This window comes from Balaenoptera musculus, chromosome 1 (genome assembly GCF_009873245.2).
Source record: "Balaenoptera musculus isolate JJ_BM4_2016_0621 chromosome 1, mBalMus1.pri.v3, whole genome shotgun sequence".
Lineage (NCBI taxonomy): Eukaryota > Metazoa > Chordata > Mammalia > Artiodactyla > Balaenopteridae > Balaenoptera > Balaenoptera musculus.
Window position 1 is genome coordinate 108,930,153 of NC_045785.1, and position 114,660 is coordinate 109,044,812.

Consider the following 114,660-nt stretch of genomic DNA (forward strand, 5'->3'; position numbering starts at 1 on the left):
AAATTGTTCTCTTAAAACACATTTTTAGGGACTTCACTGGTGGCGCAGTGGTTAAGAATCCGCCTGCCAATTCAGGGGACACAGGTTCAAGCCCTGGTCCGGGAAGATCCCACATGCCTCAGAGCAACTAAGCCTGTGCACCACAACTACTGAGCCTGTGCTCTAGAGCCTGCGAGCCACAACTGCTGAGCCCATGTGCCACAACTAGTGAAGCCCACACGCCTAGAGCCCGTGCTCTGCAACAAAGAGAAGCCATGCAATGAGAAGCCTGTGCACCGCAACAAAGAGTAGACCCCGCTCGCAGCAACTAGAGAAAGCCTGCGCAGCAATGAAGACCCAACGCAGCCAAAAATAAATAAATAAAATAAAAAACACCACATTTTATCAAGCTATTTTCTACAAATGCTTTCTGTTGCCTGCTGCATTTCCCCATAATCTGGCCCATCCTTAGGCACTTTATTCAATATAGAGTAGATTTTTATAAACTTTCACCCTCTGTTGTAGTCAAACTGGTTTCGTGGGCCCCCACATTGCACGGTCATTCGTGTCTTTCTGAAATGACTCTCTCTATTCCTTGGCCTCTCTACCTTGCAAGTTCTACTTCAAGTATCGCCTTTCCCAGTCTTCTCTGACTACCTCACCATCTTCCATTTCTATATACTTTTTTAAATTTAATTTTTATTTTATATTAGAGTATATTTGATTTGCAGTGTTGTGTTAGTTTCAGGTGTACAGCAAAGTGATTCAGTTATACATACACATATATTCTATATACTTTTAAGAAACAAATTGTACCATGCAGTTTTGAACTTATTCTCTATTTGTATCACATAAGATGGTTTCATCTCACCAGCTGACTTGAGAATACAGGATCCTGTCTTACTTATCTTTGTATTGTTCTGTTTAATACATGTTTAGGCAAAAACAAATAAATATTTATTGGATTAATTTTCTAATTATAATCTTCTACATGTTTTATCTTCACTTCTGATTCATCACCCATTCGGCCGTGGCTTCTTAGCCTTAGGTTTCTCTGCTTCTTTTGCTCTCCTCTTCGTATATAAAAGTCTGTAAACAATCATACTACAGTATTTAAAAACATTAGGGGAACACATCATTATATAGTCTATCCTCAGGTACACTTAGTGCCTTTCATAAAATTAAAACTCATTCTGCAACATTTTAAACCTGTAAATTGGATTTTTGCACATTAGTTTCCTTTGAAATGGGGCAAACTTGCTGTTGCAAATTTAACTAGAGATTTTTTTTTAAAAGAGAGGAAATCTGCAATAGTACAGTACTTAATCTTCTCTAGAATGCTGCCTCCCTTCCATCACAGATGAGGAAACATTTCCTGAATGATGTCGAAAAGGAAAATGAAAGCCAAATAAGGAAGCCTAGTGCCTTCTCCAGGTTTTTTTAAATTAATTTATTTTATTATTTATTATTATTTTCGGCTGCATTGGGTCTTTGTTGCTGTGCACGGGCTTTCTCTGGTTATGGTGAGCAGGGTCTACTCTTTGTTGCGGTGTGCGGGCTTCTCATTGTGGTGGCGTCTCTTGTTGGGAGCATGGGCTCTAGGCGTGCGGGCTTCAGTAGTTGTGGCATGCGGGCTCAGTAGTTGTGGCTCACGGGCTTAGTTACTCTGCGGCATGTAGGATCTTCCTGGGCCAGGGCTTGAACCCGTGTCCCTTGCATTGGCAGGCAGATTCTTAACCACTGTGCCACCAGGGAAATCCCCCTTCTCCAGGTTTTAAAATCACCATCTCTCAGGCTTATGCACCCTGAAAGTTAGCTGTTTCAAGTTTCTTTGAGGAACAATCTTACTTGGTCTTAAAGAAAAGGACTCTGAATTTCAGGATGATACTGATGCTAGTTTTACTCTCTGTTAATTTACCCAAGTGACTAATTTTGTGCTGGGAATTTAATAACGTACATTATTTCTATAGTTAAGATAGGTCGCTTGTTACTGACCCTTTTGCCCAAGAAGTACACAAAGGTGAGGTGAAGAACACCCTTAATAGAGTATAGGAGACTAGAAAATTAATTAATTATCTAGTTTACATTTTCTGAAGAAAGAAAATAGGATTCTTGAATCATTGGGAAAGATAAGAATGTTTTAACTGAAAACATACAGTATTTCTAATACTTTCTGTATAGATTATCTGCTTGGTGCATTATTCTGGAAATATTTGATCCCAGTAGACATCCCCCATTATCCTGGGTGCCTCTCTCTGTCATGTGGCACCATGTGCTCAAAGAAGGACGGTTAATTTTACTAAGAGATCAAAACAAGACATAACTCAGGAGTACTGGGGTGCCACAGATAAGACCCTTCCCCCAACAAATGTATAACAATTGTGACACACTTGTGTCACAACAAGGTGACACAAGGTAAGTCACAAGAAATTTGTTAGTAATAATAAAGTGCCAAAATTTGCAAGTGATACATTTAAAAATTAGAGGAGATTAAGGTTATCTCTGTAATAACATCACTCTGATATAGGTACATTCCAATATGCTTTCTGGGAGAGGAAAGGGGGGTTTATAGATAGCTACCAGAGACTGACATTATTTTGTGAGTGTACCCATGGAAATGTGTCACAAATGTGAACATCAGTCTTCTCTATAGAGGTGGAGAACACTTGAGCTAAAGCATGTCTTTAAGTGTACATTATTTGCCACCTAGCCTCCATTTCCCCTTCTTGTGGCAATAACATCCTGATTTTAAAATGGGGAACTCCCCCCCACACACACTCATGGGATTAAGAGAGAAGCAACATTCTTCCCTAGCTCCAGTGGTACGTGTAGGTCCCAAGGTTAGCCCATCAGGGCTTTGTATCCTTCTGGCTACAGAGACTAGGAAAAAAATCTTTGGCTGTGGGAACTAGCAGAAGGAACTGAACCAAAGGCTACTGAGCTGTCATAGAAACTGTAGTGCCAAAGAATCCCTAAGCCTAGCAGTCTATTGCCTTTCTAGGCTCCCAACTTGTACCACAGCTAAAGTTGAGTAGTCCATCTCCAGAAAAGGCATTTGCCCCATGCCCACCTCTGGCATAGCCATGGAGAATAAGGACAAGCAAGACCATCTATCTAGCAGGAAAAAACAGGGGCCATGGTGGCAATAAGGAAGATTCCCACAGAGAACAAATTTGGAGGTTCCCAATTAGCTGGCCAAGAAACTCACTCCACCCCCAGGGAGGGAGTCTTCCGTATTCCTGCCTAGTTGGTATAATGTATGCTATGGATCAATGATAACTGTGTACTATTTTTTCATCCATTCTCCCTTTTCCAGAATTAGACTTTCACTGTAGTTATACTATTTCTTCTTCTCCATCATTTTTAAGATAGCTTAGATATAGATAACTTAAGTTTTAGGTTGCCAGGCCTCAAGGGGCCATATCCAAACTTGACGAGGAAGACTATATATATTAGCCAAAAATTCTGGTCTTGGAGCTGAACACAGGAACCAGATAAGGCCCTGGGTTGTCTCACTGAGGAGGGGACTTTGGTAAGCACTTTTTAATGTAGGTATGAACATTTTTTAACAACCATTCACCCCTTACTTCCTTTCCAACAGAATTCTAATCTTGTTTAGAGAAATGCTCTCCACAGGGCCATGGGCTAAAATGAAGTCAGAGAGGTAAGCTGGAACCAGATCATACTTGTAGGTCACTTAAGAATTTTGTATTATATTCTAAATTCACTAAAGTATAAGCTCCATGAGGTCATGGATTTTTGTCACTGTCCCAGAACAGTCTAGCATGTTAAATAAATGAATGTATGATGGAAGGGCTTTGCACAGGGGAGTGATATGACCTGCTTGCTGTCCAGAGAATAGACTACAGTGTGCCTACAGTAGAGGGAGTGTAGCGTGGAAGTAGGGAAGTTAGGAGTCCTACCACAGAATCCAGGGGAGAAGTGATGGGGGGTGGAGGGTGTGGGTTGTGGTGGAGGTAAAGACATGGCGAGATTCATATTATATTTTGAAGACAGAGGGACAGAATTTTCTAATATGGATTGTAAGAGAAGCAGAGAAGACAGGAATAACAACAAAACAGTTGTTATTAAACATGGAGCAATGTTTAATTCAAAATCACATGGCTAGATAATAAAGCTTTAACTAGTTACTAGAACTTCTCTCTTTGGTTCTTTTTTTTATTGTAGTAAAAAATACATAACATAAAATTTACCATTTTAGCTATTTTTAAGTATACAATTAAGTGGCATTAAGTACATTCACAATATTGTATAATTATTGCCACAGTCTATTTCCAGAACTTTTAAAAAAAAAAAAATAGACTTTATTTTTTAGAATAGTTCTAGGTTCACAGCAAAATTGAGCTGAAACTACAAAGAGTTCCAATATACTCCTCACCCCCACATACTCATAACCTCCCTCACTTAGAAATTGTTCATCATTCCAAACAGAAAATTTGAGAAATAACTCCCCATTTTGCCCCCACCCAGCCCCTGGTAATACCTCTAGTCTATTCTACTTTCTGTCTCTATGAATTAGTCTATTTTAAATGCCTCATGTAAGTGTAATCATTTGTCCTTTTGCGTTTGGCTTATTTCACTTATGTTTGCACTGTTCTTCCATGTTGTAGTAGGTATCAACACTTCATTCCTTTTTAAGGCTGAATAATATTCCATTGTGTGTATATACCACATTTTGTTAATCCATTCATCTGTTGATGAACACTTTGATTGTTTCTACCTTTTGGCTATTGTGAATTATGCTGCTAAGAACATTGGTGTACAAGTATCTGTCTGAGTCTATGTTTTCAATTCTTTTGGATGTGTATCTAGGAGTGAAATTGCTAGATCAATATTGTAATTTTATAGGGAATTCCCTGGCGGTCCAATGGTTAGGACTCCATGCTCTCCTGCCAAAGGCTGGGGTTCAGTCCCTGGTTGGAGAATTGGATCCCACAAGCCCAGCAGCATGGCAAAAAAAAAAAAAAAGGTAATTCTATGTTTAACTTTTCAGGGAACCTTCAAAACCACAACAGTTGCACCACTTTATGTTCCCACCAGCAATGTACCAGAGTTCCAATTTTTCCACATCCTTCCCACACTTGCTATTTTTTGCTTTTTTTGTAATAGCCACCATAATGGGTGTGAAGTGATATCTCATCGTGGTTATGATTTGCATTTCTCTAAAGGCTAGCGATGAGCATATTTTCACGTGCTTATTGACTATCTTTGTCCATCTTTGGAAAAAAGTCTGTTCAAATCCTTTGCCCATTTTTGCATTGGGTTTTTTGAGTTGTAGCTCTTTATATATTCTGGATATTACTTTTAAAATCAGATATATGATTTGCAGACATTTTCTCTTATTTTGTGGGTTGTCTTTTGACTCTCTTGAGTCACTTTAAGTGTCTCACTTGAGACGCTTTAATGCACAAAAGTTCTAAATTTTGATGAAGTCCAATTTATTTTGTTGTTGCTTGTACTGGTGGTGTCATGTCTAAGACAAGGTCAGGAAGACCCTATGTTTTTTCCTAAGAGTTTTATAGTTTTAGCTCTTATATTTAGTTTTCTTAAACCATTTTGAATTAATTTTTATATATGGTGTGAGGTACCATTCCAAATTCATTCTTTTACATGTTGTCATCCAGTTGTCCCAGCACCATTTGTTGAAAAGACTATTCCTTTCCCTGTCATATTGTCTTGGCACCCTTGTCGAAACTCAACTGAACATAAATAAAAGTTTATTTCTGTATTCTTAATTCTATTCCATTGATCTATAAATCTATCCTTAGGCCAGTAATACACGGTCTTGGTTACTATGTTGGTTTGTAGTAAGTTTTGAAATTGGGAAGTATATTCTTTTTCAAGAACTTTATTCTTTCAACTCTATTCTTTTTCAAGATTGTTTTGGCTATTCTGGATCTCTTTAATATTCATATGAATTTTAGGGTCAGCATGTCAATTCCTGCAAAGAAGCCAGCTAGGATTTTTTTTTTATCCAATAGTATGCATTTTATGACAATAACAGGTACAGATTGGGCACCCTAGGGCCCTCTTTATATCCTAAAGAAAATGAACATTTACATTATTCATGGGCTGTACTGAATTAAAAAAAGATCAGTTGTACACTCACCCCTTAGACAGGATAAACTGTCCTGGGGTGTACAGCTTTAACACCTTCATTAAAGTTGTTTGCAAAAGGAACAGAGAACTAAACAAAACAAAACATTTTTCCTTGGGAGTGGAGAGTCATTTGCTGTTATAACCAGCAAATACCATTTATTAAGCCAAAAATGGAAGAGGGCGGGGCCACAAACACTATTTGAACAAGCTGACCAACACACATTACAGTTTTAAAAATGAAGGTTATATACTATATGTTATAAGTCCCAACAGAGAGTGTCAAAATGACATCTATTTCTTTGCTTGCTTTGTGATCATACCTCTCAGAGGTGTTACGGGTCTCGTGGCATCCGGCTTCTTTTTCTCTGCAGGCTTTAAAATCTGAAAAGAACACATTAGTGTTTCAACCACACTCATCATGGCACCTGCATCGTCAAACTCTCCACAATAATTGGGTGCAGAAAACAGAGTGACCAACTGCCTCTTTGCAAAAAATTCATATCCATCTTTAACCACCGAATGGGCTCTACATATAAGATCTAAATCATGCTTATGGAGAAATTTTGCAACCACTTCTGCACCAAATGTGAACACTCCTCTGTCATTTTCACCCCAGCCTAAGGCACCTTTATTGGCATCAGACCACAAAAGATCACAAGGAAGACCTTGATCTGGTACATCAGTTGGTCGAATAATTCTCCGAATATGCTCCATAGACTGAAGATCTGGTGATAAACCTCCATGACAGCAGAATATTTTCTCATGCACCAAGGCTGCTATCCGTAAACAGTTAAAGCAGTCTGTGAAAGTTTTCCATAGTTTAATGTTATATCTTCTTTTACATTCATCATAAAATCCATAAATTCTATTGATGCTGGCACATTCATGGTTTCCTCTAAGAAGAAAAAAATTCTCGGAATATTTGATTTTGTAAGCCAGTAAGAGGCAGATAGTCTCCAATGAGACTTTCCCCTGCCCACATAGTCCCCAAGAAACAGGTAATTGCTTTCTGGCGGGAAACCACCATACTTAAAAAGGCGAAGCAACTCATAGTATTGCCCATGGATATCACCACATATTTTGAGTGGTGCTTCAAGTTCTAGTAGGATAGGCTGACTGAGAAAGATCTCCCCAGACTTTAAGCACAGTCCTCTGATTTCATTCTCCTGTAGCTACATATTCTTACCAGGCTTGGACCCTCTCACTTTCAGCGGCCGTTGGATGATGCAGTCGATGTTGAGTGTATCTGTATCCGCCATCGCCTTCCCGCCGCCGACGCTGCAGCAGCGGCGCCGCCGCCGGCTCGCGCCCCGGATTCACACCTCCTTTCCCACGCCACGAGCACGGAGATGGTGGTGGCGGCGGTGGCAGAAGCCACGGCTGGATCCGCCCCCTGCGCAATCGCCCCGCTCCCTGCTTCATCCTTATTTCCCCAGAGGAACCACGAGAGCGAAGCCAGCTAGGATTTTGATAGGGATTGTTTTGAACCTATAGATCAACTTGGGGGAGTATTGACATCTTAATATTATCTTGTAGTCCATGAACGTGCAATATCTTTCCATTTATTTAGGTCTTCTGAATTTCTTTCCAACAGTGTTTTGTAGTTTTCAGAGTATAAGTTTTGCACTTCTTTTTTTTCTTTCTTTCTTTTTTATTGAGGTATAATTGACATACAAAATTATATTAGTTTCAGGTGTACAATGTAATGATTCAACATCTGTATGGATTGCAAAATTATCACCACAATAAATCTAGTTAACATCCATCACCATACACAGTTACAGAATTTTTTTTCTAGTGATGAAAACTTTTAAGATCTACTTTCTTAGCAACTTCCAAATATGCAATACGGTATTATTAACTATAGCTGTCATGCTGTACATTACATCCCCATGAGGCAGGAGATAGATGGGCTCCAGGTTAGACATTTACAACTGGCCTCCTATTTACATTTCTTGCGGCGATAAAAAGACGAGCTTCAGGTCGGACACTTACTATTAGCCTCCTGTTTGCATTTCCTGAGACAGGAGGTAGGTGGGCTCCAGGTTAGGCATTTACAATCAGCCTCCTGTTTGCCCTCCAAAATGGAAGTAACAACAGAAACAGGGTAGATAGCCAGGCTTTGTCTCTTGTGGACACCTTAAGATAACAGTCATGGCACTAACAAAGAGGGGCAAAACCTCGATTGAGTAAAGGATCAAGCGTCTCAGCTTCCCCCCTCTCCTTGGGGCAAGGGAGACACTATACATGCGCAGAAAGGCTCCTTGGGGGGGTCAAAAGTCCGGGGACAACGCCAGGCCATAATGAGTCTTGCTTCTCCCAGATGCCTTTTCATCGAGATCCATCTAGGCTGAGAGGTATATGCGCACCTAGGGGGAGGGTCCTGAAACAAATTAGCCAGGGGGGACAAAAACAAGATGATCGGCCAGAAGGAAGACAAAGACCCCGAAGAACTGCCCTATATAAATGACTTAATAGCCTCTTTACTGCGCTCCTCCTGATCAGGGAGGATGCCCACACCCTTTCTCTCCGGGTGGGCATCTCTGCCTTGCTTCTATCTTAACTAAACAAACTGTTTCTCTGTGTGCTCTCCCACTTGTTGTTGTGCTATGTCTCTAATAATAAACTTTGTACCTGTTTTTACAGTTTTTTTACCTCCGTGAGAAATGCATTTTTCACTGGGGGCAAGAGCCAGAGAAAAATAGCTTCTAGCCTCTAGCCCTTGCTGGTCTGGTGGCTAGGATTCCCGGTTTTCATCCAGGCTACCCAGGTTCAATTCCTGGGCAGGGAATTAAGATCTCGCTTTGAGCCACCACTCACTGCTGCCTCTCTGAGATCACCCATGACTTATTTACTTTATAACTGAAGTTTGTTGCACTTCTTCAAATTTGTTCCTAAGTATTTTATTCTTTTTGATGCTATAGTAAATGGAATTGCCTTAATTTCATTTTCAGTTTGTTCTGCTACTGTATAGAGATCAAATTGATTTTTGTATAGTGATCTTGTACCCTGCAACTTTGCTGAGCTCATTTATTAGTTCTAATAATTTTTCAGTTAATTCCTTAGAATTTTCTGTTATCTACAAAAGCATAGCACCTTTGCTCTGTTAAGTCCACATGTAGAGTCTCAGGTGTAAACAAAAAGAACAAAGAGTGTCGCTCATTATCCCATTACACAAAGGGTTAAATGGTAACCCAGTGCAGTGGCCCTCCCACCAACAGTGCTCCCTGAGGGGAATTCAGGATGGGAAAAATAGGATGAAACATTCTGTGCTTAACAGATAGTTAAGATGCATAGCTAAGCAAGAATTTCAATGTCCCCAGATTCTTGCATCTTCCATGTACAGAAAAGCACTAAAATAATTAACTTGAGATATCTGTTCTTTGTGATTTGCAGTAATCTTTTACCAAGATGTATGCTTGACTACATGTATTTTCCAGCCAAAAAAAATCATATGCATATTGGCTCCTCCCCCTATCTCTTTGGAGCAGTCCCCTCAGAGCTACTGAGAGGCTATTTCCCAGGCTATAGTCCTCAGTAAGTTCCCTGAATAAAACTTAACTCACAACTTTTACCTTGTGTGTTTTTCTTTAAGTCGACACAGGAAAGCAGACCTTAGGCTATAAATGTCCAGAGGTGAAGAATTAGATTCCTGAAGTCTGTGGACAAACTTAGTTTGTAAGTATTATGAAGGCTGTCATTGACTCATAAAGGCTTTTCAAGGGCATTAGAGCCTGAAGGTTCAGCAAAAAGGATATGTACTGTAAAAAAATAAAATTGGCCAGGAGTATTATAATACCTGTGCCACTACAAGTTAATGGGCTGGACTTCCCTGGTGGTGCAGTGCTTAAGAATCCTCCTGCCAGTGCAGGGGACACGGGTTCAATCCCTGGTCCAGGAAGATTCCACGTGCCACAGAGCAACTAAGCCCGTATGCCACAACTACTGAGCCTGCGCTCTAGAGCCTGCAAGCCACAACTACTTGAGCCTGCATGCCACAACTACTGAAGCCCGTGTGCCTAGAGCCCATGCTCTGCAACAAGAGAAGCCACCGCAGTGAGAAGCCCGCACACCACAACTAGAGAAAGCCCACGCGCAGCAAGGAAGACCCAAAGCAGCCAAAAATAAATAAATTAAATTAAATTTTAAAAAGTTACTGGGCTGTCACTTGTAAGTTTTCATTTACTCCTCACAACATCTATGAAGGATAATGAGAAATAGAGTATATTGTGGTAGCTAAGAGCACTAGGACCTTGGATTCAGAAAGAGCAAGCAATCAGCCAAATCCAGAGCATGAGACAGTCTACTGGACAAATAACCTGGCTTCTCCATGAAATCAATTACAAGGGGAAAAAAAGTATGTGTGTTTTGGGGGAGTGTAGGGTGAGGAGGTGACTGTCAAAGAATACAGTAGACTTAACAACTAAATGTGATGTGTAAAACTGTTTGGATACTAATTTGAGTAAACGAACAGTAAAAAGACACCTTAAACAATAGGAGAGGCTTTTAAATGGACTAAATATTAAATGATATTAAGAAATAATTATTAATTTTGTTGGATGTGCTAATGGCATGGTGGTTATATTAAAAAATTTCTCACTCAGAGATGTATAATGAAGGATTACACATAATCCCTCATTATATGAGTAAAGTAATATCCGGGATTTGCTTTAAAATACTGAAAAAAAATGAGGAGGGATAGATGAAACAAGACTGGAAAATGTTGATAATTGTTAACACTAGATGATGGGTATGTGGCGCTTCACTTTATTACTCTCTTTCTCCTTTCATATATATGTTTAAAATATTCTATAACCAAGTTAAAAATAAAAATAAATAATAAAATATATAAAAGGAGAGAGAAAAACAAAAAAGACCTGGTCTGCTTCCTGGCTCAGCCTCTTACTAGCTAGGTTACCTTGGGGGAGCTATTTGATATCTGTAGAATGGCAATAATAAGGATACGTAAAGCATTTAACACAGTATGGGCTGCATAGTTAAGCTCAATAAATGTTACCTAATATTGTTATTATGAAAGAAATAAAAAATATGTAATAACAGATTTGATTTACAATAATTTTAAAACTTCTTTGTGTCAAAATATCAATCATTAATTACAGAATAATTTGTAACTGAGAACACTGGAAACAATATAGATATTCATTTATTGGAGTTTAATTAAATAAATTATATACATTTTTATAAGGGAATTTCATGCATCTATAAAAATAATCATATTTCTAAGTCAAGACCTATCAATTCTATCACTTAGCATCATTTTGGAGATACTACCTAATGCAAACAGACAAGAAAGAAATTAGAGGTAAAAATGAGAAAGAAAAAGGTAAAATTTACCTCTGTGGATGATATGCTTACATACTCAAAAAAAAAAAAATCAAAAGAATCAACTGAAAAATGTATAAACCAAAAGAGAATTCAAAGTAAGGTAGCTGAGTACAAAAACTAATATAATAGAAATCAATAGCTTTCAAATATACATCCAATTAGAAATTATATTGGAAAAGACCCCATTTAAACTGCAAAAATAATAAAAGATAAACTCCCTAGAGAAGAGGTTAGCAAGAAATGGGCAATATCTATAAGAAGGGCACAAAAGAATACTTGACAAAATATAAAGGCACCTCTTATTCTTAGATAGGAAGGTTCAATAGTATAAAGAGGTCAATTTTCCCTAATTAAAGATATAAATTTAATGTCATCCAAATAAAAATACCAGCAGAATTTTAGACAACTTGACAAGCTAATTCAATAGATCACATGGAAAAAATAAAAAGCAAGAATCTTCAGGAAAAAATCTAAAAAAAGAGAGTAATAAGGGGAAGACTAACCTGACTAGATATTAAAACATTATAAATGTGTGATACTGGTCAAGGATAGATATACATATTGATGTACCAGAATAGAAAATCTAGAAATAAACCCAAATACATACAGGAATGAAATAAATTTGTTGCCCACATATCCATACAAAAGGAAGTTCTAAGGGATGTTCTTTATGCAGAAAGACCAAAAAAATAAAAATAAAAATAATAGAAATGTGTAAATTTGCCTAGTTGGAAGTCAGACATCTCTCAAGCTTGTCTTTGGTCTTTACAAAGCTCAACAAAAACTACTTGCAGATTATCGAATGTGGTCTCTCATGCTACACATTTCAGTATACTGTTCTTTGTGTCTGAATGCCACTTTACATCTCCCAATCTGCCAAACCCATACCCAAGCTTCAAAAATGTTCAGGAGTCATTCTTCCATTAAGTATTCTTTCTTTGAGAAGAAATAGAGTATGTGCAGTGTCTCCTAAACGTTGACTTACCAATTTCTTGCATCTCCATTTTGTTCTTCATCTGTTATTTTTTCTTTATACCACTGCCAGAGGAATATTGCTAAAATATAGATCTAATAGTGTCTTTCTCCTACTAAAAAATAGTTGATGCCTACTAAATGCCTGAGTGTCTATAAAATAAAATATGAACTTCTAGGGACATGAGAGGCTTTCAAGGCCTTCCAGGACTCACCTCCAACCTACTTTCTGTCCTCAGCTCTACCATGTATATGTGTTAGCACCCTATATTTAGAGCCACTGCAGCCCTTACCATTCACACACACAGCTCTCTTGGTGCCTTTGTTCACCCAGAACCTTCAGCCTGATATGCCGACCTCCCTCCCCTAACCCTACTCCTCACCCCCAACCCAAATCTCTCCAATCCCTCATCCACCCCAATCCCTAGTCTTCTCTGCTCACTGAGATTTTTCAAAGCTGTTTTCAATGAAACCACATCTAAAATCGATTAAGAATGACACACTCCTGAGCTTCCATAATTCATATTTATTTTATTATGGTTGATATTATTAATAATATTGATATCAGTTGTTTATATGTCTGTCACTAGTCTATAACATTCATAGAAGTCAGGGCCATGTCTTACTAATTTGTTTCATCCTGGTAGCTTTAAATACACTGCTTACCACATGGTAATAAATACTTTTTTATAAATAAATTTTAAAAATAAATAATTTTTGCACAGCAAGAAATAAAGTAGCGCCTGACACATGGTAAGCATTCAATAAATGTGAACTCTTTCTAGTGGTAATAACAGATGCTCAATAAACATTCTGTGAAAAATGGCAAAACCAGTTGTGCTGATTTATTATTAGCCAGCTAAGTTATCTTAGAATTGATACTGCTTGGGAATCATTATAAAGAGTTTCAATTTCCTCTTTTGGTGACAGCAATATTTTAGGTTCCAGAACCTCAGAAAGGGCCTTAAGATATTTTTCAAGACCTAGGTTCATGTGTCACTTAATCTGGTCCCCATACAGATAGAATTAAATATTGAAATCTTTTTATATCCATTTAATCCCTGAAACTTAGTATAATTCTTTTTTTTTTTTACACTTTTCTGTCTGTTTTTAATAGATGAAAGATTTACAAAATCATAATTAGTCTCCATCAGCAGCTAGTGTGGCCAAGACAAATCACATCAAAAGTACTTGTCAACTTACTTCCTGTAGACTAGAGGATAAACAAGTCTCTCTCTTCTTTTTTTTTAACTTCTCTCTTTTTGTAACTTTTCAAGATAAATAAAGTATATGTTATTAGGACTTTTCACAGCCAAAAGTCAGTTTTTCACTTCCATTCCACGTGGAAATTTTTGCTGTGGCTCATTTGTTTTCACAGCAGCATGATATTCCGTAGCGTATCTGTTTCACAGTGTATTCATCCATTTTTCTCTTGCTGGACATTTAGATTGTTCTAGGTTCTTTTCCTCTTTCAAGTAATTCTGCAATGTATTCTTCTGTGTGTCTCCTTATGCACATGTGGGAAAGTCTCTAAAGATGGGTAAGTACTTCCTCATCTGTTTTTTTTAAAGTATATTTATTTATTTATTTGTTTTTTTGGCTGCTTTGGGTTTTCGTTGCGATGCCCTGGCTTTCTCTATGAGATCAGGCATCTTTTCCTGTATTCATTGGCTTTTTAGATTTCTTCTGTGGATTGCCTGTTTGCATCTTTTGCCTAATTTTCTATTGAGTTATTTGCTTTTATCTCATCAATCTGTAGTTTATTTGTTTTTACATATACATTCTAGATACTAGTCTTCTGTTATTTATAGGCTATGTCTGTTCAGGTCCTCCAAGAAGCAGACACCAAGAGGGAATTAGAAGTGCAAGACAGTTACTGGGGGTCAGTGCTTCTGAAGGGTAATGGGAAAAGGAACAGGAGCGGTTGGGAAGAATCTTTAGACCCCAGTGCAGCTCTTGATACCGTCTCATTGTGGCTTCTCCTTTGTCTTTGGATGTGGGGTATCTTTTTTGGTGAGTTCCACTGTCTTCCTGCCCGTGATTGTTCAGCAGTTAGTTGTGATTCCGGTGCTCTCGCAAGAGGGAGTGAGCGCACGTCCTTCTACTCCGCCATCTTGAACCAGTCTCAGTACAATTCTTAATACTGAGTAAGCACTTTAAAAATGTTGGTTGTAAATGTCCATCAACAGATGAATGGATAAAGAAGATGTGGCACATATATACATGGAATATTACTCAGCCATAGAAAGAAATGAAATTGAGTTATTTGTAGTGAGGTGGATGGACCTAGAGTCTGTCAGACAGAGTGAAGTCAGAAAGAGAAAAACAAATACCATATGCTAACACATATATATGGAATCTAAAAAAAAAAAAAAATGTTCATCTCACTGATGAACCTGCAGGGCAGGAATAAAAACGTAGACATAGAGAATGGACTTGAGGACACAGCGGGAGAGGGGGAAGCTGGGGTGAAGTGAGAGTAGCACCGACATATATACACTACCAAATGTAAAATAGATAGCTAGTGGGAAGCAGCAGCATAGCACAGGGAGATCAGCTTGGTGCTTTGCAAAGACCTAGAGGGGTGGGATAGGCAGGGTGGGAGGGAGGCTCAAGAGGGAGGGGATATGGGGACATGTGTATGCATATGGCTGATTCACTTTGTTGTACAACAGAAGCTAACACAGTATTGTGAAGCAATTATACTCCAATAAAGATCTATTAAAAAAATAATAAAAATGTTGGTTGAAGGAATGAACAAATAAATGAATTAGGACAAATTGTTTATGCAACAGAATCTCCAGACAAACTGTGAGCACATCACATATAAGGAATATGTTTTGTTCATCTTTTTGTCTCCAGCACCTAGCATGGTATCTGACACAAAATGAATGTTTACTAAATAGCTATTTATTAAATTAGAGATAAGCGATAAATACAGTTTACTTTATAAATGCAAAGAAGGAAAAACAAAACACGTTTGTTGTATCATGTAACCTTGTACCAAAGATTTATGAATAGATTTATTAATGGGGTGGAATTTCTACCTTGAAGATATAGAAGTAAATGTGGAGACTGAGAAGTCAGGTCACCTTAGTCCTCTAGAGTGGTTAAAGCTAACTAGTCCCTGTGAATGAGAATGTAGCCTAGCTGAAGATCTCTAGCCTCTATTTACACAGCATTGGCCCCAGGACAACACAGTCAGGGCAGGCTGTGGTCACATCTCTTAGCCTAAGAATGCATACCTGTTAGGGAAATTTCCTATTTCTAATGAAAAAATAAAGACCTTGGGTGGAGAGAAGAAAAGTAGTAGGAGTGTCACTTGAAGCACAAACAAACATGGAAACTGAACAGACAATCTCTGTATCATTACATCTTCTTCAAGAAAGGCACACCAATTCCCTTCCAAGGTATATCAGTATGTTGCACCATTGTGGAAGGAATGGAAGAGCAGGATGGGGTTGGCTGGCTGAAGTCACATCTTGGGGAAGCTGGCCAGGTTGGCAATGCCACAAGCGTTGTTCTTATTCCGGGCCATGAGGATATAGCCTTTGTTTCCCCAGTTTTCTCCCCAGCTGTAGGACCAAGCAAGGAAAATACTTAGTACCCTCAGTTTATTCAATAAAACATTTACTGAGTATGGTACCTGAGTATAGGTACCGATGTTTTACAAAAATGAATAAGACAGTTTTTACCTTTAAACAGTTTAAAGTCAAGAAATGGAGACATAGTGCTATAGGAGAAATTGCTTCTGACCAAGGGGATCAAAAAGGGCTTAACAAAAAAGGTGGCATTTGAGCTGAGCCCAAAGGCGGATAGAATTTGGACCTGTGGAAATGGAAGCCAGCAGGGGAGTGTGAAATGAGTAATAGAGGCAGGAAAGCATGGGACATGTGTTAGGATCATGTAGCTGAAAAACAGGGTGCTTGACAGGGTGTAGTGGGAGATCAGGTTGAGTGATCTTTACTGCCAGGCTAAAGAGTTTGACTCTCTGGCCCATGATAGTAGAGGAGACACTGAAGTTTTCTGATTGGGAGAGTAAAATCATTCAACTTGTGTTTTATGAAGAGTAATCTTGAAAACGTGAGTCTAGAGCATAAGAAAGAGGCAAGAGAGGCTGAAGCTGGTGATCTTGGTTTCACAGAAGAAATGAATGAAGCTATGAGAATTGATGAGATTGCTAAGGAGACAAGTGGAGAGACTGGAAGATCAGATACAGGTAGACAAAGACAGAGACAGAGAGAGACAGAGAGAGGGAAGATTGGTCTATACATCTTCCTAAATTGTTTTCATGAGCTTTCTGTCCTTTTTCCCCAACAAGAAAATTCACCAGTTACCCGGTACATTTTACTTAAGACCTTTACCCTTCCACCGTTCCCTTCTCCAGGGGTCCCCAATGATCCTGATCCTGCCTAGGTGTGTCCTTTATTCTTCCCAGCTCTCTTGGCACTTGATCAAGAAAGGACAGGGTAAGTGCTTGGGCTGGGAGTCGAGAAAGGGAGAACACAAGACAGAAGCTGTGGGAGAAGGAACATCCTCTTAGAAAGGTGCTCAGGTTCACTCTTAATTGGGACTGTGATATAAAAAGTTGCTTCAGGTTTGAAGCAACTCCCAGCCTTACATTCTATCCTGCCAGCCCTCCAGGCAGCAAACCCAACTTGGTTATACTACTGCATTGGCCTGTGCACTCCCCAGAGTCTAGGACCCCTGCTCTTTGGAGGGCACCAAGGACAGAAAATTTAATCAGTGCTGCTGCTAGCCTGGTGTTGACCAATGAGGAAAGAAAAAGAATAACTACCCTAAATCTGCTCCCCTACAAAGTCACAAGGGGCTAAAGAGAAATGGGGAGCCAACTACTAATAACGTGTAGTTTTATTTGTTCCCAATAATAGAGAGGGAAACACTAATTTTTGTTGTTGTTGCTCATATCTACTTTCTGAAAAGCATTTCTCTTCACAGACTTCAAAATCTTTGGCCAGTTCTTATATATGTCTATCCTAAGTGTATCTGGAAGGGCAAAAAGATGCAAAGAGGATATTAAACTTTTACTTTGTTTATACTGTACCCTACTGCTTATAGACAGACTGATGATGGAAACCTCTCTAAAAAATCAATCACATTAGAGAGAAAAGAAAGAAAAAAACATAATTCCAAAGCTCCTGCTGGTTCTTGGTGCTACTTTATGTTCTCATTAGCTAGGTCTGTCTTTCTTAGGGGGCTATGAGATCACTGAAGGCAGACATCTGCTCATGTGTTTGTGTATGTGACTAAGCACCTTGAACATATAGCAGCTGCCCAACACATACCTTTAGTACTCTTGTCTGGTCGTTAAATGTTAGAATTAATAGCCTCTGATTGGGAAGGTAGAATTGAAACATCTGAGAAAACTTTCTCTTGATTTACGAGAAAGAAAGAAATATTGGGAAGTTGGAGTTGAGGGTAAGTGTTAAGAGGATGACATGTAGTGTTCCCATCATTACCTGTTTTTAATTATCCAGTGCTTGTTTCCCTTCTGGATCCCGTATCCCACTGCCAAAACGGCATGGTTCAGATTATCGCTATTGCAGTTTTCATCGTAATACACACCTAGGAAACAAACTATCAAGGTGAAGCTTTCTGCAATCCAAGGGTCGCCCTGTGGGGTCTCCCACTCTAGGAGACCCTCTGTAGAATCCCATCCCAGTCAGGCGGGCTTACGACAGAGATGCTCTGTGCTGTGGCAGCTGTTTCTCCCTGGCAGACTCAGTCTTTATGGAAACAAGTACTGAAAATGCTCAGTACCCTTCGAGAAGCTGCCCAGCCCACGTCATAAGAGAAGGTTGATTGTGCTCCACAGGAACAGTGCCTTACCTTTTCTGTAAAACTGGAAGGAGGTCAGGCTTGCATCAATGGCCACAGAGACGGGTCCCACTCGGGCCACTGCCCTCTTCAGGGCTTTTTCATTTCCCTCAGGGATTTCTCTGTACCCTCTGCACTTAGCTGCCTTGCCTGTTGGGTTGTACATACAACTTTCATCCTGGAAAAAACAGGTTGAAATAGGACTAGGACTAAGCAACAGGCAGCGAATAAGTGAGTGAGGAATTCTGCCAATGTTTTGGGCGATGTCAGTGCACTAACAGGGGCAGCAGACTAGAGTCTCTAGAAAGGGTCTGTTCTCCCCTCACCATTTTAGAAACTATAAAAAAAAGAATATGGGGCTTCCCTGGTGGCGCAGTGGTTGAGAATCTGCCTGCCAATGCAGGGGACACGGATTCGAGCCCTGGTCTGGGAAGATCCCACATGCCGCGGAGCAGCTGGGCCCGTGAGCCACAATTGCTGAGCCTGCGCGTCTGGAGCCTGTGCTCCGCAACAAGAGAGGCCGCGATGGTGAGAGGCCCGCGCACCGCGATGAAGAGTGGCCCCCGCTTGCCACAACTGGGGAAAGCCCTCGCACAGAAACGAAGACCCAACACAGCCAAAAATAAATTAATTAGTTAAAAAAAAAAGAATATGAAAAGTGGATACCTTGTACCGTACACAAAAATCAGCTCCAGGTGGTTTTAAAACATAAATGTGAAAGGAAACACTGTAAAACTTAAAAAAGAGAATATTTTTTATTTCTACCTCAGGGTAGAGAAAGATTTCTGAAATAAGATTTTTTTAAAAGCACAGATCATCTTCCGGCAATGTAGTATGTGTGATCCTCAGTAGGCAGGGAGGCAGCAGCTGCTGTGTGGGGAGGAGGCCAAGGCCAAGACCCAGCTAGAGGGAGGACCTTGGTCCCATGCACACATAACAGGCAAAGAGTTTTGGCTGGACCCTTGTGCTCTCATGAGATAAAATCACATAACATGACACTAAAACAAATTAATAAAGAACTTAGCAATTTAGTCTGTGAATTTCCAATGTTATGTTTTGCAGGTCTAGTTAACGATGATATGTTTCATTGTCAAGCCACAATTACGGAATCTAATGGGAACCCACATCAAGGCGGTGTATTCTTTTTGGCAGTTCATTTTCCTACAGACTACCCCTTCAAAACCCTAAAGTTGCATCTACAAGAATACGTTATCTAAATATTAACAATAATGGCAGGAGTTGACATGATATTCTAAGATTACAGTAGTCTCCTGTCTTAATAATTTCTCAAGATTCCTTTGTTATCTGCCATATGATCCAAACCCTTGATGCCTCCTAGTGCCAAAAATTGCATAGATCTACAAGTAAAATAAAATATCTAGGGAATAGATTTGGAAGGATACCACGTGATGATACTTTAAAGTAAAAATAACCTGCATTATGGCTGGAATGAACTTAAATTACTGCATTATCTGGCTGCTGCCCTATCAGATCTCTTCTTTTTTTAAATTTTGTTTTTCTTTACCTCCTTCCATTCATTTACACGTTCATATAAGAAGTTCTTTCAGTTTTGGACAATAACTGCTTTTTAAAACTGTAAAGTAGAAAAGAGAACAGTTGTCCAAGATTCAGAATGTTAAAAATGGAACACATGTCTTATACGGCTAATTCTTCATTTTAATTGATTATGAGACCAAAATCATTGCACATTTCTCTAAAATGCTGACGAGATCATTTGAGGGGGTAGGAGAACAGAGATTATAAGTCAATTGCTCCTTCTATTCCAAAATAGGGTTTCAAATGTTATGTAATTTTCCTTTAAATTATTCAGAGTTTCTGAGTTATTAAACTGTCTCTCAACAAACTGGTTAATATAGTACTGAATAAATGATGCAAGCTGTCAATGGATAAGTGATCAACTACTAGCTCTAATAATATTTAAGTTATGTTTTTAATATAGTTAGACAACCCTTTAAATTGGTTGCCTGGATTAATCAATATGAAAAAAGTTATAAACATGAATCTGTTTTTTTGTATACACTGTTAGGATGTGTTTAATTTTTTTGATGTCAAATGACAACAAAAAGTTGTCAGAAGAATATGTGACAGTTTAAAAAAGAATATTTTGCCACGCCCAGGTTATCTCACTGACTGGCCTGATGTACTCAGAATTCAAAAGCTAACCTTTTAGGACAGCTTCAGTGTGCTGCACCTTACGGCAGCAGCCCCAGGGTCAAATACGGACTGGGGACCCAGCAGTTCTGAGAACTATACACAGAGTAAAGAAAAAGCTTTCCACACACAACCTCCAACTTCTCTGACTTACTTACCTGACAGCTAAAGAAACCATAACATGGAATACTAATGGCATGACATTTATGAAATGCAGTAGTTTTGATGTGGCCAATGTCACGATGATGTGCTGAAGTGACATTACTATGTAGGTTGCTGAGTATCCAGTAAAATGGATCTGTTCAATCATTTACATTAATAAGCATTTTTGTTGCAGGAGATACCATTTCAGATGACTAAACACGAATAAATAAAACTCGTTGTTACTGGATTTTTTAAAGGCACAAATTGCAAAGGAAAAAAATTAATAATTTTTCTACACTAAAATTAAGAACTTTTCTGGATTGAAAGACATCATAAAGAGAATGAAAAGAAAAATAGACTCACAACACACATAGTATTAGTATCCAAATATCTTTTTTAAATTCCTAAAAATCAGTAAGAAAGAGAACACAACCTAATTAAAGATGGGAAAAGATATAAACAGTCAATTCACTGAAGAAGAAATGCAAATGGCCAGATAAGCATACCAATGAAGAGATGAATCAATAGGATTTCTTATACTGTGCAGGTGGGAAATACAAATTTTTCCAAACACTTTGGTAAGCAATTTGACATTATCTAGTAGAGAGGAAGATGCACATACCCCAAGACTCAGACAATTCTGTTCCTAGATATTATATTCGGGTAAAGAAATTCTTGTACATGTGCACAGAAGACATGCCCGGGAATGTTTGCAGCAGATAAACAGATCCAATAGATAGATCTTGGCTCTGCTACATAACTAGAGGTGTGAGTTTGAATATGCTACTATATCTCCTTAAGTGTCAATGTCCTCACCTATAAAGTGAGGATAAGGGTACCTTACAGGGCTTTTATGAGGATTAAATGAGAACATGCACTAAGTACATGGCTTAGCACATGGTAGCCATCATTTGTATTACTCAGACCTGTTATCCCTGCTTCAAAGGCTCTTATTGCAAAGGCCCCATATTATATTATCTATCAACCCCATGTATATAAAAAGCCCTCAGATCTTCTTCCTTTTAGATAAGAAAGATCTTCCTATTACTAAAGGACCTTATAGGAGGAAGTGAGTTGATCTCTAAAACTGCAATAAATATGAAGCAACTTGCTTTTTCTCTCATTTTATACATGTTAGCATGTTAACTTACATAATTTGCTTAAATGTTCCCCAAACCCACACTGAGATCATACAAAATAAGGCCAAGTGATTCATGAAATTAGCATGGTGGGCTTGGAGATTTGTGATGGGAGTGGAGGAGTTGAGCAGAGAGTTACAGAGACCGACTCAGAGATGTATGGGATAACCTGTCCTCTGTTTTTTCTTCAGGGCAGAGAGGCAGATAGGAACCATGGTAGCCTAAGCTCCCCAAATTCTCCCAGACTGTGGGAATCTTCTTGGCCTTCTGTGGGAAATTATCCCATCAAGAAGGCTGGATAGGGTAACAGAAAACAAGATTTCTGGACTTGTTTCTGGTACAAAATGTCATGCTGGGGAAGGAGGAGCCATTACAGAGCTGTATGACTGCACGGGACAGTCTCACCTGTCCGACATACGGGTAGGCATCTTCAGAGTCAATGCCCCGGTTCTTCTGCACATACTGGAAGGCATTGGTCATGTAGCCCCCTCCGCAGCCATCATTCTCAGACACACAATCCACCAGGTTCTGTGGACTCAGATTTAAGAGTTTGCCAGTTTTCTTCTTGAGTTGGCCCTCCAGGGCACCCACAGAGCTAAAAGCCCAACAGGAACCACACTGACCCTGAGAGGCATAACAGAGAAACTATCAGTCATTGCTGTTCACACTTTTTGTTTCTTCCTTCTACCTGCCTGATGAAATTCCATGTTTTATAAATTCCAGCACCTGTCCCCTTTGCTGTGAAGTCTTCCTATTTCCCTTCATTTAACCTTTGTTTCAGTGTTCTATTGCTATTGTTGCTATTGATAACTGTTGTTACTATTGTTACCATTAGCTGTAGTAAAGCAGAGTACAGCTCTTCCTCCAATGAATCCATCATAAATTGAAAATATAGTAAGTCGAAAATGCATTTAATACCCCTAACCTACTGAACATCAAAACTTAGCCTAGCCTACCTTAAATGTGCTCGGTGCACTTACATTAGCCTTCAGTTGGGTAAAATCATCTAACACAAAGCCTATTTTATAATCCAGTGTTGCATATCTCATGTAATTTATTGAATACTGTACTGAAAGTGAAAAACAGAACGGTTGTAAGTGTACTGGTTGTTTACCCTCATGATCAGATCATGTGGCTGACTGGGAGCAGCTGCTCTCTACCACAGGCCAACATCAAGAAAAGGTTTCGTACCACATATCGCTAGCCTGGGAAAAGATCAAAATTCAAAATTTGAAGTACAGTTTCTATGGAATGCCTATCACTTTCACACCATCATGAAGTCAAAAAATCATAAGGTGAACCGTCAGGAGCCGGGGACCATCTGTACTGGTTTTGCAATGCACTAGATGTGTAACCTTGGGTAAATTACTAAACCTCTCTGTACCTTTCTTTCTGTGTAAATTGTGGATAATAACAATATACTTAATGGAATTATGAGAATTTAAAAAGTTAATTCATGTAAAGGATGAATTATTGTGTGTAATAATAATCTCTCAAAAAGTGCTAGCTATTATTATTAGTGTTTGTTCAGCTAGATTATACATTTTTCTTTCTTTCCTGTTCTATTTTTTAAGATTGGGGATTTCTTGAGGACACAGGTTATGTCTTAGTCATCTTGAATCTCTACTGCCTAGCACTATATCTGGTAGGTTCTGAAAAAAATGTGTTTGTTGAATGAATGTTAAATCAAGTGTTCATCTGGTGGATAAATCAGCCTTGTTAAGGTTGTGGGAAAACTTACATTCTCATGCTGGTAAGAATGTAAGATTGTACAAACTTTTTTGGAAAGGATTCTGTGACCTACTGATTCCAATTTGGGGATTTGCTTTGCATAAATATTTGTATATATTCACAAAAATATATGCACACAGGTGCTTACAGCAACACTTTGTAGAGAAGAAAAAACAGAAATAACCTAAATCTACAAAAACAGATGATGAGTTAAATAACAGAATAGACTTTATTCTCTTAGCAGGGGGAGAGGTAACTTAATTCTTTGCCCTCTTTTCCTTAAGAACAAAGAAGCAGAAGGGAGAGGTCATGCCAGTTTCCATACCCACACCCAAGAGAAAGAAGGGTACCTGGTTTTTGACAGGAGTAACATATCCCTTCTTCCGATAATCAATAGAGTCTGGGCTGCCTTCCCAGTCTGGGATATAGAGGGTGTCATTACTGCGGGAATGAGAGGGGGGTATTTTGAGTCCAGTCATCTTCTGAACCACTTCTTCACTGGTCTGGGACAAAGAAGAAAGAGGCCAGGCATAAGCAGGGAACCAAGACAAACAGGGCAGGTAGACCAGGAGCTAAGGATCAACTCACCATATCCCCCAAGTGGTTCATGGCTAGTTCATATGTATGGACACCAAGAGAGGCCTCAAGATTATGGATGGAAATATGCTTCAGGTTTTTTTCCCAAATTAAACGCCGAGAGATTTCATCCACCTAAACAGAGCATAGTCAGTATTGGCATAGACTGTGTCCTATGTACAAAGTTATCTACATAATACTGTGGAGGTTTCTAGAAGATATTAAATTTACAATCATAGAGGGTTTACAATCTAGTTGGGGAACTGACCATGGGATTATTAAGAGCATGCAAAAGAAATATATAAAACAAATAATAGAATGCAAAGCTCTGGAGAGACATATAGGAAAAAAATTGCTTACGGATTAATAGCATTAATCTGAGAAGGCTTCCCAAAAGAGAAATATAAGACAGTTATGAAGAAAAGGAAGGATAGGACTTGATGGAGGGTGAATTGAGGAGTCGTAATGGAAAGTATATGTTAACAGTTAGGGACCAGGGGCAGGTTTGCTTGGTTGTAGTGGTTAAAGTATTGGGGTTGAAGAAGGGAGTCTGGAAGCTAGGATTAGATGTCTCAGGTTCCAGCCCTCCCACCATGTTCCCCTCCAGGTTCCCAGGCACCTTGCTGTTATACTGCTTTCTGTAGGTCTTCTTCCATAGCTCCCACTGGGTGTTCAGCATCTCTTCAGGGTACAGAGCAAGGCTCACCACAGGCAGCAGTAGTAGAACCTTGAGCCCCCACATCCTGGAGAAGGGGATAATTAGGGGACACTCTTCTATTTGCCCAGAGGTTCCTAACCTGGCTTGGGATGAGGAAATAGCTGGAACCATATTCTCAGACAGGTGGTTCTTAACCTTTGGGACACATAGACTCCCATGACAAGCTAATAAAAATTTTCAACCCACTATAGTCCCTCTCACCAGAAAAATGAATGCACACACAATAATTCTGGGGAGTTCATGAACCCGAAGTTAAGAACGCCTTCCTCTGGACCACGAGGCAGAGGAAAACTAGGCTTTATAAGGAAGGTAGACAGAGACTGAGGATGACTTCCATATGATAAAAACAGTGATAGTCAGGAGGGTTCTGGGTTTGGGTGGGATGCTGATACATCTGGTTACAAGTATTTTGACCTAGGGAGATTCAACACACACACACACACACACACACACACACACACACATATACACAGATACACTTGCACAGATAACCAGAAATGGGGTAGAAAATGGACAATCAGGATGGGACAGCACCTGTCTGCTCCAGTGTCCGCAGCAGACTTGGAGGAGATAGACAAGGTAAGTGCAGGGTGGGATGAGTGGAGTCGGAGAATACACAAAGGAGAGATTTTTCAGCTAAGTTTTGCTTCCTGATCATTTCTTCAAGGCATTCTTTTGTTCCTTGCCTAAATTCTGATACTTCTCCTGATCTTGCCAGGAGAGGACAACGGAAAACTTGACAGCATTTCCTATTCTCTAACTATGAGATGTTTACTGTCTCCTCAGTCTTCTTATGCATTTCTTCCTCCTTTCTCTTCCTGCTCCTTCCTCAGGCAGGAAACTGTCCTAATCTCAACCAGCTGCTGTGGGCAGGAAAGTTTTTCTTTTTCTGACCAAAAACACCACAAAACCTTTGTGACTGCCTCACGGGACAAAAAGCCTCAGAACCAAAGTTTGTTAGAAGAATGTAAGACAGAAAAGCAATGTTCTGTGATTGTTAGATACACAGCTTTTCAGTTTACTCTAGCTTCATCCACTTCTCACAGTGTCTTGCTAATTTCATGCCCTCCATTTTAAGAGCAAGTTAGTCTGTATCAAGTCACACAGCTTGCATAATTTTTGAATTTATAGTCCATTTTTGTGTAATCTTTGCAAAGTGGCAAAATGTCCAGGAGGACATTTAATATCTGGAGTTTTAAGGGCTTTGGGATGTCTCAAACAGTAGGAAGACCTTACTGAGCTACCACCTCCCTGCACCACTCCTCCTCCCGGCTAGTAAGTTAACCCTTTTGGTACCTGCCCACCCACCCCCGCACCCTCCCCCCAAAAAAACCAACCTTGAGAGGTCACTCCTTGAGGGATGGGTAAAGGATGCCCTATATTCTTTGCTTTCACTAATAACCATGTATACATACACACAAACCATAAAAGGAGTCCTAAAGATTTCCAGGCAGATTTTACTTAGCCAGGAAATAACCTAAGAAGGGCATCACTGTTTTCATCTGCAAAGCCTATAAAGTTCATTTTGATCCCCAAGTCACTACATTCCTAATATTCCTAAAAATGGAGAACTGAAAGGAATGAGAAGCTAAAAGACCTAGGAAGTTGAAAATGTTACCTGCTGATGGGGATCTGTTCTCTGGGCTCGTCTCAGCAGAGAAGTGTGGATAATGTGGGCGGATGACTAGGGGTGCTGGATTTATTCCACCAGGATTGCGGAAGTCAACTCCAGCTGTTGGCTGGAAAATTTGGATGGGGAGGGCAGTGGAAATAGAAATGCTAAGAGAGGGGGATTAGGGAGGAGGGAAGGAGGCAGCAGATTTGCAACCTTTCTGTGTGTGCATGTGGAGCATGTGTGCCAGGGCAGAGAGTTGTTAGGTATTTAGTTTCACGTGGCTGCCTGCCTTTGAGAGCAGACAAAAAAAGACCTCAGTACATATTATCCAAGTTGTGGCTTACCTTCTCTTTCGTGGACAAAATATTATTTATTACACTGGTGGATTACAACTTTCCCAGCCCCTTTCCTGTTATTATTCATCTCTCCAACTTTGAAACCTCAGTTTTCCAATATGTCTGACCCTCACATGAGGGATGAGGAAATGAACACAAAAGGCTAGAAAAAAGTATGTAAGGGAAGTCACAGGCTCCAAAATCATTTGTATTTTATAAACGTGTTGACTAAAAGTTGTCATTGCTTCCAGGCAGGGGAATATCTTTCCCAGACTAACATGGTTTTGCTGAGGAAGGATACGCCCAGAAAAGTCCAGATGAAACCAGTTCTAAAAGTAACCAGAAACAGTATTCCTGGTTATTCATGACAGCACTTGAATCAATGCCATAAGCACTGACAAATTCACATGTGACTTCTTTGTTGCTAAAACTCTCAGATGGTGGGATGCCTGATGAACATTATGTCTCAATTATTAAAGTCCCCGATCCAGGTCCAGTCATATGAGCTTCACCAAATGCTTCCCTCAACATCCAGGCATGTGACAGATCATAAGAATCTAGTTCAGTCCCTAAACCACAACCCCAAACATTTTCTTCCATAAACAGATGTGTGGGAAGAGGAAAAGGGGTCCTTGGAACAAAAAGGATAACACATGGGATCTAGAGTCAGTTTCTAGCTGGATTACACACATAGACCCTCAAGAACACAGGCTTATGCTTATGGGTTTTTTAAATTTCCTAATGAAACACATTGTCCTAGAGGGAAACCAGGTCTAGACCTGAATAGTTTAAATTTCCCCATCCCTAATTCCTTTAAATCCAGAAGTGCCCTCTTGGTCTCAAGTCCCAGCTTTCCCCCTCTCCCAAGGACTTGGGCAATCCCCCACCCCCCATCCCATGGTCAGATGTCTCTGATGATTTTACTCAGAATGAGTCAAGATCAGGAGGACAACCAAGGAATGCTGAGTGATCAGAGCCCTATGATTTCTGATTCCTGAAATTATAGACATACTGTGCTTTATGTTTGTATATTTGAAGCGCAAGCTATGGATTCAACTAGTTGTGGCTGTTTGTTGTTTATGAGCTGGGAGGGAATAATAAAGCCGCAATCAAGATCACACAACACAGGAAAGTTTACAAAAGGAAAAAATATTTTGTTTTAAAATCTTTGCTACATGTCATTATTTTTGCCACTGTAAGGCTCAGCACAGATGCCAGCAGTACAGAAACGGCCAACAAGGAAAAACAAAAAAACAATCAAAAATAAAACCCTGAAGGAAAAGCAGAAACAAAACCCCCAGAGCATCTTCTCCCGCCCCTCCCCTTCCCCAGAAGCCCTATAGTAACTGTACAATATTATAGTCCTGATCACATTTAAAAACAGCTGATTATTAAAAAACAAGGATTTCATTGGAAACTCAACTTTTTGGTTTCTTAAACTGTGATATAAATATATATGTATATTGTATGTGTGCACATAGAATAAAAAAAATAAACTGTCTCCTTTTCCACTCCACTACCTGGCACCAGATTGGAGACAAAAGGGAGGGAAACCTAATGACATTCTTTCAGCCTCTCCAAGGCCACCTATGTTCCTCAGTCCCCTATGGCTACATTTAGTATGTCTTCTTATTCAATCTTGCACTTAAGATACTGGCCCGAGCCAAACAAATAAACAAAAAAAGGCCGATACACATGGCTGTTACCTGAGGAAGATAAAGAGTGAGAGTAGTAACCTGTATCCGCGTTTATATGGCTATAGTTAATTGCTAAGTGACCCTGTCGGGATGGGAGTCCAGGTCCCATTTATCACATGGATTTATTACACTTGTACTATAAAGCAAAATCCAATCTCAAGATTGGAAAGGGAGCAAAGAGGAAAGAACTATAGGCCCAGAAGAGACCTAAATCTCCGTTTCCTGCAGACTGGATACTCTGAGAATGGGATGAAAGAGGTTACTTTGCAAGAAGGCTTGGTATTTGGTTTAAACTCCACCAGTGAGGATTTTCACTGGGACTGCTAATCCAAGAAGTTGAGTTTCCGTGCATATATAACCTCTACAGAACACACATCATATGTGATTCTGACAGAAAAATGCAGCATTATCCTTACGGCCAAGTAGGGGGTTTCTAAAAGTGTTTATCTTGCCAGCCTACTTCTGTAATGTTTGCAGATCTTCCATATAAGGTGAGAGCACCAAAAGCAGGAATGACCCAGCTTTATTACTATATGTGTTCGATGAGAGACCAACGATTTCAATAGAAGACTTTATATATTTGCTTATAGTTGCCTATTGGCTGGGCATAGATATAAGTGCAGCAAAGACATTTATTTAAATACTCTTTGGCTGCAATACTAAGTGGAAAATACATGGAAGAGTTAACTCCTTAGGACTCTTTAAAAAACACAAAGAAAGACAAAATCTAGGACAAATTTTGCATAACTCCCCAATAGGGAGAAAGAAACACAGAAACAAACGTGCACGTGCTCATGCACACATATGTGCACATGCATGCATGCACACACACACACACACTCTCTTTCCCTCTCTCTCTCTCACACTTCCTTACTCATGTTTCTTTCCAGAGGAATTGCTCACAGGCAGCAGAAAGAGCCTATGCTCACTTCCTAAAGCCCCATGTATACCTACCATGTTTCATGGTCCTCAAACATGAGGACATTTCTCCCCTCCTCCACCTTATTCAGAATTTCTTTCCAGAAATAAGCCATAGTATCCAAGGCAAACAGTGGATGCCAGGTTCTCTAACCTGCCCCTTGACCCAGCACAAATCATCTCTGCACAAAATTTCTGGTCAGGAGACATAAGGAAAGGCATTCTTAACCTTATCCAGTCTCAATTTTTCGAAGGGTCCCCAAAGCCTTGAGGATTCACTCCATTTCTTCTATAAATGCTATCTCAGAGAGAAACAAGGAAGACAAGGGAAAGGTCAGAAGGAAAAGGGGGTGTACATCAGGGGTGAGGGAAGGGAAGGGAGAGGAACTTTTATTCTGTTTATAGAAAGATTTGCTTTTTAAAAACAAATGGTGATCTTTTTTTTCTCCCCCACCCCTTATCCTCACCCCAATAGTTCTATTCTGAAAAGGAGGGAAACATAGTTAGATCAGGAAATTCTTCATTGTTGTAACTGTTGCTCTGGTCTCCCAGCATGGACAGCATCTCCTAATAAGAGAAAAAGAGTAAGTTTGGGTCACACACCTTGATCCTTTACATTTATCAAGCTGCCTCCCAACATTCCCCTGAACTGTCATCTCTGGCCCCAGAGAGTTTCTGCTGCGCTGAGTTCTCTTAGCCTTCCTTACTCCCAGCAACACTGACTCCTTTAGATGACAACCTTTTTTCCTAGTTCCTTCTCTGTCTTCCTCCTACAGTTCCACATTTTCCCTCTTTTCTAGACCTCAGTATTTTCAAAAGGAGAAAAATCTGTTTGTCACATTTCATAAAACCCCCCTCTGGATACATATGGAATATCTCTTATCCTATTATGTTTTCCACCAAAACCTTGTTTTGCCTTCTTTCAACCTGTGTTTTAAACTAAACTCCTCCTTTGTCCCACCTGAGATTACTCCACTGACTCTTGCAGTCCCCTCAGGATGTATGTAAATAGACCTTAATAGCTGTATTCAGTATTTTTATACCTAAAGTACTATCAAGTGGGTACATGGTTCTCCGTGAATGGGCCAAAATTACTTTTTTTGATGTCTTCACATGGCGCTTCACATCACTAATGATGGTCTGGTTAAAGACTGTGCAGCACACTAAGTTCACAATCTTTTCAATTAATGACATCTATTCCTATATGTCTTGACTCTTTTCTTCTCTTCTTACTAACCTCAATCAAACACCTGAATCCATGCATGCTTTCTTCTCTGTCTCTCCTCCCTGACTCTCTCCCAGTTTCTGGTTTTCTGAAGTCTGTTCACCCTCTCACCTGGAAGACCTCTGGCTGGCCAGGTTGCTGTGCTGATGGCTGTTGAACATGTTGCTCATTAGAAGTTGAACGATGATGAGGCTGCTGGCCCTGCCACTGTGGCCAGACACTCACACCCTCTGCTGTCCGTGTCTGGAATTGTCCTGCAGTCTGTCCAGTCTCAGGAGCTAAAAATACAGCAAGGAAGAATAAACAACTTCAATCTGCTAACTCCACTAGAGAGGAGAAACTAGCACATTATCACATGCAAATCATTAATTTTACCCAGATACTTTCTGCCCTTCTTTCTGCAAATCAATGCCTCTTCTATTTCAAACCCTGGTCCCAGATTCATTTTTCTTCTCTAGGTACCCTTTCCAAAGAGTCCTTTGCTCATTCAGACTATACTTGCATATTATTAAATGTATAATACTTTACATGCTTTTTGTTATATGTGCTAAAGTCTTTTTCATGTGGGTAGGTTTTATATTCCAAATGGACTGTCACCTTGCATTTTCCTATAATTAGGTCAGTACAGCCGTGACAAAAGCAAGCCATTTTAACTACAAAATCCTTTCTCTCTCTTTTTTTAAAAATAAATTTATTTATTTTATTTATTTATACTTGGCTGCGTTGGGTCTTCATTGCTGCGCACAGGCTTTCTCCAGTTGCGACGAGCGGGGGCTACTCTTCGTTGTGGTGCATGGGCTTCTCATTGCAGTGGCTTCTCTTTGCTGTGGAGCACGGGCTCTAGGCGCGCGGGCTTCAGTAGTTGTGGCTTGTGGGCTCTAGAGCGCAGGCTCAGTAGTTGTGGCGCATGGGCTTAGTTGCTCCGCGGCATGTGGGATCTTCCCAGACCAGGGCTCGAACCCGTGTCCCCTGCATTGGCAGGCGGACTCTTAACCACTGCGCCACCAGGGAAGCCCAAAATCCTTTCTCTTTAGTGGTGTGATTTTTCTCCTAGTCTGAACTCACCAAAGTTGGATCCACGATTGGTGAGACTTGGGTAGGCAGCGGCACCAGGTGATGCAGTGGAAGCTCCAGGGAGGGACATGGGGCTGAAGGAGGATGGAGTCTGAAAGTTGCCTACACCAAATTGGGAAGAACGAGTCTTGGCTGTAGCCTGGGTAGCCACCTGCTAAAAGAAAGAAAGGGGTAGAGAGCAAATGGAACATTAACATTATTGCACAGGCCATTCCTGTGAGAGTTAACATTACCTCTGTCAATCACTGGATTCTTTTGAGCCAAGCTCATTACTTATATATATCCCATTGTATATTTCTTCCAATTAACTCCCAATCTCCCTTGACACTATTTTTAGACACTTGTGATAAATTGCAAAAAACAAAGAACTATGGGATTAGTAATAGTACACGTTTAGAGTTGTGAGAATTAAACGAAAATGACTTAAACGAAAGCATTTTATAAACTGTAACGTTATACAAAAACTAGAGGTATTAATAATAGTATAGCATTATATATAGAGAAAAAACACTTTGTATCATTTTATTTAGTCTGTACCACATTTGTTTGTTCCTAATGATGTTTTTTTTTTTTTGGTAACTAAACATTTTTCTCACTACAGTAGTAATGCATATGCACTGTGGGATATTTTCAAAAGGAAGGAAAATAAAAAGGAAATAATCATCCATAATTCTACCACCAAAGACCCATGGTTAACATTTTTGGATAACTTCTTCCAGTTTTTATTTTCCTATGCATTTTTTATACAATGAGGTCATACTGCATATAACAATTCTGGAGCTTACTTCTGGCTTTGGCTTTTTTATTTAAGATATTACTTATGCAATATAAGTATATATCAACATATGACAGGACATTAGCTTTAGCCTTAACATATATTTTATATATACACATATATACTATATGAGGATTTTTCAACACAATTTTTTTTTTGGTAAATAGATATCACTGTGTATAAATTAGTGATTAATTTTCCCCTTTGTTCCTGTATTTTGTAGCCCTAACCAAAGTGGAAACTTCTCAGAATTTACTCCAAAACAAATCTGAAACTGAAACCTGTTCAAGATGTTTGTGACCAATTTTGATTTAAGGTGAATGTGAAAACCATGGACTCTGAGATGTTTGTATTATCTATGGTTTTTAATTACCTAGCTGCTCCCAATAAAGATAAAAATTGGAAGGAAGGGGATGGGAGGGGTGGAAAGAAGATGTCTAAGACAGACAGCAATAATTTTACATATGTAGAAAAGCCTAACCAAACAAACAAAAAATACACAAGGGACAGACACAAGGGACAGATGAGAAGGTTTACCTGGGCAGAGAAGCCTGGGCGGGTGCTAGGGGTCCAAGCTGGGGCTGCTCCCTGGGTAGGATTGGAGTGGCGAGAAATCTGGGCCAACATCTGCCCTGCAGAAGCTGATGGCTGGACAATGGTTACAGGAGGGGCCAGACCACTATTTCTAGGAGTGAACAAATAGTGAGGTAAGTATTAAAAAGGTGCGTTTATCACAGAATCTAGGAATCACAGGACAATCTAGTGCTATACCTAGATTCCCTTGACTCCCTGGGGTCAAGGAAAACTTGATAACAGAATTTGGAAAAGACAAGAAAGACTGACAGTCACACACTGATCAGGACACACAGAGATGGAACCTAGAACATGGCAACAGGACAGGTGCAAAGAAAAAGGAGGAAGAAAAGCAAGCTTGTCTCATCCTAGGCCTACAAGTTCCACTGCTTTGTCTGAAATAACCAGAGAAAGCTAGGGAAGAATAAAACTTGGATCCAGTAACTGAATCCCTCAGTTGCCATGTAAAGCAGCACACACATATGGGGCTCACCTGAAATTCTCTGCCGGCCGGGAGGTAGGAGGGAATGTGTTGCCCTGGGAGAATAACTGTTGGGTGGCAGGGACAGTGCTGGAGGAGATGCCTTTACTCTGATCTGTGGACCAAAAGGAGTTGGGGGAGGGCCAGTCAAAGGGCTGTAGTATATTAGTTCAGCAAGTTCCTATTTACTCATGAGGTATTAGAATTAAATGGAAATATACTGGGAGACTACTGATTGGGCAATTGTAGGCCCATCAGTAAGTGATGAAAATGAGAATTTAAAATAAGAATAAGGAAGAAACATACCCGTATTGATGTTGGAGTAGATTTCTGAAAATCTTGGATCTCTATCTTGGGCAAATAGACCCTCTGACTTCTCGAGGGGCTTGCTGTGTTCTGGCCCTGTGGTTGTCACAGGCTGAACAGAAACCTGTGGAAATACAACGATAAAAATAACCAAGAAGGTTTAACATGACAACTCAATAACCCTAAAACTCATGTAAAGATACACATATACTCTAACTGGCTCTCGGGGATACTTCTTAAGGAAATGCTCACCATCCTTCAAAGAAGACACACTAACCTGGGAATGATTGTAGCTGGCTAGTCCATCTCTTCCTGGTACCACATCCAATTCTGTTTGCTGTTGCTGCTGCCTGTATGTTAAAGGCAAGTAAAGAGAGAAACGGGAAAAGAGATTTTTAAAAAGAATCTGGGGAAAGGGCTTAAAACAAACAAATAAACAAAAAAGTGGGACTGTATACGGCCACCACCGCAGGCTAGTCACTGCTCAATAAATGATTCTTCGACCATTTCTCACCTGGGTGCCAGCTGCCCTGAGCCCATCTCCAGGGATAAATTAGCTGTGGGACCTAGCTGTGGCCTCTGGATTGTGTTGGGCAGTGTAGGCCGTGGTTCCTGGCTAGAGTTCCTAGGAAAATGAAGAGTAGAGAGAACAAAGAAACAAAAAGTATCTGACTCTGTTTGTACATAAGACATTATAGATTCACCTGTACATGGGGTAATCACTGATGAATTCCCCTTTCAAGTCCAATCCTACGATAACCTGTAACTTCAGATTCAGCAAATAATTCACACTACAGAAAACATGGTACAAACAGAAACTATGTCCTATGGAAAAAGAGTTCATCCTGTTTGGGCTCTAACTCCTTCCAGGTATTCAATACCTAGTCGTTGAGGATGTGTGTATGTATATGTTGTATATCCATATATTGTGTTTTAAAAAAAGCATAAGTAAAAAATTGAAAATACACAATGAAACATTAACAAAGACTATTTCTGGATTGTGAGAATTTTTTTCCTTCTCTTTACTATTTTCAATACTTTCCGAATTTTCTACAAAGAGTATTTATTACAAAATAAAATATTAAGACTCAACTAAAACTTACTGTAGTGGGAAAAACTGTAGTATGCAAAAATGGGGAAAGCCATTATTTCCAGAAACAACTTCTTAAAAAGACTTAAACATTTCAAAATTTAAGCAAAACAGAAACACAAAACAGTTGTTGTTTTGCAATATAAAGATACAAAATCAAAAACCCAAAAAACTACAATGACCTGAGTCCTAAGTTAATGAAAATTTCTAACTGAATCCACTCTGTTATACTAAAATTAATTAGCAAAGAACTAAACTTTACAAGCCCTAAAAGTTGAATTGGAGGACAGAGACTCAATGTTGTCACCGATATTATTCACACTTGCTAATTATTTATAATCAGATCTTCACACATGGGTTTAAGGCCAATTCTACACAGATAGATTAAATGGAAAAGAAGTACCTTGACAACCAACACCCACTAGGATGGGTACAATAAAAAAAGACAGCAAGAATGTGGAGAAGCTGGAACCCTCATACATTACTGATGAGAATGTAAAATGGTACAGCAGCTTTGGAAAACAGTTTGGGAGTTCCTCAAAAGATTAAACATAGAGTCACCATGTGACCCAGCAATTCTACTCCTAGGTGTACACCAAAGAGAATAAAAACATATCCACACAAAAACTAGTACACAAATGTTCATAGCAGCATTCTTAGTAGCCAGAAAGTGTAAACAACTCAATATCCATCAACTGATGAATGGATAAACAAAATGTGGTATACCAATACAAAGCAATATTATTTGGCAATAAAAAGAAATGAAGTACAGATACATGCTACAACATGGATGATCCTTAAAATATTATACTAAGTGAAAGAGGCCAGTCACAAAAGAACCATATATTTTATGTTTCCATTTATAAGAACAGGCAAATTTATAGAGACACAGAATAGAATAGTTGTTACATAGGGCTTGGGGAGGATGACCGTTAATTAGTACAGGATTTCTTTGGAGGTAATAGTTTTTTGTGTGTGTGTGGTAATACTTGCACAACCCTGTGACATACTTAAGAAATTGTACACTTTAAATGAGTAAACTGTATGGTATATGAAATCTATTTTAATAAAATTGTTTCTTACAAAGCTGAGAAAGTTCAAAGAGAAAAGAATCAAGGAACAGAGAAAGAGAAGCTAACAAAAGAGTGAATATAGCTATGCTCTAAAAGCAAACTATGGTCCATGGGCCAAATCCAGTCCATTGCCTGTTTTTGTAAATAAAAGTTTACTGGAACACAGCCATCTTTATTCATTTCATTTGTCTAGAACTGTTTTTGTGCTATAACAGCAGAATTGAGAAGCTGCAATAGAGACTGTATGCCCCACAATGCTAAAATATTTAGTATCTGGCCTTTTACAGAAAGTTTGCAGATACCTGCTCTAGAAAAAATTCCTGTCAGACTAGAGTAATAAACGGGTGTATAAAACAAAATCCTTTCTAGAAAGGGTTGAAACATAAAGTTGAAATACAGTTGACCCTTGAACAACATGGGGGTTAGGGGCACCGACACTCTGAGCAGTCGAAAATCTGAGTATAACTTATAGTCGGCCCTCCGTATATGCAGATCATGTAGTACTGTAGCATTTACTATTGAAAAAAATCTGCATATAAGTGGACCCACACAGTTCAAACTCATGTTGTTCAAAGGTCAACTGACCAAACCCTTCACATTTCAGAATCTAGTCTCTAAGCTACTGTTTGTTAAAATTTTACTCTACCTGTATAAATCAACTATACTCCAGTAAAAAATTAAATTAAAAAAAATTTTACTCTACCTGGATGAACTACCCCAAATTCTAAGAAGTTGGAAGATGAAGAAATAATGGTGTTTACTACTAGAAAAGTAGAAGAGGAGGTAACCTGATAAGGCTAAGCAGACCTGGCCCGTGAGAAATCCCAACATTGGAAAAGGTCTTTATGGTACATACTTCACATTGGTGTTGGTACAGATGATGTACTCAATTTCATCTGAGTAAGGGTTCTGGAAAGTAAAAGAGCTGGTTCTCATCCAGAGCCATTCTCGGTTCTTAGACCGAAACCGGAACATGACAGATAGCACCTGGCCTTTTAACTTCACCACCTGAAAAAGTTTTCATGCTATCAGTTGAAACCCACAAAAAATTTTCTTTAGACATTTACCAACCTTAAGATCCTTGTGTCACTGTCCTTGAAGTAACAGTCTCTTGCAATATTACTAACAAAACAACATTTTGTTGTTTTGGGGAGTAAAAATAAGTGACTAAATAATAAGGAGGTATATTTATCATGTTTCTTCTCAGAGTCCCAAGCTATCTAACCACTCTTGTCAATATCAAACAGGAGTAACAATTATTCCAGGAGAGAAAAGACTACCTTTCCCCACTTCCTTTGGAAAGTCCCTTAAAGATACACTGATCTAGCAAATTTACTAGTTTATAAGTTTAATGACACTGAACATAGCTTACATGTTGCCCCTCAATCCTAGCTTTTTCTGCCAAGCCTGAGAATTTCTGCTTTCATAGCACCCATGAAGGTTTCTATAAATAAAACTAAGTTGGCTTTAGTTTTGTTTTACTTTTATTTTTTAAAAGAAAGCAATTTTAGATCATTTTAGTTTCTAACCTCAAAGAACAGAAAATAATCTTTTGAACCCCCCTCCTTAACAGTAAAAAAAATAATATTAGCAGCTAACATTTATTTGGTACTTACTATATGTCAAGCACTAGGCTATGTGTTTTTTTCTTTTTTTAAGAACAACATTTATTTAACATTATAAAAAAGAAATGAGATATGAACATCTACATTTAAACAATAATAAGTAGTCTTTAATACTTACATGTGCTCACTGTATAACATATGCACAATGAACATCATTACATTTGTATACAAACTAAGTACTGGATTTGAAACCTGATTATTACTGTACATATCCATGCCAATGAAGTATAAGCCCAGTAATTCAAAATACCTACACTTTAAATTGCTTTTTAAGAAAAAGTTAAGTGATAACATTTGTGTTTAAGTTGACAAGAGTGTGGCAGTAACTGCTGACATTACAATCTGCCTGAGAAATAATTATAACAGAAAACGGGACATACTTCACTTAGCAATAATAAAATGGCACATTTAAAATACATAAATAAAACTTTAAAAAATCAAATGTGAAACAAAGCATGACAAGAACCAAAATGGGAAGAAAAAAAAAAAGAGGAAAACAACCTTCATTAGAAATAGCAACTAAATTTATGTACTGAAAAGCAAAAAGAAATACAAATCCATCTAGACTTAAGAAACATCAAAATCTAGAAATCAGCAACTAGTAAGCAGCAACTAGTCTGCACATTAAAAAATACCTTTGCTTCTGTACTCTAGTATCATAGCAGCAACTGATGTCAGAATAAAAACCATGAGATTACAGAGTGTATATATGGCCCATTGCTTTGGAATAAACATTTTTCTAGAAGTGATAAAGTGATACTCTGTGGCCCAAAGCATCAGAATTATGAATTTCATGGATTTAAAATATACTGTACAACATCTTCTTGCACTGCCAGAAGTCCACGTCCTTAGCTTTGAATGGTTTCAACAGAAGTCAGAATAGCTTTTCTAAGACTACACATACAAAAAAAAAAAAGACTACCCATACATGGAATGTGAGTGGATGGAACAGGTGATGCTGAGGAATTAGAGAGACAGAGAGACTTTTTACTGCCATTGTCTGATTTCCTCTAGAAGTTGGGCTTTGTGCTTTAAATGCTTTATCTTATATACCCATTGTATCAGTAAAAACACTATTGAGGCTTAAAGAGGAAAATTAACCAGTCTAATATAAAGTAAGAGCTACTATCTAAAGCCAAGTCTGTCCTGAAATTAAATTCGCCAGATGTTTTCAGGATCTAGGGCCTGAAATTAAGAGTTTGCTTACAATTAAGAGCCAACTTTCACTTATCTATAAAAGAACCGTCAAATGAATTTTTCAACTACTATCCACTGTTCAGTGAAGTGTAGAATATTTTAAATACTTTAAAGACAGCCCCTTGGATATAAGACACTGAGTAGCCAAAGCCAAACAAAAATACCTTGAACATTATCCATAGTTTCAAAGTACTGGTCCTTTTCTGTTTCTTAAAAATACAAGCTAAGTACTAAAGAACATAAAACTGCAGGACCTGCCACAGTACTCGATTAATCAGCAGTCAATAAATATTTGTGGAATGAATGTAGTAATAGATATTAGATTAAAATACTATTCCAATCCAAACCAGGAAAAAAAGTTACCTGTTGGAAGCTGTCTCTTAGAAGCTGTTGGTCTTCAGGATGACAGAATTCTACAATATTCTTTCCTAAGAGTTCCTAAAAGAGAAAAAGAAGAGTAAAATTGACACTTTTATGATCATCTAACTTTCCTGGGCCATTAGCAGGGGACTTGGATTTCATTTCTCTTGCTTTTATCCTAGGATTATGGATAAGAGTGGAGGGGGGGAAAAAAAAGATAAACAAAAAAAGATGGAATCTGCTAAACAACTGACCTCTAGAGCATTCTTCTTTTTCAGGATATTGTACATTTATTTTAACTGAATTTTTTACAGATTTGAGGTATAATTTAGATAAACTCACTCATTCTTAATGAATTTTATAATTCTAATTTGATGACCTATAATAAATCTATACAGTTGTACAACCATTACCACAATTCAGTTTTAGAACATGTCCACTGCACCCAAAAGTTCCCTTCTGCCCGTTTGTAGTCAATCCCTGCTTCTAATCCCTTGGCCAACCACTGATCTGCTTCTGCTTCTTTAGTTTTGCCTTCTCTATACAAATGGAATCATACAATAGGTAGTCTTCTGTGTCTGGCTTCTTTCATTTAACACAATATTTTTGAAGTTCATCTATGTTGTTCCATGTATCAATAGTATATCCCTTTTATTGCTCATAAGTATTCTAACATGGATATACCACAGTGTGTATCCACTCACTAGTTAATGGACATTCCACTTTTTGGCTATTATGAATAATACAGATATGAACATCTGTGTATAAATCTTTGTGTGAACATGTTTTCATTTCTCTTAGGTAAATACTTAGGAGTGGAATTGCTAATTTGTAGGGTAAGTGTAGGTTTAACTTTTTAAGAAACTGCCAAAATGGTTTTCCGAAGTAGTTATACCATTTTACTTATCTACTAACAATATATGAAGGTTCTGTTTCTCCATGTTCTTGCCAATACTTTTTGATGATAGCCATTCTAATGGGCATATAGTGGTATCTCATTGTGGCTTTAATCTGTACTTTCCTAATGACAAGCAACTATTTATATGCCATTCATATTGCTTGTTTGGTGAAATGTCTATTCAAATCTTGTGCCCCTTTTTTACTGGCTGGTTGTCTTAATGAGTTCTAAGAGTTCTTTAGTCTGGATACAAATCCTTTTTCAGATATATGATTTACAAATATTTTCTCCCAATTTGTGGCTGGCCTTTTCACTTTCTTAATGATGCCCTTTTAAGAGGGCAAATTTTAACTTTTATGAAACCCAACTTACCAAATTTTTTCTTTTGTGAATCATGCTTTTAGTGTCATATAAAAAATCTTTGCCTAGGGAATTCCCTGGCAGTCCAGTCGTTAGGACGTGGCGCTTTCACTGCTGTGGCCTGGGTTCAATCCCTGGTGGGGGAATTAAGATCCTGCAAGCTGCACAATGTGGCCAAAAAAAAAAATCTTTGCCTAACTCAAGATCACAAAGATTTTATCCTATTTTCTTCTAGAAGTTTTATAACTTTGGCACTTACACCTTTATATCTTCAAGTTGATTTCTGTGTACGGTGTGAGGTAAGAGTCTAAGTTCTTTTTGTTTTGTTTTGCCTATGAGTATCCAACTGTTCCGTCACCATCTATTGGAAAAGCTTCTTTTTCCCTTGAATTGTCTTGGCATCTTTGTTGAAAATCAGTTGACCATAAATATGAGAACAGACTCGATTCTCATCTACTGATCTATGTAACTATTCCTACACCAACACCACGCTGTGTTGGTAACAACAGTTTCACAACAGGTGTTGCATCAGGTAGTGTAAATGCTCTCTGACTTTGTTCTCCTTTTTCAAGATCTCTTTTTCACCAACCTCTTTACAGAAGTCCCTCCTGGCAGCTATAATTTTGAAAGTTTATATAATGACTTGTTTCTCAATTCAGACATAGTTACCTGGTCTACTGAATGAGATATCTAAATAAATCATAATAACTGGTGCTAAATTTGCATACTTTATGGGTTACTATGCAACTAGATGATTATGAATCACCTAAAGGTGGCCATATCATTATAACTAGTTAAAATGAGCACTTTTGTATCATTATCTGTATTAATATCACTAACAAAAAAGAAATACATATTTGTACCTGCTGCTCCAGCCTGGTTTCACAAGCCATATTTTTCTAGATCAGATGATAACCTTGGTAGGAAGCTGAAATTATATTTAGCTATCAACAGACTAGGATCATCTCTTTTTCTCAATTGGGGCTGACATGTTTTGGCTATCTCTGGAATTATATGATTGAATAATCTCAGCATAGCAAAGGGAAAACAGAGGCCTAAATATCAGTGGTGTAATAGCTCCAGCTCCTCACCTGTGGTTGGTAGCCAACAGTAGCCACACAGCGATGATCCACAAAAGTGAAGATTCCCTCAATATTGTGTCGAGAGATGAACTCTGTTGGTTGACAAACATTACTCATGTCTGTACAGTTGGGAGAACTAGTTACCTGAAAGAAAAGAGATAAAAATGAGATAAAATGACACCATTCTTTACAGACGTATTTCCCACCAGGTTTCCAATTTTAGGAATTTCTAAACTTTCACAACCCATCCAGAAAGGAAAAAGTGATCATTACAGATAGGGCATGAGGCCTAGCTCCATTCCCTACACATGTATTCTTCACGAACTTTGTAAAGAAAGATAATAATTCATTCAACCTAAAACCCACTTACTTTCATTTAGCTAGGTGGTATTCATTATTCAGATTGGAAAATTATACTCCCAAGTAACCAAGAAACATCTGTTTTTATAAGGAGAATCAAAATAATTCCAATTCTCTACTGTTAGTCATGTAATGAAAAATGAAAAGATCTCTCTGCTCTTGTATAGGAGCAAAAGAAATTAGTTGGAAATAGAAAATTCAGCACTGCAAAGCTAAAAGTATGAAAGAGGAAAAGATCTCTCTCTCTCACTCTCTTCAGCTTCTGCTAAATCCAAGAGAAGCAATGTTAACTATGAATACCATATTCCTCAAAATATTCAGAGTTTTTCGGAATTCTTCATTTGTATTCAGAGAGTAAAAGAAAAAATAACATGAACACATCCTGAAGGAGATTTTCTCCCACTGAAAATGGGTGATATAGATGTGGAAAATTCATACTTGCCTGTAGTCTGCCAATAGCCACTAGGCAAAACTTGCTCCCCTGGCCAGCCTCTGGGTCATCATCTGGGAGGGAGACACCTTCAGGAAGGTGAAGTTAAAAGGTTTAACAGGTATCTCAAACTAAATTGCCTTCAAAAGTCAGATATGTAAAGATTTAAAACACATGCAGGTATGAAGAGACTAGGTATGAAACAATACAGACTGCTGAAAGATAAGAATAAAGGTAAACAACCCAAAGAACTTACCATATATATCAGGTACTATTTTAAGTACTTTTATATATATTAATTCATATATTATACTCACATTAATTATAATAAACTGCAGAGTACAGGTCCCACTCAAAGTATTCTAAAAGACTATGCTGGCCAAACCAAATACATATGAAGACAGCCATTTACTCTGTGACCATATCACAGGCAGAGAACGGATGTCTTGCCTAACCTGTGACTTTCAAAGTAAGCAAACAACCAAAAATGAAATTAAACCAAACACCAATAGTTATTTATGTCTTTTGGAAAAGAGACAAGCTAGTGTTTCAATGTTTATGTGGAAAGGGAAGAAGGTTGCATTTTCCCTCTACTCTTTGCATATTTTTCTTCTTTTTACCAAGAAAAATAGTATTTCTTTGAGAGCTACACAGAAGTATAAAAGATCATGTATATCTCAAATGCATGGTTTATACAGTATATAAACTAAAAAGTTCAAACTTCATTATGACTTAAAATTAATTTTTCTTAATTACATTTAACTACCATTTATTGGGTGCCTACCATATGCCAGGCACTAGGCTGGGTGTTTTTCTTACATTAAATCTAATCCTCACAATAACTCTATATGGGTTATATTATCTCTAAATTATAGATGAGAAAATTGAGTGGTTTTTTTCCCCATAAAAGTCAAGCAACTTACCCTAAGTTATACCACTAATAAATAACAATGCCAGAATCAAACCCAGGTTTTTCCAAATCCAAAGTTTAACCTCTTACCAAAATACACCACCTTGCCTCTCTTAGTTTCTATCTCCCTACAACCCCCACTTCCCAGGCACACTTAGCCAGCAGGGAGGTAATAAAGTTGCTACGATTTGGAAATTCTGACAAGCCAGGTTAAAAGGCTGATCCTTGTACCCCAACCACTTTTCTCACATTCCCTTTTTGACTTCAAGTTCTAGTAAAATTAATCTGCTCACATCCTGATTTAAAGTCTTTGCAGAGAATATCCCCTTTACAAGTTACTACAACCAAGCCATTTCCCCCCTTCTCCATCCAAGTCTTGCTCCTACTTTAGAAAACTTTCCCAAATCAACTGCATTCAATGTCAACTGCTTCTTTGCACACAAATACTTAGATACAGGTATTCAGTATACATTACTATTTGGACATTTAAAAACTACATTCTGTGACACAGCCATCACCAAATCATTTTCAAGTCTGAGTAATCCATCTCCCTAACTGGAATATAAGATCCATAAAGGAAGGGAAGGAGTCCACTTTTTCTTTCCTATTACAGTTTATACCAAAGTACATTTCATATACTACAGGTACATGATAAATATTAGCTAACTTTCTTGGACTCTGTGAGGAACTTGCTGCACCCAGGAAGAAGTCACTATTCAACTTTCCTACCTGCTGGGGGCCAGGCCTTGATATAGCCTGTGCAGTGGACCACCACGAAATGAGGTTCCCCATCCTTCACAGAGCCAAGTCCATTCCTAGAAAAATTACAGGTGTGAGGAGAAAACCCTACCCAGTAACATTTAAAAGGCAATGCTGGCTTAGTACCTTTAACTTTAGGCTCTTGGGTGTTTATAAAACAGGATGACTGTACTTGGACCTTTCCCACCCAAAAGTGACCAGCATATTTTTTACCTTTGCCAAAGTAAAGCAACTGAAAGGTACTGCAGCAGGAAGAAAGTATCAATAGGTAAAGTGGTAGCATAACTTCCTTAAACAGGATGAGCAAAAGCTTTAGAAGTTCAGGAAAATATTGCCAGAAAAAAAGTAACTGGGAAGTGAGGGATGAGGGTGAGGGCTGCTGAAGGAAGTATGATAGTAAAATAGTTGAAAATGTGACGATCTCTAAAGGTACTTGGCCATCCCTTTGGTTTTTTTTTTTTTTTACAGCTTAGGATCTCACCTGCATCTGTTTCTCACAAAGCTCAGTCTATTCATGGAGACTGGGTCCACAGCGCTATTGCCACACCTGTTTCAATGAACAGAGAGATTAAAAGCAATTAAGTTGCACTATCATTCATACAACTCAACAAAAAAACAAACACCCCAATGGAAAAATGGGCAGAAGACTTAAAGAGACACTTCTCCAAAGAAGAAATACAGATGGCCAATAGGCACATGAAAAGATGCTCAACATCGCTAATTATTAGAGAAATGCAAATCAAAACTACAATGAGGTACCACTTCATGCCGGTTAGAATGGCCATCATTAAAATGTCTACAAATAACAAATGCTGGAGAGGGTATGGAGAAAAGGGAACCCTCCTACACTGTTGGTGGGAATGTAAGTTGGTGCAGCCACTGTGGAAAACAGTATGGAGGTTCCTCAGAAAACTAAAAATAGAATTACCATATGATCTAGCAATCCCACTCCTGGGAATATATCCAGACAAAACTATAATTCAAAAAGGTATTATACATGCACCCCTATGTTCACAGCAGCACTTTTCACAATAGCCAAGACATGGAAACAACCTAAATGTCCACTGAAAGAACAATGGATAAAGAAGATGTGGTACATATATACAATGGAATACTACTCAGCCACAAAAAAGAATGAAATAATGCCACTTGCAGCAACATGGATGCAACTAGAGATCATCATATTAAGTGAAGTAAACAGAAAAAGACAAATACCATATGATATCACCTATATGTGGAATCTAAAATATGACACAAATGAACCTATCTATGAAACAGAAACAGAATCAGGGACATAGAGAACAGACTGGAGGTTGCCAAGGGGGAGGGAGGTAGGAGAGGACTGGATTGGGAGTCTGGGATTAGCAGATGCAAACTGGTATATGTAGAATGGATAAACAACAAGGTCCTACTGTATAGCACAGAGAACTATATTCAATATCCTGTGATAAACTATAATGGAAAAGAATATGAAAAAGAATATATATATATGTATAACTGAGTCACTTTGCTGTACAGCAGTAATTAACACAACATTGTAATTCAACTATACTTCAATAAAAAAATAAATTAAAAAAAGAGTTGCACTACACTATCAAAGAAGCTTCCATCAGTTAACAGCCAGATAACAAGCTCTGAATACAACTTGACACAGAAAATTGGTAACAATGCTCCTAACAAGGAAGGATAAAGAAGTCAGGTTTGGTATTTCTAAAACTTGTAACTGTCCCAGAGTTTTAAGTCAAAATGTTCTACATGCTCTGCAAATGCAGAGATTCTCTACATCAGGGGTTAGTATACTTTTTCTGTAAATGACCAGACAGTAAATATTTTCAGCTTTGTGGGCCATACAATCTGTTGTAACTAGTCAACTCTGCTATTATAGCACAAAAGCTGCCATAGACAGTATGTGAACAAATGGGCATGGCTATGTTCTAATAAAGATTTATTTACAAACAAAGAGTTGTGGTTTGTTGACTCCAGCACTATGCTGCAACACAATCTATTTGCTATATTTCGTTATTATTTATTTTGCTCCTGCCTATGTCTTTGCATTAGCCATGTCCACATATTGCGACACTCTCTCCCATCCTCTCTACTTTCTTTCTTTCACTTCTTTAATAATAATAAATAAAATTTACATAGAATTTTAAATGTGTCATGCACTATTTTAAGCATCTTTACATATATTTATTCATCTAATCCTATAACAACTTTATGAGGTTGATATAACTCCCAATATTAGATGAAGAAATAAAAACACAAAGCAGGGGGACCTCCTTGGTGGTCCAGTGGTTAAGAATCTGCCTTCCAATGCAGGAGACGCAGGTTCGATCCCTCGTCAGGGAACTAAGATCCCAGATGCCATGGAGCAACTAAGCCTGTGAGCCACAACTACTGAGACCACCCGCTCTGGAGCCCGCGCACCACAACCAGAGAGCCCACACGTCACAACTAGTGAGCCCATGTGCTCTGGAGCCTGCACACCACAAATAGAGAGAAGCCCACGCACTGCAACGAAGAGCTCATGCGCTGCAACTAAGACCCGACGCAGCCAAAAATAAATAAATAAATAAATAAATAAATATTTTTTTTAAAAAAGCAAACACAAAGCAGTCATTTAATCTGCTCAAGGTCTCAGAAGATAAGTGATAAATCCAGTAGTCTGGGTCCAGAAACTACTCTAAACCACTAAGCCACATAATATTCAATTTTGTAACTCCCCCAGGAAACCTTTCTTAATATCCTATTCATCATTTCTAAGAAGCATCCTCTCATACAATGTAGTCAATTTCCATTATACAACCTGAATTTATTTTGTGACTTTAAGAGGTGTTTTCTCTAGCTGTGAAGAAAAGTATCACCATCCTTTCTTCAGAATCCTAAAATGTATAGTATATAATTTATTAATGCTAAATATTAAGTGAAAGACATAATAAAGTCTTAAATTTCTACAAAAAAAGGAGGGGTGCAGAAATGGTCTGAGTATATGGATGTTGCCTCGTGATATACTTGGAAAAAAAATAGGTACTGGCATCCGACTACTATGGATTAAAATAAAATCCTGTATCAAACATTATCTATGTAATCCTGGGAAGTCAATTTCTTTGAGTCTTTTTTTTTTTTTTTAAATCAGCAAAATAGTAACCATGAATTCTACCCTATTGGGCAGTTGTGGGAAATGAGATGACAGACATAAAGCACCTATCATAATGTTTGGCATAGGAGGAGTTCAGTGAATGTTAGTTTCCTTAACACTTTATTCTGTGTTACAACTCACGTGGGTCTTGAGAGCTAAATTTAATCTAACTGGAGCTTGGATTTAGAAGTTTAACTCCTCTGACCAGAAATCAAACCCTCAGCTCTTAATTCTTCCTATGGCAAATCACAATCCTCATCCTGACACTCACCTCATACGGCAAATAAAAGATCTCCTTGAGCCCATACACATCCTCATGGAAGACTGTTGACCTTCCTTTTTCACTGTTCCAGTCTTCAGATCAAGGATACGCCCTAAAGAAGGATGTGAAGAACAGTCTGGAGTACATTCTTGTGTGTGGGGAAGAGGGAGAGAGAGATACTGCAGGCAAAGAAAAGTAAGTAGCCTATTCATGCTCTTCAATCTCCTTGCTTATAAGAGAATAAACCAAGTAGGAGATGGATTTTTTTCAAGCCTAAAACACCTCAATTCCCATCAGTGAATCTTACTCTTCAGTTCAAAGCACTGGAAATAACTTTGTGCAAGGCAAGACAGGAGTAGAAGTAGGTAAAGCTGGCAAGCAAGAGCAAGGCTATATCCTTAGGTCTGATTATTTTTATAAACACGCATGCATGTGCGTATGCACGCGCACACACGCGCATGGAGTGAATGCCACTGGTTTAATAACAAATAATTTTATATGCTACAGAAACACCCATCTGTCTCATGCTAAAATTGTTCCTCCCTTTATTATATAGAAACCAGTGGGAACTTTTGGGAAAAAGAAGAACTAGAAAAATGAAATCCATAAAAACATAAATGAAAGCTAAATACCAACATTAATATGACCATAATGGATTTTATTTTAATTACCAGTTTTAATCTGCTTCCACATTAAAATTTTTTCTAGATCACTTAGGAGCAGATGTGACTTGTTTCCTTAGAGCAAAAGGACTGAATAACATTAAATGGGGGATGGAGGTGGGGGCAAAAACAATACAGAAAGATAGTATAAATACAAAAAAAACACCTTATACACTGATAATCATTCCCCACTAAAAATAAAAATCTACTATCATAGAACCTAATACCAAGCCAAAGCCAAGCACAACTGGGTAGAAAAAATACCAGGTATTTACCCATACAAATGAGACAGAAACATGGCTAATTTCATTCTTCTGGAATGGCTGGAGGGGTGAGGGTGGGGGTTATTGTAGGCTTGGCCTTTACTGTGTATTTACACTAATATTAAGATCAAAGTAAACTTTTTATGAGCATTGTCACTAATGAAACATTTTCTAAAGATGAGCTACAAAATATATTACCTGCATATGGATAAAAAGAACAGATTATATTCATTAAAGGAGAAAATTCTAAAAGTTTTGCCAGATTCAATCAAAAAATTTAAGAGTTAAAACACCTCTTCTATCTCAGAAAAAAAAAGAAGAAAGAATTTGCCATTCATTTTCCTTCCACATTAACTCATACCTGTCAAGGCATTTTCCGAAGTGGAAAGCTGCTCACGAAGTTTGTCCACATCATCTGGGTGCACCTGATCATAGAGTGTGCTACCAAACCATTCAGACTGCGGCTGGTTCAAAACAGGGGTCACTGAGTCAGAGACATATACCACCCGGCCTGTCTCACATGAGACAATAAACAGAAAGCCATCTGCTGCCTCCAAGATCAAATGTTTCAGTTCCTGCCCAAGGAAGAGAAATACAAGTTAATACTGAACTCTTTTGAAAAACCAAATATTATTCATGGAAAGAAGTAAGACACTTCAGGCCATATGTATCTCTCCATAAGGAATTGCTGGCTTCTGTCTAATCCACAGGCACGGCTTTGCAACCTAAATGTAACTGCCTTCACTGACAAGAGAGTTTTTTCCAATAGGTATTTCCTCAATGTGTCTATGTCACTATCCATCTCCTCCTCTTTACCTTAGAACTCAAGACAGGGAATAAAAAGGCTTACCATTAACAATAATTGAGTTCTTGGGCTTCCCTGGTGGCACAGTGGTTAAGAGTCCGCCTGCCAATGCAGGGGACACGGGTTCAAGCCCTGGTCCGGGAAGTTCCCACATGCCGCGGAGCAATGAGGCCCATGCACCACAACTACTGAGCCTGCGCTCTAGAGCCTGCTCGCCACAACTACTGAAGCCCGCGTGCCTAGAGCCCATGCTCCGCCACAAGAAAAGCCACCGCAATGAGAAGCCCGCGCACCGCAACAAAGAGTAGCCCCCACTCTCCACAACTAGAGAAAGACCGCACACAGCAATGAAGACCCAACACAGCCAAAAATAAATAAATTAAATAAATAAATAAATTTTTAAAAATTATTTTTAAAATAAATAAATAATTGAGTTCTTGATCTCACTCTCTCTGGTCTCTTTTTAGGATCTTGCTCTACAAATATATGCGTTTTTCTCTCTCTTTCCCCTCAGATCTTTTTTTTAAAAAAATAAATTTATTTATTTATTTATTTTTGGCTGCGTTGGGCCTTCGTTGCTGTACGCGGGCTTTCTCTAGTTGTGGCGAGCGGGGGTTACTCTTCGTTGTGGTGCGCGGGCTTCTCATTGCTGTGGCTTCTCTTGTTGCAGAGCACGGGCTCTTGGCGCACGGGCTTCAGTCATTGTGGGTCGTGGGCTCTAAAGCGCAGACTCAGTAGTTGTGGCGCACGGGCTTAGTTGCTCCGCAGCATGTGGGATCTTCCTGGACGAGGGCTCAAACCTGTGTCCTCTGCACTGGCAGGCGGATTCTTAACCACTGCGCCACGAGGGAAGTCCCTCCCCTCAGATCTTAAACATGATCAAGTTTTCTCAATTATATACAAAACTTCCCTCAACTTTGCCCAATTCATCTTTCAGCGCCAAGCTTAAATTAAGAGTAATGTTACACTCACTGGCTCTACTCTCTTACTTTTCACTTATTTCTCAAACCCACTGCAATCTTCACTCTAAACCACTACATTCATGTTTTTTCAGGTTACTAATGTATTCCTAACTGCCAACTCAAGTCCCCTTTCCTGAGTCCATATCATTTTACTCAATCTCACTGCATATCTGATAGTGTTGTTCATTTTATCCTTTAAATTTTATTTCTCCCTAGCTTCTATGACACTGCACTCCAACTTATACTTCCTTTCCAAATGTGCCTTCTCTGTTTCAGATTCCCTTTCCTTTGTTCAAGTCTCAAGTGTAGGCATTTCCAAGGTTCTATCTTAAGTTCTCTTCTCTATTCCATACTCTCTCCCTGAGAAATCATATCCACTCTTCCACTAAGAAATGATACCCAAATCTATATGCCTAGACTTGCCTAAAATCTATTAAGCATCTCCAAATAGACATTTTACCAGCAATTCAATTTCAACATCTCAAAACCTGTCATTTCCCCCTTCGAAAACAATCCTCTGTGCTTTTCTAGCATTCCCTTTCTTGATTAACAGTATCCCCTTCCTCTCAGGATACAGGCCTCAAAACTCTAACTCCTTTTTCTCACACTCCAGGGGTAACTCAGTTTTATCAATTCTATTTTCAAATACAATGTCACTGTCCTAGTCATCTCATGCCAAGTCAAATGGTCTTCCTGCTTTCACTGTCTCCAATCCATCCTTAAAATGCTACCACATTTTTTATAGCTCCCCATTGCCTAAAAATTAAAATCTAAATTATTTAACATAACACCTAAATATTCCATCATCAGGTCCCAGCCTACTTTTCTATTACCATCTCCCAAGGCATGCTAAACTACCTGATTTTCCTTGAATAACCTGATTATTCTCACTATGCTTTTGATCAAGTTATTTCCAACATTTACAACACTATTCCCCTATTCTTCGCTTTCCATATTTGCACTTCTACAGGACTTATTACTGTACCTCCTTCTGATACAAAACTGATTCTGTGTTTATATTATGATTGATTTACTTACATGTCTGTTTCTACCAGTGACTATCTCTTACCATTCTTTACATTTCTAATAGCACAAAGCAGCTGGTTAGCTTACGAAATGTGCATTACTGGAGTTTGTTGAATCAATATCTGTATGTGTTCTGTTAGAACAAACTGATTAGCTATTTCAATGTACATATATATAAAATCTGTGCTATATGTACTTTCATATAGACCATCCTATTTGGAAAATTCTTATTGCTTTCTTCCAAATTATATTCTTTCTTTCCTTCTAATCCTCTGAATAAAAGCATGGCATCATAGGTCAATTTTTTCTTCCCTGTACTTCCTATATTTTACAAATTTTTCTGCAATAACCAAGTGTTATTTTTAATAAAACACAACATGGCTTCCTTACTCTTTGAAGTTTCTGCTGACTATTCTCACTCAGGCCTGGCCATTCTATTCACTTTAGCTATCCCTCTAGTATATATATATATATATATACACACACACATATCTAATCCTATATAAATTATTAATAAGTTTTTTTAAGGCATTTCTTCTCCGTATCCATTTCCTATCATTTTTCACTTATGTGTGTATCCTACCACTCACATATTCATATTCAGACTGAGTTCCTGAAAGGCTGGAAATGTTTTTGCCTTCTCTATTTTTCTCATAGTGCATCAAATGTAACAGAGCACATCTCTAAGCAACAACAACTTCCTATTAGACTCCTTGTATCACTAAAACTGGAAGCTGCTTCCAGAATAAAAAATAGATTTCTTCCATCTTCTACAACCCTAAAGCCAAGGAAAAGGACTGGTTCATGGACACAGTCATCTCTTCTCCCTGTGATTCCACTGTTCTTCATGAGTACAGTTCTAAAGTACCTATAAGTTTTGCTAAATAGCTTTCACAATTCTTCTCTACTTCTCACTGCTCCAAAGCTAATAAATGGTATAGTCAGGGATCAAAACTCACTTTCCCATGGTCTGAATATTTCCTTCAGAGTGGAATTCTTGTGCTTTAAAGAATCTACAGGGACTTCCCTAGTGGCACAGTGGTTAAGAATCTGCCTGCCAATACAGGGGACACGGGTTTGAGCCCTAGTCCGGGAAGATCCCATATGCTGTGGAGCAACTAAGCCCATGTGCCACAACTACTGAGCCTGTTCTCTAGAGCCTGCAAACCACAACTACTGAGCCCGCGAGCCACAACTACTGAAGCCCGCGCTCCTAGAGCCCATGCTCCACAACAAGAGAAGCCACTGCAATGAGAAGCCTGCGCACCACAACTAAGAGTAGTCCCCGCTCGCCGCAACTAGAAAAAGCCTGCGTGCAGCAACGAAGACCCAAAGCAGTCGAAAAATAAATTAAATAAATAAATTAATAAATAAATAAGAAACTACAGACTCAGCTCTGCTCTGACTCCCAATATAATGCGCTATTCAGGATTATGGTCATCTACTCCAAAAAGATCAAAACCTTCAAAAGATTCTAGACTCTCTCAGCTGTGCTTCCCAGAGACCTGATCAGTGAGGAAAGACGGCTTGTAGGTGCCATCAGTGGATGTGTTGCCAGTTCCTCGCAAGGACTTCATGTGAGAAACCGCCATGCGTAAGATGGTTAGCTTGTCTGGTTTTCGAGCCAGGGCACTACAGGTGGGTACCATGTCTGACAGTTCTGTTATGTAGGCTGTCATCTTGTTCCGTCGGCGCCGTTCAATTTCACTATGATTTTCCCTGCATGGAGAGAGAGAGAGGAGAAGCCCCATCCAGGTGGTCACATCTGGCCATTTGGGAGCTGGGAGAGAGATATGAATACCAAGTGAGCTGCTGAAGAAATGTGGTATTTAGATTTAGTGATGCTTAAGTCTCAGAAGTTAAAGTAAGGTTTGCCAAACTTCTCATGCAGAGCAAGTATGGAATAGAAACTAATGAGGCAGACAGGGTACAAGCAGATACCAGCAATTCTAACTCCTGGAAACTTCACTTCCTATGTAAATTACCACTCCCTCAGAACAAAATGTGTTTTAAGAAATGACAGTCTTAAAAAATGTCGAAAGCAGCTTGGCTGATTTCATGTCTACCAATTCAACTTTTTAAAGGCTGAAAACATAAAATGACCAATTTTTTCCAACATAAGTATGTTGCTCAACAGCTGATACAAGAATTGATAGTATAGATTCCCTTGGTCTATAAAATGCTGTTTGTTCTAAACATCTGTCTTATTCTCAACACTAGACGGCAGAATTGGAAGTTTTACTTGTCCCACTAATGCACAAAGCCCTACCTTCTCTATCTGGATGTGGTGCCAGTACACTGAGCTCATGAGATTTGTAAGATACCATCTACTAGAGGTCCCTTATGGGCGCCCAATTTGGGACAAAGTGAACTGGAGAATAGGAGGAAGTGGACAGGAAGATGTTTAAAGACCTGAAAACATACAATCTGGATCTCACCAGGGTAAGTAGAACATATCTCCAATAATGACTTCCTCAAAATCAAACAGAATATCATCGTTAAAAATAATAATCCAGTAGTTTTCAAACTGGATTTCTGGAAAGCCTAATAGTTCCTCAGTGTCTTCTATGGGACTGCTTCAAGGAGAGACCCAAACAACATGCTACATTACTGTTTTTACTTGAGTAGCTTTGCTTTTGTCTTTTTTATTGACTTCTATTACCACTTAAGGATTCTATAGGAACAAAAGTTCTCTGCCAAAACAAAAAGAACACAACAAATCTAACATAAATCTCTTTTTTAATGATAAGAGCAAACTAAGGTCAAGCAGCTAATTGACTCTTCTAAGGGCTGCCCTCATTCCCAATGAATGCAATGTTCTTCCCACCATACCACACCAATCAGTTTTATGAAGAGTGAAAGAGTTCGTAGGAGGCCATAAATTGAAATGGCAGCAAAATGAGCTTGTGGCCCAGCTGAAAGAGGAAATGGTAGGTAAGAGGGGGGAAGTAATAAAAACTGGTACTGGTATTAGTGATCTATCTCCTACTGAGTCATCCCAAATCACAGAGACCAAAAAACAGGAAAATTTGGGCACAACATTTCTTCCACAGTATTTCTACATTATCGACAACAGTCTCCAAAGAGAACTCCATAGTCTCCTTTACTGAAAAGGTCTCACAACATAGATTCACATTTAGTTACTTTGCCTGAGAAACATAAAATTCTACGCTCAAACATAAAGCACCCATTTTCCTAGTATCTGACAGATTTCTGACACTGAAATCCATAAGGCTGATCTTTTAAATAGCCACATCTAGGCTGCTAAGCTTTTCTGGGAAACACAAAAGATTCAAGCACCAAAGCAACACCAGTACTGCCGTGACAAAGTAATCTAGGCTGTGAGTCTACATAGGAAAATAAGGGTGAGCCTTCTAGAGAGGTGTGGAGTAAATACTGAGGCCTAAAGACTGGGAACTAATTGCAAACACAGATATATTTATTGGTTTTCTGATAAAGGAGTATTTCCCTGCTAAAGCACCAACTGGCACAGCTGCACGGTTTCTGAAAGCTTTTTATTCTGTGAAACTTAGTGCTAAGATAAAGATGAAAAGAGAAATCTATAAAAACTAATAGCAATTTCTTAAATTCCTAAGTAAAGTTCCCTCAACCACCCACTTTCTGATGGGGGAAGCCAAAGTTCCTGTTACACACAAACTTCTAAAAATCTTGTCCTCTCTTGCCACAGACAAGGAAAAACACGAAGAGAAAGGGGAAGAAAAGAGCAGAATAAGAAAAAGGATAGAAAAAGCAGCATGATCTGCTTCATCATGCCAAAAGACACTGTTCTCCTACCTGGCGAGTCTCTCCTTATCCGCAGAGCTCTGCTCATCATCCGACCTAAAAACAGAATTAACGAACTAAGCTAAAAGTAAAATAAAAAGAAAGAAGGAAGGAAGGAAGGGAGAGAGGGAGGAAGGGAAGAAGGGAAGAGAGAGGAAGGAAGAAAGGAAGGGAGGGAGGAATGGAAGGAGAGAGGGAAGGGACAGAGAAAAAAGGGAAGGGAAGGAAAGAAAAGAAATAGAACAAAACAGATGCAGAGAAGAGAGGGGAAAATGGAAATATGGACAAGAACCTTGCCTGTAACTCTACAAAGCCATCTGTTAGGATTAAGAAAAAGTAACTTACAGGACACAGGTCAACATAAAAGCAAGGCCAATATTCATTATAAATTAACATAATCTGAGCACAGAAAGCCAATCATTCTCTGTAGAAACCAAGGATATACAGTTTGAACAATAAACAAACAAGGGAATACCATTCTCACACACTGCTCCCAATCTGAAAAGAAAATGATATCCACATATGCTATTCTGTAATGAAAAAAAATCAAACAGTAAATCATGATAAGAATGTCAAACAAGTGATCACAATCTTTCTATAACACACATACAGCACACATTCACTCACAGACAAAATAGCCAAACAGCTTCACTGGAGAAATTACATAAATAAAACTAAGAGCTAAGTTTCTGATATATCCCCTATCAATGATTTGATCCTAAAGTAGTAAATTTCTATTCAGTCACTTTCCCATTTCTCTGCAATAAAGCCATAACATTGCCGGATCCTAGTACCAACTCCCCCTTCCCTGGAGTGGGCTACAAAGATTATCACTAAATTTCTCTGGATAACTAAAATACTATAAGGGTTGGTGGCAACTGAAGAAATAAGGTGTTGGTAGGCCAGTTTATCAGTAATCAATTCCATCTTAAATATATATATAAATATAAAGAGATTAACAATAAATAGAGTAAGAAAAAAAGTCGAAGTATGACATAACAGGCTGAAAGACTAGTTATTAAAAATGACAAGTATAGGGCTTCCCTGGTGGCGCAGTGGTTGAGAATCTGCCTGCTAATGCAGGGGACACGGGTTCGAGACCTGGTCTGGGAAGATCCCACATGCCGCAGAGCAGCTAGGCCCGTGAGCCACAATTACTGAGCCTGCGCGTCTGGAGCCTGTGCTCCGCAACAAGAGAGGCCGCGATAGTGAGAGGCCCGCGCACCGCGATGAAGAGTGGCCCCCGCTTGCCACAACTAGAGAAAGCCCTCACACAGAAACGAAGACCCAACACAGCCATAAATAAAATAAATAAATTAATTAATTAATCAATTAAAAAAAAATGACAAGTATAATGACTTTATCAATATATGGGAAAGTTTCTAAAAAATGGCCAGCAGGAAAAAAAAAAGAGAGAGACAAAAAATAACATAGTAATGATAAGAACCATGTGAAAACTTATGCATACTGACCAGAAGAGAAAGAAAACAGTGATATTAAGTGAAGTTTCATGTTCACTGGGTTGTTATAATTCCTTAACAAACTACAAATCATTTTTTCAAAAAGTTGGGAAAATTCATTTAAGCTTCTGAAGACCCTCTAACTGAATTCCGAAGGAGGATATGTGAGGTGAACTAGCTTAACAAATCATATCTTAAAGAAATGAGTTCTGGGAATTCCCTGGCAGTCCAGTGGTTAGGACTCTGCACTTTCACTGCTGAGGGCACGGGTTCAACCCCTGGTCAGCGAACTAAGATCCCACAAGCCACACAGTGTGGCCAAAAAGAAAAAAGAAAAGAAAAAGAAATGAGTTCTTTTGTTTGACAGTTAAATATCTAAAATTCCTATTACTACTCCTACCCCTACAGATCCATAATCCCTTACACTCTAATATTTCCAAGTGAAATACATGAATGTATAAATATTCACATTAAGCAAGACAAATGAAGGCTAAAACAGTTCAGTTCATGTTTTCATAGCTTTTAGGAATTTCAGTCAAGAGACTGTGAACCTGTACCACCACTACTATTTGATGGCTTCACTTTCTAATGCAGCTTTTGAAAAACTACTCCCCAGATCCCTATTATTAACTTCTCATTTTAGAGATGGTTCACATCCTAAAATGTTTACAAGTATCTACTTCGATAAACAAATTCTTCAAAAACCTCTTAAATCCACTCCTTTCCTACTGTCATTGCCACCATTCTAGCCCAGGCCCTCACGATTTTATCACTGTCTTATTATTTCAGTAGCCTCCTATCTACCTCCCTGACTACAGTGCTTCTGTTTAATCAGTCCTATATAATGCTACTAGAGAAAAATCCCATATGCATTTTATATAGTAGCATCTCATTCAAAGCTTATGATGGCATCTCACTGCTTCAGAGTAGTTTTAAACTACTCTGACTGATATTTCTTAGCCCTCTACATCAATTTTTCTCAATGTATGGGCCCCAGACCAGCAGTATCAGCAATGAATAAATAGTAAGTGCTTATTAGTTAAGCACTGGATTTTGGATTATTCACTTTTCTGAGATGGCTGCAAACTCGATTTTTAAAAAACAAATAATTTACTACTTAATAATATATAGAATAAACTTTCTAAAAATAAACCAATATTTGACTTGAGAAGGATCTGTTTAATAAAGCAAAGTATTTTTCATCCTCTTGACAGATAAACATATTTTTTTCAATAAAAACTCCAGTCTTCACATAAATCATTTCTTTGCTGTTATTTTTAAAAGAATAAAACCATTATCTATACAGATTTTGTAGATCCACTTAATAATAAATGCAACAAAGAAATTCATATTGTTTGTGTCCCTGTGGACACCCAGCAAGCACACTGTATAGATATCTATCACATACATAAAAACACTGTGTAAAATATACCATTAGTTTGAAGCTGTAAGTCTGAAGCCCTGTTACCCGAACGTAAACAACAAGTGTAATACTAAGTTTCACCAGCTTTCAGAAGAAGAAACAGACTGGATAGAGAAATTAACTCTCATTGAGATAAAATTAAAACTCAGTATTTTTGAATCGCCTGGTCCCACGACAAGGACCAAGATGCTCTACTACATTACCTGGCAAACCGCTCCTTATCATTAGACATCTGATCGTCATCACACCTGAAGGAGAAAAAAAGGGGCTTAGTCCAAGGCATTACACTTGTTATATCTATTTCACTCTGAAAGGAAAACTAGAAAGGGATAAAAAATATTCAACAAAAAAAAGCCAATGAAAAGGCATCACAAAGCAATAGAGATAATAACAGCATCCCACAGAACTTAAAAACCCATGACTATTATTTGTCTGGTTTCTAATGTGTCCTTTACTCTTACTTATCAGACATTCCAAAAAAAGATGATGATCTCATGAGGGCACAGCTGACTACCCTGTCAACACCACTGAGGTTAGGGATTGTTTTGTTTTTGTTTTTCATTAATTATGGCAAAAAACGTGTAACACAAAATTTACCATCTTAACCATTTTTAAGTGTACAATTCAGTAGTGCTAACTACAATATATTCACACTGTTGTACAAAATATCTCTAGAACTTTTTCACCTTGAAAAACTGAAATTCTATAGCTACTGAACACCATCTTCCCACTCTCCCCACCTCCATCCCACGCCCAGCTCCTGGCAACCACCATTCTACTTTCTGTCTCTCTGATTTCGGCTACTTTAGATCCTCATATAAGTGAAATCATACAGTATTTATCTTTTTGTGACTGGCTCATTTCATTTAGTATAATGTCCTCAAGGTTCATCCATGTTGTACTATGTGATGGAATTTCCTTCTTTTTTAAGGCTGCATAATATTCCACTAGCTGTATATACCACATTTCTTTATCTATTCATTTGTCAATGGATATTTGGGGTGCTTCCACCTCTGAGCTACTGTGAAAAATCGGGCAGTGAACATAAGTGTACAAATATCTCTCCAAGATCCTGCTTTCAATTCTTTTGGATATATAACCAGAAGTGGCACTGCTGGATCATATAATTCTGTTTTTAATGTTTCAAGGAACCTCCATACTGTTTTCCAAAGTGGCCGCACCACTTTACATTCCCACCCACAGTACACAAGAGCTCCAATTCCCCCATATCCTCACCAACACTTGTTATTTTCCAGGTTTTTTGATGGTGGCCAGCCTAATGGCCTACTCATTGTGGTTTTGATTTACATTTCTCTGATTAGTGATCATGAGCATCTTTCCATATGCTTTTTGGCCATTTGTATATCTTCTTTGGAGAAATGTCTATTAAAAGTCCTTTGCCCATTTTTTAATCAGGTTGTTTTTTTGTTATTGAGTTGCAGGAGTTCTTCAAGTATCATGGAAATTAACCCCTTAACAGATATAGGACTGGCAAATACGTTCTTCCATTCCATGGGTTACCTTTTCACTCTGTTTCCTTTGATGTGCAAAAGTTTCTAAGAGTCTTAAATTATAATTTAAACAATGAACTTTATACCTCTTTGATTAAGGAAACACAATCCATTCATCTCAACAACTTCTATTTAATAAGCTGATAAATCTTGTTTACTACTACAGAAACCGCAAAGGAGGATGTGTTGAAGGAGGAAAACCTAACTCTGAAAACATTACTCTACTCTCTGGATGATCTAAATTTTCCTCTTCTCACTCACTGTCACAGGATATAGCAAAGACCTATCAACTTTGGGCAGAAAGAACTTTTGGGAGATACGTAAGACTCACAAAATTTGCAGTTAAACCAGTTATTAAATTACAGCCAGGGCTTCCCTGGTGGCGCAGTGGTTGAGAATCCGCCTGCCAATGCAGGGGACACAGATTCGAGCTGTGGTCCGGGAAGATCCCACATGCCGCGGAGCAACTAAGCCCGTGCCCCACAACTACTGAGCCTGCGCTCTAGAGCCCGCAAGCCACAACTACTGAAGCCCACATGCCTAGAGCCCATGCTCCGCAACAAGAGAAGCCACCTCAATGAGAAGCCCACGCACTGCAACGAAGAGTAGCCCCCGCTCGCCGCAACTAGAGAAAAGCCCGCGAGCAGCAACAAAGACCCCACGCAGCCATAAATAAATAAATAAATAAATAAATAAATTTTAAAAAATTACAGCCAGAATTTATACTGCTCCTTCGCAGGCTATAAATCCTCAACTAATTTGACCCCAAGAATTTTCAAAATTTTTGAAAATAACTGGAAAGCAGAAGTAGAACGACGGGCAAACATGGAGGTATGGTGGAATTTGGGCTCAAGGACAAAGGGTTTCTAAGACACAAAATATACTGTAAATCAGATGCTACAAACTTTTGATGAAAACAGTGATCTAAGCTGAAAAAAAGAGACCTATAATTTACATATTAATTGTTTGTTTGTTTTAATTTACTTTTGGCTGCGTTGGGTCTTCGTTGCTGTGCACAGGCTTTCTGTAGTTGCGGCTAGCAGGGGCTACTTTTCATTGCAGTGTGTGGGTTTCTCACTGTAGTGGCTTCTCTTGTCGCGGAGCACAGGCTCTAAGCACGCAGGCTTCAGTAGTTGTGGCACGTGGGCTCAGTAGCTGCAGCGCACAGGCTTAGTTGCTCCGCGGCATGTGGGATTTTCCCGGACTAGGGCTTGAACCAGTGTTCCCTGCATTGGCAGGCGGATTCTTAACCACTGCACTACCAGGGAAGTCCTTTCATATTAATTTTGAATCTCAAGAATGAATCTTCCAGATATTTGCTACTCAAAGTGTGGTCAGTGGACCAGAAGCAGCAGCATCACTTAGTAATCTATTAGAATGCAGAATCTTGGGCACTACCACAGACCTAATGAATTATAATCTTTATCTTATCAAGAACCCCTGGCAGATTTGTACATGCATTTGTTTGACTTTGAGAAGCATTATTCTAGATACTAGCAACTCTGATATTATACCTAGAATTTCAAAGCCTTCATATTCTTAAAAATTATTTTATAGATGTTGTCTGGAGAATATAACAAAATGACACTTGGGACTTCACTGGTTGCACAGTGGTTAAGAATCTGCCTGTCAACGCAGGGGGCACAGGTTCGAGCCCTGGTCCCGGAAGATCTCACATGCCGCAGAGCAACTAAACTTGTGTGCCACAACTACCGAGCCTGCACTCTAGAGCCCACGAGCCACAACTATCAGTAGTTAGTTAGTTAGTAGATCCCATGTGCCACAACTACTGAAGCCCGCATGCCTATAGCCTGTGCTCTGCAACAAGAGAAGCCGCTGCAATGAGAAGCACGTGCACCACAATGAAGAGTAGCCCCCGCTCGCCGCAACTAGAGAAAGCCCACGCACAGCAATGAAGACCCAATGCAGCCAAAAATAAATAAATTAAATAAATAAATTTTTTTTAAAAATGACACTTGAACAAAGTGATGAAAAGAGGTAATAAATTACAGCTTTCATCCACCAAGGAGATTTAATATTGATTTACAGATACAATGCAAATAAGACTTTCACTCATTGACCAAAGTGGAGAATTCCAATTAAAAAAAAAAAAAATTTACTGGGAATTCCCTGGCGGCCCAATGGTTAGGACTCCACGCTTCCACTGCAAGAGACATGGGTTCGATCCCTGGTTGGGGAACTAAGATCCCACAAGCCGTGAGGCCAAAAAAAAAAGTACTGATGGTCAAATAAAAAAAATTGGTGATGCCTCACTTGGGCATAATGACCTACTTGGTAAGATGAATTATGAAAACCTTTTTTTTATGGTTGGGGAAAAGACAAATAAACCTTTTAAAATTTGCATATAGTTTGTGACTACCAGATTTTGTGGAAATGGAAGCAATGACTCAGGGATAGAGCTAACTGATAGGTATAAATAAGACTAGTGTTTACCTCTATCCCATTCATATGCACAACACAGTTCCACTAACAGTATTTATCATTATAATCAGGGGTTCCTAATTGGAGGAATTCCCAATGGAACTGTATGAAAAAAGTCTATTCTTGAACAGAAATTGAAATCTCTACCCCTCTTCACATTTGTTGACACTCATTAAGTCTCAAGAGCTCTCTTGGAGAACTGCTTTCTCCAATATTTTGCAACTACCTCTTTATGGTGGCCAAATCATGGTTGTTGTTTTCAAGAATATATGGCAGTGTTCCGCGACTAGGCAGTAGCTAGAAACACAAGCTTTCACTTTAAACATTGCAAAAACAACAACAATAATAAAAAAAGACACACAGATAGATATAACTGACTAAACTAAGCAATATAAAACTAAACAATGGCAAGCAGTTTACAATATGGGCATCCTCTGTGTAAAAACAAAACCTGAGGAGACAATGAGTGTGTGTATGTGCACACATATACGTGCATTTAAATACACTTACATATGCACTGAATATTTCTAGAAGGATACTTAATAAACTGGAAACTATAATTGTCTAAGGGGAAGGATTCTGAAGGTCTGAAGTGAGGGAAGATGTACTTTCATTACATATAACTTTGCACTGTTTAAAAATTTTGCAAAATAATGTTTATATTTTTTTAAGAACTTAGTTAATAAAACAAACAAATAATGAAGCCTGGGCGTTCACATAATAAAATAAATTGTTTAAAAAACAGGGCTCCTTTATTTATTTCTCAAATATTTGTTATTCTGCAATGTAGACACTACCTAGGTAATATTTTCAAATTTGAAAAGAAAAAAGGCAGGTTGCAGTCAAGGTTATCTTCCATTCTTTGACTCTTATTGCTTTCCTTACTTAAAAACAAAGCCAAGTAACTGGTCATAAGCAAAAATAAAAATTTCCCTTCTCTGAAAGAACTCCTTCATCAATATATTGAAAAGTCCATTTTCAGTTCTCCAGAAGATTCACTACTCAAGGATACAAATTCCAATTCCTGCTCTGTAGGAGAAGTCAATGAGTATTAGAGGGCATGAAAGATTAGTACATTAATGACCCCCAAACTAATTACACTTTGCAGTATTCACTACCTGGTGTAGCACCATCCTGTACTGAATCAGGACTCGGACACATGACTTGCTTTAGCCAATGGGACAACAGCAAATGTCAATCCAAAGCAATAGCTTGATAAGCATTTAGACTGGGACTTGCCCTTTGGATTGCAGCCATCACCATGTAAAGACACTCAGTCTGCCCTCCTTAAGGATAAAAGACCACAAAGAAAGAGATACCCAGCCTTATCAGCTGAGTCCAGTTCCCAGCTGACAAGGCAGCTGAATGCAGTCTTATGAGTGAGTCTAGGCAAGATCAGCAGAATAACCATCTAACCAATCCACAGAATTGTGAGAAATAATAAATCATTGTTCTTTTTAAGCCACACAACAATAGATAACTGATACAGAGGGTCTTGTAAATTCTCTGCTCTCCCCTCATTGAGCTCTTTCCTCTGGAGCTATTACCAGAATGCTTGAAAATTTTATGGGGTATAATATAATAGGTAATTTTAGTTTTAGGATGAAGCACTCTCCTTAGGCCTAAAGACAAAAAATATTATGAGTCAGAAATATAAAGATAATGAACTAATTTTTAATATCAGAAATCTAGAGAAAGTTTTTTAAGATCTTACCTCAAAAATTTACTGTTCCCTTCTCCATCATCATCAAAATCCAATCTGGGGAAAGCCAACAAAAAATATTATAAGCTTATTGAAAATGCAGAACATTAAAAAAATTAAAATTCTAAATCCACAAGCTATCTGAACACCCACTCAGATGGAAGAAGGAAAAGAGGAGGTGGAATAAGTAAAGCTATATTACCTCTTCCTTGTTGTACCAAACTGGGCAAAGAAATTGGCCAATCAAAAAGGAATACCTATTGCTACCTTTCATTTTCCTAGGGTAGCAATCCACCTTTGCCAAAGTTTTACATCACAGTACAACCTCTACAAAAGGAGCAGGATCAACTCAAAAAGACAAGAAAAAATTAATATGAATAATTCAGGTCCGTTTTTCACTTCTATAGTCTGCTTTAGGCTATGTTAAGCTCTCTGAAACATCTCTCAAAACAGTGATGTTCCATAGGGAGTGATTTTAAGACCTCTGGAGGGTGGCTGGTTGGTTGGTTGGTTGTTTTTTGGCTGCGCTGCACAGCTTGTGGGATCTTAGTTCCCAGGGACTGAACCCAGGATTGAACCCGTGCCCTCAGCAGCGAAAGCGTGGAGTTCTAACCACTGAACCAACAGGGGATTCCCCGAAGGTTGTTAAATAATGTTTCTCTCCTTCATTCACCTAATGAACATGTAATATATGCTACATTCCGGATACTGTGCTAGATGAGGTGAAAACAAAAGACTTGCCCTCAAGGGATTCTTTGCCTAGACAAATAAATATACAAGTGAGAATGAGAAAGCGTCATATGGAGAGCACAATCACTAAGCTTTAAATGTTTAGTGAAAGCAGAGGTGACTTTCATTTCAAGGGATTAGGCAACATTATAGGTAACGAGACAGGCCAATCTCCTATTAATCTCTATACTCCATTAAACTAAAACACTACTCATGTTACCACCTTAACCCAATGATCTCTACTAGTGTGATAACCTGATATTATGGGCCTCTAAATGGGTTATATATGAAGTACATAGCATCAACCCTGAAAGTGTCCATTCCTCTTCCTCTCTGTAGCCCCAGATCACCTGTCAAAGTCTACCTATTTACCCAATAACTCCATTTCTAAGAATCTATCCTAAAGAAATAACTCAGAGAAAAAATTTATGTACAAAGATATTCATTAAGCATTACATATAACAGCAAATCTTCAAAACAGTTTAAGTGTCCCAAAATAGCAATTAAGTACATCCCCTCTATGTAAGTATTTTAAATTATGTTTCTATAGCATATGTAACAATATGGAAAAAAGGTTATTTTATACAATTAGGTGAAAAGACCAGGCTATATAAACCCCCATAATTATATGATTATAACTATTTAAAGAAATCTACATATAGAATAAAGAATGAAGTAATTACACTAAAAAAACTGATGGGAGATGACTTTGGGTAGTAGGATTATTGCTCTGTTAGTCTTCTTTCTATATTTTCCAATCTTTCTTTTAAAAAATGTATATTATTTATTTTAATATATTTTCCTGATTATCAATAAAACACACTCACTTCAGAATATCTAGAAATAACTAAAAACAAAAGAAAAAATAAATCACCCATAATCCCATCACCCATACATCTGATGAGTATCCTTTCAGTTTTTTTGCTATGCACACGTTATTTATGTATTTCTTTCTGATAGAGTTGGTATATTACATACACTGTAACCTCTTTTTTTTAATTTTATTCTTTTTTTAAAAAATATATTTATTTATTTTATTTATTTATTTATTGGCTGCATTGGGTCTTCCGTTGCTGTGTGCCTTTCTCTAGTTGCGGTGAGCGGGGGCTACTCTTCGTTGTGGTGCGAGGGCTTCTCATTGTGGTGGCTTCTCTTGTTGCAGAGCACAGGCTCTAGGCACGCAGGCTTCAGTAGTTGTGGCACATGGGCTTCAGTTGTTGTGGCTCGCGGGCTCTAGAGCGCAGGCTCAGTAGTTGTGGCACACGGGCTTAGTTGCTCCGTGGCATGTGGGATCTTCCGGACCAGGGCTTGAACCCGTGTCCCCTGCATTGGCAGGCGGATTCTTAACCACTGCGCCACCAGGGAAGCCCCTGTAACCTCTTTTCTCAATATACTGTAAACATTTTTCTGTACCAATACATATTTGTCACTTCTAATAGCTGTACATTTTCAATACAACTTTCTCAACCAATCCCCTAATTTTGATAATACTGCTTCTAATTGTTTGCTATTATATATAACCATAACACTGTGTTTAAGAGAGTAGACAATAAAGCTAACCTCCCAAGGTTCATATCATAGATCTTCCACTTACTAGCTTTAAAACCTTGGGTAAGTTACTTATTCACCAGCTACCTCAATAAATGAGTTAAAATGTATAAAGCTCTTGGAGACATAGCAAGTCTTAATATGTTACTCATGTTAACACCTTAACCCAGGGATCACTCTTGCATTACTACTGGTAAGAGGAAACTTAAAGACTAGTTATAACACTAGCTACATAATTATTAAAAGCAAAAGAAAGAAAAAAAATTCAATACTTTAATGCTTTAAAAAGTAGGTAAAATACTACCCATTCTTCCAGGCCTTTCTAAAGCAACCTCTTTTCTGAAGCCTTTCCCAATTTCTACCAACCAATGGTGGTATTTCCATACACTGAAACACACAGCAGTGTATTTGTTCCTTTCTTAGCAAACCTGGCGTATTCTATCTTGAATTATATTTATGTGTGTAATGATTATCCCTTTCAGAACATAAGCAACTAAAAGACGAAGACTGTGCCTTATTTACCTTTGTATCCTAGTAGCAATTGGCACAATGACTTACACTAATGAGGCATCTAATAAATAATTTTGGAACTGAATGGACTCTAGGTTCCAAACAAGGCAACATATCAATAACTTAAAGGAGACATATTCTACAGTTCAGCATTCTCTAAATTCAGAAAAGTAAAAAGCCTACCAGGGACTTCCCTGGTGGCACAGTGGTTAAGAATCCACCTGCCAATGCAGGGGACATAGGTTCGATCCCTGGTCTGGGAAGATCCCACATGCCGCGGAGCAACTAAGCCCGTGCGCCACAACTACTGAGCCTGTGCTCTAGGGCCCACAAGCCACCACTACGGAGCCTGAGCACCACAACTACTGAAGCCCATGCGCCCTAGAGCCCTTGCGCCGCAACTATTAAGCCCGTGTGCTGCAACTACTGACGCCTACACACCTACAGCCCGTGCTGTGCAACAAGAGAAGCCACTGCAACGAGAAGCCCATGCATCGCTACGAAGAGTAGCCCTTGCCTGCCGCAACTAGAGAAAGCCCACGTGCAGCAACGAAGACCCAACGCAGCCAAAAAAAAAAAGGCCTACCAAAAAAATTTTGAGAATGCAGATACAAAGCTTAATGAAAGCAGTGAAATTTTCTCAGCAATGGTGAAATCTTTGGGCTTAGCCAGAGTCCTTTACCTCTTAGAGATTTTTGTTTTAAAAAAACAAAACTGCTCCTAAGAAACTAAGATAAAAAAATCAATTCAATACAGAGAAAAATCCTGGGACTAAAGAAAGTTATCTGATAGGAGTGTAGTAAGTAGCCAGAAGAAGTGAGAGGGTTAGGAACAGATGGTTCAGCGACTAACAAAATCAGGCTGGTTTAAAGGAGAGACGTTTGTAACATACTACGCTCAAACTCACCCTGGTCGCCGCTTAATAGCCCTCTGGACAATGGCTCCTCCACCTTGAATCCCAGGCCCCGGGTTTCCAGAGGCAATGGCTGGACCCAGTGATGGTACATCTGATGTCATTTCTGTCAGAGAAAAACAGAAATACAGATTTTAAAAAGATTGTCCTTGCTTATCATCATCATCATCATCAAACTGGCTAGAAGAAAGGCTCAAGCTATGGATAAAATCTCAGGAGTTTGCTAGAAAACCCAAAAATGCTTACGTCCAGACTGCTTTTCTTGAATTCTTACCCTGGGAAAAGATGTCCTTACACTTCAGTTCCCCCAACTTAATACAGTTTGGAAGAGGTAGTACTACATTCTATAGCCTTCTCTTTTAAAAGCTGGTAATAGTGACATAATATTAATCTAAAACACACACACAAATTGGTTTACATATTTCACTAATGCAACAAGTATATATAACTTAGCTCCTCTGATTTACTTTTTTTGGGAAACACAAAAAAACCCAAAATAAAAAAATCACCTAAATTCCAATACTCAAAAAAAATTATATAGAGGGACTACCAGTCCCCACCAGGGACTTCCCTGGTGGTCCAGTGGTAAAGACTCTGCACTCCCAATGCAGGGGGCCCGGGTTCGATCCCTGGTCAGAGAACTAGATCCCACATGCCACAACGAAGATCCTGCGTGCTGCAACGAAGACCCAGTGCAGTCAAATAAATAAATAAATAAATGTGGTTTTTTTTAAGTTGAGCTCATTTTATTTCTTATTTTTTCCCTCAGATTATATACACCTATCTCTCTGCTCAAAAACAGGCACATTTGGTCATGGCTAATTATGTTCCAAAAAGCCTGCTACAATTTTTGCTCCCACTAACAGGATATGAGAGTACCTATTTCCCTCACCAGGACTGCATATTATACTTTTTAATTTCACCAAACCTGACAGGTAAAAATGGTACAGTATTTGTTTTAATTCTTATATCTTTTTACATTAGTCATCTGAAATCAATGAGGTGACTCTTCATATATTTGATATTTTTATACTGAATATCTTTTTCTAATGAATTTGTAATATCTATCAGTATATAAAGGATATTAAAGAATATCAATATATAAAGGATAATATATGACTGTTATGTATTACAAATATTTTTTCATCACCTACCTTAGCCTTTAAATATATAACATTTCACAATTTTATGCTGTAAAAGTTATCAGTGTTTTCCTAAATAATTCTGGGATTTCTGTCTTACCTAGGAAAGCTCCCCACCCTCGAGATTATTTCTATATTTTCTTATAATACTTTTGTGTTTCACATTTAGATTTTTAATCCATCTGGAATTTACTACTTATGCCTACCTGGCACAAGGCAGGACTCTGATTATTTTCTTATACATGGTTAGATAATTATTCTAATATCATTTATGAGATAATCCATCCTTTCCCCACTTATCGGAAATGACTCCTTTACTACTTTACTTTTACTTTTACTTTACTACTTTACTTACTTTACTTTCCTTTTAGGTGTCTACAAATAATTGATCTCTTTCTATACTTTTATTCTGTATTAATATATTTTCCAGCTCCTATGTCAATACTGAACATGTTTGATAACAACAGCTTTATAGTACATTTGAATTATCTAATAGGAAAGTCCTCCACTCTCCATTAATTTATTTTACAAAATTTTCTTATTAAATGTCATATACTACTTCTGCTTCAGCCAAAAATAAATAAATAAAATTTTTAAAAGTTTTAAAAATTAAAAAAAAGTTTAAGAAATGAGTGGGAAATCAATACCTTCTCTGATGATGGAAAACTAAGGAGGATTTGTCACCAGCAGACCTATCCTAAAAGAATACCTAAACAGGGACTTCCCTGGAGGTCCAGAGGTTAAGAATCCACCTTCCAATACAGGGGACGCGGGTTCGATCCCTGGTCAGGGAACTAAGATCCCACATGCTGCGGGGCAACTAAGCCTGCACGCTGCAACTTCTAAGCATGCGGGCCACAACTAGAGAGCCTGCGTGCCGCAAACTATAGAGCCCACACGCTCTGGAGCCCACACACCACAACTACAGAGCCCACATACTCTGCAGCCCACATGCCACAACTACAGAGAAGCTCACGCGCCACAACGAGGAGTCCACGCCACAGGGGAGGATCCTGCATGCCGCCAACAAAGATCCCGCATACCTCAACTAAGACTCAACACAGCCAAAAATAAAATAAGTAAGTATTAAAAAAAACTTAAAAGAAAATCAGCAAAGATATAGAAGTTCTCAATGATACCTCAATCAACAGGGTCCAATTAACATTTATAAAAACACTACATCCAACAACAGCAGATAAACATTCTTTTCAAGTGTCCCCAGAACATATACCAAGACAGACCATATCCTGGGCCTTTCAACAAACCTCAACAAGTATAAAAGAATTGCGGGAATTCCCTGGTGGTCCAGTGGTTAAGAATCCACCTTCCAATGCAGGGGATGCGGCTTCGATCCCTGGTCGGGGAACTAAGATCCCACATGCCACGGGGCAACCAAAACTGCGAGCCACAACTGAAGAGAAGCCTGCATGCCACAACTACTGAGCCCACGTGCTCTTGAGCCCGCAACTAGAGAGAAGCCCGCAACAAAGAGCCCACACACTGCAAGAAAGACCCAGTGCAGCCAAAAATTTAAAAAACAAATAAATAAATAAAATAATCATAGATTGGATTCTCCAACCACAGTGGAATCAAACTATTTAGAAATCAGTAACAGAAAGATAACAGGAAAATCTCCATTCACTTGGACACTAAATAACACATTTCTAAATAATCAGTCAAAGAGGAAGCCTCAAAGGGAATAAAAAGTACAGTGAACTAAAATTAAAATGAGGACTTCCCTCGTGGCGCAGTGGTTAAGAATCCGCCTGCCAATGCAGGGGACACAGGTTCAAGTCCTGGTCCGGGAAGATCCCACATGCCGCAGAGCAACTAAGCCCGTGCACCACAACTACTGAGCCTGCGCTCTACAGCCCACAAGCCACAACTACTGAGCCCACGTGCCACAACTAGTGAAGCCCGTGTGCCTAGAGCCCGTGCTCCACAACACGAGAAGCCACTGCATGAAAAGCTCATGCACTACAACGAAGAGCAGCCCCCACTCGCTGCAACTAGAGAAAGCCCATGTACAGCAACGAAGACCCAACACAGCCAAAAATAAATAAATTTATTTTTTTTAAAAATTTTAAATGAAATTACAAGATGGCAAAGTTTGTGGGACACCCCAAAAGCTATAGTCACTAAAATACTATATTAGAAAAGAGGAAAAGTCAAATAAATCATCTAAACTTCCACCTCAAGAACCTAGGATAAATAAATAAATAAATAAATAAACCCAAAGGAAGCAAAAGGAAGGAAATAATAGAAAACACAAAATAATAAAATTTTAAAACAGAAGAACAATTTAAAAATAAAACAAAGAGTTCTTTAAATAGATCAATAAAATTGACAAACCTCTAGCAAGACAAACAACACACAAACTACCAAAATCAGGAAAAAAAACCCCAGGGATATCACTAGAGACCCTGAAGAAATCTAAGAGATAATTAGGAATACTAAAACTTACACACATAAATTTGACAACTTAGACCAAAACGATCAATTCCTTAAAAAATACAAACTAAAACAACTGTCCAAACACAAAATAGGTGACATGAATGGCCTCATACCTATTAGAAAACTGAATTCATAATTTAAGCACTCTCAAAAAAAAAAAAATTTTAGGTCTAGAATTTTTTCCAGTGATTTCACTGGAGAATTCTACCAAACATTTAAAGAACTAACAGCAATGCTACACAATCTCCTCCAGAAACTATTTGAGGAAGGGGACACTTACCAATTCATCTTTTGAAGCTAGTATTACCCTGATACAAAAACCAGACAAAGACAGTATAAAAACAAAACAAAAACTAGAGATCAATGTTCCTCATGAAAATAGATGCAAAAATCCTTAACAAAATATTAGTAAATAAAATTTAGCAATTCTAGCAAACAGAATTTAGCAATACGCAAAAGAACTATACAACGTGACCATATGTGTTTTATTCAAGGGAAGTAAACTTGTTCAGTACTTAAAATCAATCAACATATTAATTGGCTAAGAAGAAAAATAACATGATCATATCAGCCTATGCATAAAAAGTATTTGCTAAAATTCAATACCCATTCTGATAAAAACATAGAAAAATTAAAATAAAGTGAAATGTCCTCACCTTGATAAAAGTATCTACAAAAAGAAAGAAAGAAAAAAAAAAACTGCTGCTAATATTATACTTAATGGTGAAAGACAATGTTTTCTCCCTAAGATTTGGGAACTAGGAAAAAATGTTCACTCTCATCACTTATTTAAACATAGTGTGGGAAGTTCTAGCCTGTGCAAAAGTGCAGGAAAAGGAAATAGAAGGCATACAGATCAGAAAGGAAAAAATAAAACTGTCCCCATTTGCAGATTACATGATTGTCTTTGTAGAAAATCCTAAGGAATCTACCAAAATAAACAAAAAAACCTTCCTAGAACAAATAAGTGAATTCAACAAAGTTGCAGTATACAAAGTTAATATACAAAAATCAATTGTGTTTCTATATACTAGCAATTAACACATGGGCATCAAAATTTAAAATATAAAACCATTCATAACCACTTCAAAATAGAAAAAATATTTAAGTGTAAATCTATCAAACAGGCACAAGATTTGTATGCTGAAAGAATGCTGATCAAAGAATCAAAGACCTAAATAAATGGAGAGACATACCATGTTCATGGACTGGAAGACTCAACAAAAGATGTCAATTCTCTTCAAACTGATAAACAGGTTTAATGCAATTCCTATCAAAATTCTACCCAGATGTTTTTGAAGATATAAACATGACCATTCTAGGGACTTCCCTGGTGACACAGTGGTTAAGAATCCGCCTGCCAATGCAGGGGACACAGGTTCAATCCCTGGACCAGGAAGATCCCACATGCCACGGAGCAACTAAGCCCACAAGCCACAACTACTGAGCCCACGTGCCTCAACTACTGAAGCCCGCATGCCTAGAGCCCATGCTCCACAACAAGAGAAGCCACCGCAATGAGAAGCCCGTGCACTGCAATGAAGAGTAGCCCCTGTTCGCCGCAACTAGAGAAAGCCCGCGCACAGCAGCGAAGACCCAACGGAGCCAAAAATAAAAATAAATAAAAACTAATTGTATTAAAAAAATTTTTTTAACTAAAAAATTTTTTAAAAAATTAAACATGACCATTCTAAAATTTATACAGGAAGGTAAGGAAACTATAATAGCTAAAACAAAGAAAAAGTGGGAGAAAAGAGTCTACCTGAAAGACTTCTAATATAGCTACAGCAATTAAGACTGTGTGGCCCTGGCAAAGGGACAGACACTTAGATCAATGGAACCCAGAAACAGACCCAAACAAATATGCCCAAATGATTTTGACAAAAGTGCAAAAGCAATTCAATGGAGGAAAGATAGCCTTTTCAATGGTGCTAGAGCAACTAGACATCCATAGGCAAAAAAATGAACCTTGACCCCTTATACAAAAATTAATCAAAATGGATCATGGACTTATATGTAAAGTGTAACTATGTAACTTTTAGAAAAAACCACAGGAGATGGACTTCCCTGGTGGTGCGGTGGTTAAGAATCCGCCTGCCAGTGCAGGGGACACGGGTTCGATCCCTGCTCTGGGAAGATCCCACATGCTGCGGAGCAATTAAGCCCGTGTGCCACAACTACTGAGCCCATGTGCCACAACTACTGAAGCCTGTGCACCTAGAGCCTGTGCTCCGCAACAAGAGAAGCCACCGCATAAGAAGCCCGTGCACAGCAACGAAGAGTAGCCCCTGCTCGCTGGAACTAGAGAAAGCCCGCGCGCAGCAATGAAGACCCAACACAGCCAAAAATAAATAAAGTAAAATAAATTTTTAAAAAAATAGGAGAAAATCTTCAGCATCTAGGGGCTAGTCAAAGAGTTCTCAGACTTGGTACCATAAGCAAGATCCATGAAAGGAAAAACTGGTAAATTGGACATCACCGAATTAAAAACTTTTGCTCTGTGAAAGACTGTGAGAGGATCAAAAGACAAGTTACAGAGTGGGAAAAACATTGCAACAAAGGACAAAGGACTTGTATCTAGAATATAAAAAGAACTCTCAAAGCTCAACAGTAAAAAAGCAAACAGTCTTGAACAGACATTTTACCAAAGAAGATACACAAATGGTAAATAAGCATATGAAAAGATGTTCAACATCATTAGCCAAGAGGGAAATGCAAATTAAAGCCACAATAAGATGCACTACATACCTATCATAATGGCTAAAAAAAAATAATAATAAATACCAAATGCTGGGAAGGATACAGAAAAAGATCACTTATACACTGCTGGTGAGAATATAATATAGTGCAGCCACTTCGGGAAACAGTATGGGAGTTTCTTTAAAAACTAAACATGCAATTAACATACAATCCAGCACTGCACTTGTGGGTATATATCCCAGAAAAATGAAGACTTACATTCATACAAAAACCTGTACACAAATATTTAGAGTGCTTTTATTTGTAATAGCCAAAAACTGGAGAAAAAATCCAGATGGCCTTCAACAAGTAAATGGTTAAACTGATATATATACCCCTACTCAGCAACAAAAAGAAGTGAACTACTGATACACACAACCTGGATGAATCTCCAGAGTATCATGGTGAATGAAAAAAGCCAACTGCAAAAGGCTACACACTGTACAATTCCATTTGTAGAACATTCTTGAAATAACAAAATTATAGAAATAGAGAACAGGTTAGTAGCTTCTGGGGATTAAGGAGAGGGTGGAAGTATGAGGAACGTGGGTGTTGCTTTAAAAGGGCACCACAAGGGACCCTTGCAATGATAGAAGTATTCTGTATCTTGACTGTACCAGTGTCAATATCCTGGTCATGATATTACACTATAGTTTTGCAAGGTACAACCACTGGGGGAAACTGGGCTAAGGGTAGGGGATCTCTGTATTATTTCTCATAATTGAATATGAATATAAAATCATCTCAAAAGAAAGTTTAATTTAAAAGTTTTAAAAACCTTTTAATGTCATATACTTCATCCTCCTTTTGAACTTTAAAATCTATATAAAGTTCTAACAACAAAAAAACGCTTGAGGTTAATTCAATTACATTAAATTTATATAATAATTTTGAGGGACCAGTAGCATGATATTGCATTTCATCATCCAGGAATATTATTCAGACATTTCCTAATGTCCTTTAATAAAATTTTACAGTTTTCTTCACATGTCTTACATCTTTCTTGTTATATTATTTTTAGGTATTTTATAGCTCTTAATACTATTGTGAATGAAATCTTTTCCATTTCAACTTCTAACTGGTTATTGCTAGAATAAGAGAAAGCTATTGACTTCAGTGTGTTTATATTGTACTCAAATAACTTTACTAAATTACCTTATCTAAAAGCATTTAGTTTATTGGACTTTATTTATTTATTTATTTATTTATTTTTGGCTGCATTGGGTCTTCATTGCACACAGGCTCTCTCTAGTTGTGTCCAGCGGGGGCTACTCTTCATTGCGGTGTGTGGGCTTCTCATTGCAGTGGCTTCTCTTGTTGTGGAGCATGGGCTCTAGGCGTGCGGGCTTCAGTAGTTGTGGCACATGGGCTCAGTAGTTGTGGCTCACAGGCTCTAGAGCGCAGGCTCAGTAGTTGTGGTACACAGGCTTAGTTGCTCCGCGGCATGTGGGATCTTCCCTGACCAGGGCTCGAACCCGTGTCCCCTGCACTGGCAGGTGGATTCTTAACCACTGTGCCACCAGGGAAGTCCCTATTGGACTTTCTTAATATACAATCACATTATCTGCAAGGAATGATTATTTTACCTTTCTTTACTCAATATTTACACTAGTATTTAGTTTCCTTCTCTTACTGCATTATTGCAAGGGTTCTTAATCTGTGGGTCAAGGGATAAAATCCACTGGTAAACTTGGATGAAGAACAATTTTCTTTCTTTACTTTCATTAATCTCTAACTGAAATTTAGCATTTCCTTCAATCATGAAAGTACAGTAAAACACAGTAGTTTTAGCAGTATCTGTGATTTTGTCATCAATAAAATCAGATATCACATGACGGTTATTATGGATATCTAGAATTACTGCTACATTCAATACTACTTTGAGAATATGGCAATTATTAGACTTGTCACTACATCTTATTTATTGTGTTAATAAAGAAGAAACATTAATTTTTGTATTACAAATTTGTAATTTTTTATATTTTGATAACTATATTTTTAATAGAATTGATTTTTCATAATACTATGTAGTGTTATTTACACTCTGAATAACATTCTATGGGTTCAACAGGGAGAGCAAGCTGCATGCCAGGGTGATCTGGGGGCCTAGGGACCTGCCCCACCAGCTCACCAGAGTTTCCTCCCATGTGCAAGTCTTTCTGCCCCTCACCAGGGTCTCCAACTTGGCCCAGACCAGAGGAGGTTTTTATTTAGTCATGGATGCAACACAAAAAGTGTGATAAGAACTTTTGAAGCCTCGAAGCAAAAGTGTTACTCCTTGCCTTTACAGTGAGTGCATGGATAATCAGTGATAATAATAACTTATTTTTTTCTAAGCCCTCACTGTGTGCCAGGCACTGTGCTGGGCAACTTGTGTGCCTCTCATTTATTCCCACAATGACCCAATGAGATTGAAGAAGGGTTCAACAGATGTCACCAGTCATAGGGGTCCACGTGATACAAAAGGTTAAGAATCTCTTTATTTATTCACTTTTTTTTTTTGGCCACGCCATGCAGCTTGTGGGATCTTAGTTCCCTGACCAGGGATTGAACCCAGGCCCACAGCAGTGACAGCAAAGCACCAAGTCTTAACCACTGGACCGCCCAGGAATTCCCATATTCTGATTTAATAGTCTTTTTTTAAAAAAATCAGGAATGGATTTTTTAAAATCAGAAACAACTGTTTTTATAAAGCATTTATTGATACAATCATTTTTCCCCCTTTAGTTTGTTAATGACACAAAGTATATAGGTTTTCTCAGGGTGACCGATCCTTGAGTTCCTGGAATAAATCTTGCTCAATAAATTGTAGTGGGCTGAAGAGTGTAAAAATGCATGTCCACAGAGACTCAGAATGTGACCTTACTTGGAAATAGGGTCTCTGAAGATATAATTAGTGAAGACGGAGATCTTAGGATGGGCTCTAAATCCAATGACTGCTGTTTTTATAAAAGCAATGAGACAGACATTTGGATACAGAGACTGGAGTGATGTGTCTACAAGCTAAAAAAGAGGGAACCTAACCAGCCAATATCTTCATTTCGGACGTTGAGTCTCTAGAGCTGCAAGAGAATAAATTTCTGTTGTTTTAAGCCCTCTAGTTTGTGGTAATTTGTCACTACAGGCCTAAGGACCTAATATAATAATGATGTATGATTCTTTTATCATACTCTAGATTTAACTTACTAAGATTAGCTCCTTTTAAATGGAAGAGGAACTTAGTGTGATGTTAAGTGTAGCACAGTTAAGGAGTATTCTTAGTGCACCGAATTTAAGCACCTTCTATTAAAATCATAACTTGACAGAAATTACAGAAAAATAGTAAATATTTTAGTCAGTCAACACAGTCTCCCAAATTTATAGAAAAGCTACTTCTTGGGACTTCCCTCATGGTCCAGTGGTGAAGACTCCGCACTCCTAATGCAGGGGGCCCAGGTTCGATCCCTGGTCAGGGAACTAGATCCCGCATACCGCACCTAAAGATCCCGCATGATGCAAAAAAGATCCTGCACGTGGCAATGAAGATCCCACGTGCTGCAACTAAGACCCAGCGCAGCCAAATAAATAAATAAATAATTTTTTAAAAAGCTACCTCTAAATGTGACTTCCTTTCCTGAAATAGGAGAAATAATATAAAACTAAGTCATTGAAAACATGAATGAGGAAAACAGAAATGATAAACGAAGCATTAAAAGTTGAATAGATAATGAAATGTTCAAAAAGAAATGTTGTTAACAATAATTCATCATATTCCTACCTTGTATAAAATATGAACCACTTTGGATGTTTTCTTTTTTTCATAAACCTATTTATTTATTCACTCATTTTTATTTTTGGCTGCGCTGTGTCTTTGCTGCTACACGCGGGCCCTCTCCAGTTGTGGGGAGCGGGGACCACTCTTCCCTGTGGTGCACGGGCCTCTCATTGCTGTGGCCTCTCCCGCTGCGGAGCACCGGCTCTAGGTGCAGGGGCTCAGTAGTTGTGGCTCTCGGGCTCTAGAGCGCAGGCTCAGCAGTCACGGCACACGGGCCCAGCTGCTCCGCAGCATGTGGGATCCTCCCGGGCCAGGGATCGAACCCATGTCCCCTGCACCGGCAGGCAGACTCCCAACCACTGTGCCACCAGGGAAGTCCTGGATGTGTTTTTTAATATTTTACTTATTATTCCTAAAACCTACCTCCAAATTATATTTATAATAAACTGCATCTAAACTCAAAATACAAAACCTCTTTTATGCATGTCTTTTGTTCCATGCCCCAGCATTATAACTGCCTTTAATACTGGACAAAGAGAGTACTCAAATACTCACCGTTAAAATGTTGATGCATCACAAAGCTACAGTAATCAAAATAGTGTGACACTGGCATAAAGACAGACACATAGACCAACAGAATAGAATACAGAGCCCAGAAATAAACCCTCACATATACGGTCAAACGATTTTCAACAAGGGTGTCACAACCGTTCAATGGGGAAAGGATAATCTTTTCAACAAATGGTGCTGGGAAAACTGGATACCCACATGTTAAAAAAAATGAAGTTGTATCCTTCCTTACATTACCTCATATACAAAAATTAACTCAAAGTGGATCAAAGACCTAAATGTAAGAGCGAAAACTATGCAACTCATAGAAGAAAACATAGGGAAAAAGCTTCATGACACTGGATGTGGCAATTTCTTGGATATATCAAAAGCAGAAGCAACAAAAGTAAAAAATAGATAAATTGGACTTCATTGAAATTAGAAATTTTGTGCATCAAAGAACACTGTATCAACAAAGTAAAAAGGCAACCCACAGAATGGGAGAAAACAGTTGTGAACCATGTATGTTATGAGATTAAAATCCAGAATACATAAAGAACTCCTATGTCTCAACAACAACAAAAAAAGACAACCTAATTAAAAAATGGACAAAGGACTTGAACATATGTTTCTCCAAAGAAAGTATACAAATGGCCAATAAGCACATGAAAAGATGCCTAACATCACTAATCATTAGAGAAATGCAAATCAAAACTACACTGAGATATCACCTCGCACCCATTAGGATGGCCACCATGAAAAAGAAAAAAAATAATAATATGTGTTAACAAGGATGTGAGGGAATTGAAACTCTTGTACACTTTTGGTAGGAATGTAAAAGCTGCAGCCACTATTGAGAACAGTATGGAAATTCCTCAAAAAATTAAAACTAGAATGAATATATAATCCAGCAATTCCACTTCTGGGCATATACTAAAAAGAACTGAAATTTGAAAGCAGGGTCTTGAAGAGACACTTGTACAACACCCATGTTCAAAGCAGCATTAGTCACAATAGCCAAGAGGAAGAAGCAACACAGTGTTGATCAAGATGAATGGATTTTTAAATATGTAGCATATACATCCAATGGAATACTATTCAGCCTTTAAAAAGAAGGAAATTCTGCAACATGCTACAACATGGATGAACCTTGAAAATATTATGTTAAGTGAAATAATCCAGTCACAAAAAGATGACTACTACAGAATTCCACTTATATAAGGTACCTAGAATCGTCAGATTCATAGAGTGTAGAATGGCGGGGTGGGCTGGAGGGACTAGGGAACAAGAAGTAATTGTTTAATAGGTACAGAGTTTTAATTTTCCAAGATGAAAAAGTTCTGGAGGTGGATGGTGGTGACGGCTGCACAACAATGTGACTATACTAATGCCACTGACCTGTACACTTAAAAATAGTTAAAAAGAATATGAAAAAGATGTACATATATAGGTATAACTGAGTCATTTTGCTGTACGTCAGTAATTAACACAACACTGTAATTCAGCTATACTTCAATTAAAAATAAATTTTAGGGGCTTCCCTGGTGGTGCAGTGGATAGGAGTCTGCCTGACAATGCGGGGGACATGGGTTCCCTGGTCCTTAGTCCGGGAGGATCCCACATGCCGCAGAGCAACTAAGCCCGTGCGCCACAACTACTGAGCCTGCACTCGAGAGCCCGTGAGCCACAACTACCGAGCTCGTGTGCCTAGAGCCCGGGCTCCACAACAGGAGAGGTCACCGCGATGGGAGGCCCGCGCACCACAACAAAGAGTGGCCCCCACTCACTGCAACTAGAGAAAGCCCGTGTGCAGCAACAAAGACCCAACACAGCCAAAAATAAATAAATAAAATAAAAATTGTTTTTAAATTGTTAATATAAATAAACTTTTTAAAAGTTAAAAAGGCAAAAATTTTTTTTAATTTATTTTTTGGCTGTGTTGGGTCCTCGTCTCCGCGCGAGGGCCCCCTCCAGTTGCGGCAAGCGGGGGCCACTCCTCACCACGGTGCACGGGCCTCTCACCTTCGCGGCCCCTCCCGCTGCGGAGCACAGGCTCCAGACGCGCAGGCTCAGCAGCCGTGGCTCACGGGCCCAGTCGCTCCGCGGCACGCGGGATCCTCCCAGACCAGGGCTCGAACCCGCGTCCCCTGCATCGGCAGGCAGATTGTCAACCACTGCGCCACCAGGGAAGCCCGCAAATTTTTTTTTTAAACATCTTTATTGGAGTATAATTGCTTTACAATGGTGTGTTAGTTTCTGCTTTATAACAAAGTGAATCAGTTATACATATACATATGTTCCCATATCTCTTCCCTCTTGCATCTCCCTCCCTCCCACCCTCCCTATCCCACCCCTCTAGGTGGTCACAAAGCACCGAGCTGATCTCCCTGTGCTATGCCGCTGCTTCCCACTAGCTATCTATTTTACATTTTGTAGTGTATATATGTCCATGCCACTCTCTCACCCTGTCACATCTTACCCCTCCCCCTCCCCATATCCTCAAGTCCATTCTCTAGTAGGTCTGTGTCTTTATTCCCGTCTTGCCACTAGGTTCTTCATGACCTTTTTTTTTTTTTCCCTTAGATTCCATATATATGTGTTAGCATACTGTATTTGTTTTTCTCTTTCTGACTTACTTCACTCTGTATGACAGACTCTAACTCCATCCACCTCACTACAGATACCTCCATTTCATTTCTTTTTATGGCTGAGTAATATTCCATTGTATATATGTGCCACATCTTCTTTATCCATTCATCCGATGATGGACACTTAGGTTGCTTCCATGTCCTGGCTATTGTAAATAGAGCTGCAATGAACATTTTGGTACATGACTCTTTTTGAATTACGGTTTTCTCAGGGTATATGCCCAGTAGTGGGATTGCTGGGTCGTATGGTAGTTCTATTTTTAGCTTTTTAAGGAACCTCCATACTGTTCTCCATAGTGGCTGTATCAATTTACATTCCCACCAACAGTGCAAGAGTGTTCCCTTTTCTCCACACCCTCTCCAGCATTTGTTGTTTCTAGATTTTTTGATGATGGCCATTCTGACCGGTGTGAGATGATATCTCATTGTAGTTTTGATTTGCATTTCTCTAATGATTAATGATGTTGAGCATTCTTTCATGTGTGTGTTGGCAATCTGTATATCTTCTTTGGAGAAATGTCTATTTAGGTCTTCTGCCCATTTTTGGATTGGGTTGTTTGTTTTTTTGTTATTGAGCTGCATAAAAAGGCAAATTTTATGTGTATTTTGCCACAATAAAAAAATTTCAATATATAAAAAAAATTTTTGAGGTGGATCTATATCATTGAGATGGAAAGTTATTCACCATATATGATTATGGAAAAATAAGCTACAGAAAATTATATATAATATAATCCTTTATAAAGTTTATATGCATAACAAAAGCCTGGAAGAATTCATTTCTATTTACTGCATGCCTATTATATGCCAGACATTGTTGCAGGCCCTAGAGATAAAACAATAAATAAAAGAAACAAAAATCCTAACTTTTTTTTTACATGTTAGTGGAAGAGAAAGATAAATTGAGAAATGATTAAAATATAAAATGGGTTGATAATATGAAACTGACATTTTATAGGTAAAAAATGGATAGTCATTTCATTTGGTTTGACCTAACAATATGTTATATAGTGATAAATGTGGAGAAAAATAAACTAGGTGAGTCAACTCAGAAATACATAAAGGTTCAAGCAATTTTAGATATTGAGGGAAGACCTCGCTGAAAAGGTTAACATTTAAGGAAAGGTCAGAAGGAGGTAAAGGAACAAACCACGCAGGTATCTGGGAGAAATGCATTCCAGGCAGAGTGCAAAGACACAGAGGTGAGAGCATGCCTAAGTTCTAGAAATGGTGTGGATGACATCATGGCTAGAATGGAGCGAGCAAATGTTACACAACAAACTATTAACAGTGGTTATCTATGGGATGGCATTTAGAGACTCCTATATTTGATTTTCTACATATCCATTTCGTTTTCTCTTTTACATTAAACATATATTACTTTTACAATCAGAAAATGCATGATCCCAATTTTTTAAAAAGAAAATTTATGTGCATGTGTCTATGTTTGTGGCATGCGTTGAAAATCTGAAAGAACACAGCTCAAACTCTAAAGTGAGATAAATCTAGATTCCAATCCTTAGGTTACCACTTACTACATATGACCTTGGGCAAATTATTTAATCTCTCAGGGTTTATCTGTAAAATGTAGCTAATAACAGTACCTACCTTTGGGGAAGATTAAATTAGATCCTGCATGTGAATAGTGCCTGACACATTGTAAAGTATGCCTTAAATAGTAGCTTTGTAAAAATATATTGACCACCAATTTTTTAACTGGTTTTGCCATTACTAATTTTTACATTACAAAAGTAATATATTAAAATATGGATATACAAAAAGTCAGATGTAGACGTCTCTAAAAATACGCAAACAACACAGAAGCAAACAGTCAAAAGTAAAATCCTCCACACATATACCCCAACTTCCCCCATGGGAAACTGCTGTTAACATTTTGATATGAATCCTTCCAGACCTTTTCCTATACACCATATATTACAGGGTTTTAGCAATTTTTACATAACAAAGGAGAGGGACCATATTATATTTATTCTGAAACTTTTATTTTTTTCAATTAACAATGTATCTTGGAAGGTATATCATGTCAATAAACACTGTTAGCTCATTCTTTTTAAGTTACACAGTATTTCATAGTACAAAAGTACACATTTACGACATTTGTTTCAATGAACATCCTTGTATATCTTTAAGCAAAGATGCCAGTATTACCTACAACTAAAAAATTTCTAAAAATGACTCGCTGGATCTAAAGGAGCACATTTAAAACTGTCCATTACCCTCCAAGAAGGTCATATATATTAAGAACCTCACCAATGGTATCAAATTATCCATACCTCCAACAGCACTGGACCTTAGCAATCTTCAAATTTTTACTAATTTTCCAGGTATAAAATGATTATCATTGTTGGTTTGATGTGGATTTCTCTATTAGTAAGACTGAGTTTACTTTATATGTTATTACTATTAACTTGTTCTAGTTAAATTTTAAATAGCTAATATATGTAACTTCCCTAAGAAAAAAAAAATTTTCCCATAAAAAATAAATTCCATACTTTCAATAATAGGTTTTTATGGGATCTAAAGGTTAGAGAAATTTAGAGAAAAAAAAGATAATTGAGATGGTTTAAATTAAGGTCTGACACAGTCCCTAGCACAGAGAAGGTACTCAACAGGAAGGAAAAACTAAAGGAAATAAAGCCACCAGCCAGCCAGACAGCCAGCCAGGAAGTTTCAGAAAAGTAGGTCAAGCTGGACTTCAGAAAAACTAAAGAAGAGGAAAAAGGCATTCCACATAGACAAAAGAACATGAGCAAATCATAAAGGGAGGTATGAACATAGCTGTGAGGAGCTGTAGGGAAACAGGCCTATAAAGAGCATAGAGTCTGTATTCAGGAGAAAATATAAGATGTCAAATGCTAGCCAACTGTAAGAAGGCCTTGAATGCCAAGATGAAATCTTAAATCTGATTCAATAAGCAACTGAAAGACAAAATATATTAAGTCAGAGTGACAAGAAGAAAATGTAAATTAAAAGATTAATTTGACAGATTTAAAATTTGAATAGAAGCAGGGAAACTAATTAGACTAATCAAAAATGAGGTGGGGGGTGTAGAAGGCAGGCCAAAAGCTAAAGCTAAAATAAAAAGGATTAATTTGATATCTGTTTAAGCAGCAGATGGATTCCCAGATCCTCTCCCTGTCCCTTCCAGCAGGGAAAATGCCCCTCCACCACCCAGTCAAAAAACTGATTTATTCTCTGGAGAGTGTAAACCAGAGGTCCTCTGGACTGGGGAACACCAGGCAAATTTAAAAGTGAGGTTACGATACTGAAAACAGGGAAACTAACAGCAATGTATGCAAAATGGACGTATCCTGTTGTACTGCTTCTTTCCTGTATTCCATGTTTCCTCTTTCTTGGTTTACTCTCGCCTATTGGTAAAGCTCATCCCCTAGTAAGTTCCTGAGAAAGAGTATAAGGGAGACCTTGGGTATGTGAAAATATCTTTCTTCCACTTCACTAACTGATAGTTTGCCTAGGTATGGAGTTCTAAGTTGGAGATAACTTTCCTTCAGAATTTTGAAGGCATTGCTCCATTGTCATCTATCTTCCAGTGTGACTACTGAGAAGCAAAACTAATCTGATTCCTTCTTATTTTTAACTGAGCAATTTTCTTCTCTCTGGAGCTTATACGATACTCTTTGTATCTGATACTGAAATTTCATAATAATGTGCCTTGAGTGGGTGAGTTTTTCATTCATTGTTCTGGCTCCTTCAATTTGAAAACTCTTGCCTTTTACTTCTGGGACATTTTATTTAATCAAAAGTTAAAAGTTTGGTTAAAAGAAATAAAAATGGATGTCACTGGGGAGAAGGAGCTGAGAGAAGGGAGTAGAGGACTGCTGTTTTTATAACAAATCATGTAAAACTAAGTCATTAAATATATGCATGGGTAATTTTTATTAAAATAATTTTTAACATATATATGTTTAAATAAATCTATTTTAAGAGTCACAGATGTAGAAAACAAACTTATGGTTACCAAGGGGGAAAGGGGGAGAAGAATAGTTTGGGAGATTAGGACTGACATATACACACTACTATATATAAAACAGATAACTAATTAAGAACCTACTGAATAGCACAGGGAACTATACTCAATACTCTGTAATGACTTATATGGGAAAAGAATCTAAAAAAGAGTACATATACGTATATGTATAACTGATACACTTTGCTGTACAGCAGAAACTAATACAACATTGTAAATCAACTATAATCCAATAAAAATCAATTTTAAAAAATTAATAAATACATCTTTTTTGGTATATATTTTATATTGTTAAAATGTTTTATATGTTTTAATATCCTTATATGTTTAAAAATGCTTTTTTTTTTAATGCAAAAAAAACAAGATGTGATAACAATCAGATAAATACATAAAAGAATCCAAACACATCTAATTGCTTAGCCTGGGGAACTGGAAAAACTGCAAGTCACAAAAGATACAGAAAAGTTAGGAAGGTCAGCAGATCTGAAGGAAATACTGGTGACCATATATGTAAAAATAACATGTTACACTTATTCAAACAGAGGTTTTTTTAAATAGATGAAAATACAGGAAAAGAAGGTTATGTAAGAAGACAGGAATAAAAATTTTAGAGAGTCTTCAATATATAAAAGATAAATGAAGGGAAGGAGATACAGTAGTTACCAAATAAATGTTTAATTGAGGCAGGTAGGTGGGCAAATAGAAATGAAGGAAGTTGATTGGCTTACTAATTAATTAATCAATTAAGAGTTCCAGTCCCAGGAGTGAGACTAGAAAAGGAGAAGCATAATGAACAAGAAAAAGAAAATGAGCAGGCCTAAGGAACAAAGAAGGAAGAGCCAGTGAGAAAGAACAAGCAATGCAGTGTCTCTGAAGCCAAATTCAAGAAGTTCATCAAAAAGGGACAATTATGGGATATGAAGAACTAGGAGAAGGATTCCAGTAAGAGTTAAGGATTCCAGTAAAAGTTATTTAAAGAGCTGAAAAACAACTATGAAGAAAGAATACAAGAAGTTATAGAAAAGATTTTAGGAACTGCAACACTCTTCCAGCAACTTTTTCAGCACCTTGCACTCACTTCTCCATCCAAGCAACTGTGCCATCCTGGCTGTCCGATGAAGTATTTCACCTTCTTCATCTACTAAAAAAGACAATACCCCACCCTCCTCCTCCTCAAAAAGTATCCATTGTGCCACATTTCTGTAGGAAGTGACTTTAAGTCACAATGGAGAAAGTCTTATAACTTAGTAATTAAGAATACTGACTGTGTAAAGACCACAAATAATAAATGTTGGTGAGGATGTGGAAAAATGGGAATCCTCAGACACTGTTAGTGGAAATGTAAAATGGCGTAGCCACTGTGCAAAACAGTATGGAGGTTTCCCAAAAAAGACTAAAAATAAAACTACCATATGACCCAGCAATCCCACTCGGGGGAATTTATCCAAAAAAAAAAAAAAAAACTAATTCGAAAAGATACTTGTACTCCAATGTTCACAGCAGCATTATTTACAATTGCCAAGATATGGAAGCAACCTAAGTGTCCATCAACAGACAAATGGATAAAGAAGATGTAGTACATATATACAATGGAATACTATTCAGCCATAAAAAAGAATGAAATTTTGCCATTTGCAAAAACATGGATGGACTTGGAGGGTATTATGTTAAGTGAAATAAGTCAAACAGAGAAAGACAAACAGTGTATGATATCACTTATATGTGGAATCTAAAAAATAAAACATACTCCTGAATGTAAGAAACAAGAAACAGACTCACAGATATAGAAACAAACTAGTGGTTACTAGCAGGGAGAGGGAAGAGGGGAGGGACAAGATAAGGGTAGGGGATTAAGAGCTACAAACTACTATATATAAAATAAATAAGCTACAAGGATCTATAGTACAACAAAGGGCATACAGCCAATATTTAATAATAACTATAAATGGAATATAACCTTTAAAATTGTGAATCACTATGTTGTACACCTGAAACATATAATATTGTACATCAACTATATTTTAATTTAAAAAAAGAAAAAAAAACTCCTATAAAAAAAAATGTGACTGTGTAGATGGACTGCCAGCAATCAAAATGTCTCTACCCACCCCCTAAAAAAAACTGTCTCTACCCCCTACTAGCTATGTGACTTCAGACAAACTAATTATTCACTCTGTGCCTTAGTTTCCTCATCTGAAAACAAGAATATTAATATATACCTCATGGGAGTCTTGTAAAGATTAAATGAGGGGACTTCCCTGGTGGTCCAACGATTAAGAATCCACCTTCCAATGCAGGGGACCCAGGTTTGACCCCTGGTCAGGCAACTAAGATCCCACATGCTGCAGGGCAACTAAGTCCGCACGCCACAACTACTGAGCCTCCACACCACAACTAGAGAGTCCACATGCCACAACTACTGAGCCCGTGTGCTCTGGAGTCTGCGCGCCACAACTAAGACCAGACGCAGCTAAAATTAAAAAAATAAATAATTTTTTTTAAAGAAAAAGATTAAATGAGATAAATATATGAATATTAAGTGAGATAATATATTTAGAACAATATCTGGCATATAATTATTGTTAGCTATTATAAATTAATTCATGATGTTAATGGCTTAATTAGTGTTATACTTTCAAAGGTATTTTCATATTAACAGTGCATAAAGATATGAACCTCCAATGCCAGGTTTTACAACATTCATTTATTCAACAAACATTTACTGAACTGTAGTCCTACATACTAGGCACCCCTGAGAGCAGTAGGGTGCTGTCGTGAACAAGGGAGGTAAAGGTCCTATTCTCATGGAACTTAAATTCTAATTAAGTTGTTAAAGTCATAAACTTAGTTTGTCTACTCAACTACAGAGAAAATGTGAAGGGACAAATACAAAACGAAGAAATGATGAAAAGAGATGCAAATTTAGAGAATTTATTTGGAAACTAAGAGACGGTTTCTAACATACAGAATAGCCAACAAAACAGGAAAGTGTAGCCTGGCATGTAGTAAGAACTTAATAGATGTTTAATAAATGTGCCAGTTCCTCTCTCTAGGTTTGTTTTCTTACATGTAAAATGATAGGAGTTATCGTGAATCCAACTCCAACATTCGTTGATGTCTACTTATTGAAATCATCACAGCATATTAGGCAGCATTCTTAAAAACAGATGGCTGTACAGGCAGGGCCTATCACTGGGTGTGGATGATGGGCCCAAATAGACTCCACTGAGCTCAGGCCTTGCATTTCACAAGAGCTTTAAATGTATTCCTTTACTGTTACATCTAAATAAGATCAGCTATACAACCACAGAGACACTGGAGAGCACTGACAGAAATGTCACCCTTGCACCTCTATACAGGACTATACCGCCAGGGAATTAACATTTAAAATAAATATTGTAAATAGCCTGAAGGGGAAAAAAAAAAAGATGGTTCCAAAGACAGTTTCCACAATTAAGGATTCAAATTTTACTAGTTTTGAAACTAAATATGCTCCAAATGTCATAACCTAAGTAAAATCAAGGAAAAAAATGTTTAGTTTCCTTGAGTGTTGCAATTTAGTTTTTTGAAGATCAACCACCACTTGGTACTGTGGAAATCCCTATTGTTACTGCCTTGGAAGAAAGTCATCCATAGCAGACAACCACAAAAGACTTTCACAAAACATCCATGAAACAACGTATTCTCATCTGTTACTGGATTGTTTGAGTAGAGGAGTAGGGCTGGAATGCAAAAAACTAAAGTGAGAGACCACTATTTCAAAACAACAAGAAAACTAAAGTTCCAAGAATGCAGAAGTATCTACTTCTTAATTTCTAAAAAAACAGGAAAGATTCAGTTTGGTGCCACAATTCGAACAGCATAAAAAGTATATGGATTAAGGTTCTTTTTCAAAAATGTTAATTGTATTTCAATTGCTGAATTAGTAAACTATATTTAAACACTTTTGAAATAGGTTTTTGCAATACAATATAATTTTTAAAGTATCTTGGCATCGTAATTTTATACTGCATAAATTCCTATTTTCCCGTATCTGAAAAAGGTTAAGTAAAGGTAATGGGTAAGAATTCTGCTAATTGATGCTTTAAAAACTATAATTTATGGAAGTAAAAATTATGTGAAAAAAAAAAAGTTTTCCTAAGTGTCAGCCTTACAAACCCAAACAAGTGTTCCTTCCTTTGCCTTCTACCCGTTCTCTACCCACAATAAATGGTACCTAATACCACAAAAAGAGGTCCCTGGGAAAGAGACCAGAATCAAGGGAGGAGAAAACTGCTCTCCTAAAAATTCATTCACATCTCTGGTTTGAATACTGAATTATAAATCAAATAACTAATCTGTTCCCAAACAGTGCCTTAGCCAATGCATTACAAATCACACATGCAATTTCTTAAATGTTTCTCAAAATTTTTAGTATTCCATAGACAAGAAAGATATAGCCTAAGACTTCATGGACCACCTACCCACTCACTTCTACTTGCCAATGGTAAGTAGAATTAGTGAAAAATAATAGAATATGAAGAATTATCAATTACGCAGAAAAAAGCCACCACCACATTAGAACTATTACTTAAACATAACTCTTAGATTGTGGAGTATAAACCATATCTTACTCTTCTTTTGATCCAGCACCATGTTAAGACATAGAGAAAAATGCAAAGGAACCAGGTCCCCTGCAAGACCCTGAAGGGCCACCAACAGTCTCTAAATCAAACTCTAAATACAACCAAAATGATCATCAAGTATTGTTATTAACACTAAGGATTAACTTAAATGAAGCTTAGAAGAGTTAAATAATTATTACCAAAATTCTTTGCAGACGTATGTGAGGACAGAACAAACAAGAACCATAGGGAAACTTAACTAGCAAAATGACAAAGTAGAAAAAACTCAAAGAAATCAGTCTGATGTCCCTAGTCCCTAAAATGACTCTAAGGAGAAAAGGTTTGACCATGCAACAAAGAATTCTGACCTGAAAACCATTTACTTTCTTTTCACTGAGCACAGTTCATTTCCACCCTGTGTCCCTACATTTATGGTCCTCACTTCCCAAAATGCAACAGGCTACCAAAACTCCACAATGCAGCTATCATCTCTTCCTTTTGATACAAAGGGGCAAAACGAGAATTGAAGGAGGAAAATGCACTTTCTAATTTAATTATCATGTGTTGAACTTGGGATCAATAACTTGGAAGAGATGGGAGAATTATCCAACATCAAAAAAGAACCCTAAAAATTGCAGAAGCAGGCTGACAAAGGGCAATAAACAAAGTAACTGTTTCATCATAAGCAAGGATTCTGCACAAATGAATGTTATTTTCTGCTTACAGATTTAAGTTGATATTGATCAGCTAATGAAAATGTGGTCAAGAGATTGTCATTCTGGTTACTGTTGTTTAAAAAACAAAACAAAATAAAGCAACCCCACCCACGCTGCTGGGAAAAAAGCTTCTGACATATGCACTAAACTTGTTTACCCAGGCCACCTCTTAATAAGAGAAATGCTTTGCAACTTGGCTAGGGTTATATAAGTATTTTGCAATGTGTTATCAGTTTAAAATCTTGTTTATTTACTCCCTAGTTAACAGGTTATTTTACTTCAAGGTCAGGTCTGCCATAATAATAGCATCTTTCCGATTTTATTCCATCACTCAGCACTTCCTGCAATGCAATTTTAGCCATTAACTTTATCTCCTTTTCCTCTTAAAAAATTTAAAAGATTTAAAAATATGATATTGACATGTGACAAATTAACTTCTTTAAATAGGTCTGTTCCCAGAAACATGGTAGGAAAGACAGTAAATTTCAGTGACTCAATTGTAATAGCAAAAGCTGAGTATTGTAAAATACTACTGCCTTTCAGAGACACGAAAAAAATCCAATTTAAGTTTTAACAAGGGAAGAGCAGTGAATCCTTCCCACTACCATATTTTCAAGTTATTCACCCCCACCTCTCACTTCTTTTTTAAGGCTATCAAAGATAGGGATTTCTGGGAAATAGCCAAGGTCAGCAAAGTAAACTAGGATCCCTAAAATGAAATACTTCCTAGGGAGAAATAACTGTAATGTACTGGAAAGAGGACTGGGACTAGGAATTTGAAGACCTGATCTGTCTAGACCTGCTGCACTACACCCCATTCCATCTGTTAGACATGACTGACTAGATTTTTAACGTTCAAGCTCCCACTTTAGAAGAGATGTTCATTGAGAAATAGCATGAACTGAACTTTTCTTAAAGAATGGGAACTGCCTTGACCCACCTAACAAGATTTAAATCTGGGTCCTGGATGCTTGCTGTTGGCAAGATCTATCCTGTAACTCAAACATTACACAAACCTCCGCCTTCAGCAGCTAATGACACTAGAGGCACCTCTTAATACATAAACGCAAGTTTCAAAGGATAGCCCTCGGTAGGGAGGGAGGAGGTACAGCTTTTTTATTTTAAGAAACTGAGTATGAATTCAAAGATTTTTAAAATTTAAAATCTAAACGTTTGGAAGTAACACCTCAGCTAAACAGCAACGTGGTCCTATGAGTCCCAACTACTTTTAAAGTAAAACGAGCCACACTGCCCACAGTTATTCGGCATCAAGCAGGTCCACAGTGGGCAGAAGGCTGAAAGAGGACCACAACGCACACCAGAACGCCGCCACAAGAGTGGAGGTGGGCCAGCCCCGCACGGACAGCTGCTCGAACAGAACTCGGGGCAAGGAATCCCCAACTCCCACCCGCCTGCTCCCTCCCTCCACCTCGGGTCTCCCCTGTTCCCCAGGGGCGGGCCCCTCCCCCAGGTCACTCCCCTCCCCCACCGCCCCGTAGCCACCCCCGCGCGTCCCAGCGCCCTCAGGCGCAACTACGGCCCCTCAGCGCTGGGTCTACCCAGTTGCCAACCCCTTCAGCCCCTCCTCCTTGAGAGGCACCCCAGTCCTCCGTCTCCTCACCAGGGTTAGCAGTAGTCGCCGCCATAGCTGTAGATGCCACCGCCGCCGCACCCCCCCCAGTGGGAGGAGCCACCGCCAAGGAACCGGGGGGAGGGGGAGGGGAGAGCCACTCCCCAGACGCGGCGCCGTACTGCCGCCAACGCTACCGCGGAATCCAAGATGGCGGCTGCAGCAACCGCCCCCCCCCCCCCGCCCCACCGTCCCCAGCCCCTACGACGGAGAGACCCGCCCCTAGAGGGGGCGGGGTCAGCCCCAAGGCCAGCCTCCTCGGGAAAACTGACCAATGGAATCGCAAGTCGACCAGAAACAGGGCTGGCCACGGAGCCGCCAGCCTGTCCAGTGGAGGAGGGAGGGCGAGGAAGAAGTCCAGCTGTCTTTCTAATTCCGCCTCTTCTACCTTAGAGGTCAGCGATCGAGTGACGTCAGTGAAAAATAATTTTACTAAAAAGCTTCGCAGGGTGGTGGATTCGCCTGGTTGGCCACTCTGCAGATGATTTGTTTTGTAAATCTTCTTTAGGTGCCCTACTGCTTAAACTTCACTTAGTGATTTGTAATCCTTTCTAGTTTTTCCCTCTTTTAAGGACCTTTGTCCCTGGTGGGAAAAAGTTCAGCAAGTTTTGAATGCCTGCTATAGAACTGGTAGTGTAAGAGGATCTGGGCGCTTAATGTCTGGTAGGGGAGATACCGACAGCCTAAACAGGAGGCAATGTATTTTGATTGAGTGGGATAACTTCCTTTGATCAACGATAGGGACATAGTGACGGGTTTTTAGTAGAGAAGTGGTAAGATGATTGCACAGATTTATTTTCTAATAATAGGAAGCATTGAGCACTTCGAGCCAGACACTGTCCACACTGCTTTATAAGTATTTACTCATTTAATCCTCATAACAACACTGTGAGGTAGATTCTATTATTTACATTTTGCAGATAAGGAAACAGAAGCAAAGAGGTTAAGCAAGGGACACCCAGCTGGTAAGTAGTGGTGCGGGAGGCAAACTGAAGAAGGCTGACTCTGGGAATATATTCCACCCATCCCCCTGTTTTAGCACTACAGTGTACTACCTTTTCACACATCTTTCACAAATTGTCTAACATACATTTATTCTAATTTTAACAGAAATCCCATTATGCTATTGAGCATCTTTGAATTCTTGTAGGTTGTATATGTACTACAAAGATTACACAGATCCATTTCTCTCATTTAGTTATCAGTATAGTTTATCTCAGCCAAGGTATTTTAACATAATTTGTATATTATTGTTTACATTTGTTAAAATTAAATTTTTCTTTGTTACCATTTTGTTGTGTTATATTTCCAATTCACCAAAAAGAGAAAAATCATTCACTCAAATGAAGTACATTGAAGCATTAGAAGTAGTGGTGAATAAAGGTAACAAGTACTTCAATTCAAATTACATATTAAAGGTAGCTAGCTATTAAACAAGACTGCAGTGCAGATATAGAATATGAATTATTATGTGGCTTTAAATGTGGTAAGTTGATCCAAGCAACAAAAAATAAACAAATAAACAGTAAATAGGAAGTACAACTATGAAGATCTAAAAATTAGATTTTATTGGGCTAGCATCCATTTGTCCCTTGCCCACTACACCTCGACTGTCAGGAAATTTTGTCAATAACTTGGAAAGCCATCAAAGCCTTCAAGTCAGTTTTGACCCAAATACAATAACCTCATTGCCAAGAAATGTATTTTTCTGGAATAAAAGCAAAGTAATGTTTTCCAGAATGAAATAGATGAACTTGTGGATAAAAAATGATCAAGTTACATCCCTCATTTTTAAAAAAATGGTAAAGGTCACTTTGTTTCAGAGATAACTTGGTGCAACTAGCTACACAGTTAATAATAAATATTTTGCTTGGAGAAAGTATAACAAGCTATTGGCAAAAATCCCTAATCAAATATCAATATCATACAAAATCATGGTATACAACATGAAAGGGCAATATCACCCTGTACTTGCTAAACAGACGTTTATCTTACGAGTGGACACACTGATGTACACAATATGAATCATTTCACAGTGTATATGTGGTACACAAGGAAAAATGCCCAGAAACTTCCTGTTTGGTTTATCATTAAAAATTCAGGTTATAAAAGAAGACATTTTCATTTAGAAAAATTTTCACTTAAAAAATTATTTTGAGAGGTATGAGAAAATCTGAAAAAGGTAGCTTATGATCAAAACTGATGGGGTTGTAGCTTTGGGTGTACAAAGGATATTATTCCTACAATAAGCGAAATGTCAGCCCACTTCGTGTTTTATTCAGAGAACATTGGTAGTCAAACAATATTTCTCCTGATTCTGATTCAACATATAACAAAGTAGTGTAAACTGTAAATATATCACTATGTATATAGTAATAGCAGCCAGTAAGCATAATCATTGAGAAGAAACAGGCAAATGTTAGAACACTGCTTTTTCCACAATAAAATATGGAGGCCAGTAATGGGGAAGGTGCTCTCACAAGTTTCTAAATAAGGGCTGGAGTAAAAATCCCTTCTCTACTATACAGATAATGCTAACAAAAACTATTTTAATTTTTCCAAGTAGGCTTGTCCAAATGGCTTATCTGAGCAACATTTTCATTACTTTTATTAACCTGAATTATTACTTGAAATTCTAAATGCCATGATTTTTAATGTTAAGAACAAAGTATCAGGATTTTTCGGGACTTCCCTGGTGGTGCAGTGGTTAAGAATCCCCCTGCCAATGCAGGGGACACGGGTTCAAGCCCTAGTGCGGGAAGATCCCACATGCTGTGGAGCAATTAAGCCCGTGTGCCACAACTACTGAGCCTGCACTCTAGAGCCCGCAAGCCACAACTACTGAAGCCCACGCGCCTAGAGCCTGTGCTCCGCAACAAGAGAAGCCACCGCAATGAGAAGCCCATGCACCGCAACGAAGAGTACCGCCCCCTGTCTGCAACTGGAGAAAGCCTGTGCGCAGCAACAAAGACCCAACGCAGCCAAAAATAAATAAATTAATTTTTTTTTAAAAAGAACAAAGTATCAGGATTTTGTAAGAAAACCAGACTTTTATGCAAATGCCTTTACTGCCAGGAGTTTATTATTTCCCAATACATGATAATTTTCTTTCTTATTAAGAGAAAAAAATGGATGACACATTATTCAACATATTTTCAACCACATCCAAATGTTGCAACTGTATGGAAAAAATGCTTTTCAGAGCTGAATGCAATCCATGCAATTGAATACAACTACTCTTTCCCAAATTGAAATCTTCAGTTTTTTAGGTTGCCATATGCTCTTCTACTTAGGATCTAACACTACTAAAAGCTGTCTTCAATTAGAAGCTCCCCATGACGCTAGATCCTTGCTAGATTCAACTGTTCAGAATTATCTAGTAGCCACCAAACACTCATTGCAATATCTGACAAGCTCATTGTGCATTTAGATTTTCTAATTTTAGTAGAAATAAAAATTAAGAAGTCGATTGTGAAACCTGCCCTATTGCACGTGTTTTCAGCTTGCCAATATTAAACAGTTACCATTACTACTATTTTTTTTTCCATACAAATACAAATATAAGATTTTTAGAAATTTCATGTAATGTCTGAAACATTTATATTAACATATTTCCATACAAATAACCCAATGAAAGTTTAGTATTAGTTGTTTTGTTTGTTTGTTTATACTGCAGGTTCTTATTAGGCATCAATTTTATACACATCAGTGTATACATGTCAATCCCAATCGCCCAGTTCAGCACACCACCATCCCCACCCCACCGCAGTTTTCCCCCCTTGGTGTCCATATGTCCATTCTCTACATCTGTGTCTCAACTTCTGCCCTGCAAACCAGCTCATCTGTACCATTTTTCTAGGTTCCACATACATGCATTAATATACGATATTTGTTTTTCTCTTTCTGACTTACTTCACTCTGTATGACAGTCTCTAGATCCATCCACTTCTCAACAAATGACTCAATTTCATTCCTTTTTATGGCTGAGTAATATTCCATTGTATATATGTACCACATCTTCTTTATCCATTCATCTGTTGATGGGCATTTAGGTTGCTTCCATGACCTGGCTATTGTAAATAGTGCTGCAATGAACATTCGGGTGCATGTGTCTTTTTGAATTATGGTTTTCTCTGGGTATATGCCCGGTAGTGGGATTGCTGGGTCATATGGTAATTCTATTTTTAGTTTTTTAAGGAACCTCCATATTGTTCTCCATAGTGGCTGTATCAATTTACATTCCCACCAACAGTGCAAGAGGGTTCCCTTTTCTCCACGCCCTCTCCAGCATTTGTTGTTTGTAGATTTTCTGATGATGCCCATTCTAACAGGAGTGAGGTGATACCTCATTGTAGTTTTGATTTGCATTTCTCTAATAATTAGTGACGTTGAGCATCTTTTCATGTGCTTCGTGGCCGTCTGTATGTCTTCTTTGGAGAAATGTCTATTTAGGTCTTCTGCCCATTTTTGGATTGGGGTGTTTGTTTCTTTAATATTGAGCTGAATGAGCTGTTTATATATTTTGGAGATTAATCCTTTGTCCATTGATTCATTTGCAAATATTTTCTCCCATTCTGAGGGTTGTCTTTTCGTCTTGTTTATGGTTTCCTTTGCTGTGCAAAAGCTTTGAAGTTTCATTAGGTCCCATTTGTTTATTTTTGTTTTTATTTCCATTACTCTAGGAGGTGGATCAAAAAAGATCTTGCTGTGATTTATGTCAAAGAGTGTTCTTCCTATGTTTTCCTCTAAGAGTTTTATAGTGTCCAGTCTTATATTTAGGTCTCTAATCCATTTTGAGTTTATTTTTGTGTATGGTGTTAGGGAGTATTCTAATTTCATTCTTTTACATGTAGCTGTCCAGTTTTCCCAGCACCACTTATTGAAGAGACTGTCTTTTCTCCATTGTATATCTTTGCCTCCTTTGTCATAGATTAGTTGACCATAGGTGCGTGGGTTAATCTCTGGGCTTTCTATCTTGTTCCATTGATCTATGTTTCTGTTTTTGTGCCAGTACCATATTGTCTTGATTACTGTAGCTTTGTAGTATAGTCTGAAATCAGGGAGTCTGATTCCTCCAGCTCCATTTTTTTGCCTCAAGACTGCTTTGGCTATTCGGGGTCTTTTGTGTCTCCATACAAATTTTAAGATAATTTGTTCTAGCTCCGTAAAAAATGCCATTGGTAATTTGATAGGGATTGCATTGAATCTGTAGATTGCTTTGGGTAGTATACTCATTTTCACAATGTTGATTCTTCCAATCCAAGAACATGGTATATCTCTCCATCTGTTGGTATCATCTTTAATTTCTTTCATCAGTGTCTTATAGTTTTCTGCATACAGGTCTTTTGTCTCCCTAGGTAGGTTTATTCCTAGGTATTTTATTCTTTTTGTTGCAATGGTAAATGGGAGTGTTTCCATAATTTCTCTTTCAGATTTTTCATCATTAGTGTATAGGAATGCAAGAGATTTCTGTGCATTAATTTTGTATCCTGCAACGTTACCATATTCATTAATTAGCTCTAGCAGTTTTCTGGTGGCAGTTTTAGGATTCTCTATGTATAGTATCATGTCATCCGCAAACAGTGACAGTTTTACTTCTTCTTTTCCAATTTGTATTACTTTTATTTCTTTTTCTTCTCTGATTGCCGTGGCTAGGACTTCCAGAACTATGTTGAATAATAGTGGTGAGAGTGGACATCCTTGTCTCATTCCTGATCTTAGAGGAAATGCTTTCAGTTTTTCACCATTGAGAATGATGTTTGCTGTGGGTTTGTCATATATGGCCTTTATTATGTTGAGGTAGGTTCCCTCTATGCCCACTTTCTGGAGAGTTTTTATCATAAATGGGTGTTGAATTTTGTCAAAAGCTTTTTCTGCATCTATTGAGATAATCATATGGTTTTTATTCTTCAGTTTGTTAATATGGTGTATCACATTGATTGGTTTGCGTATACTGAAGAATCCTTGAATCCTGGGATAAATCCCACTTGATCGTGGTGTATGATCCTTTTAATGTGTTGTTGGATTCTGTTTGCTAGTATTTTGTTGAGGATTTTTGCATCTATATTCATCAGTGATATTGGTCTGTAATTTTCTTTTTTTGTAGTGTCTTTGTCTGGTTTTGGTATCAGGGTGATGGTGGCCTCATAGAATGAGTTTGGGAGTGTTCCTTCCTCTGCAATTTTTTGGAAGAGTTTGAGAAGGATAGGTGTTAGCTCTTCTCTAAATGTTTGATAGAATTCACCTGTGAAGCCATCTGGTCCTGGACTTTTGTTTGTTGGAAGATTTTTAATCACAGTTTCAATTTCATTACTTGTGATTGGTCTGTTCATATTTTCTGTTTCTTCCTGGTTCAGTCTTGGAAGGTTATACCTTTCTAAAAATTTGTCCATTTCTTCCAGGTTGTCCATTTTATTGGCATAAAGTTGCTTGTAGTAGTCTCTTAGGATGCTTTGTATTTCTGCGGTGTCTGTTGTAACTTCTCCTTTTTCATTTCTAATTTTATTGATTTGAGTCCTCTCCCTCTTTTTCTTGATGAGTCTGGCTAACGGCTTATCAATTTTGTTTATCTTCTCAAAGAACCAACTTTTAGTTTTATTGATCTTTGCTATTGTTTTCTTTGTTTCTATTTCATTTATTTCTGCTCTGATCTTTATGATTTCTTTCCTTCTGCTAACTTTGGGTTTTGTTTGTTCTTCTTTCTCTAGTTTCTTTAGGTGTAAGGTTAGATTGTTTACTTGAGATTTTTCTTGTTTCTTGAGGTAGGCTTGTATAGCTATAAACTTCCCTCTTAGAACTGCTTTCGCTGCATCCCATAGGTTTTGGGTCGTCGTGTTTTCATTGTCATTTGTTTCCAGGTATTTTTTTATTTCCTCTTTGATTTCTTCAGTGATCTCTTGGTTATTTAGTAACGTATTGTTTAGCCTCCATGTGTTTGTCTATTTTTACGTTTTTTCCCCTGTAATTCATTTCTAATCTCATAGCGTTGTGGTCAGAAAAGATGCTTGATATGATTTCAATTTTCTTAAATTTACTGAGGCTTGATTTGTGACCCAAGATGTGATCTATCCTGGAGAATGTTCCGTGCGCACTTGAGAAGAACGTGTAATCTGCTGTTTTTGGATGGAATGTCCTATAAATATCAATTAAATCTATCTGGTCTATTGTGTCATTTAAAGCTTGTGTTTCCTTATTTATTTTCATTTTGGATGATCTGTCCATTGGTGTAAGTGAGGTGTTAAAGTCCCCCACTATGATTGTGTTACTGTCAATTTCCTCTTTTATAGCTGTTAGCAGTTGCCTTATGTATTGAGGTGCTCCTATGTTGGATGCATATATATTTATAATTGTTATATCTTCTTCTTGGATTGATCCCTTGATCATTATGTAGTGTCCTTCCTTGTCTCTTGTAACATTCTTTATTTTAAAGTCTATTTTATCTGATATGAGTATAGCTACTCCAACTTTCTTTTGATTTCCATTTGCATGGAATATCTTTTTCCATCCTCTCACTTTCAGTCTGTATGTGTCCCTAGGTCTCAAGTGGGTCTCTTGTAGACAGCATATATATGGGTCTTGTTTTTGTATCCATTCAGCCAGTCTATGTCTTTTGGTTGGGGCATTTAATCCATTCACGTTTAAGGTAATTATCGATATGTATGTTCCTATGACCATTTTCTTAATTGTTTTGGGTTTGTTTTTGTAGGTCCTTTTCTTCTCTTGTGTTTCCCACTTAGAGAAGTTCCTTTAGCATTTGTTGTAGAGCTGGTTTGGTGGTGCTGAATTCTCTTAGCTTTTGCTTGTCTGTAAAGCTTTTGATTTCTCCATCAAATCTAAATGAGATCCTTGCCGGGTAGAGTAATCTTGGTTGTAGGTTCTTCCCTTTCATCACTTTAAGTATATCATGCCACTCCCTTCTGGCTTGTAGAGTTTCTGCTGAGAAATCAGCTGTTAACCTTATGGGAGTTCCCTTGTATGTTATTTGTCGTTTTTCCCTTGCTGCTTTCAATAATTTTTCTTTGTCTTTAATTTTTGCCACTTTGATTACTATGTGTCTCGGCGTGTTTCTCCTTGGGTTTATCCTGTATGGGACTCTCTGCGCTTCCTGGACTTGGGTGGCTATTTCCTTTCCCATGTTAGGGAAGTTTTCGACTATAATCTCTTCAAATATTTTCTCTGGTCCTTTCTCTCTCTCTTCACCTTCTGGGACCCCTATAATGCGAATGTTGTTGCCTTTAATGTTGTTCCAGAGGTCTCTTAGGCTGTCTTCATTTCTTTTCATTCTTTTTTCTTTAGTCTGTTCCGCAGCAGTGAATTCCACCATTCTGTCTTCCAGGTCACTTATCCGTTCTTCTGCCTCAGTTATTCTGCTATTGATTCCTTCTAGTGTAGTTTTCATTTCAGTTATTGTATTGTTCATCTCTGTTTGTTTGTTCTTTAATTCTTCTAGGTCTTTGTTAATCATTTCTTGCATCTTCTCAATCTTTGCCTCCATTCTTATTCCGAGGTCCTGGATCATCTTCACTATCATTATTCTGAATTCTTTTTCTGGAAGGTTGCCTATCTCCACTTCATTTAGTTGTTTTTCTGGGGTTTTTTCTTGTTCCTTCATCTGGTACATAGCCCTCTGCCTTTTCATCTTGTCTATCTTTCTGTAACTGTGGTTTTTGGTCCACAGGCTGCAGGATTGTAGTTTTTCTTGTTTCTGCTGACTGCCCTCTGGTGGTTGAGGCTATCTAAGAGGCTTGATGGGAGGCCACCATTACTACTATTAAATTTTTAACTATCACAAGTTTTTTGGTAAGTTCATGGTAAGCCAGTTTTTTAAATTACTTAAAATGGTGGTCTGCAGATACATCAGTTTTACTTAGTCTCTCCGGATAGAGTTGCCAGATTTAGCTAATAAAAATATAAGCTGGCCAGTCAATTTGAATTTCAGATAAACAACAAATAATTTTTTAGTATCAGTGTGTTCTAAATATTGCATGTGACACATTTATAATTAAAAATATTCATCTTTGGGGCTTCCCTGGTGGCGCAGTGGTTGAGAATCTGCCTGCCAATGCAGGGGACACGGGTTCGAGCCCTGGTCTGGGAAGATTCCACATGCCGCAGAGCAACTAGGCCCGTGAGCCACAGTTACTGAGCCTGCGCGTCTGGAGCCTGTGCTCCGCAACAAGAGAGGCCGCGATAATGAGAGGCCCGCGCACCGCGATGAAGAGTGGCCCCCACTTGCCACAACTAGAGAAAGCCCTCGCACAGAAACGAAGACCCAACACAGCCATAAATAAATAAATTAATTAAATAAATAAACCCCAAAAAAAAAAAAAGTTTAAAAAAAATATTCATCTTTTATCTGGAAATACTACTTCTCGAAGTTAAGATTTTAAGGAACACTGATCCAGGTTATTTCGGGGAGGGGAGAGACTAGAAGCAGGAAATCCACTTAGGTGGATTCTACTTCTGCAGAAATCCAGGGGAGAAATTACAAGGACTTGACATAGGTCAATGGAACTGAAAAGAAAATGATTGCCCCAAATACTGTTGTGACAGAATAATCAACAAGACCTACCATGTAATTGTATATGGAATGAAAGGAAGCTGTGATGTCAAAGAAGTCTTTTGGATGATATCAATGACAGAGACAGATGCTAACTGGAAGTTCAGATTTGTTCAGTTGAAGTTCAGTTGTTGGATTGGTTGGTAGGAAAACCAGGTAAAAATGCTTATTAAGCATACGGAATTACAGGACATCTGCGCAAAAGAGAGGACAGGACCTAGACCTAAATTTGTGCATCAGCAACAAGAGACTTGTGGTTGCAGGGATGATAGCACAAAAACTAAAACAGGTAAGAAAAAGGACACAAAGAACACCTCAAGAAATGCCTGTTACAGTCACAAGTAAATCAATGACATTAGAACACTCCTTCACACCCTACACAAAAATAAACTTAAAATGGCTTAAAGACTTAAATATATTAAATAAGACATGACACCATAAAACTCCGAGAAGAGAACATAAGCAAAACATTCTCTGATGTAAATTGTAGCAACATTTTCTTATGTCAGTCTCCCAAGGCAATAGAAATACAAGCAAAAATAAACAAATGGGACCTAATCAAACTTATAAGCTTTTGCACAGAAAAGGAAACCATAAACAAAATGAAACAACAACCTACGGAATGGTAGAAAATATTTGCAAACAATGCGACCAACAAGGGCTTAATTTCCAAAATATACAAACAACTCATACAACTCAATAACAAAAAAGAACCCAGTCAAAAATGGGCAGAAGACCTAAATTCACATTTCTCCAAAGAAGACATGCAGATGGCCAATAGACACATGAAAATATCCTCAACTTCGCTAATTATTAGAGAAATGCAAATCAAACCTACAATGAGGTATCACCTCACAGCAGTCAGAATGGCCATCATTAAAAAGTCTACAAATAATAAATGCTGGAGAGGGTGTGGAGAAAAGGAAACCCTCCTACATTGTTGGTGGGAATGTAAATTGGTACAGCCACTATGGAAAACAGTATGGGGGTTACTTAAAAAGCTAAGAGTTGCCATATTATCCAGTAATCCCACTCCTGGGTATATAACCAGACAAAGCTATAATTCGAGAAGATACATGCATCCCAATGTTCATAGCGGCACTATTTCCAGTAGCCAAGACATGGAAGCAACCTAAATGTCCATCAACAGATGAATGAACAAAGAACATGTGGTATATACATACAATGGAATACTACTCAGTCATAAAAAAAAGAATGAAATAATACCATTTGCAGCAACACGAATGAACCTAGCGGTTATCATACTGAGGTAATTCAGAAAGAGAAAGACAAATATCATATGATAACACATATATGTGGAATCTAAGATATGATACAAATGAACTTATTTACAAAACAGCAACAGACTCACAGACATAGAAAACGAACTTATGGTTACCAAACGGGAAAGGGAGGAGAGAGAAATTAGGAGTTTGAGAGTAGCAGATACAAACTATTATATATAAAATAGATAAACAACAAGGTCCCACTGTATAGCACAGGGAACTCTATTCAATATCCTGTAATAAACCATAATGGAAAAGAATATGAGAAAGAATATATATATATATGTATGTATAGCAGAATCACTTTGCTGTACATCAGAAACTAATACAACATTGTAAATCAACTGTACTTCAAATAAAAAAAAAGAAATGCCTGTTTCAGGTTATGGAAGAAGGAAGAGGCAACCTGGAAAGACCAGGGCAATGGAAGCCAAAGGAATTTCAAGATAAAAGAGTTTGAGCAACAGCATCATATGTTCAGAGATGAAGATGAACAAACCTAAGGGAAGTAGAAGGAGTGAAACCCATGGTTCAGATAAGTGAGACGTGAATAGAAAGTGAGTAAATACAGGCAGGTTGTTAGCATACTCCATTTTCTCAAGAAATATGGCAATTAAGAGAATATAATCAAACGTTAGTTTGGGGTGAGGCATAGGGTAGGGGTAGACATATAAAAATATGTCTATAGACTGAGCTTGTGGAAAGGGGCAAATGAAAAGTACAATTAAAAAATGCAATAAAATATACGTGCTGCTCAGGGAAACAAGAGAAGCCAGAAAGAGGTTATTGGGCTGAGAAAAGAGGTTGAATTCTGGAAGCTGATGTTGATAAAGAGCAGATTCAAAAATGAGGGATTGGGAGTGGTAGAGGATAGGAATGAGGAAAAGCACAAATCAAAAAAAGTTATAAGTAAAAATATATTTTAATATATATGTATATGTGTATATATATATATATATATATATATATATAAAAGAATATATAAGAATACATATATTCTTCAAATCAGTAAGTGAAAGATGAATAGCCCAGTTAAAAGAAGGGAAAGGATAGGTTACAGGAAATCTACAAAAGATGTTCAAACAATAGAACTTCAAATACCATAGTATTTAGGGAAATGTAAGTTTTTAAGAAAATAAGATATTATTTTTTGCCTATTAGATGGACAAGTATTCAGAGATTGAAAGTAATCTATATTGGTGACCCTTAAAAAAACAAGAATGAAGCATAAATTGCTATAACCGTTTTGGTGTGTAATTTGGCAATACCTATTAAAATTCTGGATGTTCATATCCTGTAACCCAGCATTTATATTTCTAATATTTTGAGGAATGTAGCCCACAAAATATTTCCACAAGTACCCAGAGATATATGTACAGGATATCCATTGCAATGTTGGTATAATAATAATAAATTCGAGGGACTTCCCTGGCGGCGCAGCAGTTAAGAATCCGCCTGCCAATGCTGGTCCGGGAAGATCGCACAAAGCAAGATGCCACGGAGCAACTAAGCCTGCGCACCACAATTACTGAGCCTGCGCTCTAGAGCCTGTGAGCCACAAGTACTGAAGCCTGCGTTCCACAAGTACTGAAGCCCGCGCGCCTAGAGCCCGTGCTCCGCAACAAGAGAAGCCACCGCAATGAGAAGCCCACGCACTGCAACGAATGGTAGCCCCCGCTCACCGTAACTAGAGAAAGTCTGTGCGCAGCAACGAAGACCCAATGCAGCCAAAAACAAATTAATTAATTAATTAAAAAAGAAGAAATTTGAGACAGCCCAAATGCCTATTTATAGAGAAAATGGACCATGGGATATCTATGTAATGGAATACCTGCGTGCTCAGCAGCCATTAAAAAGAATGAAATGGATTTATATGTATTAAAATTGAAAGATGTCCAAGATATACTGTTAAATGAAAAAGCATAAAGTAAGTATTATTTTGTAAATAATAATAAATTATGGTAAATATAGAAATTGAAGCTGGAGAAATCCACCAAACTGTTAACAGTATATCTCTAGAGAGTGGGATTAATAGGAGATTTCTATCTTTTGGTGTGTATCTCTGTAATGTTTGAATGTACTATGACTTTACATTACATTTATAATTATGCAAAACAGAAAGATATAACAATTTTGTTTTAAGGTCCATCACTAAATAGATGGTACCTATTATAGTGAGTGGTTTTGTTTCAGGCTTTAGTTTTTCCTGGAAAGAAAGGGATAATACCCTTGCCTTCCCTCAGTTCCTTCACACAATTTGAAATGGTATGGTCAAGGGCAAGAGAAATTTGGAAACTGAAAATATTTTTTAATCGCTATAATTAGTGTTACCTGGGAAAATAAAAGTTTGGGGGCTGGGACTATACCTCATTCTCCATTCTGTCCTGAGGATCCAGCACAGTGATTGACACACAGTAGGCATTCAGTAAATATTTAATAAATATAGCACATCTTTCAGGAGAGTTACTTTTTTAAGGTGTGATGATAGTTTAAAATTTTGTCTAATTGAAACAAATTAATTTTGACTACATGATATGCCCATGGTACAATATAAGCCACCCAATTCTCACCTTGAAGCCCTGGAGTGCATCCCTCCAGAAATATTCTGTATACTTATAAGCATATACACACACACACACACACACACACACACACACAAACGCACACACACATGCACACACATCCTATGGAAGTTTTTTTAAATGAACCAAATAAAACCTTAGAGGAAATAGTAGTAAATTTTGCATTTGAAGTATATGTACATGTATAATAACTAATGCTAAGTGAAATAGTTTTCACTTTTCTGATCCAAATGTCCTAAGTAAATTCTTTTTGAGGAAAAGGGGAGATTTTAGAGCTTCACTGTTCTTGTTGGCAAGTAATTCGCAAACTTGAGCATACATTGCAGTCACCTAGAAGGGCTGGTTAAAACACAGGTGCTGACACCTCCCAAGTTCCTGATTCATTAAAGCTGGAATGGGGGTTCAAGAATTCACATTTCTAACAATTTCTCAGGTTATGCTACTAGTGCAGAGAATCATCGCAGAGACCAAAGAAGCTGGCTACTGACCCAACTTCTACCACCCATGTGATCCTACTTAAAAGGTATTACTTGAGCCATTAACCTTGGCTGCCCCAGCCCTAGCAGAGTTGTGGAAATATACTTCTACTGATCTAGGCTCCAATTTAATCTAGTGGGATCATTTTCTCACTCAATATGGGAGTGTGTGAAACTTGATCCTGTTTTAGTTGAACTATTCATGACGCTTCTGAGTTCAGTGTGGGAGTGGGGAAGGGAGAGAGCCACCAACCACTCTCCTTTTGTAAGAAGGGGTTGATGAAAAGAGGAGAGGCTGCCAAGAGACAGTGCTTGAGTAGGAGGAGACTGCCCTATCAACAGCCAGCTTTGGATATCACTCTCTCAAAAGGTAAATAACTACCTGTATTGCCTTCTTGGTAAAGTTTTTATGGGAATAATTCCAACAATTCTTCTGAATTGAATAACACCTTTCTACAAGCTTGGGGAATACTAGGGAAATGACTGAGGGAAGTAAAGAGCTTTTCTTCCTTAGAGATTTTTTGAAAAGCGAAATTTTCATTTGAGAAGGGATGTCTTGGGCACAGTCGTGTTTGAGGCAAATTAGGGGGAACTTCTGTTAGTCCTATTAGCTAGAGGAAGTCTTTGATTTTAGGGATTATCGTTAAGAAAGCTTCATTATTGTATTTCTTCACCATCACCTCTCCCTTCAGACTAAACTTATGGCCACGAAAGAATCTGGGTCTTTTTAAGTTTTGGGTTTTTTGTTTTTTGGGTTTTTTTTTTAAGAAATATAGGGCACTACAGATGGGAAAAATTAAATGACTTGGGAAGAGAACACAAGGAAAGGAGAAGGTGATTGATCTTTCTGGAAAGTGTTAAGTGAAAGAGGGACTGACATTGCTATAGATTTGTAAGTAAGTACGGTTATTCTGTTTCTTACTTTAGCAAGACCAAATTTTACATAAACCAATAGATTCAGGCCCTACCTCTTTTCCCCTATGCTAGTCCCGAGCAGTGCTGCTATTCAACCCAAACAAAACAGGAACTTAAGTGCTACTTTCAAAAATTCTAAGGCAGTTCTTCTCTTTGGAAAACAGATCTTGAATTTACCACTTTATCTGTCATTTGTATCTGTCAAGAAAAGCTATTTTATCTAAGGGTTTTCAGAAGAATGGAAACTGAATATCCAAGTCTCCAATAATTTATTGTGATCTTTTCCCATTCTAAAAACTTTAAACCTAATTTTGTATTAAAAATCTTGTTTTCTTTTTCTTAAAGAGAGACCTCCAACTTGTATAAACTTCAGACCCTATAAAACCTGGATCAGATCCTTACATTTGAAAATAAGAGCCAAGAACATACGTCATACTTGAAGCCAAAAGAACATCACCCTTTTTCTTTTCTCTTTTCAATAAGAATGGGTTTTACTTTTTTTTAATAATGAAGCTGCTTTTCTTTCTTTTTTTTTAATTTAGGGAAGCCTCTTTTATTTATTTATTTATTTTTATATTTATTTTTGGCTGTGTTGGGTCTTCGTTTCTGTGCGAGGGCTTCCTCTAGTTGCGGCAAGCGGGGGCCACTCTTCATCGCGGTGCGCGGGCCTTTTCACTATCGCGGCCTCTCTTGTTGCGGAGCACAGGCTCCAGACGCGCAGGCTCAGTAGTTGTGGCTCACGGGCCTAGTTGCTCCGCGGCATGTGGGATCCTCCCAGACCAGGGCTCGAACCCGTGTCCCCTGAATTAGCAGGCAGATTCTCAACCACTGCGCCACCAGGGAAGCCCGTGTTTTACTTTTTAAGGGAGAGAGAGGAAAGATAGCCTAACAGGGGCAAAATTAGTTTGTTGAAATTTGGCAGCTATGAGTGAGAAGTTTGAATAAGTAAACTAGAGAACTTTGATTCAAAGTTCAGGAATTCAGATTTAATTGGAGGAGAAGAAGAATCAAAGATAACTTGATGTTTTCAAATTTCCAGACATTGAAGGTTGTCCATCCCTCTGTAGCATACAAGGCTGTTTGCAAACCGCCCCCTACCTGAAATTCTCTCATCTCTTCTAGTTTTCCTACTTGTAACTATTCCATCTGTGGTTCCTTGACCTCCTTCCTCCACCATAAATGCAGACATTCCCTTGTTTCTAATTCTACTTTGACCATCTCATCTACTCCTGTGATTCAACTATCCTGTCCTTGGGTGACTATCAGCTCTAAAGATCTCGCTCTTCTTTATGCCTAAACTTCAGTCCCATGTTTTTGCCTCCTGAGCATAAGCCACACCAGTACCTTTAAATTCACCCTACCCCCAGGGGCTTTGCAGGAATGATTAGAAGGCTGATGCGACAAGATTACTTTTAAAGGTTCCTTCCAACTCTGAGATTCTATGATTTTACACCTTTCATTTTCATGTATTGTCAGCTCCAACATACTGAATTAAGCAGTATTTCCCCACAAGTTCCCATGCTTCCTTGTCTCTATCACTGTTCCTTCATCTGGAGTGTACTTTCCTTACTCCAGATTGAGCTTGACCATCACTTGTAGAAAGACTTCTGTGACTAATCCTACCCCAGCTGAGTTTGTTAATCAGACAAGGGTCATCCTGTCCATTCTCATCACCCAACAGAAGCAGAGTGTTCCTTCTGACACTGGAGTCTCTACATCAACAAACATTTCCTACTAGGTGTGGGCACTGTGTTAATCTATGTTGCGAGAAGTCACAAAAAAAAAAATCAAAAACTTTTAGATTTTTGCCCTCTAGAAGCTCATATTAATGGAAGAATTTCAGGTTAATTGTTGTCTCATGCACCCTCCACATTCCTGCCAGTCTAATATTTCTAAAACCACCATCTAATGGTATAATTTCCATGCTTAAAAGCTTTTAATGGCTCCCCACTGATTGCAAGGTTGAGTCCAGAGTCTTTAAAGTGACATATAAGGCCCCTAGGATACTGCTTCTGCCCATTCGGTGGGAGAATACATCTCAAATACTTACTGAACACTGACTGTTTCTCAAACATACTATGCTGTCCTCCCTTAAACTTTCATGTTTGTACTTGAAATATCTTCTCTCCTGCTTCTCCCCTTTCCCACTTTTATCAGCTTGGTAAACTCCTACTCATTCTCAGGCCTCAATTCAATTCAGGTATTTGCCTCTTCAGTGAAACCTTCCTGATTCTTCCCTTTGGGTTCCTTTCACACTTTTATCAGCGATTGCTTTGGAATTATTTATTTTCATTCAGGAGGTATATATTTTTGTTTATTTTTCTCTTTAACTTTATAAAATGGAGATGGTTTACATAGTATATAAAATCATAGCTAGAAATCTGTAGTAAGGAGAATAAATGATAGAAACACAAGTCTCTTGAAACGCAATAACGGAGAGAAGTTGGAAAATTATGAACTATCCAGACTGTAAAGGGTCTAGTGAGATATGTAAGTACCAGGGTAAAATAATATGACCTTTTTGAGGGACTGTAATGAATAAAGAGAAGGTACATGCCTGCAAATGTAATGAGATAGTAAAGAAATATATCTAGAAAGTGACATCTGAGGTATATACAAATGGATAAAGACACAGGCATGGTATTAAAACTGCAATGAAATTGCTTTTCTCACTACAACTCAGTTATCAGCAAGTACATATTGAATACCCAGTAAGTGCTAGGATGCATTTCCCATTCCAGTTACAAAAATTCAAGAGAAGAGCTTTGGCCCAGCTTGGATGTCTACCCCAGACTGCTGAACTGTGGCAGCCAGCATGGTGGAGCCATGTCAGAACACGGCAGCTCTCACAATAGCCATATGGATGGACAGGAGGGGAAGTGTGGGGCAGACAATTTCATAGAGGCCCACTACCTTCTGTTCTGGCATTTATCATTCTAATACCGGTGTCATAGTTGTATGGATATGTCATCTCCCATACCAGACTGTAGGTTTCCTAAAGACAGAAATCAGGCCTTGTTATGCTATGTATCTTTTTATGCCCACAGAACCTAGTTTTTGTGCTTTACTTATTAAATGGTAAATGGTGCACTGAAAGCAAATTGAAAGTTGATAGAGTTCATATAGTAATAGAGACAGATCTGTTTGCAATCTCTAGTTCCCAAACCACACAAGTCTGTAGGTAAAATAAAGTGACAAGAGCAATGATAAAGGAGAATTTCTTGACTCTCCCATACCCTAGGACTGAGGTTTGAGTGAACTCAGGGGAGGTGGGTCAAAAAACACTTTGCCTCATACAGACTGTATTGTCAGAATATTACCTCTGCTCTGACTCTAGCTAAACCCACAACCTAGACTATCTCTTCCCTTAGGATGAATTTTTCACCAGGGAAATTTCTAGTTAGAAATAAACCAGATGTCTGGAAGACCAATTCCCAACCATCATAAAGACTTGTTTTTTTGTTTGTTTTAAAGATTTAATTTTATTTATTTTTGGCTATGTTGGGTCTTCGTTGCTGCGCCGGGCTTTCTCTAGTTTGTGGTGAGCGGGGGCTACTCTTCATTGCCATGCGCGGGCTTCTCCTTGTGGTGGCTTCTCTTGTTACGGAGCACGGGCTCTAGGTGCACGGGCTTCAGTAGCTGTGGCACGTGGGCTCAGTAGTTGTGGCTTGCGGGCTGTAGAGTGCAGGCTCAGTAGTTGTGGCGCACAGGCTTAGTTGCTCCGTGGTATGTGGGATCTTCCCAGAACAGGGCTCAAAGCCGCATCCCCCGCATTGGCAGGCGGATTCTTATCCATTGCACCACCAGGGAAGTCCCAAGACTTGTTTTGACACTTAAATTCTGGGACACACACAGGCTAAGCTTAAACTGGAATCCTTTCTTCAAGTCATATCATACATTGAATATCTATTACATTTCTAGCACCAAATGAACCGTATGTAACCCAGAGTAGTTGTCAGCACTTTGAACTGTGGAACTTCTTAGCCTCCCCTCTCTCCTGCTGTTACACACTATCAATACAGCACAACTGTGATATGGGAAGAGTTTGCTCTAGAACTCCACTTGAATGAAAAAGTAAAACAGCATTGACTTCCAGACACTCCATAGCAAGAGAAAAGGTGCAAGAAATGAGGAACATAGTAAACTCAGGGAGGATAATAATAGCGAACACTTATATAGCAGTTGTTAAGTGCCAGGCACTGTGCTGTGTTCTACATACACTTATTTATTTAATTTCAACATCTGCGTCATAGGATTATTGTATTATTATCCCCATTTTACAGATGAGGAAACCAAGGCTCTAAAAAGTTAAGTAACTTGCTCAGGATCACCAAGCTTTATTAGAGACAGGATCCAAATCCAGAGGGACTGACTACAGAATTCATGTTCTCCACTACCATCTTATATTTCATGACTGCTATTGAATTGTTCTCATTGGGGATTGACTTATCTGGAAGGAAAGCCCTTTGCCCCTCCAAAACCAAGAATTGCACGGGCAAGCAAGAATTTCCAATGAGCTCTCTCTAAGCTGTTCCCTCTTCGGCTCTTCAGAGGACACCCCCACGAACACATAGTGATCTCTGGAGCCAATGAGTTCTGTATGCCAAAGAATTTTTGATTTCTGATAATATACTTGCAGTGCAGGAAAATTGTTCTTTTCCCTGCCTTCATCAAGCCTAATACTTTTTTTAAATATTTATTTATTTATTTTGGCTGCGCCGGGTCTTAGTTGCTGCACACAGGATCTTCGTTGTGGCGTGCAGGATCCTTAGTTGTGGCATGTGGGCTTCTTAGTTGCAGCATGCAGGATCTAGTTCCCCGACCAGGAATCAAACCCATGACCCCTCCGTTGGGAGAGGGAAGTTTTACCCACTGGACCACCAGGGAAGTCCCTTGATACATTCAAAAGAAGATATGTAACATATTAGTTATGAAACATAGTAATAAATGAACTGTTATGAACCCATGGCCCAGTTTAAAACATATAGCATTACCATTTCAGTGCATCTACCTGTGTGTTCTTTCCTTTAAATCATCTTCCTGCCTCCCTCCCAGAAGTGATCATTATCATGAATTTTCTATATCACTCCTTTGCTTTTTCTTTTTTTTTGGCTGTGCACCCGGGCCACAGCAGTGAAAGCGTCAAGTCTCAACCACTGGACTGCCAGGGAAATCCCTCCTTTGCTTTTTCAAAAATAGATTTATCACATAGGTATGCATCCCTAAATAGTGTATTGTTATTGTAAATAGTGTTTTATTTTGAGATTTATAAAAATAATATAATAATGTATGCAATCTTCTGTAATTTGCTTCTTTCACTCACTAATATGTTTCTAAGAGTCACCCATATTATTGGATGCAACTCTAGTTCGTTCACTCATTCTTTTCACTTCTTTATAATATTCGATTGTGACTATACCATAATTTTTGTGATAATTCTCCAGGCTGTGGTCATTTGAGTTGTTTGGTTTTTGCTTGTATGTACAATGCCACAGTAGCATTCTTTTATATTTCTCCCGGTATATACACGGGAGTGGAATTGTTGGGTTGTGGAGAATATGTATATTCAACTTTACGAGGTAATGCTAAATGGTTTTCTACAGGGGATTTTTATCAATTTGTACTTCGATACCACTGATGGGCAGTGTATAAGAACTTTGCATGAGTTACATCCTTGCCAACACTTTGTATTATAAGACTTCTTAATGTCTACCAATCTAGTGGATAAAAAAATAATATCTGTATTTCAATGATTACTAGTGAACTTGAACACCTTTTCATATATTTTTGTACCTTTAATGTTTCTTTTTTTTAACGCCAGTTCATGTCTTTTGCTAATTTTCCTATTATTTGTCCTTTACATATTCAGTTGGAGGAGTTATTTTTCTAACTTTGGATACTAATCCTTTTTTAGAAATATGTTTCTCCGAGTTTGTGATTTGTATTTTAACTTACTTTATCGTGTCTGTGGTGATCAGGAGTTCTTAACTCTGAAGTTAAACTTATCCATCTTTTAAAATATATGTTGTGCCATTTGTGTCTGGTTTAAGAGATCTTTTCCTATCCTGAGGTCATAAAAACATTCTGTATTTTCTTCTAAACATTTTAAAGTTTGCTCTTGACCATAGATGTGTTTTTTAAAATCGATATCCTATTTTCCAGTATCACTTATTAAATAGTCCATTCTTTTTCTGCAGTCAAAAATGCCCATTCTGTTATAACTCAAGTTTCCCTAAATGTGCAATTTGTTTCTGGGCTTTCTAGTCTGCTCAAATGGTCTATTATCTAAACATGCACATATACCCCATGTCAAAAATGCTATAGCAGGCTTCCCTGGTGGTGCAGTGGTTAAGAATCCGCCTGCCAATGCAGGGGACACGGGTTCGAGCCCTGGTCTGGGAAGATCCCACATGCCGCGGGGCAACTTAAGCCCGTGAGCCACAACTACTGAGCCTGCGCGTCTGGAGCCTGTGCTCCGCAACGGGACAGGCTGCGACAGTGATAGGCCCGCGCACCGCGATGAAGAGTGGCCCCCGCTCGCCGCAACTGGAGAAAGCCCTCACACAAGACCCAACACAGCCAAAAATAAATAAATAAATAAATTTATTAAAAAAAAAATACTATAGCTCTGTAATAAACCTTAATAACTGATATGGGAAATCTCCCCACCCTATTCTTCTTCTTTAGAATGTCTTTTTAATTCTTGGGCCTGTGAGCTCCCATACACAATTAAGAAAATCAGTTTGTCAGTTTTCTCAAAAAACCCTGATGGGATTTTGGTGGAGTTACACTGCCTCTAAAGGTTAATTTGGGGAGAGTTGGAATTAACAGTTCTACCATGTTGAATCCATAAATATGGCATATCTCTCTATTTACTTAGGTGTTTTTAATGACTTTCAGTAAAGTTTGATAATTTCTTCCAAACAGGTCCTGCTCAACTTTTCTTAGATTTATTTTTAAATACCTTATATATTCTTATGCTATTGTAAATAATGTGTTGTTGTGTTTTTTCTTTGACCACGTCACATGGCTTGCAAGATCTTAGTTCCCCGACCAGGGATTGAACCTGGGCCACGGCAGTGAAAGCGCTGAGTCCTAACCACTGGACCGCCAGGGAATTCCCAACGGTGTCTTTTTTAAATTACATTTGCTTATTGTTTGTTACTGGCATTTAGAAATGCAATTGACTTGTGTATCTCATCCAGACACCTTGCTAAATTGCCTATTTCTCATATTTTCTGTAGACTATTCTGAAGGAAATGACATCTGTGAATAATGAACATTTTTGGTTTTTCCTTTTAAATCTTTATTTCTTTTTTCTTTTTTTTCTTTCTTTATCTTATTTTACTGCACTGGCTAGAACCTCCAGAATGATGTTGAATAAAGTGAAGCTAGTGAACATCTTTGTCTTGTTCCTGATTTTAAAAGGAAAATCTTTCAACTTTTGACCATTAAGTAGGATGTTTGCTATACATTTTTTGTTGTTGGTGGTACCTTTATTGGGTTAAAGGTGTTCCCTTCTACCCCTATTTTGCTAAGAATATTAATATGGGCGTTTTATATTAGTATTGAAATTTATCAAATGCTTTTTCTGCAACAACTGAGGTATTCATATGGTTTATATATATATATACATGCTACACTTCTACTTCTGGGATAAACTCAGCTTGGTATCTATATCCATCAAGGCTAACTTGCAGAGAACAGAAACCATTCTAGCTATTCTAAGCAGAAAGGGATTTAATACATGGAATTAGGATGTTTTTAGTTTCACATTACCAAAAAACCCCCCAAAGCCAACTCAAATGTGATTAAACAATATATGGAAAAGTATGAGTTTGCTCAGTGTTGAATGCCTGGTTCTATAAATCAAGCTTGTTAATTGTATTAATCAAATATTCTATATCTTCACTGATTTCTGTCTAGTTGACCTATCAATCATTGAGAAGAATGTGTTTATTATCCACTACAATTTTTATCAATTTCTCCCTATAGTCCTATTGTTTTCTTATTTCTCTTGAGACTATTTTATTAGGTGCATACAATTTAGAACTGTTACATCTTCTTACTGAATTTTGCCCTTCATCATAATGTTATTCCTCTGTATCCCTAATAATGCTTCTGGCCTTAAGGTCTATTTTGTCTGACATTAATACAGCACCTCAGTTTTCTTTTGGTGAGTATTTACTTAGTATACATTTTACTTTCAATGTTTTTATGCCTTTAAATTTTAGGTGAGTCTCTTATAAACAGCATATAGTTGGATTGGGGCCAAGACCGAAAAATAGATGTTTGTCATTTTTTGTCTGCTCAACATCCAAAACCTCTTCTTACTTGAGGGAAATCTTCCTTTATGTGAGTCTGTGAGAGGCAGAACATCATTTTCATTACAGTGCCTAGAGATACCAAATATTCCCTCTTCCACCCTGTGGTGGCTAAAGTGCTGGGGCATGACTCAGCCTTGACCAGTCGGATGCTCCAGCCAGGGTCTGGAATATTGAGTGACACAAAGATGACACAATTTATAATTCAGGCATGGCAGAGGCAGCAGTATCCAATGACGGTAGCAGCAGTGCTCA

At 38.1% G+C, this 114,660-nt stretch overlaps 2 protein-coding genes, 1 non-coding gene and 1 pseudogene across 6 annotated transcripts; 1 reads left to right on the plus strand and 3 right to left on the minus strand.

Annotated features, from left to right (window-relative positions):
* Positions 1-6,390: 6,390 nt before the first annotated feature.
* Positions 6,391-7,477, minus strand: LOC118904891 (annotated as a pseudogene).
* A 5,943-nt stretch (positions 7,478-13,420) lies between these two features.
* CTSK (cathepsin K) lies at positions 13,421-27,056 on the minus strand. The gene is made up of 8 exons (XM_036867645.1): positions 26,354-27,056; positions 24,637-24,760; positions 24,030-24,152; positions 23,792-23,944; positions 22,116-22,334; positions 18,268-18,433; positions 17,898-18,003; positions 13,421-15,992 (listed from the first exon to the last, which is right to left on the minus strand). The coding sequence occupies exons 2-8, from the start codon at positions 24,757-24,759 to the stop codon at positions 15,893-15,895; spliced, it is 990 nt and encodes a 329-aa protein (XP_036723540.1). The 5' UTR covers position 24,760; positions 26,354-27,056; the 3' UTR covers positions 13,421-15,892.
* A 762-nt stretch (positions 27,057-27,818) lies between these two features.
* ARNT (aryl hydrocarbon receptor nuclear translocator) lies at positions 27,819-91,396 on the minus strand. Of its 4 annotated transcripts, none has more exons than XM_036860401.1 (22): positions 91,255-91,396; positions 67,013-67,124; positions 63,331-63,375; positions 57,867-57,911; positions 54,793-54,837; positions 52,503-52,716; positions 48,566-48,779; positions 47,289-47,391; positions 44,360-44,425; positions 43,849-43,934; positions 42,222-42,298; positions 41,429-41,563; positions 39,083-39,157; positions 36,754-36,905; positions 34,249-34,359; positions 34,012-34,084; positions 33,735-33,858; positions 33,441-33,543; positions 32,912-33,059; positions 31,591-31,750; positions 30,637-30,803; positions 27,819-29,867 (listed from the first exon to the last, which is right to left on the minus strand). In XM_036860401.1, exons 1-22 carry the CDS (start codon positions 91,277-91,279, stop codon positions 29,778-29,780), a joined length of 2,370 nt encoding a protein of 789 aa, XP_036716296.1. In that variant the 5' UTR covers positions 91,280-91,396; the 3' UTR covers positions 27,819-29,777. The 4 variants fall into 4 exon arrangements, with proteins under 4 accessions (XP_036716296.1, XP_036716286.1, XP_036716313.1 ...); XM_036860391.1 differs by having other exon boundaries at positions 31,591-31,753; XM_036860418.1 differs by lacking the exon at positions 54,793-54,837.
* On the plus strand, positions 76,737-76,809 carry TRNAR-CCU. The gene has a single exon. It is a non-coding gene; the product is annotated as a tRNA-Arg (tRNA).
* Positions 91,397-114,660: the final 23,264 nt, after the last annotated feature.

What these genes read in the sequence shown, in the direction of transcription:
- CTSK (XM_036867645.1), bottom strand. Translation starts at nt 24,759, where the DNA reads ATGTGGGGGCTCAAGGTTCTACTACTGCTGCCTGTGGTGAGCCTTGCT. An exon ending in CTTCCAGTTTTACAGAAAAG is followed by an intron (nt 18,004 to 18,267) that starts GTAAGGCACTGT and finishes TTTGTTTCCTAG; the next exon opens with GTGTGTATTACGATGAAAAC. An exon ending in CACTGGATAATTAAAAACAG is followed by an intron (nt 15,993 to 17,897) that starts GTAATGATGGGA and finishes TTGGTCCTACAG; the next exon opens with CTGGGGAGAAAACTGGGGAA.
- ARNT (XM_036860391.1), bottom strand. Translation starts at nt 91,279, where the DNA reads ATGGCGGCGACTACTGCTAACCCTG. An exon ending in CGTCTTTCCTCACTGATCAG is followed by an intron (nt 48,780 to 52,502) that starts GTCTCTGGGAAG and finishes TTCCTTGGGCAG; the next exon opens with GAACTGAAACATTTGATCTT. An exon ending in CTGTTGGCTACCAACCACAG is followed by an intron (nt 39,158 to 41,428) that starts GTGAGGAGCTGG and finishes TTTCTCTTTTAG; the next exon opens with GAACTCTTAGGAAAGAATAT.